This window comes from Neofelis nebulosa, chromosome 9 (assembly GCF_028018385.1).
Source record: "Neofelis nebulosa isolate mNeoNeb1 chromosome 9, mNeoNeb1.pri, whole genome shotgun sequence".
NCBI classification, from domain to species: domain Eukaryota; kingdom Metazoa; phylum Chordata; class Mammalia; order Carnivora; family Felidae; genus Neofelis; species Neofelis nebulosa.
Genome location: NC_080790.1, coordinates 141562298 through 141705356, shown reverse-complemented (window position 1 = coordinate 141705356; position 143059 = coordinate 141562298). Strand labels below are relative to the sequence as shown.

The following is a 143059-nucleotide window of genomic DNA, read 5'->3' as shown; positions in this document are numbered from 1 at the left end:
AAATACCTAGGAATAAATCTAACCAAAGATGTAAAAGATCTGTATGCTGAAAACTATAGAAAGCTTATGCAGGTAATTGAAGAAGATATAAAGAAATGGAAAGACATTCCCTGCTCATGGATTGGAAGAATAAATATTGTCAAAATGTCAATACTACCCAAAGCTATCTACACATTCAATGCAATCCCAATCAAAATTGCACCAGCATTCTTCTTGAAACTAGAACAAGCAATCCTAAAATTCATATGGAACCACAAAAGGCCCCGAATAGCCAAAGTAATTTTGAAGAAGAAGACCAAAGCAGGAGGCATCACAATCCCAGACTTTAGCCTCTACTACAAAGCTGTCATCATCAAGACAGCATGGTATTGGCATAAAAACAGACACATAGACCAATGGAATCGAATAGAAACCCCAGAACTAGACCCACAAACGTATGGCCAACTCATTTTTGACAAAGCAGGAAAGAACATCCAATGGAAAAAAGACAGTCTCTTTAACAAATGGTGCTGGGAGAACTGGACAGCAACATGCAGAAGGTTGAAACTAGACCACTTTCTCACACCATTCACAAAAATAAACTCAAAATGGATAAAGGACCTGAATGTGAGACAGGAAACCATCAAAACCTTAGAGGAGAAAGCAGGAAAAGACCTCTCTGACCTCAGCCGTAGCAATCTCTTACTCGGCACATCCCCAAAGGCAAGGGAATTAAAAGCAAAAGTGAATTACTGGGACCTTATGAAGATAAAAAGCTTCTGCACAGCAAAGGAAACAACCAACAAAACTAAAAGGCAACCAACGGAATGGGAAAAGATATTTGCAAATGACACATCGGACAAAGGGCTAGTATCCAAAATCTATAAAGAGCTCATCAAACTCCACACCCGAAAAACAAATAACCCAGTGAAGAAATGGGCAGAAAACATGAATAGACACTTCTCTAAAGAAGACATCCGGATGGCCAACAGGCACATGAAAAGATGTTCAACGTCGCTCCTCATCAGGGAAATACAAATCAAAACCACACTCAGATACCACCTCACGCCAGTCAGAGTGGCCAAAATGAAGAAATCAGGAGACTATAGATGCTGGAGAGGATGTGGAGAGACGGGAACCCTCTTGCACTGTTGGTGGGAATGCAAATTGGTGCAGCCGCTCTGGAAAGCAGTGTGGAGGTTCCTCAGAAAATTAAAAATAGACCTACCCTATGACCCAGCAATAGCACTGCTAGGAATTTATCCAAGGGATACAGGAGTACTGATGCATAGGGGCACTTGTACCCCAATGTTTATAGCAGCACTCTCAACAATAGCCAAATTATGGAAAGAGCCTAAATGTCCATCAACTGATGAATGGATAAAGAAATTGTGGTTTATATACACAATGGAATACTACATGGCAATGAGAAAAAATGAAATATGGCCTTTTGTAGCAACGTGGATGGAACTGGAGAGTGTGATGCTAAGTGAAATAAGCCATACAGAGAAAGACAGATACCATATGGTTTCACTCTTATGTGGATCCTGAGAAACGTAACAGAAACCCATGGGGGAGGGGAAGGGAAAAAAAAAAAAAAAAAGAGGTTAGAGTGGGAGAGAGCCAAAGCATAAGAGACTGTTAAAAACTGAGAACAAACTGAGGGTTGATGGGGGGTGAGAGGGAGGGCAGGGTGGGTGATGGGTATTGAGGAGGGCACCTTTTGGGATGAGCACTGGGTGTTGTATGGAAACCAATTTGACAGTAAATTTCATATATTAAAAATAAATAAATAAATAAATAAATAAATAAATAAATAAAATAAAAAAATAAAAAAAATGGAAAAAAAAAAAAAAAGAAAAAGAGGAAGCTGAGAGAAAGAGAGATAAAAAAAAATCCAGGAGTATGAGGGGAAAATTAGAGAACTAAGTGATACACTAAAAAGAAATAATATACGCATAATTGGTATCCCAGAGGAGGAAGAGAGAGGGAAAGGTGCTGAAGGGGTACTTGAAGAAATTATAGCTGAGAACTTCCCTGAACTGGGGAAGGAAAAAGGCACTGAAATCCAAGAGGCACAGAGAACTCCCTTCAGACGTAACTTGAATCGATCTTCTGCACGACATATCATAGTGAAACTGGCAAAATACAAGGATAAAGAGAAAATTCTGAAAGCAGCAAGGCAGCAGAATATTTTTTGAAAACTCCGAGTCAGTCACGAGTCCCACTGAGCTTTGTAACTAAGTGGTTTTCTTAATTTTCCTAGTTTCTCATAAATACAGACAATGTGCTCTGACACAAACCTGCTCTTGCCCTGCCTCAATGTTAGCAGAAAGAAAATATTCTCCTATGACTTGGCTTGTTAAAAAGAAAAGAAAAGAGGAAAGAAAATTCATTTGAGATAAACCAAATATTTCTCATGATGGAAAATCTGCATGATTACTTTGGACATAATGTATTGCATTTGTTTCTGGCTGACCTTGGCTAAACTAGTGAAACTTTTTAAGTGACCAAATATTACACATTTCACTTAGTCACACACACACACACACACACACACACACACAAATAGCATGAAACAAAAGTGAATAGGATATAACATAAATGCAGTAAGGACATAAAAGATTAGTTTTCCTATAAAACGTAAAATAACTGCTTTGGGAACAGTTTTCCATTTGATAACTTCACAAGCAAATTTATGTTGACTTCCATTTTATGAACCATTTTTACAAATACTATTTTTTAATAACTCTAAATACAAATGTGATTATGGTTCAGAAAGAGGGAAACATTTTTTTTCTTTTTAGTAAGTTATTCATACCAAAAACTGAAAAGATATCAGGTTTGCAAAAGACAATTCCAACAGACAACATTGTTGGTATCTGAACCATCATTTCAGTAAAAGTACAGTCAGTGAGGCTGTATCCTTGACTCAAAATCATGTACCATTTGTGGAGGGAACCCCAGAAACTCTCCTCCAACATGATGATTGTCATCCAGGAGCTGTAATTTTTTTTTTTTTGATGAAATGGAATGTTAAAACCATCTTTATCATGACTCCAGTCTCTGGCTTTTTAAGTCCAGCTCAGTTTTAAAATGGTCTTAATTCATTTGCCTCGGGTTACTTATCTTAATCCTGAATACCCAAATAAAAGAGACCTCAAATTAATGTTTTGATCATTAAAGAAAATATGTCTACCACAATGATATCTACCAAACCTTACTAGCTAAGATAGTATGCTTATCTCTTCCAAGTTACTAAAAGATTAATGCTTTTATTCAGCTTAATGGTCAACCTGATATATGATGGGTTCCTAGGGAAACAACAGTAATTTATTCTTAGAGTTTCAAGCTATTTCCTTGTTTTAATCAGCAGTCATTATAAGGATGCTACTGTCTACAGATTTATTCTAGACCTACTTTCTATGTTTTAGTTTATATTTGAGAGAGAGACAGAGCATGAGCCCGGGAGGGGCGGAGAGAGGGAGATACAGAATCTGAATCCGGCTTCAGGCTCCAGGCTCCCAGCTGCCAGCACAGAGCCCAACATGGAGCTGGAAGTCATGAGCAGGGAGATCATGACCTGAGCCCAAGTCAGACGCTTAACCAACTGAGCCACACAGATGCCCCTAGACCTATTGTAATTCGCAAATTAATATCAGACTCCAAAAGTATTGACTATTATCTAAGCCTTTAGCTCATTCACAAGGTGCATTTACTTTGAACAAAATTAATTTCGATAAGATGCCCTAGTCTTCTATTTTTTAGGAGCTACACAGACATAGAAGCAAAAAACCAACAGCTTCCTCATACACAATGTAAGAATCATCTCTACACCCCTGATGCCAATTTAAAACAACCATTACATGGCTACTTGATCAACATCCATAAGCTCAGGGCAATGGTTTGGAAATGCCAAATGAAGCCAGAGCTCAACACATGTAAGGAGTCACGCCATGACCTATAGTATTTCCATCTACATGTCCAAATGACAACTACTAACAGCTGCTTTACTGTCAATTTAATGATTGCACAACTTGAATGAATGCAAATATAACACACTTTTTAAAACAAAGCCCATTCTGAAACAGAAAATCTATGCAGAAAAATCCTAAGTTATATTTTAAACAATCAGCTGCACCCAAAGAGAGAACGATACTCTCTTAACTGTAAACAACTGACTTTCTAAGTCTACGACGGTTTTTCACCAATAGAGCTCAGGCATGTTATCAAGAACACATGGTAAACTCTTACAACAAGGGCAATGACCTTTTCCTCTATATTTTAGGATAAAATAACAGCTATTGCCTTGACATTATGAATTCATTGTATAATTCCGACCTCTTACAAAGGAAACAAACTCTCTTAGTATTGTTAGTGGCTAAATTTTACCAAGGGAAGAATACATTTAGATAATCATTAAGGATAACAGAAATTGCAGCAGTAAAAAATAAAAGGATGTCAGATTCAAATTCAACCTGTGGGTATAATTACTCAGATTCTAAACTTAATCCCATTTCCTGAAATATGACACCAGCTTTACAGGTACCATTGCTTATAATATATCAGGCTGAAGTATGACTTTTCCCCATTCGTCTTGGGGACAATGTGGTAGATGAAAGAAAGTGGGCTTTGGAGCCCATGAGAACGAATTATCAAAATGACAGCACTTACTAGTACTGTGATCTCAGAAACATGAACCACTCACCTTTGAGCTTCAGATTATAGATTTTCAAAACGAGAGTAACCATACTTACCTCACCTGGAGGTTATGATGTACATGCTAAGGATGTAATTCCAGTGCCAGCCAGGAATGTGGAGTATAGAGGTAGAGGGAAGATGCAAGCCTATACAAATAAATGAGCAGAGTTATAACTTGGGCTAAGGGCAAACTGGGATTAGCACTGGGGGAGCAAATAATGGGGACAAGGGCATACAGAAAAACAAAAAACCCATGTAAGTAGTGACTAGGTACAACAGACAGAAACCTGTTATGGAATGGATTTGCCCCCAAAATCCATACACTGAAGTCCTAAATACCCATGGGACTGTACTTGGATACCAGATCTTGAAAGGTAAAGTGGAGGTCGAATGAGCTCATTTGGGGCGAGGGACCCTAATCTGATAACTGGTGTCCTATAGGAAGAGAGTGGGCACCTACACACACAGAAGGAAGACCACGTGAAGACAGTGGGAAGGAGGTCGTCCACCAGTCACGGAGAGAGGAGACCCACCCTGGCCACACCTTGATGTAAAGTGTGAGAAAATAGGGGCGCCTGGGTAGCTCAGTCGGTTGGGCGTCCGACTTCGGCTCAGGTCACGATCTCGCAGTCCGTGAGTTCGAGCCCTGCGTCGGGCTCTGGGCTGATGACTCGGAGCCTGGAGCCTGTTTTTGATTCTGTGTCTCCCTCTCTCTCTGCCCCTCCCCCGTTCATGCTCTGTCTCTCTCTGTCCCAAAAATAAATAAACGTTAAAAAAAAAATTTAAAGTGTGAGAAAATAAATAAAGCAATTTCTGTTGCTTAAGCCACCCAGTCTGTGATACTTTGTGATGGCAGACCCAGCAAACTAATACGAAATCCCAACATTTACTTGCTCAGCAAATGGTGTTTGAGCCTTTGAGGGAGTTAGGCACTGTTCTAGGGCCCTAAGGAAACAGCCCTAAACAAAGCTAGTTTCGTCTTTGGACCCCATGGAGCTGACATTCTGGCAGGGACTGAAGCAGATGACAGACAGCAAGCAAGAAAGAAAAACAGATGATGCCAAGGGCCAGGAAGAAAAAGAATGTGGGGAAGGGATATTGGGTGTTCAGGTCAGAGAAGGAGCAGTTTTCAGTTTTAGATAGAGAGCTAGCAGAGACTCCACAGAGCAGGTGATGTCAGAGCAAAGATATGACAGAGATGAGGGAGTATGTCATGTTGGCACGTGGGAGAACATTCCAGAAAGAGAGAGAAAAAGTGAGTGCAAAGACCTGAAGCAGGAATATGTGCCTGACAAGCTCAGGGCGCAGGGAGGGGTCAGTGTGGCCGCAGCCCAGAAAACAACAGGAGGGGAAGAGGAGATGCCTTCAGTGAGGTAGCAGAGTCTGGGGAGGGTAGCACCTGTGTGGTGCACTGTTGGAGTCAGGCGTCTGGAGACATGAACAGCTGGGGGCAGGGCATAAAGACTTGGACACCCCAGCTGCTGGTAGATAGAAGCCTGAGGCTGGCTGAGATCACACCAGAGTAAGACGCTGGTGAGCAGTGGCCCAGGCGGTGGGAGGAGGAAGGAAGTGATTTTTTTTTTTCAACGTTTTTTATTTATTTTTGGGACAGAGAGAGACAGAGCATGAACGGGGGAGGGGCAGAGAGAGAGGGAGACACAGAATCGGAAACAGGCTCCAGGCTCCGAGCCATCAGCCCAGAGCCCGACGCGGGGCTCGAACTCACGGACCGCGAGATCGTGACCTGAGCTGAAGTCGGCCGCTTAACCGACTGAGCCACCCAGGCGCCCCAAGAAGGAAGTGATTTTTAAAGAAAGGGAGTAATCAAGTGTGTCTGTAAATTGGTGCCATGTAGTCCACATACTGGGGGTTGAGACTTCACTGTGAGCTTCAGCGATGTGAGTGTCATTCATTAATGAGATGAGAACTAGGGATGAGTGGAAGAGGAAGCCCATTCACACTCAGCTGACAGAGAAACAAGGCAAGGTCTGCAGGCGCTGGCACGCGCAATGCTAGGCGTAGGAAGACAAAACAGGCGGTGCCGGATGGGAAGTGATTGCTTCCCATGGGCTGGGAGAAACAGCTGCAGGTGCACAGGACAGCTGGGTCCCGAGGAGACCCCCGGTGTGCAGCAGAGAGGGAAGTGGTGTGGGAGGCATGTTAGCCAGAGGTGGCTTCCTCCCTTTGGAACATGACTCAGCTGTGGCAACGGGACACCAGCCAGAGCTGTGGGGATAGATGTACCAAGATGGGCGTCTGTGAGGTTGCTGGGAATGTGTGTGACTGGGAAACATGATAAAGATGCCCTAGGTCTCTCTGCCAGTAGAACTGGATCATGGCCAGCATTTCAATACTGATGCATATTAGAAACAGAGCATCGAGCCCTCCATAGGGACTCCCATGTTGTCCTCTTACAGCAGACATTCCCACCTCCTTCCTGTACCCATCACCTCTGTGATGCCTGGCAATCCCTCATCTGCTCTCCATTTCTATGATTTTGTGTCCTCGACAATATTATACAAATGGAATCAAAAAGCATGTGAGCTTTTTAGGATTCGCTTTTCCCCTCTGGGCATAATTCTCCAGAGATCCGGTCCTGCCACAGTGTCTGTCAGCAGTGTGTACCCTGGCACTGCTCACCTGTGAGCGCCCCACCACATGGGGATAGCATGGTTTGGCTGTCTCCCTATGGAAGGACACGTTGTACTAGGCTGGGCAATGGCCCTCAAAGAAAGCAAGTCCTAATACCTGGAATCTAACTCCCATTGATGGGATCTAGTTAAGGATCTTGAGTCCTGGGTTGTCTGAGTGAGTCCTAGATGGAATCACGAGCATCCTTAGAGAGGCAAAGGGAGACTTGACAAAAGAGGAGGCACTGTCTCCATGGAGACAGACTGGGGTGATATGGTCCAAGCCAAGGGAGGTTGGTGGCCACCGGGAGCTACCAGAGGGAAGGAATACACTGTCCCCTGGAGCCCTGGGGTCTCCAGAGGGAGTACAGCCCTGCTGACACCTTAGTCTCAGTGAAGCGAATTTAAGGCTCCTGGCCTCCAGAACTCTGAGAGAACATGATTTTGTTCTCATAAGCTACCAAGTTTGTCATAAAAGAGCAGGTGTGCGCACAACAGGCTCCCATTCCAATCTCCCTCGGACTTTGGAGTCTTCCTTCCCTGAGAAAGTCAGGGAAGCTCTGGCATTTCAACCTAGTTGACTGCAGGCAGCCATTGGGTCATTATTATGACCATTCCCCGTTCTCCAGGCAACACATTAAATTACATTTCCTGCAGGAAGAACCGTGTATCCACGTCTGGCCTATCGTATGTCACCCTCTTTGGTGTAATACTCTTTGAACCCACTCCCATACTCGTCCCCCTGTCTCCTACCAGTGAGAAGGGGTAATACCCTGCAACTCCCCTGCATGGGCACATGATCCTGCGTGGACCTGATCTCATACTTCCGCTTGGAGTACACTGGAATCCCGCTATTTTCCAGGAAGTAAACACGGATGGTAGACGTAGAGCTTGAAGATCACTGGTCTCGGTCATGACAGTATTTTCTTAGGTGAAGCCACTGAAACCTTTTCTCTAGGGGTCCTAGGGGTGGGTATGACTATTTTCCTCAGACAGTGGGGAGCTGCTTCTCTTGGCAGCAAACAAGATACTCACCTCATGAGGCCATACGTTTTCTGATGTTTTGCCCTTGCTTTCAACCTATCCCATTTCCTGCATATCCCCCAGACACCCAAAACTGACCCCGGACAGGCTCTGTAACTGCCCCCCATGGCCACAGTGACAACTCCACCCACGATCCTCCAGCGTGGTGTCCTCCATCACTCCGCACCAGCACTAGTGGTAATGTGAACAAATGTGAAATCACCTCTTACCACCAATGACCAGTATCCACTTCTGCCATCAAGGAAGCCACTTGTATGTCCAACCAGAGAGAAGACTGAGTCCCAGAGTCCCATTTCCAGGTGGTTTCCTGTGGCCACTCATGGTACAAATTACCATTGGTGCAGGACTGCGACAGGAGACAAACAGCACACCCAAAAGCAGTGAGTGAAGGGCACTGCAAGGGTAAGGGAACCTCCAGGAGATGGCGGAGAGGGCAAAGCGGCCATGCTAAACAAAGGCAAGATGCTTCCACTAAGAAGAAAGTACCAAGAAAAGTGGTTCCTGATCCCGTAATACTTATCTGGAGATGAGGGTCTTGTGGGGAGATGTAATGCAGAGGAACACGACTACAGAAGCTCCCCGTTATCCATGGGGATATGTCCGGAGACTCCAGGTGGGTCCCTGAAACTACAGACAGTACAAACACTATAGTGGCCATGAAGGGGTGCTGGTGGCACACCCCTACAGGGCCCATGAAGGGTTGCAGGCGGCTCACCCCTACATAGCCCATGAAGGGGCACAGGAGGCTGCCCCTACATGGCCCATGAAGGGGCACAGGCGTGACAAATCTACATGGCTGAAGAAGGGGCACAGAAGGGCTGCAAGCATCAGACCTCTGCAATGCCAACGTAGGGGTATCGGGGCTGTCCTAGAAGGTCGAAAAATATGATTCGCGTACTGTAGGCAGCTGTTAGTGATGCGGCCGTGAGCCTTCGTAGTAGGGCTCAGGCACTGGTATATGATCTTAAGATCTGAATACCAAAATTAGACAACCAACTCCTAAGTTAAGACTGGGTGAATTTCACAATAGAAGCAATAATGCTAGTATGTGCAACAAGAAATATTTGTCCTTGCCTAAACTCTATCAGAGCGGATAACCGTGATCAGTTAACCATGAGATAAAAATAACCTAACTGTAAAGTCGATATCAAACCAATTGTTGACCCAACACAGATGGGCAATCAAGGAAGATGAAACGAAGTAAAAGGAACTCAGTGAACACAAACCCCACCTGTTTACCAACAAAATCACCTCTAGCACTTCTAGTTTTAGAGGCCCTGCCTGTGCAGGGACATTTGTGAAATGGCCGTGGCATCCTGACCATGCAGAGGTAGCATAATCGTTTTTTCCCTAAATAGTGACTCATATGAATGGCCACAGGAGGGTTTTACTGTCTCTTCCAATCTGTGAAATGGACCTTCCTGTGAAGAGGCGGGAATAGGACAAGAAGACAAGTAGACCGATGGAGCTGCTTTTACATGTTTTCAGCTTCATTGTTTTTTTGAGAGAGAGAGACAGACAGACAGACAGAGACAGAACACACGTGGGGAAGGGGCAGAGAGAGAGTGAGACACAGTATTTGAAACAGGCTCCATGTTCAGAGCCATCAACACAGAGGCGAAGCCAGGGTTCAAACCCACAAACCGTGAGACCACGACCTGAACCGAAGTGGGACACTTAATCCACTGAGCAGCCGAAGCAGCGCAAAATACGTCTGACCTAAAAGGAACATCACCGCTACATCGCCAATGAAGGGGTGCAGAAGGCGCACATGCGTGATCCCTTCCTGCGCCAAGGTGGGGGAGAGCACGAGTGACACCCCTCCATCGCAGAGACAATGGCACAACGGTGACCCCCTTGATGTGGGAGGGCGCATGTGTGAACCCCCTCCTGTACAAAGTGGGGGGGGGGGGCGCTAATGCTTGAAAACCTTCCCGTACCCAGGGGGGGAGGAAGTATTACCTAAGCCTTACCCTACCCCGTATGGAAGTGCCATCCCTAACCCTTACCTTAAGAGATGCGTGTTTCTTCAGCTGCGAAAGTGAAAACAACCATTCGTGAAACATCACATTTAATAGTGACATCACACACACACACACACACACACACACACACACAAATAGTGATATCGCTACTCTCTCCCTGAAGGGTGGCACTGTGCATGGGTGACCATCTCACACACCAACCAGAGGCAAAGCAGAATCCTGAACCACCTCTGACGTCAAGTGGGGTGGGGCGCATGTTGGAACGCCCTCCATCGCCAAGGAGGGTTCTGTGCATGTGTGAACACCCTTCCCGCCAAGGTGAGTGGGGCCAAGCGTCAACGCTCTCCCTTGCTGAGAGAGGGTTGTGCGCCTGTACAAATGGTCTACCTCACAGAGTGGGGGCTGTGGGCATGCCTGAACACCCTTCCGCGGAGGGGGGGGGGGGCGCTTTGCACATGCGTGAACACCATCCTGGCAAGGGGAGCGGGGAGCATCCATCAACACCCTCCCTTGCCGTAAAGTTGCAGGGCGCATGCACGAAAGCACCCCCCCCCCCTCTAGAGAGGGGCTTGTTCGCATGCATGAACACCCTGCCTGACAAGGGGCGTGGTGCATATGAGAATCATCTCCCTTGTGGAGAGGGCTGTGCACCCGCACGAACACCATCCCACAATGAGAGGGTTTGTGTACATGTGTGAACACCCTTCTGTCCCTAGGGGTGGCAGTGCCCGTGCGTGAATAGCCTCCCACGATATGGGGGCAGGGCGCATAGGTCAACACCCTCCTGTAACAAAGTGGGGTCAGGCACACGGGTGAACACACTCCCGTGCCAAAGGGGGACACGCTAATGCTTGGAAATCCTTGCCCGGGGAGGGAGAATGCTTGATCAAACCCTTACCCTACCACTGATGGTACTGTTAACCCTAAACGTAACCTTAAGAGATGCATGTTTCTTCAGCTGTGAAAGTGAAAAGAACCATTCATGAAACATCACATTTAATAGTGGCATCACTACTTCCTCCCTGAGGGGTGGCGCTGTGCATGGGTGACTGACTCACATGCTGACAGGGGACCAGGCAGAAGCCTGAACCACCTCCTGTGCTAAGTGGGGCAGGGCACGTGCGTGAACGACCTCACTTACTGAGGTGGTGGTTCTGCGCATGCCTGAACACCCTTCCTTGCCCAGGGGAGGGGGGCGCATGTGCAAGTACCTTCGCTCATTGAGGGGGGCTATGCGCATGTGTGAACACCCGCCAGTAGGGGGTGCTGTGCGCATGCCTGTACAGCCTCCTGCAGTAGGGGGCAGGGAGCATGTATGAATGCCTTCCCTCGCTGAGGTGGGTTGTGTGCATGTGCTAATGCCCTACCTCCCGGAGCGGTAGTTTTGTGCATGCGTGAACACCCTTCCACCTTTAGGGAGAGCTGTGCACATATGTGAACAGCCCCCCACCCTCCACCCCCGCTGTGGTATTGGGCGGGGCCCATGAGCGAATGCCATCCCTCCCCTAGCTAGGGTTGTTCGCAAGTGTAAACACACTTTCGCCACGAGGGGGGACTGTGCACATCTATGAACACCCTCCAGCGGTGAGGGGGCGAGTTGCATAGGTCAACACCCTCCCGTGCCAAAGTGGGGATGGGACACATGCTTGAACCATCTCCCTTGCCAAGGGATGCATGGCGCATGCGTGAACGCCCTCCCTCAAGGAGGAGTTGTTGTGCGCATGCGTGAATACCGTCCCTCACCAACTGGGGGCTGTGCTCATGCATAAACACCCTACTGCACAGAGGGGGGCAGGGCAGATGCGTGAATATTCTCCCATGCTGACGTGTCAAGGCACAGAGGTCAACACCTTCCCATGCCAAAGGGGGGGGGGGGGTGCACATGGGTGAATGCCCTACTGCCAGGAGGGGTAGGGGGCCTTACACACTCGAGTACAAACTCTCATGCTAGTGGGGCAGGATACATGCGCAACCGCCCTCCGTCGCCAAGGAGGGTTGTGTGTGAGAACACCCTTCCACCCCAAGGGAGGGCTGTGCGCATCCGTGAACACCCTCACCTGCCGAGCCGGGCAGGGAGCATGAGTGAAACACCTCTTGTGCAGAGAGGGGGAGCAAGCATGACCTAACCCTTACCCTAAACCCTAAATGTAATGCTAACCCTAACCCTTACCTTAAGTGATGCATGCTTCTTCAGCTGTGAAAGTGAAAAGAATCATTGATGAAATGTCACATTTAATAGTGGCAACACTACTCCCTCTCCGAGGGGTGGCACCGTTCATGGGCGACACCCTCCCTCGCCGAGGGGGTGAGGACCATGTGTGAACCACCTCCCATGCGGAGGGAGACAGGGCACATGTTTCAACACCCTCCCTCACTTTGGGCGGGGGGGTGGGGGGGGGCGTTGTGCAAATGTGCGAATGCCTGAACGCACTTCCAAGCGGAAGGGGATGGGGTGCATGTGTGAACACCCTCCCACGCTGAAGGGGGCAGGGTACATGCATGAATATAATCCCGCATTGAGGGGCAGTGCTATTGCATGAATACACTCTGGTGATGAGGGGGTGTGGAAGCATGACCTAACCCTTACCCTAACCGTTAATGGTAATGCTAACCCTAACCCTTACCTTAAGAGTTCTCTGCTACTTTAGCTGTGAAAGTGAAAAGAATCATTCATGAAACGTCACATTTAATAGTGGCATCACTATTCCCTCATTGAAGGGTGGTGCTCCGCATGGGTGACCCCCTCCCACACCAAGGGGAGGCTGTGCACATGGTAAAAACCCTCCCATGCTGAGGTGGGCAAGACACATGCATGAACCATCTCCCGTGCAGAGGTGGGGTGTGCCCTAGAGTGAACACACTCCCACACCGAGGGGTGGTGGTGCACATCTGTGAACAATCTGTCCCGAAGGGGGGATCTATGCATGCGTGAAAGTCCTACCCAGCAGAAGTGGAGCGGAGCACATGTTTCAATATTTTACCACTATGAGGGGGTGGGGCGAAAGGGTGAACACTCTCCCATGCTGAGGATAGTGGGGTAATGCGTGAAAACTTCCCACGCTGAGGGGTGGGGGGGAAGCAAGCATGACCTAACCCTTATCTTAACCCCTAACTTTAATGCAAACCCTACCCCTTACCTTAAGAGATGCATGCTTCTTCAGCTGTGAAAGTGAAAACTTATCCATTAAACGTCAGATTTAATAGTGGCACCAATACCCTCTTGCTGAGTGGTGAGGCTGTGCACAGGTGACCCCCTCCAGCGCCTCAGAGGGGCAGGGGCACATGCTTGACCACCTCCAACGCCAGGGGAGCGGGTTTGTGCACATACCTGAACACCCTCCTGAGCCAAGGAGGGCAGGGTGCATGGGCAAATGCCCTCCCTCGTCTAGGCTGGTAGTGCCCATGGGTGAACACCCTTGCACACCCTAAACCTAAGCCTAACCCAAGACCAAAACGAATGCCTAAACCTAACTCTAACTCCAAACCCTAAACCATAACCATAACCCTAAACCCAACACTAATGCATAAACCTAACTCTAACCCCTAATGCTAACCCCTAACACCAACCCTAACTGTAACCCTAACACCTAACCCCTAACACCAAACCCAAACCCTAACCCAACGCTCATGACACACAAGAATGGTGTCACTTCAACACCAGTGAAGTCCCTGGACCGAACATTAACCATAGTTAAGAATCTCTCTGGAAGGGGACCCAATTCCCATCTCTGAGAACACCACAAACAAAGACCACAATGCAGTGCAGGATTACTCGGCATGGAACGTGAACATCATCACGTCATTTCCAAGGCCCGGCTGCAGCTGCCCGAGAGGATTCCTGAGGATTACCTGAAGAGTGGCCCATATATTTGTCTGGCCTTGGAACCCAAAGACTAATACTGATGGGCACCCGCCCTTGTGCATTCCACTCAGCCCTACGAAGTGCAGAGACAACTGCACTTCGGTCGGTTCAGCTCCTAGAGCCTCCTGGGACCTATCCCTAACTGTAACCGTAACCCTCAATCGAACACTAACCCTATCATGAAACCTAAGCCTACACTTGACTCACACCATACCATGGGACCTCACTACAGCCCTCGAGGGAGATCACGAGACTGGAGTCGCTTCAGCCCTGGCGATGTCCCTGGACCGAACCCTAATGCCAGCTAAGGCTCTCTCCCCATGGGGACCCAATACCAAAGTCTGACAACACCACACACCTGGGGTCCAGAAGCGAGTGCAGGCTCACTCGGCATGGAAACTGGAACTTCCCATGTCGTTTCCAAAGCCCGGCTCCAGCTGCCTGAGAGGATTGCTGAGGCCGACCCGACCAGGGGCCCAGAGAGTTGTGTGGCCTTGGAAGCCAAAGACTAATCCTGACTAGCACCCTCCCTTGTGCCCTCAACTCAACCCTTCGGGGAGACCACTGCACAGCTGTGCAGGTCCCAGCGCCTGGAGCCTCCTGGGACCTAACCCAAACCCTATCTGTAACCCTAACCATAACCCTCGACCAACCCCTAACCCTATATAGAACCCTAACCCTACACATGACCCACACCATACCATGGACCCTCAAGTCTGCTCTCAAGGGAGATCACGAGACTGGAGTTGCTTCGGCACTGACGACATCCGTGGACCGAACCGTAACCCTACATAATGCTCTCGCTACATGGGGACCAATACCAAACTCTGAAAACACCACGCACATGGGGTCCAGAAGAGGTGCAGGATCACTTGGCATAGAACTTGGAACATCACCATGTCATTTGCAAGGCCGAGCTGCATCTGCCCGAAAGGATTCACGAGGCCTACCTGACGAATAGCCCATACAGTTGTCTGGTCTTGAACCAAAAGACTAATCCTGACCAGACCTTCCCTTATGCACTCCACTCAGCCCTTTGGGGAGACAACTGCACTGCTGTGGATTCAGCGCCTGGAGTCTCCTGGGACCTAACCCTAACCCTAACCGTAACCGTAACCATAACCCTCAACCAAAACCTAACCCTATCTCAAACCCTAAACCTACACTTGACCCGCACCGTCACATGGGCCCTCACTTCAGCCCTCGAGGGAGATCACGAGACTGGAGTCGCTTTGGCCCTGGCAACGTCCCGAGCTCAACCAGTAACCCTAGCTAAGGCTCTCTCTTCACAAGGCCCAATACCAAAGTCTAAAAACACCATGCACATGTAATCCAGAAGCAGTGCAGAATCACTCAGCATAGAACCTGGAACTTCACCGTGTCATTTCCAAGCCCAGGCTGCAGCTGCCTGAGAGGATTCCTGAGGCCTACCTGATGAGTGGCCCATACACTGGTCTGGCCTTGGAAGCCAAAGACTAATCCTGATTGGCACCCTCCCTTGTGCCCTCAACTCAACCCTTTGGGAGACAACTGCACAGCTGTGGGTTCAGCACCTGGAGCCTCCTGACACCTAACCCTATCTGTAACCCTAACCATAACCCTCAACCAACCCTTAACCCTATATAGAACCCTAACCCTACACATGACCCACACCATACCATGGGTCCTCATGTCAGCCCTTGAGAGAGATCACGAGACTGGAGGCGCTTCGGCACTGGCGACATCTGTGGACCAAACCGTAACCCTACATAATGCTCTCGCCTCATGGGGACCCAATACAAAACTCTGAAAACACCACGCACATGGGGTCCAGAAGTGGTTCAGGATCACTCGGCATAGAACCTGGAATAGCACCAAGTTGTTTCCAAGGCCCGGCTGCAGATGCCCGAGAAGATTCCTGAGGCCTGCCCGACGGTGGCCCATAGAGTTGTGTGGCCTTGGAAGCCAAAGACTAATCCTGACCAGAATCCTCCCTTGTGCCTTAACTCAGACCTTCAGGGAGACAACTGCACTGCTGTGGGTTCAGAGCCTGAGCCTCCTGGGATCTAACCCTAAACCTAACCGTATCTCTCAACTGAAGCATAACCCTATCTTGAATCCTAACCTATACTTGACCCTCACCGTTGAATGGGCCCTCACCTCAGCCCTCGAGGGAGATCACGAGAGTGGAGTCCCTTTGGCCCTGGCAACGTCCCTGGACCGAACCCTAACCCTAGCTAAGGCTCTGTCCCCATGGGGACCCAATACCAAAGTCTGACAACACCACGAGCCTGGGGTCCAGAAATGGTGCAAGATCACTGGGTGTAGAACCTGCAACATCACTATGTCATTTCACAGGCCTGGCTGAAGCTGCCGGAGAGGATTCCTGCGGTCTACCCGACCAGTGGCCCATAGAGTTGTGTGGCCTTGGAAAGCAAAGAGTAATCCTGACCAGCACCCTCTCTTGCGCCCTCCACTCAGCCCTTCAGGGAGACCACTGCACTGCTGTCGGTTCAAAGCCTGGAGCCTCCTGGGACCTGACCCTAACCCTAACCATAACCCTCAACAGAACCCTAACCCTAACTCTCTAGCCCTCTATCCCTCTAACTCTGACCCTGTAACTCTAACTTTAACACTAACCCTTACCTAAGCTTTAACCTAACCCTAACCATAACCATAACCCTAACCCTAACCCTCAGACTCACCCCCACCCCCACCCTCACCCTCACCCTCTCAAAATTAACAAACATTTAAAAAAATAAAACACAGACACAAAGACCAACCAAGAAGAGAAAAATTGATAACATGGACTTTGTAAAATAAAACTTCTACCCTGATAAACCTTGTTCAAAAAACCAAGACAAGCCATAAACTTAGAGAAAATATTTGCAAACCACGTATCTGAATTCAGAATGTACCCTGATCCTAAACCCTAGCTCTCTCAAGTTCTTTTACCTTTTACCACAAATTCCAGTTAATCAGTCTAGTGCTCTCCCTAATGAGTTCTCTGGACAACCGGGTTCTCCGTGCATCTTCCACCACCCCAGCCTAAACACATTAACCATTATCTCCAATGACTCAAGGCCCACCCTACTCCCATCCTACTACTCCCTCCTCATTTCCTAAACCCTCATGCCCTAAGCCATTAGCATCTGATCTCTCTAATCTCTCAACTAATAAGAACTCATCCCCAAAACCTTCTAAACCTACACCCAATATTGTCACCCCCTTACCACCTGAACAATTACCTTCTCAAACCCTCACTCACTCACCCTTAAACCATCACTTCCAAATTCTGAACCCACTGGCTCCCCCACACACCACCCACTGAACCTCCTAAACCCTCCCCCACAAACATCCACCAGCTTACCCCCTCATCCACTCACCCACAAGAAACATTTCATCTCAAACCCCATAACACTCTTCTTCCCACCTCCTCACACAAAAACACCCAAATCATAAGGGCGTGTGACCGAAAAGCCATATGCCATTAACCCAAAAGCGTACACCACTAAACAATAAAATACTGAAACCATAATCTATAAACCACACACCATGACTCACACATCATGAACTAGAACCGTAATCATAACCAAAGCCAACATAAATATTCATACCAATACTATTCACAATTGGAAAATGGTACAAAATATCCAAACATGCCACAAAGGGTAAATGAATATACAACAACATGGGGTAGATCCATAAACTGAAATGTTCTTCCAACATATCAAAAAATGAAATAAATTTGTGCAGCTACTGAGGAAAACTGAATGGGAGTTCCTCAAAATCTTAAAAATAGAATTAATCAGTATACATCCAGGTATATACCCCAAATATTTGAAAGCAGGGACTCACTCTGTATTTCTTCCCCCAAATTTGTAGCACCATCATGCACAATAGTCAAAAGGCTAAGCTAACCAATGAAGGGTAAATGGATGATGTATACACAATGGAATATTACCCAGCCATGCAAAGGACTAAAGTACTGATTCAGATCAAAATATGGATGAACCGTGAATTCACTATGCAAGGGTAATAATACAATCACAGAAAAGAATCTTATAAGATTCTACTTGTTTGGGGTATCCAAAATAATCAAATTCACCTACAAAAAGTAAAATATGGTTGCCAGGCAGAGGGGAAAGGGGAATGGGTAGTTAATGTTTAAAATACATAGACTTTCACTTGGTTGAGATTCAAACATTCTCAAGGTGGAAGGTGGTGATTTGTGCACAATGGGAATATATTTAGTGGCATACAACTGTAGACTTAAAATGTTTTAGGGATGCCTGAGTAGCTCAGTCAGTTAAGTGTCCAACTTCAACTCAGGTCATGATCTCACAGTTTGTGGGTTCAAGCCCTGCGTTGGGGTTTGTGCTGACAGGTCAAAGCCTGGAGCCTGCTTCAGATTCTGTCTCTCTCTCTCCACCCTTCCATTACTCATGCTCTCTCTCTCTCTTTCTCTTGCTCTCTCTCTCTCTCTTCTCTCAAAAATACATAAACATTTAAAAAACTTTTAAAAAATCTTTTAAATGGTCACTATTATGTTTTAAAAATTGAACCACAATTAAAATCATGACTAAAGTACTAAAACATGTCACAACATGAACAAAGATTGAAAACATACTAAATTACAGAAGCCACACAGAAAAGGCTGCCCAGATTGGAGCCCTTTATGATCTTTAAATCAATCATGGTTGTGAAGTGAGTGAAAGTCTCAAGGGCAGAAAAGTGGGTCACAACAGGAGTCATTGTCACAGAGTTCGGGCAGGTGATGACACATGAAGTGGCCTCTGGATTCAATTATAATGAGGAAACCATAATGATTTCCCTGTTTAGGAGTTCTATGACAGTTCCTGGGGAAGGTGTCCTGTTTTGAATAAAAAACAAAGAAGTACGTCATAAGAAGTGGCAACTGTGTAAAATGACAGCTGGTGAAGCTGAGTGTAGAGATAAAGAGTATTTCTACTGCTATTGCAGACTTTCTATATGTTGGAAATTCATGGAAACTACATTACTTCTCAAAACAACTATATTAGTAACATACCAGAAAAGTGTAGAACACATCAAACTTCATTATGGAGGCCAAACCCTACCTGGACACAGTTCACAAGATGCAGCATATTACTAAAGGACACTGTGGTAGAATTATATTAGGGCCACTATGCTATGGATATTGTGGATGGCCAAGGATATGGTAGAAACATGCCATTTTGAGTTCCAATCTTCCACATCACTCCACCAAAAACAAAACAAAACAAAACAAAACAAAACCAAAAAAAAAAGGTAAAACAAATAAACAAATTCAGTGAAACTGTAGGATACAAAATCAAGATACAAAAATCATTACATTGGACAAACGCATAATGAACCATCAAAAGAAGTTAAGAAAACAATTAGAAAAAACTTTACCATAGACATGAAAAACCTATACCATGGAAATGATAAGACATTGATGAAGAAATGGAAAGATATTATGTGTTCCTGGATTATAAACATGAATACTATAGAATTGTCATTTTACCCAAAGTGATGTACAGATGCAATGTAATCCCTCCGGATCAACATTCTAGTACCATTTTGCACAGAACTAGAAAAATCCTAAAAAGTGTATGAAGAGGACCATGAATAGCCAAAGTATGTGTATAAAGAAGAACAAACTGGGAGGCATCACATTCCCTGATTTTAAACTATATTACAAAGCTACAGTAACCAACAGTATGCTATGGGTAAGAGACAGAAAGACCAATGGAGCAGAATGGAGAGCCCAGAAGCAAATCCACACATATGTGGGCAATTAATTCACAACAAAGGAGCCAATAATACACAATGGTGAAAAGACAGTCTCTTCAATGAATGGTGCTGGGAAAACTGGACAGCCCAAACATAACACTAGACCCCTATCTTACACACCACACAACAACTAACAGAAAAACCTACAACAGCTGAGAGGAAGGAGGAGCACCAGTACGGAGGGCATGGCTGCCCTGACGTCAATGACCCCTGGTGCCCTGATGGGATTCATTCCCAGTGAGGACACTGGTGGGACCTGCAGTGGTTCTGATTTCCTCCTGAGCTCCCCTGATTAATTATTAGTTAAGACAACGGTGGGCTCAGCTGTCACCTGGTGATGTTTCCAACTCTGAAACAATGGTTTTACAAAGGAACAAGAGAATGTGCTTCAGAACTTTCCTCAATGAGGGAAGGAAGAGGGAAATTGAAAGGGATGAACCCTAAGAAGCTTTTCCTGCAAGGACCCCTGTGGGGAGAGGCAAGGACCAGACAGCGAGGAAGTGATGGACAACAGCACACCAAGTGCCTCCCTCACACACGGGAAAGGCCCAGTTCTGAGGGCACGAGGACCAAGCAACTGCTTCCATGCCAGGGCTCCCTCTCTCAGTCCTGACTGAGGATGCTGTCCTGGAGAGGGGTGTTACAAGTTTGCACATGCATTTCATGGTTTAGGGTCAGAATCCTCATAGGACACCCCTTGCTCAAGTATGTGTTCCAGGTGACACTTTGGTCATCAGACACATCAGAGGGGGGCCCTCCCATGAAGACTTCTGAGAGGTGGGCCAGAGAGGGATAAAATGGGCTGGGAGGGAGGGTGCACACCTTACCCATGAACACCATCTCTGGGCCCTTCCAAGTATCAGAGTCTTGGGGGATTCCAGCCATTGAATCTGATCCCTTCCCCTATTCACTCTGACCCCCCCCCCACCCCAGCAACTGTCTCCTCACCCTTCACGTTGGGATCAGAGAAGTTCCTTAACACATCAGGCATTCAAGGAATTCTTGTTGACCACCGATGGGCACAGCTTCTGCCCAGGCACTAGTCCTCCAGATACATCATGCCAAGCAGGCATCAAGGGAGATACCAGAGCAGTGTGGGTAAGCGGGAGCAGCATACTGGGCTGGACTAGTTCTAATATTCTATTTTTAATATCTCCTAAGTGCCTACCTAGGTACAGGTGCCAACTAGTCATTGGGATTGCAAAGACAAAAAAGCCCCACTCTGTGCAGGAAGGACATTGCAGGGGCCCACTGACCCCAGGCCCACCACTGACCACAGAGCCCTGAGCATTGCCATGACCTCTGAACACATCTACAGCCGGCCCATCCCCAGAGCACCCAGGCCTGGGGTCTTAACCATGCAGCATCTTTCCTCAAAAACACGGGCCTAGAATGCCCCCACCGCCCACTACAGCCCTCAAGTTTCCAGAAAACCCACATATTCTGTTGGATATCTGCAGGCTGCAGGGGGATAAGCCAAGAAATTGACACCTCTTTAGAGTAAATGCTGAGAAGACTGTCTTCCCCAACCCTATGAGTCCTTCCCTCAAGGGAGACCCTTGGACCCCTGGAACTCAGGGCTGGTGAGCAGGGCTAGGCTGAAAGGCTGTCTTTGCATTGTTGTTGATCTTTCATTCCTCAGATGGGGCTTGGAACCTTGGAAATAAATGCTGAGATTAGCATTTTCAAGTGTTTTCCTGAAACAGTAGTTGAGGCCAAAGATGTCTTGATGCTGCCATGGATGGGCCCACAGTGGGGAGCAGTCAGAGCTGGGGACAACTTGCTGCCCTCCGTGTCCCTGGGCTGATGCCCCTCACTCACCTGGTAATAGAACCTCTCAGTATCTGCTGGTGGCAGGAGGAGGTGGGAAGGGGGCGTCCAGGGGTTGTTCCAAAACTATGGACATCTCTCTATGCCAGCCCCATGTACCTGGTGGCTCTGCTCTGCATACTGGATCCCCTTAGAAATTACACCTGGGATCAGATTCTGTTAGTTCCCCGTTCCAGCCTCCATGCCAGCAGTCCATCTGCTTGTGCTGAGGCCAAGTACAATGTCATGGAAAGGAGGCCAACCCTGGGGCTGATCCCCACTTGGCAGCAGCAGGAGACCTGACACAAGCCATGGGAGGGGAGCTTACAGGAGGGTCTCAACTATAAGATGAATCTTTGAGTTGCTGCTCCATGAGTCAGGGCTCATTTTCTGGAAAACTCACTGGTGGGGGCAGCCTTCTCTGTCAACTCAAGATTTTCAGAAATATCTAATTGGATTTTATGTCAACTAATGTATTATGAAAGGACCTTATTTGATCTTATTATCTTTGATGCAGCTGAATTAACAAACATGGGCCCTATTTACAGAATTCACCAGGTTGCCAATGAATAAGCATCCTGAAATCAGAAAGTACTGCATCGGGAATCCAGGTCCCCAGTGTCATCCCTTTGCAAACTGTGATGTTTGCAAACTTGTGAAGACATAGGATGTACTTCGCAAGGACCACCGATACCCTTGATCCTCAGAAGGTGAGAAGGACACAAGCTTGAGTTATGGCTGACGAGCACACGGTAGAGATGCCTGGGCGATCCCAGGTCCCACTGGGGCTTTGGCACACATGTCTGCAAGGCCAGGCCATGGCTCATTGAACAGTAAAGCAATGAGGTTCCCAAGGAAGCAGCCCTGACACCCCCTTGCCCATCTACTGGCTTTTTTATTTCTTGGATCTGCTGCTCACGGTTTCCCCATTCTTGCTCATGTCACTGCTGCCAGCATGCTTCTCCTGCAAGAGCAACCACCTCCTACCTTCCATGGTCTATGTTCCAGCCATCCTGCAGCTTCACTTTTTAGAATATAGCACAGAAGAGAGCAAGCAGTCAGGAGGCGGTGCCTGAGGGCTGCACCTGCATGCAAAGTCATGCCATCACTGTGACTGTCTGGACATCATGTGGCTACTTAGGGCCTCCTGGATGTCTGGGTTATCCACACACATGTCACATGGTCACATGCACATATGTGACCAACTGGCTGTGCCAAACTCTTGTTACCCAAAATGTTTGATCTTACAGAGGCTACAGCCCTACACTCCAGGTGACATTTAATTTCCTTAGGTTGACGGTCCTGAGGAACAGTTGTTTCTGGGCCAGCCCAGACCTTGTGTCCGACTCACAGAAGAACACGGGGTTTGTTTGCTGGGGCCAGTTGCCTCCATAATTGCACAGTCCCTCAAAGGCAGGCAGGAAGTTTCCTTCCACCTCTGGAGCACGGGGAGGAGCTGTAGCTGAAGGAGGTGGTGAAGACAAACCTCTTTGTCTCCTCCAGGTGCATTGCCGGACAAGCTACCCCAGAGGTCACGGACCACAAAGGCTCATCGACCAAATCAGTATGCTGGAATCACAAAGTTCTTTAAATAAATTTGAATGGCACAGTGAGAAGCAGAGGGGATGAGACAGAGGAACATATTACCTAAATCCAGGGGTGCAAACATTAACATGCCCAGTCTCACTCTGTCACATTAGCCTTTCCTGCTTGTGGGGACCAGAACTCAAGTCTGAGCAGGAGTCCCACACCTGGAAGGGCCCAGGGCAAAGGGTACACACTGGCTTCATCAGACAGGCATGGGGACAAGTACGCCTTGTCGCAGCATACCTGCACAGCCCTCAGTGTTCAGATGACCACCTGGCCTACATTGTACCTGAAATATATGCCAGTGCATATATATATTCTTGACCCCCAACAGAGAGGCTACAAGGAAGGTTGTGGCTTTGAAGACATGACTGCAGGGGACAGAGGATAGGCTCATCTGGGACTTCCAAAGGCAGTGTCTATGGAAGGTGGAGACCCTTCGTGAGACAGCTGGCAATGAGGCTGGAGATGCCATACCTCTATGGTCTGAAATTTCGTGTGCCCCTCAAACTCATATTAGAATCCCAACACCTAAGATGATGGTGTTAGGAGAAGGGCCTGTGGGAGGTGCTTAGATCAGGAGGATGGAGCCTCTATGGATGGGAGTGGGGCCTTTACAAAAGAGACCCCACAAAGCTCACTCACCCCTCCACCAAGTGAGGACACGGCAAAGAGGTGCTGTCTGGGAGCCAGGAAACATGCTCTCACAGACAACTGATCTGTGGGCATCTTGATCTTGGACTCACTACTCACTGAGTGCAGACAGGGTGCACAAAGAAATATCTCCTGTCTCCATGAGGAGAAGATTCATGGGCTCATGTATTCCCTTGGGCAAGGTTCTACACTGCTTGGTCTCACAGTCAGGCCCCAGCCTAAGCCAGACCCTGCTCTCTACTGTCCTGGGGTGTGTCCCCTGAGCCAGGGTGCCCCCTACACCAATATCACACAGAACATGCAGATGATGAGGCGGGGGGGGCAGGGGGCACCAGGGCCCAGGCCAAATGGCATGGTGGTTCTGCTCCCCTCCCCAACCTGGTCTTAGCAAAATTCTCAAACTTCCTGGATGTGGGCAGCATGCAGTTAAGCATCACAGGCAGCACAGCATGCTTGGAAGGGCAGGTGCCACTGCCTGAGGACTCTGAGCTTAGCAAGGTGATCCTACAGTGCAGTCCTGAGAGATTCTCCAGGGGCCTGGACACGCTTCAGAAACAGAGAAACAAAAGACAGTGTGTGCCCTGTGCAGAAGTGGAAGGGGGTCTCCTTGGTGATGTTTCTTCCCAGTGGGCACAATGCTGAGTAAATGTTCGGTCTCCCACTGTGAAGGCACAGGGAGGAGACTGAGGCTTTCAGAACTAGCTTTCCTCTCTCATACAGCATGCCCTTGTCCCATGCACTGCAAAAGCCCTGCCCAGCGAGACTGTGAGCCCTGCCCCCTGCACCACAGCAGAGGGGAGGGAGGCCTGGAGGCTTCTCTGGTCAGGGCCCCACCGTCCTCTTCTGGACACAGTGCCATACTGCCCTGACTCTTGTCCTGTGCATCCGCACAAGTCTCCTGGCAGTCTCCTCTGGGGGCCTGTCACTTCGCTGTGCACATGGCGTCCAGCACAGGCACATGGCTAGGCGGGGCTCCAGAGAAACAGCATTCTGCTTCAGGGAGGACAGATAATTATCTAATGCTGGCAGAACAGTAAATTTTCTGGGTCTGAAGTTTACAAACAAAATCTCTCTCTCTTTGAGAAGGCAGATTAACAAGGAAATACCTACTACATCATTATCTGTGTAAATGATTTGTCCTGAACTCAATCTCTCTATTCTTTTTTTTTTTTTTTTTTTTTTTGGGACAGAGAGAGACAGAGCATGAACGGGGGAGGGGCAGAGAGAGAGGGAGACACAGAATCGGAAACAGGCTCCAGGCTCTGAGCCATCAGCCCAGAGCCTGACACGGGGCTCGAACTCACGGACCGCGAGATCGTGACCTGGCTGAAGTCGGACGCTTAACCGACTGCGCCACCCAGGCGCCCCTCAATCTCTCTATTCTTTAAACAGGATGGGGGGGGGGTGCATCATTGTTTCTGGGCTCCGGGCTATGCTGGCAATAGAGAAGTGACCATGAAGGAACATTCTCAGAGACCAAACTGACAGGTGGTGATGTTTAGGGAGGAGCTGGAGGTGACAGCAATCAGGGGCCTTCAAGGAGACCCCAGGACCCTCAGTCAGGGAAGAGCACCTTCCATGGGGTTCCCAGGAAACTGCCTACAAGTGGGGGAGGGGAAGACCATGCCCATGAAAGCACCTGGCCTCTGGCTTAGGAACCCTGGATTTCCCACCACTAATAAGTTAATGAAATGAACCAAAGGCGTTAAACAGGAAAACAAGCTGGCCCACAGTGAATAAACAAGGAGAGGGAGCCTGATGCAGTCAACTTCAAAAACAAGAAGTCCTCCAAAGATGGGAGGTTGCAGAGAGATGCCCCAAAGCTTGGCTCCTAGCTCCTGGGAGGCTCTAGGCCTGCACACACATGAATCGAGAGGGCATTCTCAGCTCTTACTTCCTTTATGAAGGATAAGCTTGGGAGAAACCAGTGGCAGGAAAGCTTCTCAATAGGGGTGAGTGAGGTCCCATGGGCTGCCCTGGATGGGAAAGCCACCTGTCCCAGCCCCTTCAGGGAATAAGCTACACTGAGGCTCTGACCCCAAAGGGTCCCACCTAATAGATGAGAGGGAAGAATGAATTTGGGGCACATGACTGGCACAGAATTATTAAGCAAGGAACACAGAATGTCGTCATGACATTTCTACAGCCAGGATGAAGTTGCACATGGGGATACTGAGCCAAAACCTAACCCTGGCCCACATCATCAGGAGGCCCCTGAGCCCAAATTCTAAGCCTGACATGCACCCTAACACTCAGCCCACTGGGCAGATCACTGCACTGCTGGTGGTTCGACCACTGCCACCTCCCTCAACCTAACCCTAACCCTACTCGCAGCTTTGGCTTTAAGGCAGCCCACCTCTTAGGTCTGAGGAATAAACGATAGAGGGGACCATGTCCAGAGCAGAGGTATTAAGCTACCAACACAGAATTTCACTATGGTATTTCCATGACCAGTATGGAGCTGTAGATGGGGATCCTGAACGAAAACTGACCCTGGTGCAAACCAAAAGCTGTCCCCTGAGATTCAAGCCTAGGCCTGACCCACACCCTAACACATGCCCTCAACTCAGCCCCCTGGATCATTGAACTGGCACCTGCCAGGACATAACCCTAACCCTAGCCATTGCCTGGGCTAAGGGGGGATTCCACCTCCTAAGTCTGAGATAAGAACGGATGTGGGGACCATGACCTGAACAGAATTATTCAGCGAGGAACACAGAAGTTTGACATGCCATTTTCATGGCTGGGATGGAGCTGCAGATGGGGATACTGAGCCAAAACCTAACCTTGGCCCAAACAATAGGTTTCCCCTTGAGCCCAAAGCCAAGGACTGACCCACACCCTAACATGTGCCCTCAACTCAGCTGTCTGAGGAGATCACTGAATGAGTGGTGGTTGGGCCCCTACTTCCTCTTGGGACCTAAGCCTAACATTAGTCATGGCCTGGTCCCAAGGAGGTTCCACCTCCTAGGTCTGAGAAAAGAACTGATTTGGGGCCCATGACTGGCACAGCATCATTCAGCAAGGAATCCAGGAGTTTGCTATGAAATTTCCAGAGTCAGAATGGAGCTGCAGAAGGGGATCCTATGCCAAAACCTTATCCTGAACACACAAATAACTGATTCCTGATCCCAAACCCTAAGCCTGTCCCATACCCTAACAGGGACCCTCAGCTCAACCCCCCATGGAGATCACTAAACTGGTGTCAGTTCTGCCCCTGCCACCTCTCAGGACCTAACCCTACCCATAACCAAGGCTCTTGCCCTAAGGGGGCCCACCTTTTAGGTCTGAGGTAAGAGCAGATTTGGGGCCAATGACTGGAACAAAATATTGCAGTGAAGAATGCAGAATTTCACAGTAACATTTTCAAGGCCAGGATGGAGCTTAGATGGGGATGTGGAGCCAAAACGTAACCCAGGCCCATTCAGTCATCTGGTCCTGAACCCAGTCCTAATCCTGACCCAAACCCTAACAGGTGCCCTCAACTCAGCCCTCCAGGGAGATCACTGCAGTGCTGTTGGTTGAGCCCCTGGTGGTCAGACTCTGAGGTCCTGGGACGTAACCCTAACACTAATCATGGCTCTGGACTTAAAGGGGCCCACCTCCTAGGTCACAGAAAAGAATGAATTTGGGGCCTATTATCCAAGAGGAATCCAGGCATTCACCATGACAATTCCAGGGTCAGAATGGAGCTGCACTAGGGGATTCTGTGCCAAAACCTGAACCTGGAATACACATACCATCAGCCATTCCCAGGTCACAAACCCTAAGCCTGTCCAACACCCTAACTCACGCCCTCAACTTAGCCCTCCGTGGAGACCACTGAACTGGTGTCGGTTCTGCCCCTGCCACCTCCCAGGACCTCACCCTAACCCTAGCCATGGCTTGGCCCTAAAGGGGTTCCACCTCCTAGGTCTGAGGAAAGAACAGATTTAGGCACCATGACCAGCACAGAAGATTTCAGAGAGGAACCCAGAATTTTGCTATATCTCCAAGGCTGGGATGGAGGTGCAGGAGGGGATCATGAGCCCAAACCTAACCCTGGTCCACCCCATCATCTGGCTCCTAAATGCAACTCCTAAGCCTGATGCACACCCTAACAACTGAACTCCACTCAACCCTCTGGGCAGATCACTGCACTGGCCGGCATTTTGGACACTGCCACCCTGTTCGATTGATCCCTGATCCTAGCCATGGCTCTAGCTTGAAGAGGGCCTACTGCTTAGGTCTGAAGAATAAATGACATAGGGGCTCATGTCCAGTACAGAATTATTCAGCGACAACCCCAGAACTGCACTGTGACATTTCCACAGCCCGTATCCCCTACAGCAGGTCTTCAGGAAACCCGGCTTCTGTCAGCATGGACAAGTCCCCACATTCTCCCCTCCCGAAACCCTCCCACCCACCCCGCAGCGGGTCCCGAGGAGGAGGAACATCAGTCTGTGCCGGTGGAAAGGTGGCCGGCTGGCGGCGCATGCGCCACTCAGGTCAGGGAGCTGAGCTCTGGCGCCCCCTGCAGGCAGTGAAGGCAGTGCAGGATTCACTGGGCTACCTCTAGTCTAGGTGAATCCGTTAACTTTTGGAAACTCAAACTGAAACGGAGCCCAATATCCCCCAACTTCTCCAGGAATACTTAAAGAACAACCAATTGGAAACAAAACGAAATGAAATGAAATGAAATGAAATGAAATGAAATGAAATGAAATGAAATGAAATGAAATGAAATGAAATGAAACAAGACAAGGTGAAGTGAAATATCAACACAAACCAGCTTACACCAGATTACACCAGATTTCACTCAAAATTGCAGATCCATCTCAAGTGCAAAACTGTCAAGGCAGGTCGCTCAGTCATTTGAGTGTCCAACCTTGGCTCAGGTCATGATCTGGCAGTTCGTGACTTCCAGACCCACATGTGGCTCGCTGCTGTAGCCTGTCAGCACAGAGCCCGCTTCAGATCTTCTGTCCCTCTCTCTCTCTCTGCCCCTCCCCCGCTTGCGCTCTCTCAGAAATAAATATTTTTTTAGAAGTGCAAAACTATCAAAATATCAAAAAGAAAACATAAAACCTACATGACCTTGGGGTTTTAAGACACCAAAACCAATCCACAAAAGAAAAAAAACTTGCAATGTGAACTTTATAAAATTAAAACTTTTACTCCATGAAAGACCTTGTTCAGAGACCCAAAAGGCAAGCCTACAAACTGCAATAAATATTTGCAAAACACACATCTGATAACAGATTTGTATTCAAAATACATTAAGAACTTTCAGAAAACTCTCAGAAGTCAACAATCAGAAAACACACAACCTAAATGAGAATGGGTAAGGATCTGAAGAGACACCTGGCCAAAGAAAATAGACGGATAGTAAATAAGCATACAAAAGTATGCTCTACATCCCATCCATGTATCATTAGGAAATTCCAAATTGCTACACACCTATTAAAACTGCTAAACTCCAAAAAAATTTTGACAATGCCAATTGTTAGAGAGTGCAGAATGAGAAGAACCTTCCTTCATCTGGGAAATGCATGTGCAGCCACTTTGGAAGTGAAAACTAGTAACAGGAAACCTCACTAAAATGAAGTCTAGGAAGGCTCGGCAGGAGAGACTCTCACACCTACCACTCTACATCAATTGCAGACCCAACGGGACCATTTTACTATCCTAGCAGGAGGAAGAAAGGTTTCCTCCTCCCCAGACAACAGCTCAGCCAATGACAGACTGTCACAGGTCAGCCAATGAGAAGCCACTACACATCAAGCCCCCAGTTTACGCCAGTGAACTTTCTGTTTAGGACAGTGCCTCCCAACTTCCTCGGTTTCCTCTATAGAAGACTAATGCTCCTCTGCTTTGTTCCGTGTGCTTGCTTATGGTTTTGCCTAAGCTTGCTTGTCTTGGATTGAAATTCTCAACTATTCCCAAATAAACCCATTTTTGCTGGTAAAATAATTGGCGATTTCATTTTTAAGTTTAACAGAAAATAGTTTGGCATTTTTCCCCAAAGTTAAACAAGTCTTGCCTTAAGAATCAACCATCATCACACTTCAGGTACTCACACAACTGCTTTGAAAAACTATTTCCAAACAAAAACTCACATGCAGCTATGCACAGCAGCTCTATTCGTAATGGCAAATGTCTTCAAGAAATCAGGATGTCCTTCAAAATATGAATCCATAAGCAAACAGGTGCATCCATGTGAAGGAAGCAGAATATGCCACCATGCCCAAGATAAGTCTCTTGGGCACAAGCATTATTTGGGGCTAATCGATTTTAACAGACAGAAGACAGAGGAGAATCTCTGAAAACCGAATAAAAGTTGTCCTTTAGTGAGAAAAATTTACATTTACAAAGGAACCCTCCATTTGTAACAAAGTCTCTGGACTTAAACCTGATTAACAACCTTACCCCTCATATACTCTTGCTTGGTCTGATAGCCTCCCTTAATTGGCCTTCCGACTACTGAAACATTCCAAGTGATTACTTCAGCCATTTTGGGAAGTTAATCAGTTTTCCTGAGTATGTCCCACGTATACAGGATGTATACACGCAATTACAGTTCTGTTTTTCTCCTGTTAACCTTGTATCACAAGAAGTAGTCTCAGCCAAGAACCTAGAAAAGTAAAGAAAAATTATTTTTAGTCACCTATACATGCAATGCACTACTACTCAGCAGTAGAAACGAATGATCCATCACCCCTTACAAAGACATGGATGAATCTTACACATATTTTGCGAAGTAAAAGAGTCCAGTCTGAAGAGGCTACGTACTGTATGGCCCCGTTCATAGGACATTCTGGAAACGGCAAAACTACAAAGATGATAAACAGATCATGCAGTTAGAGTTCAAGGTATTCCGTATATTTTAGTGATAGGTATGTGCCACTACGCATTTGGCAAAACTCAGATGTTTCCAGCCCAAAGACTACATCATGATTTTCCAACTGAATTATTTAGGATGTGGGATTGTCACAAGATATAATACAGAATGTGATACATGATCTAACTGTACTAGAAATGTATGAAGAAACTCACTGTAGGTGCCGGGGCAGAAAGTGCTAACCTAAGCAGCTTTGGGAATGAATGAAATGTGTACTGAAAGCACATAGACAGTGGGCTCTATAACATTCTTCCCCATGATACATAAAAACTATCAACATAGGGGCCCCTGGGTGGCTCAGTCAGTTAAGCCTCCGACTTTGGCTCAGGTCATGATCTCACAGCTTGTGGGTTCAAGCCCTGCGTCGGGCTCTGTGCTGACAGCTCAGAGCCTGGAGCCTGCTTTAGATCCTGTGGCTCCCTCTCTCTCTGCCTCTCCCCGGCTCACACTCTATCCCTGTCTCTTTCAAAAATAAATAAACGTTAAAAAAAATTTTTTTAACTGGGGCACCTGGGTGGCTCAGTTCGTTGAGCGTCCGACTTCGGCTCAGGTCATTACCTAGCGGTTTGTGAGTTCGAGTCCCCCATCAGCCTCTGCGCTGACAGCTCAGAGCCTAGAGCCTGCATCATATTCTGTGTTTCCCACTCTCTCTGTCCCTCCCCTGCTCACACTCTGTCAATCTCTCAAAAATAAACAAACATTAAACATTTTTTTCTTAAAGTTCATTGGAGATGCCAACAGAAACCATCTCCTAGCCTTGTCCTCACTGCCCCAAATTGTCCCGAAGCTGCAGGAGCATCGTGGAGCCCATCATCCACATCGAGATGTGGGTCTGGCTCTGAGGCCAGGATACGTTATGATCTCCTTCAGGTCAGAGAGCCAGGTTAGGGTGCCCCCTGCTGTCCGCTGGGCTGTGGCACAGGGAACACCCGACTCACAGTTTAGCCCCTCGTGGCACATCCAGTTAATCTCTGAAATTCAGTGCCACGATTCGGAAATTCCAACTAAGATAGAGCCCATCATTCTGGTACCTTGACTGGGAAAAGAGGTTGTTGGTTTTTTTTTTTTTTTTTTTAAGTAAAGGTCAATTATAAAAAAAAAAATTCCGGGGCGCCTGGGTGGCGCAGTCGGTTAAGCGTCCGACTTCAGCCAGGTCACGATCTCGCGGTCCGTGAGTTCGAGCCCCGCGTCAGGCTCTGGGCTGATGGCCCGGAGCCTGGAGCCTGTTTCCGATTCTGTGTCTCCCTCTCTCTCTGCCCCTCCCCCGTTCATGCTCTGTCTCTCTCTGTCCCAAAAATAAAAATAAAAAACGTTGAAAAAAAAAAATTAAAAAAAAAAAAAATTCCATCTATCTCCTACATCAGTGCTATGATCTGAATGTTTGTTTCCCCCCAAATTCATCTGTTGGAATCCTAATGCCTGATGTGATGATGTTAGAACAGGATGCCCTTGGGAGGTGATTAGGTGATGAGGGTGGGGTCCTCACGAATGGGATTACTCCCCCTATAAGAGACCCTAACCCATCTCCTACATGTCAAAAGAGGAGAAGTGTGCCACTACAAACAGGGCCCTCACCTGACCATGCTGGTACCCTCATCTCAGACTTCCAGCCTCAACGACTGTAAGGCATCGATTTCTACTGGTTATAAGCCACCAAAAATACCAAAATACGGTTCCGTTTTAGCAGTCCAGATGGACTACAACGGTCAGCAGCCAGTCTGATCCTGAATACTAACCCCTAACCTTGTCCCTGAACGCTGGGCCCTTACTTCTGATCTCTGGCCCTCACCCTGACCCTAGATACTGACACTAGGCCCCAACTCTAGCGCATGGCCCTGGCACCCCAACCCCAAACCTTAACTCTAAACCCGAAATTCTCACCATCACCCTAACCCTTACCCCTTGCTGCCATGGAAGATATGTGAGCATTAACCCAATTATCTTTTAACATTTTCACAAAATAGGAAAACTGTGCCAAGAAACTAACCACAAACATGCTTCAGACACATACTTTCTCATGGAGTCGTAGCTGTCACTTTTCTGTTTTCGCCATCCAAACTAGGTGTGCTTTTTTTTATTTTATTTTTGAGAGAGAGAGAGAGAGAGAGAGTGAGTGCGAGCTGGAGAGGGGCAGAGACAGAGGGAGACAGAATGCGAAGCAGGCTCCAGGCTCTGAGCCGTCAGCATAAAGCCCGATGCAGGGCTCGAACTGACAGACCGTGAGATCATGAACTGAGCCGAGGTCGGACACCCAACCGACTGAGGCACGCAGGCGCCCCTAAGTGTGCTTCATTTAAAATCACGTCTTCCCCAAGTGTACTACCATGGTACAGAATGAAGCCATAACACAACAGTGAAAGAAAACACATGATTCTAATAAAGAAAAGGTTTATTTTTAAAGATTTTTGGAAAACATGTAGTCAAGAATTTCAATCCCACACAGGAAACACAAGCCATGCCAAGAAGGCTGAAGTGCCTGAACGAGGTTTATTGATAGCCTTTGTATTTACCCAATGTGTATCTACTCATGAAAATCTTGGTTTCAAACTTCTGGCATTAATTCCCTGAAAGGTCCAGACTGGCAAAAGCATTCTTACATACACAGTTGATTTTTACACCGCATCCTTGATATTTATAAATTTGACATTTGCTGTGTACGTGTCTGTGGCTTTACTACTTTCAAGACACAAATCACACACAGAAATACATACTCCTCAGAACATAAAAGTCCACAGCTGTCTAGAAAGTGGTTTACAATACAGAGGTTACAGGCCACACAGACTATACATAATCCATCTGCCGGGGAACAGACAGCAGTGCATCATCCTGGACTCTGGGGAGGGGCACTTCGGCCCGGGAAAACCCATTTACAATTTTTCTCTACGTGTATAAGATAAACACCAAACTATTTCACATATATTACATCTATATATATTTTTTTAACCAAATTCTGGTTTAAGTATCGCAAACAGACAACATGTAAATACGAACACAAATGTTAGCAAAGGTCTAACCTATGTAGGGAAAAACATGTCTTATGCACGGTGAAGAGGCTTTACAGTCTAGCGTGAAGGCAAATGTGATTTAAAAAATAAATAAAAGCCATGTACAATTATAGGAAAAGAACTTAGTCAAGCCACCCAGTGTGACAGATTTCACAAATATGCATTTGACCTTATGCTCCGAATGTCCGTGGATCGCAGAGATCAGTACACTCCGGTCAGCATGATGTCGGCACAGATGTGCGCACCACTAAGTGATGTCAAGTCCTCAAGTAAACGTAAACTGGGCGCTTCTGAGACAGCGATGCCCAGCCTTCCGTTAGAAGCCAGGTTGAGAACAACTGTGAAGTCACTGTCTTTATAAAAAATTACATTTCCAGATCTAGGGCAACAGACATATTTTCCCAGCTCTGCGTGCACACAGTATCCTGTAGAAAATGATTAAATTACTTAAAAAAGAAGAGAAGTTTAAGAATAAATAAATAAATAAATAAATAAATAAATAAATAAGCAGAACTCAGTTCAGCTGGTGAAACCACAAAGACACACTCAAGCTCAGCAACACCGGATAAAATCAGTCATAAAATCTGGATGATTGATCCCACAGCAGCACTCTGAGTTTGGGTCTATTGTTAACATTTGATACCACTGTTTTCTTCTTTGGGCACAAAAAGCAAGTTTGAAAAGAACCAATGTTTTGGAACTTGGTAAACACAGAAACCTGTCAACACAAAGGGCCTAGAGAAGGTAGAACCCACAAGTCCCTGGGGTTAGACTGTTATTCTAATGCAATGGAGCTACTAAGATACATACATTTGTTATTAAGAAAAATTAGAAAACTAACACATCTTCTTCTCCAGAATTATAAAAGATAAAATCTGTTAATCATTACTTTAATGTGATTACAGAAAAGTAGCCAACTGAAGGAAAAAAGAAAAAACAGCACAGGTTGTTGTGACGTTGTCTGCAATGTATTTCCTGCAGCCTTAATGCTTCCCACCTGTTTTGAGGACGGAGCACATCCGTGCCCTAGACACCCATGAACATACTCAAGGTTGCGTCAACAGTCATCCCCACCGTTGGAGTAAAAGTAAGGCAGCTCACTGCGCACAACGCTCGTTTCATTCTCGAGTATTTTCTTTAAGGGATTATCTGACACTGGTTCTTCTAAAGGTAAGAAAAGGCGTCAGGAAGATATTCCTTGAATCATTTTGGAATCCCAGAAAGACATCTGGCAGTTTGATACTTTTATTCCTCCTCCCCCATCACAAAGTTCTCTCTTTTAAAATTACAATGGACAACCCACATCCAATCTAATTACATTTATTTAAAATAAGGGAGCGCTTTTCAATAACGTTCCCCCCATCCAGAGAACTAAAAGGGTTAGGGGAGCTCAGCGCCAGTAATTACGAGGCTGACACCATAAAGTGCTAACTTGGACACAGGTGTGTCACACCCAGAAAAGATTTACACACTTGCAAACTTGCACTTTCACTTTTTCTAAGCAACACAGGTTCCTTTCAACTTCAGTCTTCGTAGGTTACCTTGAGTGGGAGACGGTCACCAAAGCGGTCTCTGCAGGCAGACGTCGGAGTTTCATCAGAACAAAAAGCAAACACCCTTCTCAAGAGATGCTCTCCCTTCTGAGAAAACCTTCTCCTATGCGCTTTATGTTTATCAGATTATGTTTACCGAAATGATACCACTGAATGGAGATTCTACAGGAAAACCAAGAACGAACTAAAGACAGGAAGGTCGAGAGGAGAGCACTTTCCTTCCCCACAGCACGGGCCCGGGCGACCCCTCGGGGACAGCAGGCACAGCATCAGCTCTGCCTCGGTGCCCTGTTCCCACAGACTTACTTCTCCCTGTAATAGAGCAAGTAGTATTTCAGGGGGTCTGGCAGAGGGAGGCTCAGGACCTTCTCCCGTAGGAAGTTCACCGGTGGGGCTGGCTTGGCTTCGGGCGGGGGGGCCCTGTCCTCCTCCCGCGACTCCTCTTCCAAGTCCTCGCAGCTGTTGTCGTCAGAGGGGCTGGAAATCCGACTGGCAAAAACCTCTTTGTCCAGAAAGACGATCGTTTCCATTCGACGGCGGCGCACTCTCCTTCGTTTCACCCCCGGAGTGTTCTTTAGTCCGTTTCCGCTGCTGCTCACCGTTTCCTGACGAATGACCTTTTTAATGGTGCCCCGGATGGCGATGCGAGCCAGGTCCTGGAGGCTTCGCACGGCCAGCGGCGCTGCGGAGCAAAGGAGGAGACGTGTCAACCTTGTCTGAGAGTGACCGGGACAGCACAGAGCCCTAACCCTGGGAAGTCTTCACGTCACTGTCATTCACTGGCGTATTCACAGAACAGGCACGAGAGAGCGTTCCTGGCAAAGTCAATTAGTTAGTGCTCTAGTGTGCATGCATGTGGTCCTTCTCGAAAGATATTTTCAAATACATCGACCCTGAACTTACATAAGCAAGATCGAGATTGTTTGGCTATTCAGTCAGAAGCAAGGGAAAACCCTGGGCTACGGTGTTTTGCTTCCTGGACAGCCAGGTTCATTATTCTATTTACGTATTCATTCGTGGGTTCTAGCTCATCCAGTGGAAACACAGAGGATGTAGGGCTCCAGAATTCTTTTGTCTATCTTAATATTTTCACAGTACTTTACAAATTGAGTATTAGTTCCTCTTTTTTGATTTAAGCAGAGAACAGCAAATCCAAACGTTTTTAGTAAGTACAAAAACTCCAAAGCATACTGAGGAAAAACAGAATCTGGTGATTAACGCAGGCTCAATTTAATGCTCAATTTAACGCAGGCAGTACGCACATGGCAACAGAAGAGCTTTTTTCTCAAAGGGAGAGGAATGAGGGGCTGTGTGTTTAAGTACATTATACTGAAAGGCAGCGTCACTTTTTTCCCTCCAGTACCTAGCTTCTGCCAAAAGAGATGGCCCCCTACAATCTAGGGGGGCTCTTAGATTGTCTGTAACATTTATCACCCAAATCAGAGACGCCTGCACACAATTCCGTGCGAGGCTCACTGTTCCACAGGAGCCCTGGAAAGTGCTCTTGCTGGAGGCTCTCAGCACCTTCTCCCCTTTGTCCACACCAGGCTTCCTCTCCTGCTCAACTGTCCCCTCTCTCGTCCGGGACAGGCTCCAGCACTTGCCCCACTCCCCAACACCGAAATCACGACCTTCCGTTCAGCATGTCCTGCGTCTGCTTCCCTTCCCTTCCCTCTTCACGGGCTGTTGCCACTCAGTCTGCTGAACGGACTCCTTCACAGGTCACCAGACCTCCAGGACTCACATTCTGGCTTCCCTGGCTCCCCCCGAGGCGCCCACTTGCAGGGAACTAACTAGGCCCAAGCCTCTCCTGTGAGCTCCCTCCTCCACCCAGGCCAGTGGTGCTCCCTCACGTGCTGATTCCCACCACTTCCCCCTCTCTGTGTGCCTATCAATCTCTGTTTCGGCATCCATTCTGTGGCTTCGAGTAACAAAGACTGGGCAACGGCTCCTAGGGCTCTGCTCCAGTCCTGACTGGGGTCCCAAGCCTCCCACAGACCCACATCTACAACAGATGCCGGACACCTCAGGCTCCACATCCTTCCTCAGAAAGGCCCTGTGTGCCTGCCCCTGAGTCCCTTCCACTCTAGAGGCCACGGTCTCCATCGACACAACTTTACGAGTCCAGAAAACTCCAGCCCAGCAAGAGGCAGTTACAAACAACTGGATTGTTCGCTTCAGGAACCCTAAGCATCACATGATTATCCGTCATCCAGCATTTGCTCTGAAGCGCTAGCCTCAAAGCTGGCATCTCAGGGTGCCCTCCATGTTGGCACAACTTTTTTTGAATTTTTTTACTGTTTACTTATTTTGTGAGAGAGAGACAGACAGAATATGAGCAGGGGAGGGGCAGAGAGAGACACAGAATCGGAAGCAGGCTGCAGGCTGCAGGCTCCAGGCTCCGAGCTGTCAGCACAGAGCCCGACACGGGGCTCGAACTCACGAACCGCAAGATCATGACTTGCACCAAAGTCGAACACTTAACCGACTGAGCCACCCAGACGCCCCCGTGTCACCACAACTCTTACCCAGATCGGATCAAGCCCTCACACCAAGAGACTTGTCTTCAACACCCCGCCCCTGCCCACCACCCCCCCCCCCAACCCCGGGTCCCATAGATACTCCAACTATGCCCTCACCTCTGGTGCTACTCAGGTAGCATTCTGGAAGGGAGTGCTCCGGCCAACTGTGAGCAATGTTAGCTTATCCTGGTGGGATTTTCAGAGAGCCTGCATGTGACAAAATCACCCTGCAGCCGGCCACAAGGGTAATCAAGAAGGCAGATGCCCCACATCTCTTAGTTCTACTATCTGGTGGCTCACCACAGCCCACATGATAAACTCAGGTCTAACCTACGTACTGGGCTGGCGTCTCCTATACACCCTCACTCAGACCACACCGGGGAGTGGGCATGTGGGAAGTCCACATCGGCCTCTGCTCATGCTTTTTCTCCCTTTCTTCTCTCTTCAGAGAATTCATTTTCACCCAGAAAGACCAAGCACAAAGAAAGGTCCCATCCTCTGTCAAACCCTCCCTGGCCCCTCTCAGGCACTGTCTATATTCTACTGTTGTTTGTTACATTTCAAGGACCACATCTATGGCATGTGACCTCCACTTAGCAGAGACAAAGGCGGAGCATTACTACTCGATAAACGATTCCTCACAAATAAAAAATAAAAAAATCCTGCAAGGAATTTGCCAACACATGTATTACCTTTGGGTGGTAAGATCATGGTTACTATTTTTCCTTTTTGTACATTTTCCGAATTTTCTAAATGATCAGAATGCAGAAACCATGCTGAATAGTGTTATTTTAAATAAGTCATTTGCAATTCTCACTGCTATGTAAATTTGTTTAAACTAGAAAACAGTATTTGGATGAACGCCAGCCCCGATGTTTGCTCCTTCTGGGTCTACATCCTGAAGGAGTTGCAGGCACAGGCCTAGTCAAGTCAATGCTCCTCAGCAAGCCTCCCACCACACACCAGCCAGCCGGCTGAGACGTGTGCCCATGAGGTGGGCCCAAGGAGGACAAGGTCCCATGACTCAGCAAGAGCCTTCTGGCTCGACGGTACTGGGAACACACTCTCTCTGGAAGAGCTTTCCACGTAGCAGAATTAACTCCCTTTTGTGGGAGTCTTCTGCTTCCAATGGCATGACCAGAAATAACTCCTGTGGATTTAAAAGAAGGCCAAAATAACCTAAAACAGGCTAAAAACAGATCATGACTTTTACAATACGTAAAAAAACCATTTGTAAAACTGTAAGGCTTCAGAATCCTCTTTAATATTAAAAGGCTCCTTAAAAAAAAAAAAAAAATTAAAAAAAAAAAAAAGAAAAAGGGGCGCCTGGGTGGCGCAGTCGGTTAAGCGTCCGACTTCAGCCAGGTCACGATCTCGCGGTCCGTGAGTTCGAGCCCCGCGTCAGGCTCTGGGCTGATGGCTCGGAGCCTGGAGCCTGCTTCCAATTCTGTGTCTCCCTCTCTCTCTGCCCCTCCCCCGTTCATGCTCTGTCTCTCTCTGTCCCAAAAATAAATAAAAAACGTTGGAAAAAAAAAAAAATTAAAAAAAAAAAGGCTCCTTAAAATTTTTCTTTCTCTTCAAATTCTAACGAGATTTTTTAAAAGATCTGAAAGGTAAGTGAAGATCTTTGTACTTACGTAACTGGACAAGTCTTGATTTTCCTGTCTCTGAATGACAGGGCTGGATCAGAGGAGCAAAAGAAACAGCCAGAATCTTTTTGGTTTCCCAAGCAGAAGGACCAGTTCGTGTTATCTTAGTCAACTATCCCAAAGAGAAAATGAGAATATTCAAAAAATTTGGCTACTGTTAGTTTATATTTAATCATTCCTACACGTAAACTAAAAAAACACAGATACGCTAACAATGAAAGGACCTGACATCAGGGGCCCCTAATGTGATGTGGCAGGAAGTACACAGTACTTATTAAAATCTTTGCAAATATGTTTCGCCTGAATATGTTCAAAGCTTCTAGACCGAATTTCTGTTTACAAGAAATACATACGTTAGAGAAAAGAAGTCAAAGGATAACAAGAAGAGACAATCAGATGAGATGACTTCCCAGGGCTGTCTGCAAGAGTCCCTGTTGGGGGCAAAAGTAGGGCAGACGGGGGGTGGGGAACATCCTAAAGTCAAAGCCATTACAGACACTCATGACCACCTCTAATGCTTCAGTTTAGACTGGATACCAGGCTGTTGTTTCCAGAACAGAAACAATAAAAAGACTTTCTTGCAACATGACCACACACAAAACAAAAGCTACTGTTACAGTTTTGCCAGGACTTCCTTGAAGGGACCATGCCACCTTGGGTATGTTGGAGCTTCTCCTCACTACGGTGTTTATGTGAATTTCTATGTGACATCACCACCAAAACACACAGATTTGCAGTGAGTCGCAGTCTTAGAAGCACAGGAAGAGCCTAATTAGACCACGTGACCCTCCTGTGTGTTCTGTGTAACCAGTTTCTAATGACCCAAACAGGTGACAGTACTATTTTTGCCCAGCTTTGGCATGCTGAGATTATATGCTCTCTTGTCTAAAAATATCTAAGCCAGCAAAGCTTCTGAAAACTAAGATTCTATGTCATGAATCTGGGAACTGAAAGCAATAAGTGGCCACGTACTGGGTAAACAGGTCGCTCACATTCCTGTACCCCAGCATAAACTTCTTCAAAAACTTTTTTTCAAGGAGAAATTCCAGTTATGCTAAACACCAAACATTTAAATATAATCCGTCGATAATGTGTGAACCCTTCAGGAAAACTGTAAATCCATATTCTACATTCCAGACAAGGAGACAGATACTGAAAATATGTCCATAATCCTCCAATTATTCAACATGTAACACAATTCCAATAAAAGGTCTGAAGTATTTCTGTGATGCAACAAAGATTTCTAAAATAAGTAAAGATGTACTTAAAACAATATTCTGAGAAAGAAGAGCAAAAATGGGGACATCCAGCCCTGCCACATACAACAATCTACTAGCAATGACAGCAACAGCAGGTGGGACTGTTAGCAAGGGGACGGATGGCTCCTCTCCTCTGCTGCTGACAGCAAAGCTGCTGGAAAGGCAGCTGGCCAAAGTCAAAACACAGAGTCTCCAATCAAGCACCCGGAAGAGGTCATGGGTATAGACAAAGACTAAGAACATCCACAAACATGGATATGCACAGCCTCGTCACAGCGGCACTGCTTGGAAACAGCAAGAAGCTAGAAAGAACCGAACTGGCCATCAAAAAATCACATTCTCATACGCCACCAAGAAACATTTTGAAATAAACAAAATAAGGACAAAAAAGAATTTCTACTTATATTGAGCACCAAATACCTAAAATGAACAATAAATGATGTATAAAACTTACAAACTATCAATTCCCATTTCATATGTCTGGATAGGGATGGAAAAAAAGTGTGCATATCTTCACGTATGAAAAATTGTGTTTGCTTATATAGTTTTTGCATAAACACATAAACTAAAAACAAACAAAATGGTTACCTACAGGTGAAGTAGAGGGAACACAGAGGGGAAAAAATTCTGTGAGTATTCATTACTTAAACTTTGGAATCTTATAAATGTTTTACCAAGTTACAAAACCTAAAACGGCAATCCCTAAAAACTGAAAACAAATGAGCTGTGAGTCAGGCTGATGGTATAACCTCACAGGAAAGCATTATTTCCAGTGACTTTAAAACATGTTAATTTCTACATCCCTAGTGTAACATAAGGGCCAAAGAAGCTCCCCACCCCCAAGCTCCCGCCCACATCTTGACCCAGTTTCAGAAATCAAATTCTTGGTGCCGATGCTGTGGATAAACAAGGAGCCGCGTAGTCGAGGACTGGGACTTTCAAGCATGGCAGACCGAAGAAGTCAGAAAAACCCTCTCATCCTGACTTCAAGATGGAAGTACCAATATAAATCCATGGTGTATTTTATGTCCAAAAAAACCAAACCAACAAAAAACATAAGATTGTGTGTGTGTGTGTGTGTGTGTGTGTGTGAACTTCCTAGCTCCAGAGTTCCACTGAAAAACTCGCCCAGCATCAAAGATTCCCACAAAGGCCCCACCTGTGTTCTCTAAACACCAATTCCCACTGAACTTAAAATTAACAGAGATCCTCAGAAATGGCTAGCTCCAACTTTGTTGTAAAAAATATACATATGTATACAAAGTGGGTGTGGAACATCTTTTCTTACCAGAAAGTAACAAAACTATCACAGACTACTGAAATTGTATCCAAGCCCAGAAGCCAAGCTGGAGAGGTCCCCACGGGCCAAGACAGGACATGCTAAGCTTCATTAAGAATGGTGGCATGATTAAGATATTAAGTATGTTTCTATCCATTAATTCACACCGACACTAAAAATCAAATAAAATCTTACCAGTCACCACCTTCAGCAGATGCTGGAGAACCAGATTATTGAGGAAACTAGTAAACAAAAGTTAAGAATCAGAATGTATCCAGCCTCTCCCTCTACAGTGTGCCTAGGGTAACCAAATAAATGATGAGGGTGTTTCTCCTTAAGTATTCCAGGTACTATGAAGTTGCAGGATACAAAATCAACGTACAGAAATTCGCTGCATTTCTAAAAACTAATAACAATGAAGCAGAAAGAGAAATTAAGAAAATGATCCCATTTATAATTGCACCAAAAATAATGAAATATCTAGGAATAAACTTAACCAAGGTAATGAAAGGCTTGTACTCTGAAAACTATAAAACACTGATGAAAGTAACTGAAGGTGACACAAAGACACAAAATGGATTAAGGAGTTAAACATGAGACCTGAAACCATAAAAATCCTAGAAGAGAGCACAGATGGTAACGTCTCTGACGTGGGCCACAGCAACTTCTTTCTAGATACATGTCCTGAGACAAGGGAAACAAAAGCAAAAATAAACTGTTGGCACTACATCGAAACAAAAAGCTTTTGCACACGGAAGGAAACAACCAACAAAACTAAAAGACAACCTACTGAATGGGAGAAGATAGTATTTGCAAATGACATTACTCAACCATGAAGAAGAATGAAATCTGGCCAAGTCAGAGAAAGACAAATACCATGATTTCGCTCATATCTGGAATTTAAGAAACGAAACAAATGAACAAGGAAGGGGGTGGGGAGGATATAAAACAAGCTCTTCGAGAACAAACTCATGGTCTCCAGAGGGGAAGTGGGTGGGGGACGGAGGAAACCGGTGAAAGGGATGAAGAGTACACTTATCTCAGGGAGCACTGGGTGACGTATGGAACCACTGAATCACTGTATCATACACCTGAAACTAATGTAACACTGTTACGTTAACTATATTAGAATGAAAATTAAAAAGAAAAAAGTGGGGCGCCTGGGTGGCTCAGTCGGTCGAGTGTCCGACTTCGGCTTGGGTCATGATCTCACAGCTCGTGAGTTTGAGTCCCGCATTGGGCTCTGTGCTGAGAGCTCGGAGCCTGGAGCCTGTTCGGATTCTGTGTCTCCCTCTCTCTGCCCCTCCCCCGTTCACGCTCTATCTCAAAAATAAACAAACATTAAAAAATAATAAAAAATAAAAAAAGAAAGAAAGAAAAAAGTATTCGAGGTACTAAATGATGACAAATGATGGAAGCAGAATTTACCATCCTGTATCCCTTAATGAAATAGTGGATCAGGACCACATTTGCACTGCTGGCATCGGGTATGATGTGAGTGTATATGGACATACACTGTAGTACCTGGTAAGTATTCTCGCACCCTCCCTCCCCACCAAAAGTTGAGTCAAACTGCAAACTAAGCAAGTCTTTGGATCCAATTAGCAATTTACAGCGAACACAGAGAAGAGAAGAAATATGTAAGATACCACCACAGAGATATGTAATCTCCAAATCCAGGCTGTAGGAAACTCTATAAGACAAATGCAAGGATAAAGTTAAAAAAAAAAAAAAAGTTATAGATAAGAAACACTTTAGACATATATCAACCAGGGGTGCCTGGCTGGCTCAGCCGGTGAAGCATGCGACTCTTGATCTCAGGGTTGTGAGTTCAAGCCCCATGTCGGGTGCAGAGATTACTTAAAACTAAAATCTTTAAAAAGGAGAGAGCAAGATATCAACCAAATGCAAGACACAAATCAAATGTTTCTCACAAATTCCATCAGCATTGTAAGTTGATTTTTGCCTCCAGAAAAGTTACTGATACCACAGGTCTGGGAACTCTGCTGTTTGAACTGCTCTGCTGGAGAACACAACGCTCTGTACGTGGCCCACAGCTGATAAACGGATCTGGAGCACATTCAAATATATCTTACAAATGCACAGTATGAAAACATAATTGTCTTGTTGAATTATGATGCTGCACACGTGAAACTAATACGTCAATTACATCTCAATAAAAAAAGGAGGGCAAGAGGGAATTTGGGGGAGCAACAGAAAATGTTCTATATGTTGTTTGCGTTGTATACTACCTCTGTCGTCACTTGTCAAAATTCAATGGATTATACAGTTAAAATTGTTCAGTTTTATTCTATGTGAATTGTACCTTAATAAAACTGACAAAATTAAAAAAAAAAAAGATATAATCAAATTAAACCCTATTCAAATAAACTATTCAAATAAATTCTGAGATAATCAGGAAAATCTGAACACCAGCTGACCATCTGAAAACACTAAGAATTACTTGATCGTAATTTCAGGAATTACTGAATCCTACACTAACAGCACTTGGGGTGGGATTGTAAGCAGTTTTTCTTAATTATCATATCTTCTGGATTTTCTACAATGAATGATTACTTTTTAAACAAAATAAATGCTAACATTTTAAAATTGCAGAAAATCACACAAAAATGCACGATCTCCCATTTTTATCATTTCCATTTTTCCTACTTCTTTGTGATGGAGACATTCTTCCTTAGGACCAACTCAAGTTTGATTAATCTTGCTCATTTCTTACAATTTGTTTGCCTCAGTGCAGCACAATATCCACAGCACACAGAAACATGACCAAATAGCAGACTTAGACAAGGTTCATACTAAGGAAGAGACTCCTGTAGAATGCTCACTGTCACAGAACCAAACAATCAGACTAACAATCAGAATTACGGAAGTAATTTTTATGTGTGAGCCTAACAACAGAATAAGCATACTAGAATAACTGTGGAGGAGGGAAGGGAGGTGGGAGAGAGGAAGGAAAACAGGAGGAGACAGAGGGATGTGAGCGCAGGGCTTACAGTGCAGGCTCCAGGGTGCCTTCCTGGGTCTGCCCTGGCCCCAGCTAGGCTGCTTTTATGCCCTGTCCCTGCCTGGGTCCTCATCTGTGAAATGGATGGAATTGTTGAGGGATACAAGGAAAAATGTATGTAAACTTCCCGGAACAGAACTTGGCCCATAGTTAAACACGTCAGTTATGAAAGGGATCTGACCTTCTCCTCCAGTGGCATGACAAGGATGCCCCCTACTTTGAGAAGACTCTTCATGTATTCTTCATGCTCTTTCTGCACACCAGCCCCACAGTACACACGATCGTACTGAGAACAATCTGGAGAAATCTCCAGGCAATTGCCAATAACAAAGGAAGGTTCACAGAAGTCAAATCTAGAAGCAAAAAATGTTTTCTGTAACTGAACTGATCACATTACAAGTCTACAGAGTAAATCTATGTTAACCACGGATTAGTTTTTCACTGAACAACCCTATAGTGAGGTAATGCAATTCACAGAGCCAGAAGCTAGAAGACAGACTTCCAAAAAGAATTATACTCTTAATTAACAGAATCCAAGAAATTCCAAACAAAATATTATGGAAGTGAATGCCATAAGCACGATCCAAGCTTAAATCATCCAACCTCCATTTATCACAGTCTTTGTTCCGTTTTTATAGACTACCTTATTTAGGATCTACTAAAAACGAGTAAAATGAAAGAAAAATACATTTGGTGTTTCTAAAAATGGTAAACTCTAAAATAAGAACTTTAATGCCTTATTTAAAAATGGCAAGAGGTAATTATATATACTACTTAAAGACAAATGCAACAATTCTGTTCTAGAAACTATTAGATGAAAACATGTTATCTGTGTCAGAAACACGAAAATTGAGCAAAATGAATATTCTATTTCCTTTCTCTTATTATGTTGGTGAAAAATCAGTCTTGCCCTGGTATCATAGTTAAAAAAAAAAAAAAAAAAAAAACCTAAAGCCCTCAAAACCACAAAATATTTACAAAACAACTAGAACAGGGGGTGCCTGAGTGGCTCAGTCAGTTAAGAGCCGGACTTCGGCTCAGGTCATGATCTCACGGTTTGAGTCAAACCCCACGTCGGGCTCTGTGCTGACAGCTCAGAGCCTGGAGCCTGCTTCAGATTCTGTGTCTCCCTCTCTCTCTGCCCCTCCCCTGCTCACACTCTGTCTCTCAAAACTGAATAAACGTTAAAAGAAAAAAAAATTTTTTAAACAAAAAATAATTAGAACAGCTATACATATACCCCTGATTCTCCTGCCAAAGTTGAATCATGTTTGCTGGTATCCGAACACTAATAAACTCGTTTCTGTCAACGAATCAAAAGTTTAAATTGTAATTCACACACCAACCCAAGGCTAGTTAGTATCTGATCTTACTTGTCAAAGCTGTCACTGGTTCGAATGAAGAAGTCCAGCTTCTGCTTTGCATATTCTATTACATCTGAATGGAGTTCAACCCCGTGGTTCACACCGAAAGGACCTAAAAGGTTTCAGAATAAGAAAACTTTTAGAACTAGGGCAAAAATTCTTACTCTTTATTTCTATTTTTTCAATTGCAATGCACCAGATTCAGCACGTATAATTACATGAAGAAATTTGCAAGGTTTTGAGGTCTTGCCACATTATTGGACCTAAATCAAAAAGCTAATCTTTAAATATGCAGGGTAGACTATGCTCGCCACGTTGTAAATACTCGTTTCTTTGACATTACTAACTCCACACCTTTCCAAAGCCTGGGCCTCCCTGCTCTCAATCATTTGAAGATGTAAAAAAAACAAAAACAAAAACAAAAAAAAACAACAAGATCTGCAACCAGGAATTCAAGATCTCACTAATGAATTGAAGAAGAAAAACGTATTTCCAAATGAAACTGGACACAGAGGCCTATTTGCCATAAGAGGTCGCCCTACTCAGACATGAAAATTTTAATAATCCTCACAAATAGGTTTTGATCATCATTAAAATAAAACTATAACCAAGTCACAATGAAACATTTTTTTTTATACCAAAGGAAAATTGTCAGTAATTGGAAATAAAGCTGTAAGAAAAGGTGGACGCCCACTTAACGATAAAGTTTTTGCCTCCGTATTGAACTGCCTCCAGATGAAATCTACGGACACAGACAGCTAGGGGAGTCTCTGTTGTGGGAATCCATTTATAGGAAGGTCAGCAACAGGCAACACTCATCTGGGATCACGGAGGGCCAAAGAGTGCTCTCCTTTCTGGAGGGGGAGGGGCAGCATGACAGCCACCGGGTGCCGATTCTATTCGGAACTTTGTGCTTGCAGGAACGTGAATACTTTCGTACGGGTTCACCAAGCCCCACACCTCACACCTGTTTGTGTACCCGAGGTAAGTCACACTGCCATTATTAAAAGCCTCCGTGTGAAACCAACGGGGCACGTAATACCTTATTCACGAGGCAGATATACTGAAGTCACAGTGCAGCACCGAACACCACAATCCAACAGAAATCCGGGAAAATCAGCAACCATCCGCACACCCGTACCGTTACATTTTGCCACCTGGGCTTCCCTGGTCCCCTGACGGCACTACAGCCATCCCAAGCCAAGGCTTCCCTCTCCTCCACCTGGACAACTTACCTGCGACTCTCTTCTCTCAACACCTGTCATACACACAGCTGCAGCCAAAACATTCTCTCATTAAAACACACCTTACTTGAGAAGTCGCATTTTCACTCTTTACAACATCAAATCCAAATTATCTAACTTCAAGACCCTCTGCCCAGTCGCTGACTTCCACCCCCACTGCTCTCAGGCTGGCAGCATTGTACCGGAATCCAAGAAAACCTTTCTCTACCTTCCCAGTCGTCCTAGTTTCATCCGCCCCTCTGTCAACACCTATTAAGTAGTTCATTCTAGTAACACATAGGGGACATAGTTCCCAAGAAGCTTAACACCAAACACAGTGTTAATCCATAGCTCCTGACCCACCCCAATAACAAGACGATTAAGAGGGGAGGGGGGGACACAGAGCAACAGTCAGGACGAGACATCAAGGGCGTGGCACTACACCCAGACCACAAGGCCCCTGATGAGGGCACTGCACTCCCTAATCACACTGCACTTTCGGGTCAGTGGGACAGGAATGCGGCAGAAAGGGCAAAAAGTTCAGGGCCAGGTGGAAGGGCAGCTGAGGCCAAAAACGTCAGATGAAAGACTCCAGACCTCACGCCTGCAAGTACTGGGTGGCCAGCATGGCCTTCAGCTCTCGAGCGATGTGCTTGAAGCAACCCTAAAGGCCGGATGAGCTGGAGAGAGGCCCAGGACACGTGCTGTTGGGACAGAGGTATCGGTCCAGTGCACGCAGCCTCCTCCCTGCAGATCCAAGATGTCTGTGCAGCAAAGGAAACTCTCCAGTCACCTCCTTCAGATACATCCAAGCAGTACACAGTGTCCTCTACAGCCCCCCAAAACTCCCCCCCTTCAGGTCTCTCTCTCCCCACTGCAACATCTAGTTACATTCCCAGCAAACGGGGGACTCAGAGAACACAAGCCATTTCTTTATGACTTCTAGGGAACGTCCAGTGCAACAGGTCACCTCAGGCTTACCATATGCCCTCTTTTCCTGAGGCTCTTAGTTATTTTCAATAGCGTTTCTAACCTAGTCAACATGATACCCCATCCCCCTCTCGGCCAAATATCGTATCATCCTTAGCTCCCCCATTTTCTGCTCCACTGAAGGGAACTGCCCTTCATAATACCAGAATGACACGTAACCCGGGGTCCTGTGCAAAGCAGTTTAAGTCCAAGACAAAGTGCGTGCAAAGATCATTCAGCTTTAAAGAACAAAACAAGGGGCGCCTGGGTGGCTCGGTCAGCTAAGGGTCAGACTTGCTCAGGTCACGATCTCAAAGTTCACGACTTCATGCTGTCAGCGCAGAGCGCTTCACCACTGCCCGCCCCACTCACATGCTCTCTCAAAAATAAACAAACATTAAAAAAGGAAAAAAAAAACACAAAAACAAAAACCACATTTAAAAATTTGAAGATACCAATCCATAGCCTGAAGTCAAATGATCAGTCTCAAAACATCACCAAATTCCCAAGCCTATAAACTTATAAAGATACCAAAAATCTTGGGGTGCCGGGGTGGCTCAGTTGGTTACGCATCTGAGTCCGGCTCAGGTCATGATCTCACAGTTTGTGAGTTCAAGCCCCACGTCAGGCTCCATGATGACAGCAGAGTCTGCTTCGGATCCTCGGTTCCCCCCACTCTGCTCTCAAAAATAAATAAACATGTTAAAAAAACACAAAAACCAAAAATGTCATTCCATACCCGTGAATACCAACTGTGACTGCTAAGATTGTCTGTAACAACCGCAAAGAAACAATGTTGTGGCCTGCACAGCGATGGCTCTCGCCTGAAATCTCCAACTAAGAATCTCACACTAGTTTGACCAAGAGGTGTGTGCGCACAGGCACGCTCCTGATATTCCTTAGCGGGTCTCGTCACGACGCCTGGCGCCTGGGGCCTGTGGTCCAGATGCCGCCCTCTCTCCAGCCCCTCTTTACAGCAAAAGCTTTTAAAGCAAGGTTAGCTCCCGTTACTCATTCCACCTCACTCAGAGTAAAAAAACCGACACCCGAGCCCTCGGTTACCGGCCAGCCCTGTCGTTCCAACAACAAAAATGCCAATTCCCATGTGCAGTCTCACAACTTGTTTGGAGAAAGAGGCAAAATGTCTTCCGATAAGATGACCTGTCCTTCCCATCCCTGGAATTTACTTACAAAGAAAAACCTACGGGTATTAACTCTTTTGGCATTAAAACAAAGCAAAGCAAGACTGCTTGGAACGATTTTAACTTCCAGGGAACTTTAAACTTAATTAGTCTCAGTTTACAGACAGACAAGGCAGGCTTGTGACTGTGTGACTGTGTTAATCAGGAAATCACTGTAAGGTCCCACTGTAATTCTCTAGGTCCTGTGCTGTCCAGAAGGAGGGTGTGCCGAACGGACTGCGGAGCTTCAGGTGGGAGGGGATAGGAACAGGAGGGGTCCCCGCAGAAAACTCAAAGGCCTCCCTCCACCATCCCGGCCAATGGCTGTGCATAAACAATCCCGGGGAGCAGGGGGGGAGTGCTCAGAAGGCCAAGTGCCGGGAGACAAGGCCCCACACTCTCTCCAGGTTTACCTAGAATGAGCCCCACCATGGAGCTGAGGTAGCCAGTGCCGCTGCCCAGGTTCAAGAAGGAGAGGCCTGGCTGCAGGTCCAGAGCTTCCATGACTTCTGAGTAGATGCACGGGGCTGAGAGGTGGATGTTTCCATGCTTCCACGCCAGGTCTTTATACGCATTTTCTTTAAATTCTTCCAGATAATAGTCTGCGCGGTCGACAGCTCGGAAAGCCTGCTCCACCAGCTCAGTCCGGATGTACTGTGCTTCTTTCAAATTGTCTATCAGTTCATCGTTGTCCTCACCAGCACTCACAGCACCTCCCATCGTCAAGACCACACTCAGGCAATACTGCAATGGAAAAAGTTTCCAAAGAGCTGTTTACGGAACAGGTAAAAGCCCAACAGAGTTTCTAATAACACGCCAATTTCGCATTCTAAAATAATACACGTGGAATGTATTTTGTCGGTACCCACCCACCACCCCACCCCAAGGATGCCAAATTCAGAAGGTTAAAAACAAACCAAAAGTTATGTATGAAATTCCATCGTATCCATCCAGAAGTAAGTTTGTAGTTCATAATATCGAATGAATCCAAATGACCCTGAGGTACCTAAAACATATTTGACCACTGAAAAACATCATTTAAGTACGAATTCGATACTTCAGTACAAATTGTCAATCTACAAAGTCAGCTATTTAGGACTGAAATTATCCTGAATATAGATCTGCCCTGACAGGGACACAAGACAAAGTCACTGAATATAAACACAAAAGAACACAGATATGTCTAAAAAAAAAAAAAATCATGCTAATATCAGCTTCTCTTTGAATATTTCAAGTGTTGTAGATCACTTTTGGTAAATCATTCTTTAAAAGCAAAAAAGAATGAAATTAAGGTGAACAACAAATACTACAGTTACTCATTCTTATTTGAAATTAAAATTTAACTGGTGTCCTATTTTTATCTGACAACTCTACACCCCCACATACACAGAAACATCAAGGCAAGCGATCCATTCAGTCTGCTCTTTCGGATATCTGGATGTACAAATTTCAGGCAAAAACACCACTAACAAAACTCTCTCACCCGACTGGATGAACGGTGACATTTTATCGTAACAAGTACAAAATCTGTTTCCAGGCTACAGCTGCCACTAGAAGTCCCACACCCCCTCTGGCAGTGGATGCTCGGCAACCTCTCCACCTCGGACCAACAGAAGGTCCGCTGCTTACTTTCCTCCCAGCTGCCTTCAAGAAGACAAAAGCGTGACCCCCTCTGAGCCAACTGCTAACATACCATGTTCCTCCATCTAATTCAGGGATAACATTCTCCCAGCCGAGGAGGTCTTACTTTTCCTAAACCACAAAAAATATCTTCTCCAATTTTATACTTACTCCACGTAACTATTTTGAAAAGAATGACTTTACGTCACATAAAATGGTAACGTTTTACAAAACATCTGACATAAAACTGTTGGGAAAAACAGAAACCACCAGACTTCCCGAAGACACATTCTCCACATCATTCTCCGCATCAGGACAACTTCCTGATACTATATCATAATTTATGATCACAAGGTTTATCCTCACCTCCCCCCCCCCCCCAAGTCGTCTGCATTTCTAACAGCAGAACGACAACCATCAGCAGTAGAGACTCCGTACACACGCACACTGCTGGCGACCGCACCGGGAGAGGTTTTCCAGGAATAAAAACAAATGACCACACGACGAATCGTCCACTTCTCACAACAAACACACAAAATATGTAAAACATGGGGCTTAGCACAAACGCTCTTCCATTTATGGTTGGGATCATTCGTCTTCATCAAGATTTTAGAGCTGAAGGTCATACTTTCCAAAGCACTGGGGTGGTCCAATTACTAGACTTTCACCCCATTTCAACTCGTTTCAGAGCCACTGTTAGGGTTAGGGTCCACAGCCAGCAAAGTTAGCTGCAGGGAGAGTGCTAATGAGGTCATGCTTAATCTCGGATAAGCCACTTAGTGCTGAGGCGACAGTCTACACCTCTAGTCTGGGGCAGTCATCTGAAAATTGAGGTCACTGCTTAAAAGTGGAGTTGCCTTTGCTGCTTAAAGGTCTATTTAGGAAAAGGCCTGGAAACCACATATACTCCACGGTGGCTCTAACCCTGCATACAATGTTCTATCATTCTACCTCAGTATCATCATTCTATCTCCAGAAAGCAAAAACTATATATTGGGTATATTTTATTTTCCACTAAGTAATCTATCATTTATTTTCAACTTCTCCTCACTTTGAAAGTATGCAAAAGCTAGCCTTTTACTAAAAAGAGCTACAACTTTTTACAGGTACCACCTGCCAGCCACTGGAGCTCCTTTTGGTTTCACAACATGATGAGGCAAATTGAGCAGCTACTTGGCTCATGATCACACACCAGTGTGTGAGAAGAAGGCCAGAATTCAAACTCAGGACTGTCTAGCCAAAGGCCTACGTTTGTCACCCCACACCAAAAGCGGCTTTTAAAAATTCTCAAGGGAGAAACATTCTTTAACACAAAACACATTGGTAATCTTTGCCCCAGATGACAGACCAAAAACTATGGGGTAACCCTACCTGTTGTCACCGGTAGGGTGCATGGGACCATCTATATAGGGTTAGATATTGCTAACCTGCCTCCCTCACACTGGATACAATCACTGCTTATTACTGACCACCCACGTGACTTGCAATTCTCAACGTACCTCACTACTCTGGGGTAAATGGCCAACAGGGCGCCCTTGCTCTCCTAGTGCTCCTTCCAAAATCAACTGCCTGTGGACCGCGAGGAAGATGGTCCAAGCAGCAGCAGGCATGGGAAGGTCTCGTGATTGACAACCAACGAGGCTATAGCTGGGTCAACACAGCTGCACAGCTGTGATGGGGGCTCAGGATTCCAGTCTACACTGGGTTTGTCAGACTACACATGGAGAGTCGTGTTCCAACCTGAATATCCCTTCTTAAGGGAAATACGGACACGGTAATGTCATACGCAAAATGAGCGAAGGAAAAGGACCCTGCAGTGTAAGCCGTGAGAGGTTTTTCTTGTCTGTAATGCCAGTGCCTAAGTTTAGATTGGTGAGGAATAAACGTTTTGCCTCCTGCCACTCAATGAGGTAGAACCAGGACACCTCCTCCCAGAGTATCCTCTATTTGAGATCAGCTCTTAGTTGATTTCGATAAGAGACCTTTTGGGCCACTTATCTTTTCTCTTCCCGGGCTTTAAGTTTGGTTGTAAACTCCCCAATAAAGATCAAGCCTCAGAAACCCCTAGGCCCTCACCCTCGACTCCAATAAAAGCAGAACCCAGGCCTGTGCTCCCTCAATCTCTCTCTTCACAGCCTCCCACTTCACTGTGTGGCCCCAGGTATGCTATAAAATTTCCAGGCTCTGTAAGTAATAAACCTTTGTTTTTTTCAAAGTTTCCTGATGGTTATTACTGAAAGGTGTCTTACAATCATAATAACCACAAGGGCCAGTCCAACCGCGTTGGTTATTAATAGGCTGAGACCAGCAGAAAACAGACCTAAAACCACACCTCCTGTTGGCGGAATAATGAAAGAAACACAGATTTCTCATCTTGAAAACTAAAACTCTCGAAAGGAATACATACAGAGGGATTTTCTTCAAATACTTGAAAGGCTGCCACATATACAATATTCACGGACCGATAACAACTGGGGCAGAACACATCAGATGGAGATCATTTCTACTGAACACACAGAAAAGCTTTCCAACAACTAGATTCCAAGTACTGCACTGTTCTCAGAACCTGGAGAGCCTCACCCCCAGAGACATCCCAGGCTAGGTACAGCTGAGGGGGGTCCAAGAGGTCAAGGCACTGACCCCATCACCTCAGAGGTCCCCTCTCATTCCACCTGTAAGGCTCTACTTCACCCAAGCAGGGCCACAAGTTGGGGGTTGTTTATAGGAGCCTGACTTCACTAATTCTTGAAGGACAGTCTACTCAACACCCAAAACAGAGTTGTTTACTTCAGCCACTCCTCTGCCAAAGAAGAAAGAAGAAAACCATTACAGGTTTGTGACGAACAAAGGGGAAAGACAGAGATGTAGATAGCTTTTCTGAGGACAACACTCGAGCAAACATCCACCTGAGAGGCACATCCCATGGAAGAAAACAAAACTCGGGCACCCCAAGCAAGTTCTCCCTCCCCAGCTACAGACCTTCTTAGATGCCTTGAAGTCCCAGGGCTCTGTGCCAATTCTAGCATCCCCAAGGCTTGGAAAGGCCAACCAACCATGTCACAGACTATCACCTTTTTTTTCTTTTTAAAGATTTAATTTTAAGTAATCTCTACACCCATCCATGCTCAACTGACTGAGCCAGCCAGGCGCCCCTAGACGATCACCTTCGGAAAAGCTCCAAGGTAGAATCTGTTTTAAACCCTGATAAACCTTGACTTGCCTTAGAACTACAAGCGCTTGCTGCTTAGTAAACTAGGGACAGATTAGATTGCACGTCTGTAGAGTCAAGCAAATCCAAGCGTGCAAGCAACAGGCACTGGGAGACCTCCGGGAAGCCCTGGAACGCTGGAGGGCGAACCGCAAGGCTCACCCCGAGACAACCCCCCCCCCCCCCCACCTCACCCGCCCACCCGCCCGGGCAGCGGAGCAGGGGAATGAAGGGACCTGGGCTCCTTGGAGGGGAGGTGCCGGGTCGGGTTGGGGGATGGAGGAAGAGATGTGGGAGGGGGAACCCCGGGGAAGGGAACGCTGGTTGGGGGGAGGAGGAGAAACCCCGCGGAGGGGGAGGGGGGGGAGTCGCCGGAGGAGCGGGGAGAGGGGAGACAGGAAGGGAAGACGGCCGGGGAGGCGGGGAGAGGATAGGAGAACGCCGGAGCGGAGAGGGACGCCACCCGGAGGAGGGGTCCAGGCGCTCGGGGCCGGGAGCCAGGAGGGGAGACAGAGAGGAGGGAGGGGCCGGGGGGAGACGCCGCCGCCCGCCGCAGGCCGCAGGCCGGGCCAAGGGCGGCGGCGGTGGCGGCGGCTCTACCTCCGGGCTCGGCGGGCCCGCGAGATCAGGCCGCCTGGGCCGCGACCAGCAGCTCCTCGGGCGCCCCTCGCCCGTCCGCGGCCCGGCTGCGCTGCCCCGACCTCTGCCGCCGTAAACATCAGCCGCCCCACTGCGCCTGTGCGCGCAACGGCCCGACTGCGCGTGCGCCCCGCCTGGCGCTTAAAGGGGCGACGGCGAGGCTGGTGGGCCCAGCAAGGTCCCCGCCGGAAGACTTTCCGACCGACAGCAGACCGACCTCGAGGCGCGTGCGAGGCAGGAGAGAGACGCAGGGCCTGAAGATATTGGGGAGGGGTTGGTCAAAGGACAGCTGCAGGTGAGGACAAAGGACAGTGCAGGTCCGCGCTCCACCATGCAGGGACCCGGCAAGGAAGGGCTAACCGGTGAAGAAGAAATGAAAACGCTGTGTGATGCACAGTAACTCGAGGCGGTGACTACTCTTGCTTGGGCGACACGGAAGGGACATTGGAGCAAAGGTCTGCAGGACAAGAAGGATCCAGCTGTGCCAACAGAGGGGCCGATGGCTGCAGATCGGGGAAAGCAGACGTGGACAGGAGCCACCTGCTGTGCCCACAGCTGAGAGGAGGCCACAGCGGGCCCCCGGCCCACCCACCCCTACTCCTCTTGAGTAGGCTGCCAACTCCCACACCTGCACCTGGGCAAACCCTTCACCTCTTTTCTGGGCCTCCGCAGAGAAACGCAGAGTTGGAACAGACCCCGTGTAAGTTCTGTCCCACAAAGTGAACCGTGAACCCGTACATTCTCATGTTGTGGAGCTGGTTTACACAGCAATCTCCATAACAGACAACTGAAGACATCCCAAATGACACAAAGACCCAGCACAGTAGATTCTCAAGAAATGAAAGTTACTGTCATAAGGTTTTCATTCCTAGAGGATGATGGAGTTTGGGCAAGGGGGCAGACTGGTCAAATTTCTTTGGGTCCTTCGAGGCAAAGAGAACTGTTTTTGAGTAATATGAATAGGAGTGATATAAAAGGGAACATTATGCCAATATGAACTTCCCACTGCACTGGAGGAAGGAGGAGGAAGCTGCCCCTAGGAAAGCATGCTGGGCGGGCCATGTGCTGGACGACAGGAGAGTGTGGTTGCAGACCCTGCAGACCTGGAGGAGTCAGGGTGTGTGTGCACCCACATGTGCGTCCCACACAGAAAGCGCAGAGTGAGGGTGCGTCTCCTTTGTTTGTCTCACGGTGAGTCAAGGTTGTCCTCGTGAACCTAAGCTTTGGGGCCCGTGGGACACCACGTAGGCGGCCACGCCACTGAGGGTTGAAGGTGGACGTGATCTCGGAGCAGGGAAGTTGTGCTCCACGGCATCATGCTTTAGATGTTGTTGACCAGGGACACGGACCCTGCACAGGCTGCCCGATAAGCCCTCCACGTGAGAATAGCCGGAGATACGTTCGCCGAACACGAGTCAAGATCCTTCTGCATCTCGAAAGGGACCTCGTGGCTCTGTGTTCAGACCCACTGGCAGTACTTTCTTTAGCGCTGCCTCCCCTCACCAGCCCCAGCCACCCTGGGGCCTGTCCTCTTCTGCCACCTTGATGCCACGTGTCCCTTTGTGAGCCACCTGCAGAGCTACCCAGTAAGCTTTGCGACACTCCTCCCACTCTTCCTTTCACTTCAGCCCGACCTCACGTGTGCCTTTCCAAATGAGCTTTGAGCAGCAGACCCTTCCTCCGAACCTAGCCTTGCAAGCCACCCCGTTTATGTAACAATTACAAGCATCGCTGCCATGGAGGAGAGGGCTTGCCACCAGCCTCACAACCTTGACCCTGGCTTCACATTACAGAGGTCCCACCGCTCTCCTTGACCCTCTCCCCACTGTCAGGGGTCACACCTTCCATATACCCCACCCTGCCTTGTCTCCTGTATGTCTCACCTGTCACCAGGATGCTGTCTTAACTGGCCTCCTGCCTGCTTTCTCACCACCCCTCCCTGTTCTCTTCCAGGTGGTCTTCCTAAAGCACAGTCTGATCACGTGAGCCCTCTGTTTTTCTACCTAGCCATAAGACCCATCTGCTTGGCTCTCCAGGATCATTCCCTGCCCGTTCCATGTCAACTCCACCACCCATATACCATCAGGATTAATCTTCGTAGGGTGTCACGCTAAGCACTTTATGTGGATTATTTCCGTGAAGTAGATACTGGTATGATCTCTGAGAATGACAAGAGCAGTCCCTGACACTGGAAGCTCGCCTGGCGCTCACAGCAAGGCCGTGTGTTCTCCCGTTGGACCCAGACAACCTTGCAGAGGAGCTCCATTATGATACAGTGAGACAAAACGTAACTGTGCCCAAGCACAGACCAAAACAAGGCCCCTGTGTCACCCACAGAATCTCAAATATATTCTGTCCCAACCAATACCAGTGACCCCTGCTCCTTCATCACTTACAGAGGAGCCTCCCCCTGCCCTGCCCTCCTAACACATATCTCTGAGATGCCTCTGCTTCCTGACAGCATCCAATCCGCTCACAGTTTCCCCATCTGTAAAATGGAGGTGTCAGTGCCTTGCAAAGGCCACCAGACCAACCTGCAGTTGGATGAGCTTGTCTTTCTTCTTCCAGTGTGCAGGATGTTACCATGGGGAGCTGTGCGGTGTCCCTGACAGGTGTTGGGAAGGCTTACTGAAGGGTATGCACTTGGGATGGGTGATTTGTGGGCCACTCGTGCTTAGCATACCTACAGGAGGGGTCCCCTGGCACAGGGAAGGTCACGTAGAGGCCTGAGGCAGGGGTGAACCTGGGTACTTGTGGCTGGAGCCACAGGCAGTGGGTTGTGTTGTTATCTTCAAAGTACAGTACTAATACTTCCTTTGGCTGAGGTAGCTTTAAAAATGTTTTTATTGTGGTGATATAGAGAGAGCATAACATTTATCATTCGAGCCACTTTCAAGTGCACAGTTCAGCGGCATTAAGTGCGTTTTAAGCGTTGTGCAACCATCACCACTATCCATCTCCAGAATTTTTTCATCAGCCCTAACTGAAATGTGCCAAGAAACTCTGAAACTCTGACCAAGATGGACTGGACTTGCCCTCATGCCTGAAACAACCAAGAAATGGACAAATATGTGTAGCAACAGTTCTCAGAACCTGGACGTTGTGCAACAAACCTCAGTGACTCCTGAGAGACGAGAAACCAAAGGGCTGAGTCCTTACAATTGCCCCATCTCACTGCTGTGAGAGTCTTCAGCCTGCAGTGGCAGGGAGGAGGGGATCCCTAGCGGAGCCGGGAGGACTCCCTGAGCTGAGGAGACGAAACTGAGAATGCAGGGAGACCAAGGTAACTAGAGGTCCCAGGGCAGACTACAGGTGGGGAGAAAGATACATAGAGGACCTGGGGACCTGCAGCAGGTCCCCATCAAGTGTTCAGTTAGAGAACTAATCAGCACACGTGTGTGCAGAAACAACCCAAGGCCAGGGAAGGAACGGTCCAAAAGGGTTAGAGGTGACACTGCCCACAGTTGAGCGGGGCAGAAAGTAATGTCGGTTACCAGCAGCCACACTGGAAAACCTCTTGGTCTCTGGAACAGTGAGAAGAGTACACAGGAGGATCTTGCCTCAGGAGTGAGTCAGAGCTCCCCGCAGACCCGTCGCTGATCAGACCCCTCCTAGCATATCAGAGAAAGATCTGAAAGATCAAAATGTGTCCTGGCCACTGTGTCCAGGAGCAAAGCTCAAGAATATTCACGAGAAACAAAATGTCCAACACTCAACAAGATAAAATTCACAATGTCTGGTATCCACTCTGGAATTGTGAGGAATGTGAATTTAATTTTTTAATGTGGATTTAATTTTGAGTGGAATAGGGGCAGAGGGAGAGAGACACAGAATCCGAAGCGGCCTCCAGGCTCCGTCCGAGCTGTCAGCACAGGGCCCAATGCGGGGCTCGATCTCATGAACCACGAGATCACAACCTGAACAGAAGCCAGAAACTTAACCAACTGAACCACCCAGGCACTCCTAGAATTGTCAGGAAAATAAAGACGAGGCATAATGAGGAGTTAAGTGCAGACACAGAGCTTACCTAAAAAGACCCAAATATAACCTCTAGGAATAAAAATTACAATGTCTGAGTTGAGAAATACAGTGGATGGTATTAGCAGCAGACTGGATGTTGCTAAAGAAAGGATTGAAGACGCGGCAATAAGAACTCTCCCAAATAAAAAGGGAAAAGAGAATAGACGAACAGCACCAATGGCAGTTGTGGGGTGACCTCGTGTGTCCTGAAATACATGTAATTAGTGTCCCAGAAAGAAGGAAAGACACGATGGGGCGGGAAAAAATAGCTCGGAAAGTAAAGGCTGAAAATTTTCCAAATCTGTTGACAACTATACATCTTGATGAACCCCCAGCACAGGAGCATGAAGGAAACGAGCAAGGCACAGTATAATCAAAGTGCTCAAAACCAATGATGGAGAGAAAAAAAAATTTTAAACACCCAGATAGCAAAGACACGTTATAAATGAAGAAGTACAGACGAGGTTGATGGCAGGTCACAAGATGCCACAAGGCGTCGCCCCTGCACAGCTGTTGTGTTGAAAGCATCCACACTCTCCTCCAAAAAGGGCAAACACCATTTTTCCTCACAGTGAGCCATCTGTGGCCAGCAAGTGGAATTAACCAGTTTCAGACACACCTTACGGCTTCTCTGCTACGTGTGCTGTGCAGGTGAGTGCACTTTGAGGTTATCTGAAAGTGCTGGTGAACTCCAATGTATTCCTAGATGTGAAATGATTGAGAAGGGGTCTAAAGATAATTTGTCATCTTAGAACAAACCACCTTAATAAAAAGTTAGTAATGTGTGGGCACAGGGAAGAGGTCTGATGAAGAACGACGCTGAAGTTTATGTATCTGCTTGGCTAGGATGTGGTGCCCAGATGTTTGGGTAAAGAGTCTAGATGCCTGACAGGATGTTTTGGATGTGATTAACATTTAAATCAGGGGGGCCCAGGTGGCTCAGTTGGTTTAACGTCCAACTCTTGATTTCAGCTCAGGTGTTGGTCTCTACGAGGACAGTGCAGAGCCTGCTTGAGATTCTGTCTCCCTCTCTCTCTCTGCCCCTCCCCCGCTTGTGCTCATGCGCTCTGCGCTCTCTCTCTCTCTCAAATAAATACAAACATTAAAAAATTTAAAAAAAACATTTAAATCAACAAACATTGAGTAAAGCAAACTACCCTCCATAATGTGGGGTGGGTCTTATCCAAGCACTTGAGGCCCTAAGAGCAAAGACTGGGATTCCCCAGGGAAGAAGGAATTCTGCCTCCAGATGGCCTTTGGACACCAAACTACAGCATCAACTCTTCCTGGTCTCCAGTCTGCCACCTGTCCTGCAGATTTCAGACTTAGCCACTGCAATTGAGTGAGCAGATTCCATAAAATAAATCCCCTCCCCACCCCAGTTCTAGATAGATAGATAGATACATAGAGGATAGATAGATACATACATGCATACATACATAGATGATAGATGATAGATAACATGAAGAAGCAGTGTCAGCCCAGGGTCCAGAGCCCTGCCTCCAGGGTACCTGGGGTGGAAGCTTCCTGAGGAGCGGACAGCCACATTTCCTAAGCTATGAGTCCTAGGGTTCAAGGGTCTCCTCCCCCTTTGCCAGCCCCTCTGACTCTCCTCCCTGGCTCCTGTGACTTACGAGAGGAAAGGCATCAGGGGAAAGCATGGGTGGGCAGCAGCCTTGGAGAAGGAAGGCCAGTCTGGAAAGACCAAACTTCAGAACTTCTGAATGCAGCTGTTGGCAGGCCAGACCAGTTGCTAACAGCGGTGACAGCAGCAGATGTATTCAATCCTCAGGCCCCGGGTGAGAGGTACCTAGACTTGGAGGGCCCTGGGGGGTGGCTAGCACCTAACAGAGGCAGATCTTGGAGCTGGGAGTGATGACTGGTATAAATGGGGAGATGCAGGGAAGGGGAGGTGGGTTCAAGGGTGTCCTCGGAGCGTCAGGGGATAGTGCATGACCTGCGGCCTGGGCTAACCCTTTCCACCTTCCTCCTCCCCTCCTTCAGTAGCATGTGCTGTGGACCCCTTTACGGAGAAGAAAACCAAAGCACAGAAGTGGCATGCTCAAGGTTCCCAGGCGTGAGATGGCCTCTGACTCAAACAAAGCTGCTGCCAGTGCTACTGTGTCAGAAACCGGGAGTCCCCACAAAGGGGACTTGCCCAGCACCTCTAACTGTCGTCCACGCAGTTGCCTTTTGCAGACATGCTTCCTGCCCACCCCCCACCCAACAGAGCACACATCCTGTATTTGGCCCTTTCTCCCCACTTGGTCTCCTAGGCTCTGTACTTGGCTGGTGAGGGAGGTAGCTAGAGACGCTCTGATGGGACATCTGGTTGAACCTACCCCAGGGGGCTGGACATCTCCCTCAGGCCACACCAGTTCTGACCCTCAACCTTGGCCAGAATAGCACAGGGACTCTGTGTGACATTCCATCTAAACAGTTTACATGCTTGAACAATGTTTGGAGATCACCAGTCCTGACCCAGGGCTTCAAAATGCAGGGTGGTGGCAGCAGCCCCTCCCCCCATACCAGTAGCCACCCAGGGGTGCCCTAGGACCGTTGAAAGTTTCCCCAGGACACTTTGAGCATGGTAGGGTGGCAAAAGGTTGGTGTCTGGATCAGAATTCTGTGAGCATGGAGTGAGCCTTGAGGCCTGAAGCAGACCACCATCATCATGAGCCCCTGCCACTGATGCCTCTGACACAGCTTTTCAGGGACCCTGAGCTGGTGGGGAGTGGGGGCATTCAAATGCTTCAGCTGTTTCAGAATGACTGGGTCCCCACTGTGGTGAATGCACATGTCTCAAGTCTTCATATGCCCCTCCTTCTGTACTTACTAGGAAACTGTAGCACAGAGAGTCAACTTGTCAGGGGCTACTCAATGCGAGATGTGGTCCCTAACCTGTGGTCACCGGAGTATCATATTCATAGGACACTTTGGGACTGTGAGCTGAGAAGTCTCCCCACTGCTCAAGAGTGTGGGAGGGCTGTGGATCAGGAGAAAGATCCCCCGCCAATCCCGTCACTGCACATGCACACATAATTTCTCAAACAATGTCAAGGGGTTCCAAACTCCAAAAAGGCCCCCACAGATTCAGCTCTACAAGAAGGAAATGTGCTTGGGGGTCTCTCCCCGTGATCCCAGACCTGCTTCCAGGGCCCCCCTCAGACCTGAGCTCAGCAGAAATCACACAGAGGGCCAGCACATGGGATGGGGTCAGGCAGCTAGCTGTCATACCCTCTGGGAACAATATGAGGGTAAGAGGTCCTCCAGGGAGGGTACAAGCGTGGTGATGGCTAGGGAATGATCAGGAATATTCTGGAGATTGTGGTCCCAGTACAAGGACCACACCTTAGTTCTTTCTGCTATGGACTGAAAATGTATACATGGGAAGAAACTGCCTTTAGGAGTGTAGGAAACGGATCTTGGATAAGCCTAACTGCCCTGTGGGAAAGCACTGGCTGGCACAGTGACAGTGAATCATCCAGGCAGACCAGCCCAGGCTGATGGGGGCAAGGAGAGGTCCCCTCGGGGACAGGTATACCTTGCTCAGCCCCATAGGCAGGAGGAGCCATAGGAGTGCTGGAGAACCCCCTCCACCTCAAGGAGGCTTCAGAGTCTCTGTCCAGTCCCAGCTACCTTAGGGAATGGTCAGAGCATCCTGGGAGGCAATGGTATCTGCCAATACGACTCTCCCGAGACTGGGGGACCTATCTGTCCATGCTGTGCCTGGACAGATTCTTCCTGGTGGCTCCTTCTCTGTCCACTGGCCTGGGGATCATAGTAGCTCCTTCTCCTGTGGCTCCTCTGTGCCCACTGGGTCTGACTGCTACATGGGGTTCAGCTGAGCTGGCACCCCTTCCTCTTCTTGAAGAGGACAGACCCCAGGGACCAGAGGGCTGGTGTAAATCCTGGCAACATAGCCAGTCCTCTGTGTGACCCTGAGCAGCTTGGTGGGCCTCAGCCTTCTGGTGTGTATGACAGGGACAATCCTAGTGCCCGCACCACAGTCGTTGACAAGAGGTGGGTTTGTCATTACTTCTCTCCTGTACCTGCTCAGGGCTGATCCAGGTAGGGTTTTATGTGGGGTGACTCAGCTGTGACTGAGCCCTTCTATGTTTGGTGCCTGATGGTGTCTTGGATTATCGAGCTCTGTGTGGGGACGCAAGCAGTGGCCCTGGGAGGCGTGTTGGAGGACTTACAAGCTCTTCTGCTTGTTCACAATGCAGCAGGTGAGCCTTGGGTGGACTCCTTACCATCTTTAGTCATAAACAGCACCAGGTTTCTCCTTTGCTGTTTTGACAACTGCCACAGGGAGAGCCATGACAGAATTAAACACGAGGAAAACATTTTTGACAGTGTGTGAAAGACACGGGCAGAAATGTGTCCAACTTGGCAGAAGGTACCCAGTGAGCAGAGATGGGTGGATCCAACGAGGGGGTCCATTGGCATGGCGCTGGAGAGGGAGCTGCACCTGTGTCCTCCACACCCACTTCCAGGATCCTATGTGAGAAGCAGGGTTGCTCTGTGGGCTCCCCTGCCCCTCCCCCTAGGCCCCTCATCCTGGAAGCGGGAGGCTTGGGGATGGCCCCACAGAGCTGAGACTGCAGCAGCTCCTCTGATTCCTTGGGGCTCCAGGCGTGCCCCTAAGACCTATACTGGCTCAAGAAGCTGCTGGGGGTGTGAGCAGCCCTCAGAGCCAGAACCAGCCCAAATGGATACCTCAGTGGGAGGACCTCCCTTGGAGTTCAGTAGTCACTGAGTCCACCCCGTCCCCTGTGGTAGGCAGGGCATGGCTGATGCCACCATGCATGCATGCCTGCACAGCTGGATGTAGCCCTAATACTCACCTGTTCTTCATCAAGTCATACGTTGGCCTCATTAGGGCAACACCCCTGGGTGGCCCCGTCTGGGGGGCACACACGACCCGACTGGTGCTCCATGGTAACATCCACATCCATGTGGCACCACAGACACTGTGGCCCCTCTTGGTAGCTTCCATGTGGCCACGATCTCTTCAGCTGGATGAATCAGGACAGGCAGCTAATGAGGATTGGCATCTTGCTGGGCCCAGGGAGGGTCAGGCTAGGAGCAGCAGATGGGCTGTTGTGGTCACTTGGGTACATGTCCTGTGGCCTGTGGAACATCCAAGTGGAGACCCAGAAGGTTCTAGAACTGGGAAAAGCAGACTTGGGAAGCAGTGTGGGAGTAGTCTGCACACGGCAGACATGAGCGGTAGGGATGTTGATTCGGGGAAGGAGAGAGGCCAGGATGCGGACGGGGGCAGCCTGTGCGGAGCACACAGGAGGACAGCACACAGCAGGTGCAGGGTGGGGCGGAAACCAAGAATAGGCCCCGTGGCCAAAGGCAGATGAGAAGAGGGACAAGTGGAGGACGGGAGGAGGGAGCCATAGACGTTGCCCAAAGAAAAGAGGCCAGGCCTCAGAGGCCTGCACGCTGTAGACACTGAAAGGAAAGAGAGAAAGACAAGGACAGTGTGGAGTGGGGTGGGGAGGGGGGTTGGGGGTACAGCGAAGGCCCAAGCGCAGCTGCCCTCCAAACACACCAAATGCCCCCAGGTGTCCTGGACCCTGTCTGATTCAGACAGTGGTTGGAAATGAGGCTCAGAATTTCTAAGAATTTTCCTTCATCATGTCAGGTGGGAGCTCCAGGTTGGCCTTCAAGGCCAGATTCCCAAGGAGGTCAAAAGGTGTGGACAGTTCAGGCTGAAACTCCAAACCTAAGTCTCACCCTGTGAGAGCTAGAGCTCCACCTGACATCAAAGTGTGAAAATGGTGAGGCGCCACTGCAAGGCCAATAAAGCCAAGCGCAAGAGCTTAAGCAAAGAAGAAGGAGGAAGAGGAGGAGGAGGGAGAAGAAGAAAAGAGAAGAGGAGAAAGAGGAGGAGGAATGAGGGGAGGAAGGAGAAGGAGGAAAGAGAAGAAGAGTTCGTTCCCTGCATAACTGGGAAATGCGAGGATGGGCAACCTTCAGCTGGACCAGGAGCTCTGAAAAGATTAGAGAGTTCTCTCATCCCCTCCCTTCCACCTCCACCTTTCTCTTTCCATTTCTCGACTCTACCTCCCTCCAGAATGTCCAGACTCTCTCCTACTGCAGCTGGCTTCCTCCTTGTGGCCAGGAGAGGTGGTCTGTGGCAACCCCTATTCCACCCCTCAACCCCACCACCCCTGCCACCCCACCCTGTCTGACAACCCCAACAGGAAGACTCCTGTCCAAGCCCAAGAGAAAGTTCTGCTCTGCACATACCCAGTCATGTGGGAAGAGGCAGAGCACAGTGACTTAGACCTCCTAGAACCGCCCCTTAGGGGAAGGATGTTCGTTCCACATTAGGGTCCCAAGAAGAGACCACAGGTGGAAGAGGCCACCCACCCACCCACCCAGCCACTCCCCAGGAAGGTGACTCATTAGGGCTCTCAGGGACACAGACCGCCGGCACAGTACACACCGGTCCCACACAGTCAGAGTGGACTTTTATTAGGAAATCACCCTGCAAACACACCGAGAAGTGCTGTGCTGTGGGTTCCACGCATTTCCTGAGGAAGGGGGTCACAGTTTCGGAGCTGTCGGAGGAGCAGGGAGCCTGTGAGCGGGGACTGCTCGGTGCTGCCTGTGGCCAGCACTCCTTCACAGCAGCATGACTCAGCCATCAAGAACCAGCACACAGACGCAACACAAGAAACACGCCAGAGCACACACATCTGCGCTACACTTAAATAAATAATAAATACAGAATTCCACTTGCTGTTGTCCGTGCCTGAAACAAAAGGAACCGAAGGGATGAAGAAAACCAAAAAGTCTTTCTTTCCATTGGACCAGGGGGAAAACATCCCCAAATTATCAAAATTCCTCAGTTACAAAATACTCTTTAAAAAATTCCATTATTAAAAGAATAAATAACAAAATATATAAAAAATAACTTGGTTGCATCAAAATTATAAGAAGACTTCTATATATAGAAGTTATAGCAAGATTTTTTGTGGCCTATCTCTTGTCAAATAGTCAATTTTGCTTTGATTTCATCTGTTTCCCTCTCATGATGTCCTGGTGTGGGGTCTAGTTGAAACAGTACAAAATTAATAAATAAAAATGTTAAATAAATAGCAAATGTTAACACAAGAGGTTGTGAATATAAATACTTACATCTTGACAAAATTAAATAATGTACAGAATAATTAAACTAACTACTTTTTTTTTTCTTCCAGGAAGTGCAATTTCTCTACTTTTAAATACTAACTTGGAATTGCAGTCACAACCGATTTGGACTCTATTTACACGTTAGGAACATTGTGTTTAACACATTATATTAAAATTTTTTTTCACGTCTTGAATGGATCTAAAAGGAAGTGAAACCTTGGTGGTCTCCTAATTAGGGATTTATCCCCTGACCTTGCTGATGCCACCTCCACCCCAGTCAAGCTCGGCCACGACCCAGGTAAAGCGGCAGTGACGGGTCACAGGCATGAGTGGACGCACAGACAGCCAGAGACCCTGGCCCTGACCCAGACCTGGGTCTGAAGGCGGCAGCCCCGAGGGGGAGCGTGACCCCAAGCCTGCACGTGTCTGTGCGGGCTTGGGGTGCCAGCTGCCCCTAGAAGTGAGGTGCTTTAATGTGGAACTTCCAGGGGTTCCCAGGTTAGAGTCCTCAAGTTGGCCATGGGCTGCAGGTCTGTTTCTAACCCTCTGGAACAGTGCTTTATTCCATCCTTAAGACAAAACTGAGTTAAATGAAAACAGAAAACACACTTGCCACATTGACCTCACTGAGCAGACGTGTGCCCAGGGGCACATGCTCCAGGCTGACACTGTCACACGCACCACCCGCCCCGTGCCCACGGCTACCCTCCCAGCCTCGACAGACAAAGGAATACTGTGGTTGCAAACTCCAAAACTTCCCTGAGAACCTTGTCCATGAGCTTTCACCGGAGACTTTGAGCTGCTCTTCAGATTTCTTTCAAAAAACAAAAATAAATCACTTTGTAATACTTCATGCCCTGCCCTGCATTCGTGTGGGGAGGTCAAGGCCTCCAGCCTGGCAAGTGCAACGAGAAAGACACTGATTTCCAGGCACCCCTGTGGATGAGCCCAGCTGAGGCCTCCCTGGGCTGCCAACTGGAAGTCACTGTGAGTTGGGACTCCCCGCTGCGGGGGCAGGGCAAGGGAGGTAAGCGCGGGAGCCAAGTCGGGCTGCCCCGGATGTCCGGATTGGCGGGGTGGCTCTGGAGTGACGGGGTCTAGACCTGGATGCCCCTCACAGCCCGTTTGATGCTCTCCAGGAGGTCCTTGTTCTCGGGGTTCCGGTAGCACTCCTGGTTGGAGTACATGTCAGTGAGGGTGCTCACGTAGGCATCGAAATTCTGCTCACATATTGGCTCCTGGAGAACAGAACCAGCTTAGCAAGCTCCATCCACACGGTGTGTCCCGTGATTTTCAGAAGCCACAGAAGTCTGTGGCGGGACTCAAGCCCATCTCCTCACACCTACTAGGGCCGCCACTGCCCCTTGGGCTGAAACAACCATGAGCACCCTGCTGTGGATTCATAAGCCCTTCGGGACAGCTGGAACCACTGTGGCCAGCAGCCTGTCGGGCAGAGCGCCTGCCCTCCTGGCAGGACCCCAGAGGTAGAGGTGTGCCCCGCCCTCCTGGCCCTCCCCAGAGCCCTGGCAGGGGGTGGGGGGGACAGTCAGCCACAAGCTCACTGGCGTGCCCGCAGGGCCACACACTGCTTACCATGTGCGGAAGGCGGATGTTGGCGAGACTTTGGATGAGGGCCTGGCTCAGGCCCGACAGCTCCAGAAACAGGGCTTCATTCTGCTCCTCAATGAGCTTGTTCTCCTCTTCGATATTCTTCAGGCTCTTCTCCATGGAGGAGATCTGCACCGGACCAAGGTGGGAAATGCCTCCTGTCATGGGGGCCCCATGGACCATATCATGTCCTCCTGGGACACACCCAGCATGCTAACTGTGCCACATCTGCTATCTTTCTGGGAGAAGGCAAAGACGTAGGGACTCTGGTCCCTGGACGGAGGAGGGGACACAGGGACTCAGCCAGGAGTGGTGTGGGACCATGGGTTTCTATGCCACATCTGTCCTGCGGGGGCAGAGAGGAACACAGACTGAGCACCCTGGGCTCACATCCCAGCCCACCACTAGCCGTACAGTTAACCTCGCCATGCTTCTTCTTCCTTGTCTGTAATGGGAATACTGCACGCACTTTATGGGGTGTCTGGCTGCCTTTGGGTTTTCTCCCCACCAGAAAGGCCAACAAAGTGCCTTAATAAAGCTGTGGAAGACAGCCACTCCTAGCTGAGTGGAGCCAGTCAATGACTCCTCCAGCACACCCTGAGAGTGACAGTGACAGCAGGGCTACGGGTCATGGGCAGTCCGGCCTACCCAGAGCAGCTCAAGCGATCAGGTGAGTCTCAGGGTCCGTATAACCCTATGCAGACATTCACAGCCAGCATGGGGAAGGTGGGAAACCTTCCCTGGGGCCTGATCTGGAGAAGACTTGCTTGGGAGGGCAGCCCCCAACCTGACCACATCTTAAGGAGGCCTCAGGGCACAGGCAAGTTCACATGACATGTGTGACACATTAAGCTGTCCCCAGATAGAGACAGGTAAGCTGCCTTTTAGAAAGCTATGGATCAGGTAGAGTGCTTTCCTCCAACCACGTGGCTGGGAAACACCATGCTTCGTCACCTGGTGACAAATCTTCGGCTTAAAACACTTGGGAGTAGGAGTTAGGGGCCTGCCTTCTCTCTGCCTGAGCCTTCGGCAGAGCACATGACTCAAAACTCCCTCTAGAGGAAAGGGGGCTCTCGGTCCTTCCAAATGGATGCCGATAAACAAAAAGGTGGAAATCAGGGGGTGCCTGGTGGCTCAGTGACTGTGTTGAGCATCTGACTCTTGGTTTCGGCTGGGGTCATGATCTTGCGGTTCACGAGTTCAAGCCCCACACTGGCCTCCACGCCAGTGGAGCAGTGGAACAGAAGCCTGTTCGGGATTCTCTCTCTCTGCCCCTCCCCTACCCACTCTCTCTCTCAAAATAACTAAATAAAAACTTTGAAGAAAAAAAAAGGTGGAAATCAGCAAAAAGGGAGAAATCAGAGGTGCTGCCCCAAGGGTACACTCTGAGAAGGGAGGGAGCAGTGAGGGACAGAGGGTGGCAGTCACACAGTGATATGTCTCGGCACCCAGAGACGCCCCAACACTCCTCTGCTTCTACTGCCTAGGAACCTGGGGAAAGTGCTGCAGAATGAAAATCCTTCCTAATCTCCATGGGCTGATGCTCTGTTTACACAGGAGGTCAGCGTGAAAGCCTGTTTTCCAGTGGAAGAAGGAACAGAGGAACAAGACATGTAGAGCTCCAATGTGTCACACTGCAGCCTCTGGGAAGGAGCCTCACCACCTTCCCATCTGTCCTTCCTGCCCTCAGATCCTGCAGGGCCCAGTACCTCCTTGTCCCTCTGCCCTTCAAGCCACAGGGGACACAGCTATGTGTGGCCACTCCTTCTGTGCTCCAGGTTCTCTCCAGCCCCCTACTCAACAGCTAAGGACAGGGCACTGTCTTCTTTTCGGAATAAGGCTTTCGCTGCATTTTTTCCTGATGACAAATGTTCATTTTGGGGAAATCAGAGAGATGACAAATACCCTTAAAGAAATGTGTAACTCTATCACATGGCAACAGTGGCTCTTTCTGGGTCAGACGCCTCCTCATACAAATGTCTTTACCTCACAACAACCTCACAGAGTTGACTCCTATTTTTCTCTTCACTCCACCAGCAAGGACGTCAAGATGCACATTGCCAACGGGTTTTCCAGGTCACTCGGCTGGTGTATGGCAGTACTGTGGTCGAGGCAGGCTCCAGCCAGACCCCCAGAACCCACCTGGTGGTGCTACTCCTACAGGGCTAGCAGCCAACTCTGATGGCACCAGTAACCCTGATGGGACCCCCGGCAGGGCCACCTGAAGACCCCTTACCGCTGGAAGAACAGCCAGTGAGGGCGGGTGTGGCATGTTCTGAGTCTCGCTGAGCGCTATGCCCATCAGCTCAGCTTGGCAGCAAGTTTGATGAGGGGCTCAGTTTTCCTGCCTCACTGAAGTGCAGGCTGAGGACCAGGACCTCTCCGGTGGGGAGGGAGAGGGCGTTCGTGCAGGTGGGCAGCACCACCCACCTGGGACTGCAGCTGTACCATGGCAGCCTCCATCTCCGAGTTGGACTCGTTCAGGTCGCGGATCTCCTGGTTCAGCTGCTTGATCTCTTCATCGTTCTCCAGAACTGCCCCAGAGAGAAACCTTGGTTGTGGCCCTCAGCTTTGTGCCCAGGCCAGCAGGTGGGAGTGCAGTGGAGGCCTGTTTTCTAGGTGGGACTAGGGAGCCCGTCCAAGCAGAGGCAACCTGCCTGGCTCGGTGGGCAGCTCGTATCCCACTTTTGTGCTGGAAAAGTCGATCTTGGAGACTAGCAGCCGTGTGTCTACATTTTTCCCCCTGACCCTGGGGCACGGATAGGAGAGTATAAATCTTTGGCAAGTGTTAATTGCCAAGATAAAGACGGAAGTTTTCCAGGTGGTACTGAATTTCCTCAGCTTCCCTCTTCGTTGACACTAACTGAGTTCACGAATCCACAAACCCTGAGAGCGTGGCTTCTGATGCCGCCATCAGGGTTCTCTGATGCCACCACTTGTCAATACCCAGGTTAGAGCAAGCATGGCCACTTGAGGGCCAGGATCCCAGACTTGAGGCGACCAGGGGTCCAGAGCTAGGTTGGGGGACCCGTCGACTCAGGTAAGCAGTCTGTCTCCACCATGACTCACGCTAGGAGGGGCCTTGTCTCCCTACCCCCTCCCGCCAGTACCTGCTCACTCACCCATGTCACAGACATCGCTCGGAGGAACTGCAGGAGGGACACCTTACCATCACTCGTCTTGAACTTCGTGCTGAGAACCTCATCCCCTGAGACTTTTCCCTTCTTTCCAGCAAAGGTTGCTCTGGGACAGCCAGATAAGCTGGAAGCAAAGGTCACACCAAAAACCAGTCCAAGGTCACATACCAAGGGCCAGTCTGTGATGACACATCACAATGAAAGCCAAGTCCTCATTGGCTGGCAGCCTGGTAGGACCCTGGTTGGAACTTTCTCATTCGTCTCCTCTTGCCACCTGCTCCCCGGCTCCGGCCGCCAAGCTTCCACACCCCTTATTCAGTAGCCCAGGCCTTTCCCAGCTTAGGCCCTAAAGGCTTATCCCCAGATTGCCTGGGCCAAGCTCCTCACCCCCTTCTCAGAGAGGCCTCCCTCCCTCCTCCCTGCCACTATCCTCCCCCACAGCATCTCTCCTCTTGGCCACACTGCAATATCTTACTCATTTGTTTGGTTATAGTCTGTCCCTCACTTGGCCCAAATCAACTCTTGTTCTCTGCTCTCCTGAGCCTGGTATTTGGTGGACTCTAAGTCAAAGCTTGTGGAACGAATGAGTTCATTAATCTTTAGGTGGAGAGACAGGGACGGAACAAAAGAAAGAGAAGGTTTCTGATGAACAGTGTAGTGACCCCTGCACCTTGGCCAATACCTCAGCTGCCTGGCACACAGAGGAATAGAATGGGGGAGGCAAGCTGTCCCCAGGCCTGGGACAGGTGTTGGGGGCAAATGAGAGCCCAGGCAAGGAGGGGTCTTGTCGCCATGTCCCTTCCACAGCAGGCACACGTGGGCCCAAAGTTCAACGAAGAGACCCCAGCAGGAGGGGCCAGCTTTTCATGAGAAGCCGGCAGCCTCTGTCGAGAATGCACACACGAGACTCAGGGCTCCACTCACTCTTGCTGGAGGGACTCCACGTGCTCCACGTGGAGCAGCCACATGGGGTGCCACATGTCACAAACACCATGATCTGATACTAACAGATTTTCTATGGCTTCATCCAGTTGGCTACCAATCCGTGCCTTGCTTTTCCCTGGAGAAACTATAGGCCACAACTGAGCCCTTCCTGAGTCTGGTCCTTCCTGAAGAACCTTGCCCACATGCCCAAGGCCAGGGGCCTATGAAATGCAAGCCATGCAGGGCAGTTACCTCCGGTGGGTGAGGAAGCTACCATTGGCATGACCGGAGCCATCACAGCCTGGAGTGGGGCAGGTGGGCCCCTCGTTCTTCAGTGACTTCCAGGAGAACGGTGAGCCATTAAGAGAACCCTCTTTCTGCCTCCGAGCGGCCAGCGGGCAGCCAGATGCACTTCTGTGTGAAGCATATTTGCCGCTGATGTGACCGAGCCCCACACAGCCTGGCACAGGGCACCTGGCACAAAGAGGTCAGAGGTGAGCACTGAGCACTAGATGGGGGAGGTGAAGCCCAGAGACTCTCCCATGCCAGACACTGAGACTGCTGGGGGCTCCTGGATGAACTACCACGGTTGGAGTGATTCCTGAAGCCACAGGTCAGAACCTGGGGCTTCCCAACCAGATGTAAAGGCAACAGGGATCACGTTCCCTCTCCAGCCTCACCCTCACGCTTCCTGCATAGTTGGAAGGTCAGCAGCTACCTTCCCTGAAAGAAGAAGCTACCTTCTCTGGAAGAAGCTACCTTCTCTGGAAGGAGAAGCTACCTTCTCTGGAAGCAGCTACCTTCTCTGGAAGGAGAAGCTACTTTCTCTGGAAGCAGCTACCTTTTCCAGAAGGAGAAGCTACCTTCTCTGGAAGGAGAAGCAACCTTCTCTGGAACCAGCTACCTTCTCTGGAAGGAGAAGCTACCTTCTCTGGAAGCAGCTACCTTCTCTGGAAGGAGAAGCTACCTTCTCTGGAAACAGCTACATTCTCTGGAAGGAGAAGCTACCTTCTCTGGAAACAGCTACCTTCTCTGGAAGGAGAAGCTACCTTCTCTGGAAGCAGCTACCTTCTCTGGAAGGGGAAGCTACCTTCTCTGGAAGCAGCTACCTTCTCTGGGAGCAGCTACCTTCTCTGGAAGGAGAAGCTACCTTCTCTGGAAACGGCTACCTTCTCTGGAAGGAGAAGCTACCTTCTCTGGAAACAGCTACCTTCTCTGGAAGGAGAAGCTACCTTCTCTGGAAACAGCTACCTTCTCTGGAAGGAGAAGCTACCTTCTCTGGAAGCAGCTACCTTCTCTGGAAGGAGAAGCTACCTTCTCTGGAAGCAGCTACCTTCTCTGGAAGCAGCTACCTTCTCTGGAAGGAGAAGCTACCTTCTCTGAAAGGAGAACCTACCTTCTCTGGAAGCAGCTACCTTCTCTGGAAGGGGAAGCTATCTTCTCTGGAAGCAGCTACCTTCTCTGGAAGGGGAAGCTATCTTCTCTGAAGGGAGAAGCTACCTTCTCGGGAAGCAGCTACCTTTTCCAGAAGGAGAAGCTACCTTCTCTGGAAGGAGAAGCAACCTTCTCTGGAACCAGCTACCTTCTCTGGAAGGAGAAGCTACCTTCTCTGGAAACAGCTACCTTCTCTGGAAGGAGAAGCTACCTTCTCTGAAAGGAGAACCTACCTTCTCGGGAAGCAGCTACCTTCTCTGGAAGGGGAAGCTACCTTCTCTGGAAGCAGCTACCTTCTCTGGGAGCAGCTACCTTCTCTGGAAGGAGAAGCTACCTTCTCTGGAAACGGCTACCTTCTCTGGAAGGAGAAGCTACCTTCTCTGGAAACAGCTACCTTCTCTGGAAGGAGAAGCTACCTTCTCTGGAAACAGCTACCTTCTCTGGAAGGAGAAGCTACCTTCTCTGGAAGCAGCTACCTTCTCTGGAAGGAGAAGCTACCTTCTCTGGAAGCAGCTACCTTCTCTGGAAGCAGCTACCTTCTCTGGAAGGAGAAGCTACCTTCTCTGAAAGGAGAACCTACCTTCTCTGGAAGCAGCTACCTTCTCTGGAAGGGGAAGCTATCTTCTCTGGAAGCAGCTACCTTCTCTGGAAGGGGAAGCTATCTTCTCTGAAGGGAGAAGCTACCTTCTCGGGAAGCAGCTACCTTTTCCAGAAGGAGAAGCTACCTTCTCTGGAAGGAGAAGCAACCTTCTCTGGAACCAGCTACCTTCTCTGGAAGGAGAAGCTACCTTCTCTGGAAACAGCTACCTTCTCTGGAAGGAGAAGCTACCTTCTCTGGAAACAGCTACCTTCTGTGGAAGGAGAAGCTACCTTCTCTGAAAGGAGAAGCTACCTTCTCGGGAAGCAGCTACCTTCTCTGGAAGGGGAAGCTACCTTCTCTGGAAGCAGCTACCTTCTCTGGAAGGGGAAGCTATCTTCTCTGGAAGAAGCTACCTTCTCTGGAAGGAGAAGCTACCTTCTCTGGAAGCAGCTACCTTCTCTGGAAGGAGAAGCTACCTTTTCTGGAAGGAGAAGCTACCTTCTCTGGAAGGAGAAGCTACCTTCTCTGGAAGCAGCTACCTTCTCTGAAAGGAGAAGCTACCTTCTCTGGAAGCAGCTACCTTCTCTGGAAGGAGAAGCTACCTTCTCTGGAAACAGCTACCTTCTCTGGAAGGAGAAATTACCTTCTCTGGAAGCAGCTACCTTCTCTGGAAGGGGAAGCTATCTTCTCTGGAAGAAGCTACCTTTTCTGGAAGGAGAAGCTACCTTCTCTGGAAGGAGAAGCTACCTTCTCTGGAAGCAGCTACCTTCTCTGGAAGGGGAAGCTATCTTCTCTGGAAGCAGCTACCTTCTCTGGAAGGGGAAGCTATCTTCTCTGGAAGAAGCTACCTTCTCTGGAAGGAGAAGCTACCTTCTCTGGAAGCAGCTACCTTCTCTGGAAGGAGAAGCTACCTTTTCTGGAAGGAGAAGCTACCTTCTCTGGAAACAGCTACCTTCTCTGGAAGGAGAAGCTACCTTCTCTGGAAACAGCTGCCTTCTCTGGAAGGAGAAGCTACCTTCTCTGGAAGCAGCTACCTTCTCTGGAAGGAGAAGCTACCTTTTCTGGAAGGAGAAGCTACCTTCTCTGGAAGCAGCTACCTTCTCTGGAAGGAGAAGCTACCTTCTCTGAAAGGAGAACCTACCTTCTCTGGAAGCAGCTACCTTCTCTGGAAGGGGAAGCTATCTTCTCTGGAAGCAGCTACCTTCTCTGGAAGGGGAAGCTATCTTCTCTGAAAGGAGAAGCTACCTTCTCGGGAAGCAGCTACCTTTTCCAGAAGGAGAAGCTACCTTCTCTGGAAGGAGAAGCAACCTTCTCTGGAACCAGCTACCTTCTCTGGAAGGAGAAGCTACCTTCTCTGGAAACAGCTACCTTCTCTGGAAGGAGAAGCTACCTTCTCTGGAAACAGCTACCTTCTGTGGAAGGAGAAGCTACCTTCTCTGAAAGGAGAAGCTACCTTCTCGGGAAGCAGCTACCTTCTCTGGAAGGGGAAGCTACCTTCTCTGGAAGCAGCTACCTTCTCTGGAAGGGGAAGCTACCTTCTCTGGAAGAAGCTACCTTCTCTGGAAGGAGAAGCTACCTTCTCTGGAAGAAGCTACCTTCTCTGGAAGGAGAAGCTTCCTTCTCTGGAAGCAGCTACTTTCTCTGGAAGGAGAAACTTCCTTCTCTGGAAGCAGCTACCTTCTCTGGAAGCAGCTACCTTCTCTGGAAGGAGCCATGATGCCCTTGCGCCCTGGGATGTCTCTCAGGGGCCTCTGGGTCCACACCTAGACCTCTTGCTGCCACATCACTTCTATATCACCCCAGCCATGTGTAGTGAAGTGAAGGTGTCAGATGAAACCATCCAGAGCCCACTCCCTGGGAGATTGCACCAAGCACAGAGCCTGGGGGCCTGGGCAGTCACAGAAGTCCCAAGAGTGCCCTGAACCAGGCAGCGCGGGGACAGCAGGGGCTCCATCACCCCACAGCATCCCAGAATGAGACTGTCATGCCATTATGTCCATGGATGTCCCCACATCCGAAATGTGTGTTCTGGAAGGAAGAACACAGGCCACAGTGCTCATGCAAGAAAGACTCAGTTCAGACATTCCATAATGACTCCTGCCAAGTTGTTGCAGAACAGGGAGAGAATCCTCCTGGGAAATAGCAAATGCCCCAGGAATGGTTGAAGTAACTTGAGAAAAGGTTCAGAGCAAATCCCCCTCATGCTGCCATTGGAATGAGTGCACCACAGAAAACTGGCTGGAGCAGGGGGCTCTGGGCATCCACTCTCATGGGATCCAGGCGGGACCTGGGCCAGGAGCTCCCTGCGATGCCTTCTGAGCACCGACACTTCAGGATCGTGGTATCTGAGCTCAGGACCACCTAGGAACCAACAACTGACTGGGGACAACATCCTCCACCTATAAGTTCTGTTTTCTCCCCTGCAACAAATGAGACTCATGTAATTTCCCATTTGTTACCCACTTTTTATAAGCCACAGACCTGGCAAACACACAGGGCCCTGAAAGGGGACACATGGCCCCAGTTTACAGAGGTGGGGTTCCTTGGGGTGGGGAAGTCAGAGGCACAAAGCCTTCAGGAGAGCAAGGGTCGTTCCAGGGCTCCTGCTCCAGCAGGTGAGGGGACGGGGCCTCATTGCCCAGAAGTTGTCCCCATACTCGGGCGTCACTTCCAAGGTGGCCACTGCAGACATTTTCCCAGCCTCCTTTGCCTGGATCCAGCCCCACTTGTCTCCTCTCCTGGTGCCCATCCCTCTCTTCCTCATCCCAGCCACGTGGGCCTCAGACATGTGGAATGGCCACTGATCCGGTCCAAGGTCATCTCAGCCATCAGTCCAGAGTGGAGACGCTGCCAAGGGCCTTGGAAGGACCCCAGGGACGTTCCATCCTATGTCTGCCCCTCGCACCTGGACACCTCTCTGCTGTGGGGTCCCAGAGACACCGGGGCCAGGTGCTCTGAAAGTGCCTGTGAGCACCTGCCATCACAAGATCAAAGGCCAAATGAGAGGCAGCCCTTCACAGTTACAACACACAGTTGAATCTAAATTCCTTTTTCCAACTTTGTTTGCAAAACTCTAACCCTCCTCATCACGAATGACCCCCTGGAATTTATTCGTAGTGAGTATTTCGGACATGTGGGTGGTAACACCACTTCTCTGTCCCTCCACAACCAGTGTCCAAATCTTTGGAGCTGTCGGGTGACCTCACATTAAGGTGTGTGTGGAGTGCCAAGTCAGGCAGCTTCTGTACTTGCCAGGTAGGCCGGTGGTAGGGCACAGGAGCTCTGTGCCACCAGGGTCCCAGGGTCAGAGGCACATCTCTTTTGTCAGATGTCAGTGTGGTTGGGGATAGCGCGGGGGGGGGGGGGGGGGGGCGGGGAGGGGGCACGGCAGGGGCGGGGAGGGCTCTCCACAGGCGATAGGCATTGAACTCCTAACCCTACCTACACTGGAACATCCACAGACTTTTACGGCCAGTTATTTAGTTTTGGCAAAGGGATTTAGCAGAATGTGCTGACATGACTTAATCTCAAACGGTGCAGACACAAGATGTCATAAAGGGAACTCTTCCTCCAGCAGCCTCCATAATCCCATCTAGCACGCGCTCACGAAATCCCGTCACGCAGCAGGACCTGATGCCCCGGTTAAAGTTTCTGCTGCAGTCTGCATTTGTTTAAAGATGATAGTCAATTATAAATACAGTTAAAGTTTATGGCTGGGGAGGAGGCCCTATAAAATGGAGGTGCTGAATAGGCGCCCCTCCCTCCCACCGCCTTGCCACGAAGCCATTAGGAACTTCAGCCATCCTGTAAATGCTGACCTGCTTCTAAGTCATATTCTCCACTTGGCTGAAAAAATCTTGTTTTTTAAAAAGCAAAGTTGACAGCACATTAGGAGGAGGAAAACCATTTTTCCCAGTTAATTTGAAAAATGCTGATCTTGATTTTAATCATTTGCAAATGCAGCACAATTCACTTATCATATCCCTACAGCAGGATCCTTGCTAAATCCATAGCAGCTTGCATTTATATGATCGCAGGCAAATTCCTGGCTTCTCAGAAAGATAAACACTCTTTATCCAGCCTAGCATTTAGTAGGCTGCATTCAGGACACCAATATCCACAAATTTTGTGTTTTTGATTTAGCATTCATTATAGTTTCGTTGTAAAAAATAAATTAAATAAACCAGCCACAGCCTCTTACCACCAAACAGCTGGTGAAGCCAGCCCCTTCGAAGGGTGTGACGCTGGTCAATCAGACCTCTCCTCCTGTGGCCAAGCAGATGTTTGGGCGCAGCTGGGATGAGCTACGAGCTGAAGCTCCAAGGAGGAGCAACCTGTCCAGGTTGCTTCCCTCTGTAGGGGCGAGCATCCAGTTGTTCTTGGCCCAAAGGGTAACACGCAATCAGGACAGACCCGCTTTCTGTGGACCTGCCTGGCTATGCCCTGACCAAGCCGGCTCCAAGGCCCTGTGCCACAACACAGCCAGAACCCTTCCCTTCTACTCATCAACTGGCAAGGGGACCCACTGCCTGCTTCACCCAGTTTTGGCTCTGAAAGTCCTGGGCAAATCAAATGGTGGGTCAGTCTGTTAGCCATACCTGCAAGTGGGGGGTTTGGGGGCAAGTTCCTTCCTGGAAAGATAAGCTTGCAACGATACAGGCCCCTACCAAGTGGGGCACTCACAGGTTCAGGGTTCACACACAATCCCCCTGATGACACGTTAGGTAGCCCCAAGTGGGACAGTCTGGAGAGGGTTTCAGGGACTTCAGTCACGTAAGGCCCAGGATGTCCCCTTTCCTCCCCACAGCAGTGTCGAGGTCCCAGTTCAGGGCGACCCTCCTGGGCTCCCTCTTTCCACACCAGCTCCCTGCAAAGGCATGTGAGTGTGCAGACACACACAATTTGAAGACTGGTCATCTTCCTCACCCTCCTCTCCTCCTCCTGCACCTGACCTTTCCCATCGGACCACATTTGTGCAGGTTGCAATACCCACGAGCGCCCTGTGGGGCTGCCCCATGCCCTGAGCCTACACCCGGGTGCCCCCCCACCACCACGGTGCGTGGGCAACAGGGCTCTCTGCCTCTCCTGGCCCCATCAAACACCCCCAGAACTGAGAAGCCCACACAGGAGGGCACTGTGTGTGCCCTCAATACAACACACGTGGCTCACAGCCTCGTAGGTGTCCTCATGCACAGTAGGAGGACTTCTGTAAAAATGGGCATTGTCATTGACCAGCTGTATTAATTGAAAAAGGAGTCTAGGGGCGCCTGGGTGGCGCAGTCGGTTAGGCGTCCGACTTCAGCCAGGTCACGATCTCGCGGTCCGTGAGTTTGAGCCCCGCGTCAGGCTCTGGGCTGATGGCTCGGAGCCTGGAGCCTGTTTCTGATTCTGTGTCTCCCTCTCTCTCTGCCCCTCCCCCGTTCATGCTCTGTCTCTCTCTGTCCCAAAAATAAATAAAAAATGTTGAAAAAAAAAAATTTAAAAAAAAAAAAAAGAAAAAGGAGTCTAGAAGCAGCTTTTCAGGATCATAACACACAGGAAAATCCCAATTCTGCAAAGCAACCAAGGGCATCAGCAAGACCCCAACTTACTTCATCAGCTCAGGATCTTCCTTGTCATCCTTTGTGGGCGTCACCCTGGCTCCACTTTTCTTGGCACGAGGGCAGCCTGACAAGCTAGTTTTGAAAGAGGAACATAAGCCGTGGTCATTCCAGAACAGCAGCTTCTCACACCCATCTGCCCCTCCCCACCCCTCCACCTCTGTGATCAGCAGCCCCAGAGGATCCCAAGGAAACTTCTGTCATCGAGCACTCTACTGGACAGTAGGGCTATGACAGGAAGTGGCACCATGAGCCCTCTCGTTCTGGCTGCTAATAGCAACACGATCAGGCTTTGGGCACGGCAATTCAGATTACGGCGAGGAAGCAGGCTGTGGTTGCCGCAACATTAATGTCTTATCTGGGGCACTGCAACTGCATCTGAGGAGGAGACCCACCCCACCCCATCCAGCCCGGCACCCCAGGCCATGGCAGCCTCACCTCCGGTGTGATGCGTAGTTCCCCGTTATGTGGCCAGAGCCGTCACAGCCGGGTGTGGGGCACCTGTGGAGGACAGCGGAGCTGGAACCAGAGCCAGTGAAGACACTTGGCCACAAAAGGACCCCCTTTTGGGTCTAGGGTTCTAGGCTGGGCTAAAAGGTTCCAGGACACACACGGGCCTTTGAACAGTGTTCAGGAAGGCAAACCTAACACTTAAGACGGGTTCATCTTCCTTGACGTGGCTAGGAGGAAGAAGGGCTGTTCTCGGGGACATCTGAGCAAAGGAATAGATATTTCCTGAGCACCCATGACCCACCATCCCCAGCGCTGGTCACCTAGAGGTGTGATTCTCAGTGAGTGCAGAATTTGCACAACCAGAGGCTTTTCAGGGGTAGCAGGCACTGGCCAAGGGTAAGGAGAGGGGGCCACAAGACACAAAAGCCCAACTGTATGCCTCCAAAATGTTTGACAAACATATCACATAGAAAGTAAAAACTCCACTTTAATGTACAAGTATGGGTTTTCTCAAATTGTTTTTCCCTGAATGTCCACGGAGGCAGAATGTCAGAGTGGGGAGGCGTGCCTGACTCTGCAGGGGAGTCCACCAGAACCCTCTGGAGCAGGAGCAGGTCTTCCGCTCTGCACCTGGGTCCGTGTGAGGGTGCAGCTCTGACCCTGTGGGACTTGGCAGGATCTGAGGGCTTGCATCTGGAAAGCCTGTTATTCACAGAATACTTATCTACCGTTTCTGGTTTCAGCCTCGCACACAGAAAAAACCATGGGTGCCGAGGCTCTTTCTCAATATACAAGTGGCCCCAAAAGGGTTCTGGAGACTTGCATCAGCTGGAACAGGACATAGGTCTCTGCCTCTCAATCAGCAGAGTTCTCTGAGGCACTCAGGCCCCTGTGCTGTGCCCAAAGCCCTTTGTCGGCACCCTCTTCCACTGGCAAATGCAGCATCTGACATTCGGAGTGAGACAGAGGAAGCCAACACAGCCAAAGGACTCCCCCACAGCTTTGGGCTGCCTCCCAGAACTCAGCAGGCCAACACTGCCTGTTCCGCATCAGAGGACGCTCAAAGCTGGCATGGCAACACGGAGGAGTTCAATGCCCATCTGACCTGCTCCTTCTCCAGTCCCTTGGACTTTCTCAAGGCACCCTCCTCGTCCCTGCCCTATGAGCCACACATGAGATGCCTCCCTGGCCTGCCGGCAGGCCAACCGGTCAAATCACCATTTTGTCGGATTTAGGGGTAACTCAAACCCCTTGAGGTTATGATGGCTCCTGCTCCAGGCATGTGTGGTCACATACCAACACACACACATCTAGGGCCAGGAGGTTTTTGCGTTTTCATAGAAATCACACACCACCTCCATCTAGGTGGGCTTCATATCCTCTCAAACAAACCCCGAACGGGTGCACCACTCCTGCTGGGATGCTTTGTGTCTCTGCATCATCCAAGGTCCCAGGGTGCAAGCTGCCGGGGTGGGCCCCCGGCTGTGGGCACCAAGTCCTTCAGGCATGTCAGGGTATGCCTCACATGACTCTCTGCTGAGGCCGAGGCCCCGTTGATGCCCTGCTGCCTCCTCCTCAGCTCAGAGTGCCCTGCTGAGCACTCTCCTGGCCTGCCGAAGCTAGAGCCCTTCTCCTGCCCTCTGGAAGGCCAAGTGCAGAGAGTGAGGGTGGTGCTTCTCCTGAGTCTGTAGCAGCTCAGGTGGCTGCCTGGACTCTGCTTATTCTCAATTTCAGGGAAACGTGGCAGAACTCAGGCTCAGTGCTACGGGCGGTGGCCAGGGCAGCATGGCCCCGCAGCAGCCCGGGGCCTCGCTGCCCAGAAGTGCAGGTCCATACTGTGGTGCGACCCCCAGTGGCACCTGTGAGTGAGGCTGGCAGGGGAGAGCATGCACGCGGGGGTGGACCCTGCCAGGCCCCAGCACACGTGGACCTGGCGTCCCCGGGGGTCCCACTGAGGCACGCTGTCTGCAGACAGGTGGGGCATCTGCTCTCCTTGCTAAGGCCTGACTCCATGGCTTTTCCCCACAGCTGTATCCAGCAGAGGATGAGGTTCACGTGCCTGGAGAAGCAGATACCCATGCTGGGCGCTGGCAGTGTCAGCCACTCTTGCGCCCCTGAGGACCCACAGGGTCAGTGGCAGGAACCCTCCCAAACATTTGCTTCTGGGTGCATCGTCTGGGTAAGAGGAAGAGTCCTGCGTCTCTGCGACTCACTACAGCTTGGCGACGCACACCAGGTCTCGCCTCTGAGCCCCTTCCCTGACCCACAGTGGCGGGGGCGGTGGGGGGGAGGGGGGGCTGTCCCCCACCTGGTCACACACCTTACAGGGTATGTGGCTGCACCCCAACTCCCCGCACACACAGAGTGGGCTGAGGGGCCCAGGGCAGCTGTGTGCCCTGCCCCCGACCACACTGGGCACATGAGAAAGAAGAGTAAATGCCCCTGAGACTGGATTAAAACACGGAAAACACATCATCCGAGACTGTCGCTGCACCCAGTTACTGACAGGGAGGCCTTGCTTGCAAGGCAGTGATGTAGACGTCTGTGCCCCTCTGGGGTCAGGTCACCATCACGCACCACTGCCACAAGGCTGGTCAGGAGCAGCCTCTCCGAGATGCCCACGGGACAAGAGAAGGGAGGAGGGAGCAGAAGCACCAGCACACCGGGAGCACGGTGGAGCCCCGCCACGTCCACCCAAAGCCCACGCTGTGGCCTGAGGGGGCAAAGAGTGGACGCCCACACAGAGACCTCTGGGGCCAGCGAAGAGCTTGGGAGGAGTCGGGTACCTCGGCCACCTTCCCAGACCTTGCTGACCCTTGCTGAGACTGATGCAGGACTTGTTTTCACATGGGGAAGACTTCCTGTTGCTATTTCTAAACAAGTTCAGGTTAATGTTCCCCACAGGCTCTTAGTCTCAGAAGAGTGCTAACCCTCCCAGACGGCCACGTTTCCAGGCCCAGACCAGGCCCACGTTGTCCTTCCAGCAGCCCCGAGCACCCGCTCTGCAGGGAGAAAGGTCCACCGCGCACACATGTGTTCACACCTAGAGCTCTAAAATCGTTCAGACCCTCAAACTGGAAAACCACGAAAACTAATCATAGTTAAAAAGCAAGTCGAATTGGAAAAGGAAACAGGAAAAAGGGAACGTGGGAAAGACGGTAAGAGAAGACAGGGAGGAAAGGAGGAGGGGAGCTGGGGGAAGAGGGTCCTGAGCCTGCAGGACTGATAGACTTCTGGGGCTGGACCTGGTGAATGGATGAGTAACTATGCAAATCAGCCATGATGAGCTGAGCCTCAGAAAATGTTTACATTAAAGCTGTGAACACTTAGAAGGACAGTTCCGGTGGTGAACCCTGCTCAGAACAGAAAGCCCCATGGGTAACAATGAGCAATGACATGCCATGGCTGCCGGGACCAGATAGGCCTCCCCAGAGTGACAAAGAGGAGACTGGCAGGATGGGGACCTTCCAGAGATCTACAGCTTTCTGCCCCGTTTCTAAATCAGCTCAAGCCCCTTGGACGCCTTTGGCAATAACAGCTCCTCATCTTACAGTCTCTAGGGCCCTGGCTCCTGTCTGGTCCCAGAACAGGATGAGCCTAGATTCAGGGCCCCTCAATATGGAGAGGATGAACACCCTGGAAGAGGGAGTGACCCTCGAGGAGAAGAGTAGGGCCTCCTTCCTGAGCCTTTGCTCAGCCTGAGAGCCCAAGGTCAGCACTGCAGGGCTCAGGGTCACAGCGGCTGCAATGTCGCAGCTCAACCAAATGCATAAACATCAAAGGCAGTGACAGTCCCCAACTCCAGCCCCAAGAGGACACTGATACCTGGGAAACCTCTGGGTGCTTGCATCGCATTTGAGCGGGGCTATCAGGCAGGCTAGATGGTGCCCGTGTGTTAGGGGCAGGGAGGAGAAGCAGAGAGGGGGGTGCTCAGCAAAAAGAAGGGATGAGCGTGGGAGGATCACCAGGGGCCAAGACAGAAGCAGCTGCAGGGGCAGTAGGAGAAGGAAGGGCAAAGAGTTTTCTCTTTCATCATCAGCACCCAGTTCCTTCAGTAAGAGCCGCACAGCCTAAAGCCCGCTGAGCCACAGCAAGACTTAGAAGCCACGGCCAGCTCTGGGCTTCTCCCAAATCTCAAGGGCGGTGAGAAAAGCAGGCCCAGACAACCCCGTACGGGGTCCTCGGGAGAGGGAGAGACGGGCTGGACCACCAGCAGCCAGAGGCGGGTCCTGCTCCCCTCAAGGCCCTCCAGCCCTCGGTCCTCAGAGCAGCTAGCAGACCCGAGGGCAGCACAGGAGCCTGCGGCAAGGGACAGGCGGATAGCAGCACTCAGAGCGAAGAGACACAGGCAGCAGCGGCAGCAGCAGGAGCCCCAGGCAAGCAAGTCGGCCCCTCCATGGCCTCTCTCTCTGCCCCATCCCGCCGGGAGGGGCTCCCCTGGGGCTGGAGCCCTGGAGGAGGCCGACTTTGGCTGGAGTCTCACGGAAGGAGAGAGCAGAGCAAGGGAGCCGCCCAAGAGATGGGTGGCCAGGAGGGCAGACATACTTGAGGTCAGCAGAATGGGCAGCCATGAGGTTTCTGAGGCTCTTGTCAGCAAGAGGGCAACCAGAGAGGCTGAAAGAGAAGAGATGGGACATCGGGGTGAGCCAGAGGGGGAGCAGAGGAGGAGAGGGGAAGACCCACCACGCAGCACCCAGGCCAGGCTGGACCCGAGCAGGGACAAACCTGCGGTGAGAGGCATAGTTCCCGGTGATGTGGCCGCTGCCGTCACAGCCAGGGGTGGGGCAGCTGAACAAAGGAAACAGAGCGTCAGAACAGAGAGCAAGGCGCACCTGCCAGGCCAGCCCCCCGGGCGGAGCCTACTCAGCAGAGCAGCTAACACTTGCTCTCGACTCACCCCCTCAGTCCTCAGAGCACAGCCCTCACCGCTCAGACTGCAACTTTCTCCCACACAACTTAACTCGAGGAGGAAAAAGGAACCAAATGAAAGCTCAGCTTGAAGCTAGGGTGTCCCTGGAGCACATGCGCTCTGCACGTGCACACGTGTGCACCCGTGAACGCGTAGGCAGGGAGTTCCTTCCCTGAGGACAAGGCCAGAGAGCAGAGCCTGGGGAGAGCCAACAGCAGGGTAGGAGGAAGCTGGTTGGGTTCCTCGCAAGGAGAACAGGAACCCCAGAAACAAACTGAGCACGGGTGAGGTTCCACCTGTGGTGCAGGTGCCAGGTCCCACCCCCCCACAGTCCTCTAAGGAGAAGCAGTTCTCAGTGGGGGTGACCGGAAGGCTGTAGGGTGGCATCCGACCGGGGGATGACTCATGTCTACCAGCAGCGGCCCCATTCTGTAACAATGTCTGCTTGAACCCTGCGGGGACAAACTCAAAGGGGCCGCTGGCTGGGCTGCCAGAGCCGAGGGCACCGTGCCTCAGAGCAGAGTACAAGTCAGGCCTGGGCTCCGTAAGCCAGGGCAGAGAGCTGGGGCTCGGGAGAGGGTTGGCTTCCCTCAGCCCTCCCGCTCTGTGGGCCAGAACAGAGGCCCTTCCTGGCTCTGAATCACTTCAGAGGGCTGTGTGAGATTCCAGCGCGGTGCCGAGATGACAGGAAAGCTGTCACCCATCGCCTGGCTCAAGAGCGTTGCAGTGCAGGATGCCCAACCTCTGCCCAGCAAGATGGTCTGGCCAGGAGGGCGGTCAGAGCTAGGCCGGGGAAGGGACAGGTCCAGGACTGAGCAGGTCCTGGTCATTCAGGGCTCAGACTAAGACATGCTTTTTTCCGGACCAGACAGGTCCTCAAGGAGCCCTCTTGGCCCAGGTGGGGACTTACGTGAGCAGCTCCTTCTTTATGTCCTTGGAGAGAAACTTCATCTTAAAGTTGGCCAGGGTGACTTCCCCAGGGTACTTGCGCTCCTCAAAACTCTCTTCCGACACTTCCTGGTCATCTGCTTCAGAAGAAGCAAAAGAATGGGCTGCTGGCTCTGACTGCAAAAAACCAGCAGGGAGACGTTTTAACCGGCTGGCGGGGGGCCGGGTGCCCGAGCCGGGGGCTGAGGGAGAGGGGCCTTCAGAACAGTGTTCACAGAGACATTTTCCGGTTTCTCCTGCCTTCTGGATGGGGGAGGAAGACTTGCCCCCAAGAACACAGGAGACAGCACCCCTGAGGGACTAGAGTGTCCTCCCCCCCCCCCCCCAGCAGAGCTCCTGAGCTGCCCCAGGAATGAGGAGCCCTGCCTACTGCCCGGAACGATGGGCTCTGACACCTTCCCGTGGCCTCAGTCCTGTGGGTCACCTCCACCTAACTGCCATTGGGTCACCTTCTAGACACAAGAACCTATGCAAAGTGCAGCTCTTTCAGTGCTCAGTAGACAGTAGGCACTCAACAAGTGCTTGTTTAAATGCTGTAACGATGAGATGGCACAAGGAGAACAATAACATAAAAATGTGATAAGAATATTCAGTGACCTTGTGACCCCATAGCCCTATGCCTCCCCACCCAGCACGACACCCTGACCACAACAGGCAGTTGATAAGCTCGAGTTCTATGTCTGCAGTTGCTCAGCAACCACCAGAGGGCAGGGTACTATGGACACAGGGGTGGACAAGGACAGTCCCTGTCCACAAGAGTGGGAAAGCTCAACGCCCGGCAAGTGGGTCTACATCAGAGGCAGTTAACCAGTGTGACAGTTCGTGGTCCACATCCCAGTGCTGGCACTTGTGTGTCCCAGGCAAGTTGTTCAACCTCTTGGGGCCCAGATGCTACACTTTAATTTTTAAGTTTACGTATTTATTTTTAGAGAAAAAGAGAGAGAGAAAGTACAAGCAGGTGAGGGGCAGAGAGGAGAGACAGAACCCCAAGCAGGCATCAGCACAGAGCCCGACACGGGGCTCAAACCCATAAAACACGAGGCCACGACCTGAGCCAAGACCAAGAGTCAGATGCCCAACCAGCCGAGCCACCCAGGAGCTCCTAGAGGCCACACTTTTAAACTTGAGAGAACAGCAGCCCCTCAGGGGATTTCTAGGGAGTGGAGCCCAACGTAGCGAAGGCTCTGAGTCACTGACAGTGAATCTTGTCAATGTGGCGGGTGTTGCTATTACTGCCACAAATACTATTATTGGACAAGGTGCAGACCAAGCGGCTCATTCCCGTGAGCAAGTTCGACTTAAGGTGGGTCTTCGGAAAAAATGGCAACTTCCCGGAAGCCCCAGGGAGGAGGTTGTCCCAGAGCAGGGAGAGCCTCCCAGAGGCCCGTGGATACGTCCTGGCTGCTGCCCAGTGCAGTGGGCTCCTTCCCATGGCCTCAGGCATGTGGGTCACCTCCACCTGGAGTGGGAAGTGAGACCGAGAGTAGAGGTGCAGCCTCACATAGGACGGATCAAGGAACCTTGGGCAGAGCTGGAAGGAGAGTCTGAGTCGGGAGCCCAGGGCCATGACAAAGGGACTAGGAAGGCCTGATACAGAAGGCCTTTCTGGGGATGACCCTCCTGTGCCCAGGAGGAGAGGAAGGGCCTGGGAGTGAGCTGAGGCTCTGGGACAGAGAGTGACTGTGGGGTGGAGTGTAGGGACCGACTTGACTGGGCGGGGACCTCAGGACCCCTGAGACTGATGACATGAATCCTGGGGTGCTCAGAGGGTGTGTGAAGGGAGGAGGAGAGGGGCAAGGCAGCCAAGGATGTAGCCTGAGCTGGGGATCAGAGACAGGTGCAGGGAGGGGTCAAGGGAGGGACTGTAGTCACCAGGAAGGGCAGGGAGCAGCTTAGACCCTGGGGGCAAGACTGGAACAAGATAAGAGCCGACTCTCCTGGTGGTCTCTGAATAGGAGGGCCCCATCTGGCCTCATACTGGGCTCCCAACCACCACAGAGAAGACCACCCACACAGTTCAGCCCCCTCCACTCAGGGCTCAGTCTGAGAGGTACCCCTCTTCTGCGGCCTGACACCAAGTTGTAGCCACATGACTGAGCCAAGTGACCTCAGCCTGGGGTCCAGTCCACTCTGCAAAGTAGGGGTACACGTGAAGTGTGTAGAGGGAGCCTGGCTCACTGGGGAGACTGAACTGCAGGGGTGCTGGGTTCCCAGAGAGGAATCCTAGTCGCCCCACCTCCTCCTCCGCAGGGCCCTGCCCCCTGCCCTTCTAGGGTTGGTGGGGAGCTGGCAGGATGGGGAGGGAGAACGGAGGGGACCTGCAGGCCTGCCCATACCGTGCGGAGGCTGCCTGAAGTCTGCACCCTCCTCACGGCTGGGCTTTGCTACTCAGGATGCACACCTCTTTGAGGAAGAGCCTTCAAATGGCCCCGCTCTCGGAGGGTAGAATGATTGGGAAAGGGTGTTTCACTGTCCCCAGACTGCAGCTCCAACACAGACGCCTGGCTTCTTGCTCTTTACCAGGTGGTGCTGGTCTTGGGACTCGGGCCACTGACCACCACAGGGGCTCCCGGGGCCAGGAGCTTTCTCCTGCCTCTGTCCAAGGAGCCAGGTGGCCAGAGTGTCCTGTGGATGGTGAGGAAGGACTGCTGCCAGAATTCAGGGTGTCCCTATCGGGACAGCAGGTTGGGGGGAGGAGGCCACAGAACCAAGGAATTTGGGGCCACTCCCAAATGTCTCCGATGGGATATGAAACAGGCCCTTCTCCTCCCCATGCTTCCCCCGAGCCCACAACGGTGCTGATCACCGTGTCCACGGAAGTGAGAAGACCACTTCTCTCTTGGATGGGACAAGATACACCACAGCCCAAGGGTGAAAAATTCCCCAGAAGGGCGGGCCGGGTCCTAGCTTCCTAGAGGTGGCGAGGCGCGGTGTGGACAGGGCTCGGAAGCTCCTCCTGGAGAAGCAAGCGCTGCTTTACATCAGCCCCGGGGTCCCACACCCACCTCCTCAGGCTCCTCCTCTCGCTGGCGGCTGGGCTTGGTATAGTCCAGAGGTCGATCCCACTCGTCCTGGCGGGAAGCCTGGCTGGACGGGGGCGAGGTCATGGAGCCGCTTGGGGCACTGGTGCTGCTGTGGCGCTGGGAAGCATCAGGGGACTTCACGCCAGGGCTGCTGCCGCTGCTGCCGCTGCTGGGGAAGGCGCTGTCCCGCTTACGGTGTTTGCGCATGCTCAGGTCCAGGGTTCCGTTTTCATCCACCTCGATGTCCGCAGCCTGCAATTGTGAAGGTGGGTCTGTGCTTCCCACGTGTGCCTTCTGGCACTTTAAGTCAGCGTTACAGAATGCCCGGCACAGGGTTTCCCTTGGAAGGAAGCAGAGCCACACAAGAACAGAAGAACCTCTGGGAAGCAAGAATCTTGACTTGCCCCTCCCTGCACCTCACACGGAGGAGCCTCCACTGCCTCTCAGGTCTTGCTAACACCACAAACCCAGACGCCTGAGACACGGTGAGCATGATCACACACGGACAGGCGCTCGACATCCAGGCGCCGGGGCAACGCGAGGAAACGTGCGTGTGCAGAGCCATTTGGTCCTCCCTAGGCACAGCACCCAGAGCTCTCAGAGGGAACCCATCTAACCCCCTCTGGTCATCAGGAGCCACGACCGGGAGGAAGACAAGTTTCTCAGGTGGACACCGGGTGTCCCTGAGCACCTTTTGGTGTAGGCTCATGGTCCTGACTGTGAATCCCACCAGCCCACCGCTGTCTCAGACAGAGCTCCTTGTAGGGGACACACCAACCTTGCCGGGCAAGTCCTGTGGCTTCGTGCTGAGATTCTCAGGCATTTCCCAGCAGCGCGTGGAGAGGTTCAGGATGGCTGTGGCGGCCATGTGTGCAGCCTCAGCATCATGCGTGTAGTCGAAGCCTGCAGAAGAGGATGAAGTGCTGGGGCTGCGCCTGGGGGAGGAGGCCTTTGGGAAAGGTCTGGCTGCAAAAAGGGAACAACACCAGGCTGATATAGAACTCGAATGCATGGTGGCCACACACACAGACACGGGTGGGGTGGGGGGGTTGGGGGGAGGGCGTCTTCGGGGTGGCTGGGGGAGCACAGGGTACAGCTACGTGGAGGGGCTTGGGGCGGGGTCTTTGTCCCAGTCACATGTGCCCACATCACACTCCTACTCGTCCTCCCATAGGGTACTGAGGACGCTATTTCTGGCTCATCTAAAATTTGGGCAGAAAGAACAAAACCTTCCAAAGACATTCCAGCATCCCTCTTATTTCGAACAAATACAAGTCGTCTATTGGTGGATGCTTCCTGAGACAGGAAAGAATTCTATAAGAGGAGGAGTGTATGGGACTATCGCTCAAGTAGAAAAATTTTTGTCACAACATCTCAAAAGGCTGATTTTGGTGTCCCCATAATACCACTTCAATAAAGTAACATTACTGTTCAAATAAACGTGACAAATGAGGACATAAAATGTTATCTCTTCCAGAAATTGTACGGTAGTCATAAAGTGACTCTCAAGCATGACATTTCTGATATCACAATATCACCAGTAAGTTTCCAGATATACGAAAAGCTCCTTGTGAGTGTTTGTTGGTGCCTGTACATGGTGGCAGGAAACCCCTGGCCCTAACAAGGGGAAGAGGTGTCCACACTGTAGCTGGCAGCTGCATCAGTTAGGATTTTCATTATTAACATGACAGGAACTCCTCACTGCTGCATTTCAGGGCCAAACACCTACCCCGAGATGCCAGTTCCAATCTCATGGGCACACTTCCATTTCATATGTGTTTCCAGGGCTAAGGGGCTTGCAACCCACAGATTAGTACACTGAGTAACCAAAACAGTAAGGCAGGATTTTTCTCAAAAGTTTGTAGGAATGCATTTTGTTAGTTACAAGTATTCAGAACACTTGTGGCTAACACAACACACTGTATCCAGCAAGATGGTCCACATGCAGGAAAGCGAATAGCTTCTGTCAGGCACCCAGGCTCAGCACAGTCTGGCTGAGTTGTCTGAGCCCCTGCAGAGTGGACCGTATCAGGGAAATTATTCTCAAGCCTTTGGACATGCACACCATAAAGGACTTGGGTTGTTTTGTTTTTTGTTTTTTATTTGGGGGGAGGGGTGTTGTTTGTTTTTTTTCACAAATAGTGAAGAGATACATCAAGCTTGATGGGGAACATGGTGGCAGAAACATGGGGGAAATATAGACCCTGGGAAAGCCACCTCAGTGGACACTGGGACAGCTAGGGCCCCCTAGGGGAGAGATTCCCTACATGCTCCTGGCGAAGGGGGTCCCTCCTCCCCCATCTCTCAAACCCTGCGTCTCCCAGGAGCAGATCTCCCCTACTTACATTTAAAGGCTTTAGGTGAGGTTTCGCTGGTCTGAATCTTTGGGGCAAGCATGCGTTTGCCAAAAACCTGAGCGTCAAAACTTGCGTAGTCAAAGGTGACCTTGGAGAACTTCTCCAGCTCCTTGGCCAGGTTGGCCCTGGGTGTAGCAGGGGCCACACTGGGCCGGTAGCTTCCATACGGAGGGACTTCAAGCTGCTTCACGAAGCACATGGGCCTGAGGTGTGGATAGAGGTGCAGAACCATGAGGACAGGGCTCAGGGACCCCATGCCCCGTCCCACAGCCTGGGCAGGAACCCTTCAGAACCCTTTGTGCACGGAGACCCTCCGCCATATCCCTCTGCTAAACGGTGCCTGGGGCCTGATCTATATGAAGAACTGAAACCTTGGAGAAACAATGCCATGTGCCCTTGCAGACGGCATTAGCCAGAGAGGAAGGGCCCTAGACTTTGCCCCAGAACTTAGGAGAGCGGGTTTCAAACTGCTCTGCTACAAGAGGTATGAGTCCTTGGCAGGCAACCCTACAGGGGCATCCCTAGGACGGTGGCTAGCCACACCTAGACAGAATTCTCCTGGTGGAATAACAGAGCTCCCCAGTGAGGAGGGAGTCAGGGCATCTAGAGGGGATGGGGTGTGTTTCTGAGAATCAGGCTCAGGGAGGGCTCAGCTCAGCTTCAGCCCTCACTACCCTTTGCTCGAAGGCATTTGAGAAGAGCCCTGGTGGGGCTGAAAGAGTTAAGGACAGGAACAAAAAGGCCACTGCAGGCATTCAGTTCATCATCTCTGAAGCCCTTGGAAGAGCTCAGAGTTTTGCATGCACAAGAGCTAGCATGAAGACACCAGCCCAGACAGCACAGGATCCAGGGCAGGAAGAGCCAGGTGGAGAATGGCAACCGCACAAGGTGTGGACAGGCTTCTGTGCTACCGGCTCAGAGAGAAGGAGAAGAGGAAGGGAGGCCTGGGAGACCTGTCTGCACACCCACTCTCTCTTTGCTCCTGAGTCTGAACCAAGAAATGACTTCAGTCTGAAAAGAGTGGATCACAAGAATTAAGAAGGGGTCAATGGTGAGGTCTTCAAGGGGCTGAGTACTACAAGAACTTGCACGTGGCCCCAAAACAGGAGCCTGGTGACAGAAAGACCTGCAACCATGAAGAGACCAGCTCTGAGTCTGGACCTTGGAAAAGCAGACACCCCCAAGCATGGGCACATTCTCCTTCCCCAAGGAGGGTGGAAGGGCCTGGTAGCATCTGAAGAAGTTACTGGAGTGTGCTCAGGCACCTCCCAGGAGAAAAGAGAATCCTAAATTTAACATTGGTATCATGGCTTCCTGGGCCAGGGCTCCATCCCACAGCAAAGACTCAGTGTCTGTGACACTATCAGAGATTTGCAAAGGCTCTCCCCACACCCCAGGGCGTGACACCCAGAAACACAGCCACGCAGAATGAACAGAACCTGAACAAAAGGCTTCTGCATCCTGGTCACCATCACGACCATTGGAGAGGTTCCTCACCACGGCCCGGGGAAGCAAAACATCACTATCTTGTTCAAGCCTCATGAGATACTTTCGAAGCCCACAAGAAAACATTGTTGCCCACTTTTACAGGCAAACAAATGGAGGTCAGACTTCCTGGGGGCACAGCCACCATGTCTGGAGCCTCCTTGCCCCCCACCCTGGGCTCACTGGGCCTCACCTGCCTGCTGGTTTGGCATGTTACCAGTGACTTAGATTGAGGCAGGAAAAGAATCGAGATAGTAAATGGCAGGAAGCTGGAAAGAGCAGTTACAGGATGAAGGTAAGAAGCCGCTTCCAACCATCCTAAGAGCCAACAGGTGGATGGAAGCCAACTGGATGTGCAGGGCCAAAGACACGCATAGACAGAAGCGCAGGGAGGTGAGGCCCCGACCCCGGCCCTGGCCCCACCCAGAGACTCCACACACGGGACCCACAGAGCAGGCCAAGGCGGGCAGCCAAGTTCCTCTGGTTGAGAATTTGCCAGGCACACACCAGGGTTGGACGGGCCCTGAAAGGAGGCGGGCCCCTCTCCAGACCAGGGTTCATGCAGTTGCCCATGTCTGTGACTTCCAGGTGTTAGGCCTTTTCAGGGTACAGTGGCCCTCATCTCCCACATTCTCCTTTGGGAGGCAGACATGGAACTGTGGTCTGGAAAACTGAGGAAGGGGAAGAATGTATGAATCCTAGTCCCTCAAAGAAACAGGAAGCACGTGTCCGCTGAGCGAGGACAGTGAGGGGTGGGGTAAGGGAATCCCCCAACGGGTAGAGAACTATGGTGAAGAACAAGACCCTGAAGCCAAGCTGGCCTGGGGCCAGTGCCAACTCCCCCAGCCAGTAAGTGTTACCTTGGGCAAGTTCCCGAGACTCTGGCCTTACTTGTGGTACCCGCTTCACAGGGTCACATGGATGGCAGGAATGCTAAGCAAATGCATTCTGAGTGCTCTTTCAGGAGCCCCCTTATTGCTGACACATGTCTACATGCACGCACACACGTGTGCACACGTGAACACATGCATACGCACACGCACACAGGCCCACTGCTGCCTCAGAACCTCTGGGGCCAGTGCTCTGAAGGGTACCACATGCACCCACTTCTCTCCCTTGGTTTATGGTCCTTCCTTGGAGTGAGACAGCCAGAAGGAGCAGTTCCGGTGCTTCTGGACAGCAGTGGCCCTCAGCTGGTGCGGTCTGCCCTCTGGAGACAGGACCAGCGTCTCCACAAACAAATCCCTGAGTAATCTCAAGCGGTGAGATCAGAAGCCTTTGGGGAGAGCAAGGCAGGGGCAGCCTGGTGGATGTTTGTGCCACAGCCGAAGCACCGGTGAGGGGGGCAGATGTCAGACGCTGTCCTGTGTGTGCCCAGAAACTGTCCTCCAGGAGGCCCCGAGGGCAGCTGAGGGCATCAGCACACACATGCACATGCACACACACGCAAGCATAAACACACATGCACACATACACACACATGCACATGCAGCCCCAGAGACACTGGGAAGCCCCCTCTAACCATTTTGGGAGGCAGCCCCTTCAGCTGTGTGGCTCAATTCACTCACCTGAGGATCCGATCTGAATTGGAGCTATTCTTGGAAGGATCTCCCCCTTGCGGCTGTTGCTTCTCATGAGATTTGGCTAATTTTTCAGCAGCAGCAATGGGGCATCCGGACAAACTAGAGAAAAGGCAAGGAGGGCAGCTGAGCATTCTCCTTCAGATCCTGCCTGTCCAAGCCCAGAAGCCCACAGACACCAGTAGGGGCCCAGAGAAGGCTCCTGTCTCTCCAGCCCTGTCCTCAAGCCCTCAAGGTAGCAGCTGCACAGTCACTTTCTGCTTTGGGAAATTCTAAGCAATGATGCACACAAAATATATCCTAAAAGCCTTCAGGGCTCTGGGCAAAGGCACCTCCTCTAGGCAGGTCTGGGCAATGGGCCTGCCTCTCACCTCCCTGCTCTCCCCCGACATGCCAACATGTCTCTGGCTCAACTCAGGGAAGCCCAGGGCCCCATGGGCCACACAACTTGGGTGCTAACCCTAGAGGTTACAGACTGTACCACGGCCACAGCAAGAGGCCCCAGCCCTTCCTAGGGAAGCACCCAACCTGGGACATCAGGGAAGCAACTTCATCTGTCAGGACAGAGCTGACCATGGCTGCTGGAGAGGTGACTAGTCACAAAAGGGCTCAGGAATTTAGCCTCTTCTCAATGAAGTGACCTCAAAAGCTCTGGCCTCCTTTGTGAGAGCACATCCCATCACAACCCTGCTGCCCAAGGCGCTCCAGGCAAGGGTGGGGGGTGTGGTCACCTCTCACTGTGGAAGACAGCAAACAGCTAAACCCTGAGTGCATCATGGGAGTCTCACTTCTACCTGGGTCTCAGAAGCCACAGTGTAGCCCAGAGCTCGGTCCTGGCCAGCCAAGGCCCACCACGAGCAAACGTCTCACAGCCTCCACCTGGCTTTCCCGACAGGCAGTAGGCCTCTCTGAAGAGCACATAGCCATCCCTGCAGCCGCCCTCTGGTCTCTCAGGACCCCACCACAGCGACCATGCCTCTGGGTGCCACGCTGACCCTCCACCAAGGGCCTGCTCCAACCTTGCACCCATCCCAGGCCAGGGCTCAGCCCACGGCCCCGCCCACCCCACCACACAGCCCTCGCCACTCCCAGCACAGCCCGCGTACCTTCTGTGCGTGTTGCGGTTACTGTTCACGTGGCCTTGACCTGTACAACCAGGAGTGGGGCACTTGAGCACATTCTCGTGCATAGCCAAGACTGGAAGAGAACCAGGGAGAGGGAGATGGTGAGCCCCACCAAGGAACATGGAGGAGCCCCATCTGAAGTCTCCAACTCTGCAGGGCGGCAACTTAGAGCAGCAACCCAGAGTGGCTCCCAAGCCTCAGCCCGGTCGAGGCACACTCCCTCCCGCTGTGGCCCCTGCTTCCCTCGCCTTCAAACCCCCTCGTTGTTCCGTGAGTCACCCTTGGAAATGAATGTTCACAATTACTGCCTCTAGCTTAGGAGTGAAAAAGGTTAGGCTTTCTCCTCATGGCCCTCAGAGCACAGATGGCTGGCTCTTCCCTGGCTTGCTGGCGCCTCCTCCCTCCCGAGTGCCTGTGTTTGTGGCAGGCCCTCCTGGGGCCTGGCTGCCGTCTCAAGGTAGGTAAATGGGCACACTCCATATCCCCGGCCATGTAGGACTCAAGTTTGGGCACCTGGACAGTGCCAATCCAAAGGGACAGGGCCCTGGGATGGGGGGGGGGGGGGGGGGGGGGCGGGGGGGGACGCTACATCATCCAAACACCAGAGATGGCTTGAGCTGTGCATAGCTACTCACTCTCTGGGGGAATCCTGTCCTTGTGGGGGCAACCAGATAGGCTGCGGTGGTGAGGGTACAACCCTGTCACATGGCCAGTGCCATCACAGCCTGGTGTTGGACACTTGATCTCGCGCTTCTCAGCTCTGGAGGGATCTAAACACACAAGAGGCATCGGTTAGAGGGTAGCCAGAAAGCCAAGTGGGGAGGAGGACAGAACAGCCATGACTCTTCATTCCGGCTGTCCAGAGAGGAGAGTGGCCAGACTGCCCGAGAGCCTGAGAGGGACCAGGGGATGGCTAGCTAGTTCTGAAGAAACTGGTCCACATCAACTGTTCTCATGGAAAAGCCCAGAAGCTGCCCAAACTGTAAGTTTGTAAACTGCCCAAACATGTAGTAAGTTGTGCAGCATTTTAAAGAGGACAACCCAGGTAGCAGCTGGTGCCCTCTTTCCCTGCTCCTACTGACTTGTGTGAGTCCCACTCAGGGTGGGGCCATGCCTCCAAGAGCCCCCATGCCTTGAGGTCCAGCCTCTGCACAGAGAGGTGAAAGATGTGACGAGGTCCCTGCCAGGATATGTCCTTTGGATTTGACCAAGTGACGAGGACAAAGAAGTTAACTTGCCCAAAGCCACAGGACTAATATAAATGCCTGGGCAGAAACTTAAACTCAAAGCTCAGTTGCTGACCTCACCTAGGCTCTGCAAGCCCAGAGAGGTCACTGCTGAGTGTGGGGGCCAGAAGGGAACACCTGCCAGGACACAGATGATCCCCAGAGCACAGCCGGTGTCCCAGAGAAGTTCCTAGATGGAGCGGTTCCCCTGGGGAGAACACAGAACTCACACAACCACACTCAGAATGCCCACCCCGGCTGAGGCAGAAACCCGAGCAGGTTCTAAAGTGCAGGACCCCTGGCTCTTCCTCTTCACATTCAAACAGGCAGGAAGCTGGACCTTCACCAACCTAGCAGGCAGGGTCATCACAAATGATCCCCGGAGCCTGCCTCCTGAGCTGCTACCGCTGCCACACGGGCTCTAGCCGGGCTCGCGCTCTGGCGGTGCCTCGACATCAGTCGCATCTCGCCCACTGCCGGGTGCTTCCAGCACCACTGTTTGCCTCACCCTGAGGCTCTGTCCCCTGGGCCTGTGCCCTCAACTCTACCCCTGAAGGCAAGGCACCCTGCGTCTGGGTCCCCCCAATGCCCCATAGGCCTGCGTCACCCAAACACCTGCACCCGGGGCTGTCACTCTGCCTGTGTCCCCCAGCCATGCCACTCCCCAATAGTGTCCCACCAATATCTGCCCTGATCTGTGGTCCCCAAGCCCACCACCCTCAGGCTGATACCCTGCACAGGCCTCAACACCCTGTCCCTAAATTTGTATCACATTTACCTAGGTCTCCTTGTGTCTGTGTTCCCTCAAGACTTGTGCTGGCCTGAATCTGGGCTCCAAGCAGCTTTCCCCCACACCTGTGCCACCCTGAAGGGTGTCCCCTTGAGAGCTGTGTCCCTCAGTATCTGCCCCAGGCCTGTCTCACGTGAGGATTCCCAGAAAATCTGGGCCCTGTGTCCCCACCTGTCTTCCAGCTGGGGCTCCCCAGGGCTCACTCGAGTCTCTTCATGACCCAGGTGTGTCCCCCCAGGGTCTGCCTGTGTCTCTCCATGACCCAGCTGGGCCCCCCGGGCTGTGCCTGAGGTGTGGGGCCAGCTCACTGTCCCTCCCACGCTCCTCCTCCCACCTGGAGCCCTGTGTCTGTCTCTGGATCGCCCTCTGTGAGAAGTGTGAGCATGCCTCTCACCCAGCCCGCATCCATGCCTGCTGGGGACAACCCTGGATGGAGGCGTTAAGGATGGGTGTGCAGGCCCGGGCCTCCAGCCCTACCTTTGCTGCAGTAGTTCTTCCGTGCGGCATCCAGAGGCCTCACCACCTTGCCCGGTTCACCAGGGCCCGGCTGGCCCTGCTCGGTGGGTGGGCAGCCTGGCTCGCAGATGGCTTGCACCTGCTCAGCCTTCAGGGCGATGGCCTGCTCCAGGAGGCCCAGGTTCCCACGTGTCATCATGTCATACATCTCTGACTCATCAGTGACTGCAGACTTCTGGGAGCGCGAGTCTTCGTCCTTGCCATCATCAGAGCGCACCTCCACGATGACAGAGTACTCGGGCTTGGGGCTGGGAGATGCTGGGTGCCGGGGTTCCGGGGCCTTCTGGGTGGGGGCATGGGGGGCATCCTCCTGACAGATCACATCGGGAGCGGCTACTTCTTCCTCCTCTTCCTCCTCCTCCTCTTCCTCCTCCTCCTCTTCTTCCTCCTCCTCCTCTTCCTCCTCCTCTTCTTCCTCCTCCTCCTCTTCCTCCTCCTCCTCTTCCTCCTCCTCCTCTTCCTCCTCCTCCTCTTCCTCCTCCTCCTCCTCCTCTTCCTCCTCCTCCTCCTCCTCATTACCCAGGTTGACTTTCATCTTGCTTGACTCCTCGCTGACCATGCCCTCCCCAGACTGGGGACCCAGCTCCTGGGAGCGTTCCCTGGTGACTTCCATGACTTCCTCTGTATCCTCTGGCCGGATGAACACGTCCTTCTCCCCCTCATCACTGGTGGCCCCTTCTTCGGCCTCCTCCTGCACCAGGTGCACAACACCGGGGCCCGGCTTGGCCACCTGACCCAAATCCTCCCCAACTAGCGTCTCTACGGCAATCTGGCCCAAATTTAGGAGAGAAGTGGCGATGATCTCCTGATAACTGCTGTAGCTGCCCTTGGTGGGGCCCGTGGGGCTGCTGATGGGGTTAGATCCGAAGTGGGGCTTGACAGGGCTCCTTCCTGCACAAAATCGGAAACAAGTGTGAAGAGCACAAGAGGCAGGCTGTCCCAGCACAGCCTGGGGCTGTGGTCATTTCTGCCAGCCCCTCTGCCTGGACCTGGAGACACGGTGAACTTATTTTTGGTCCTAGATGGAGTAGTCACTGCTGTCTTTGAAGCTGAGGAATACTCCGATATGTTTTACTAATGGTCCTCCCCTCGATGTTTACTTTCTCAAATCAAGTAAACCTGCATCTCATAAGATGGAGCTTAAAGCACCCATCGGGTTTTTTTTAATTGCTCCATAATTAGCAAGTACTAAAATGAATTTATGTTTTCAAAAGACTCAAAGTTGAACCTCTTAACTGCCACGGCTATGACGTAGCAGGTGTTCGCCACACACAGGCCCTGGAGGACAGTCGGCAGGAGTGTCCAGGGTGCAGGAGCCAGCCCTGCCGTCTGACCATTCCCAGAGGAGCCCAGCCAGGGCCGGTGCCCAGACCCCAAACTCACTCCTCTGTAAGAAAGCAGGCAAGCTAGTCCTTTCTACCTAGAGCCCTTGGGGCCACACACCGCTTGAGACACAACCGAAGACTCGGGAGGGAGGTGAGTGTAAGGACTCTCCCTGAATTGGCTTCAAAACAAAATAAAGCTCCATCTCAGACCCTGCAGGTTCAGAAGACACAGGCAGCTTTGGGGTGGGGGGTGCTGGGGGATTTGGACCTCAGGTCTCAGTCCCACCCCCAGGGTTCTGTAGTCTGCCCACGTTCTTGGGGGACATGGACACTTTTACACCAGCATTTGCCAAAGTCTGGGTGCCCCAACGAGGCTGGTGCTGCTGAGCCCCACAGGGAAGAAAGTGAAACAAGGAATCCCTTCATTTCCCCCTGCCACTCCAGGCTTCCCTGGGCACCCCCACAGAGTCTCATCTGATGCCAAGCAGACCCCTCACTCCCACCCCCAGGCTATTCTTTCCCAGTGCCAAGTGGAGTGGGGTCTATCCCCCTCTGCTGTACATGAGACCCTCCCCCAAGCACAGATGCACAGCCCATGTCCATCTGTCCATCCATCTCTCATATGCACATAGGCACACATGCACAATCATACACACAGTGTTCGCACAGAGATGCGCCCACAGACCCCCCAAGCACCCTGTACCAGCCCCTCTCCAGGAAGCCCCAACAAATGTCAGGACAAGACCTCGCTTGTTCTCAGGAATGGCTTCCTCGGCAGCCCTTTCACTAACTCAGAGTGGGCCCCCTCCCCACTCACAGGCTGTGATTCTCCAGGGCCACACTAAGCGCCCTTTATTTCAGGGGAGAAAGAGCCACAAAGCACCTTCAGCTGGTTCAGGACGATGAATCTCCTCCTGTCCTGACATTTCAGCCTCGTCCTCCTCCAGAGTTCCTTCCGATTCATCCGAAACAGAGGCGTCCTTCACCTCAGCATCCTCACTGCCGTCGGTGTCCACACTGTAGCCCTCGTCCAGAGCCAGCTTCAGGGGGTGGGACTTCCGCTTGGACACCAGGTGCTCTGGCTGGGCACCCTCCAGCTTCCTCTTCTTGGCCAGAGGGCAGCTCTGCAAACTGGGAGGAAGGAGACCAGGCCAAGGGCCACCTTGTCAACACCCCCTGGGGGGTCCTCCCTCCGGCTCCTCCCCTCACCCTCCGCAGCCCCTTTCCCTGTTGTGAAAGTTTGTCTTTGCGTCTCATCACCAACCCAAGCCAGAAGCCCCACATTCAAGACTGGCAGGCTGATGTGTTTAAAATTTTACATTAATTGTCCACATTAAAAACTTAGATTATTTCCTGCTTCTCTCATGAGACCTAACCTCAGCAGTCGCATCCCAACGGCACCCCCTGTTGGGTGGGTGAGGGGACTGGCCCCAGGCAGCTCTGCTTCACACCCTCTGTCGGACACAGCCCGCTTCCTCCCACCAAGCAGGTCAGCAGGGTCCCCGGGGCCCTTCCTTCTCCACCTCCAGACCCTGCACACCCTCACCCACTGAAGTCAAGCTGACACCCCAGGATGACAACAGTGACAACCAGGTCATTTGGGTCACCAGTGTGTACGAGGTCTGCTCTGAGCTCTCCCCCATGGACTCATCCAGCCTTACAGCCCCCAACAGAGAGACTGTGGCATGACATGCCATGACCACACCGGCCTCAGCAGCCGCAGGTGGAAATGGAAGGTTCTAGATCTACAAAAGGGCCAGGAGTGGGGTTCCAGCTCCCCAGCAGCCCAACATCTCTCCCAGGAACCCCCTTACCTTACCTGCGGTGCCTGGAGTACTTGCCCCGGATGTGTCCTGAGCCGGTGCACCCTGGGGTGGGGCAGCTGGGGGGAGACAAGCAGGACTGGTCACTCAGTGGAAGGACCCGCCCACCCCAGGCCCTCACCCTGAGGAGCAGAAGATTGTCTCCAAACAGTGCGTCTCAGAATGGCTGCTTGCAGTTTGCTAAAAATTAATGAAATAACTCACCCCGTTTAAATAAACGAATGGTTCATTACAATTTTATGAGTGTGTTTAATTAAAGATCTGTATGTACGAGACCAAGACTTCCAACATCGGCGCCTCCTAGATGGCTTCTTTTTTCTGTGGATAAGTCTTTCCCACTGCAGGCGAACTGCAGGCTTCCAAGCAGCTGGGACACAGGACCCTCTGTGGAGCCCCCAGAACCAGCACCTGAGGCTGGCCCAAGGGCAGAGCAGAAACACTGGGCTTCTCCATGGCCATCGCTGGTGCTGTGAGGCCTGCAGCCCCTGCCAGGCATGCCCTTGGCCTGGCAAAGTAAGCAAGTACCTCCAGGCAGGAACGGCTCTATGTAAATATCCAGGCCTGGCCCAAGCTACAGGCCCCCCGCTGCGACCCTCCTCCAGAACCTGCAGCCTGGTGCAGGAAGGTGAGTCTAGGAAGGCTGGTGACCCAGAGACTGCCATAAGATGTGGGTGGGCGTGCTGCTGGGCCTCGTGCTTCCCCCCCAGGAGCCAGGAAATGCGGTTAAAGGTGCGGCTCCCAGGAGTTCCCCACTCTCCACTGTCATCTGTCTCCCCACTGAACCAAACCCCAGAAAGCTCTGGAAACTTCTGATCGTGGGCACAGGGTACGCCACCCAACCCACTTCTAGAGTCAGCTCCATGCGAGGCCTCGGTCCTGTGGGCTGCTGAGCACATCCACAAGCCACAGAGTGCAAGAAGCTGCCATCACCTCATTGTCCGGAATGGCCAATTGATGCCCGGAGAAACAGAGACAGCATGGAAGATCACCCAGAGGAGGGGCACCTGAGCTCCTCCCGGGAGGGGCCGTCCCCAGGTGCCCAAGACAGGAAGACCTTGTTTTTAGGTTTTAGATCTAGGATTGGCATCACGGGGTCAGAGCTCCCCACCGCAGATCAGGCTTTCCCAGACCCGGCGAGGGAAGGACGGGGTGGGCCCCAGAAGGGGCAGGGCCCTAGACTTCTGTCTAGACACACCTGATAGTTTCTAATTTGATTGATCACGGACCTGACTGCAGAGCACTGTGGGCCCAAGTAGCCACGCAGGCCACACTTATCAACCGGTCGGGGAGAAACAGAACAGTCTGTGGAGACAGAGCCCCACCCACCCTGAGCTCACCAACAGCCCTCGGGGTAGCAAGGGGAAGCAACAGTGTCCCTGAGGCCCTCCCTGCAGCCCATGGCCACCATGGCTGATCTCAGTGCTGGTTTTCATGGGTTTAAAAGTTAGAAAGGAAAGGAGAAAGGGAAGAAGGGGAAAGGAGGAAAGGGAGGAAGTGGGGAGAGAATGGGAGACAGGGAGGGAAGACGTGCCACATTTCGTTGTGGATTTCCTTTCCAGACAGACAGGACTTAGCGCTGCCCCCAGCCTGTCTATTCTAAAATCTATGCCCCATGCTTGCTTTCACTCTCTCAAGAGCTAGCTTTGAGACTTTTCACAAAAGGTCCTTGTTATTGGGGATTTGAAGCTGAGGTCCCAATTAGCCGATTAATCACTGAGTTAATCAGGCAATTATGTGACAGCTGCCGTGGAGGCCTGCAGGCCACTGGCACTGCCCCCAAACACGTCACCAGCTCCAAGCCACACCTCCACCCGCCAGTTCAGAAGAGTCCTGGCCTCTAGCCTAAACGGAGCAGGATAGGCTGGGAGCCCACGTGTGTGGAGCAGGTGAGGGCCACTCTGGGAGGAGAGGCTGGAACCCCCACGCTCCTGCCCCCCACGCAGCAGCCAAGGGAATGTCCAACAAGGGCAACGTGAGACCTGACCAAAGCCCAGGGGCTGCAATGCCAGCAGCCTATGCCTCCCAGTTCACACAGCTTCCCCTACAAGCTTCCCCAGCGTGGCGTCGCTGAGGCCCAGAGGGTGCTCAGGGCCAGAGAGTGGAAGCAGCACCAGCTCCAGGCATCTGGAGCCTCTTCCCAGCATGTGGGATGAGGAAGAAGACCCAGCCAAACCCTGTCCCTGAACCCCCCAGGCTCCCTGAGTGTGGCAGAGACGTTGAGATGGTCAGGAAGGCTTACAGACTGCCTACTCACAGTCAGCACTGAGCAGGATCCGGGCCACCGCTCTGAGGTGTCTGAACATAGACAACAGGTGTCAAGGGAAGTCGAGGCCGAGGCCGAGGCCAGGAGGAGCCAGATCCCAGCTGGAGCCCCACACTCAGCTCCCGTTCCTCCAAGGGACTGGCCTCCCTCCAGCCCCCTGGAGACAGGTGGAGAACTCCGCCCCCACTCCCATCTGTCCCATAGGCAGGAGCTGACCACTGGCTCACAGGAGGCCCTCAGCTGAGGTCAGGTGGGCTGGGTGGGAACCAGGGTGCAGCGGTGACAGATGGGCAACTCTCCTGGAACCTGGAGGCGGCTCCAGAAGGGGTCCAACCGCTTCCGTCTGCAGAGGAGTTGGGTGCCCCAACTTCACACTAGCCGTCGCCTCTAGCAGAGTCACTCTGAAGTTGTGTGACGGCAGATGGGCCCAGGCCAAGACACAAATGAAGTGTCTATTGGTTCTTCACTAACGTGAAGGGGGAAAACACCAGGTCCATTTGCTCTCTCCTGGGCGCTCGGTGTTAACTTCAGGGCACGGAACAGCAAAGTGGGCTCCAGAGGCAGGAGAAGGCGATGAGAGCCTCACCCACTCCTTGCCAACCTTCTGCTCTGCTCTCATCACAACAGCCGCCATGCCACTGCTCCGAGAACAAGCAGCTTCCTGGGAGCTCTGCGTGAGCTGGGGAAGAGACAGACCAGAGCAGGGGATGGCAGCAAGTTCTGGGAGGCATCATTCCCTCATCCGTGTGGCGAGGCTCCCAGGTGGAGCTTCACCCTAACGCAGCCCCCCTTCCAGTGATGCTGCATGACTTCATCTAACATCACAACGTTTCTCTTCCAGGTCCCAGTGAGTTCTCTCCCTGTGCTGGCGTCTTTCGTGTACACCTCACCAGGACGGGGGTCTCTTCTGCTTAGGCAGCACAGCCGCTGCCGTGCCAGAGGGGGAAGAAGTCCTGGCTTGCAGCGTTTGCCCATTCTTGTGGCACAAAGGTGCCTAGGGCGGCTGACGTGCAAATAAAGGGGTGAGAGCCACGAGGGCACCACAGATCACAACCCCACGTGTAGCTCACGGCCGGTGCACGGTTGTGAACACAGGAGTGACTGGCACCTTCCCGGCAGGACATGGGCAGTTTTTTGGCATAGACCTCTCCATTTCACTCCAAGCAGCCACTCCCCAAAACCGGAAGAATTGCCGAAGACCTTGCTGCTAGCAGACATCAATGCGTTAGTCAGTTTCCCCACTAAAAAATATAAGGGTCTCACTATCACCAAGTAAATAGGTTGAGACCACATAAAAAATGAAGGTGTTCACACAACCCTCTCCCATGCACTGGCTGGGTCCTCTCTGAGAATATTTCAAAACAAATCTATTTTCAGAGTCATCTTTGGTTCTGCTATTGCAGAATTATGAGAGAATACCCAGCCCTTTGGATCTGCCTTTCCAACTGCCGCCATAACTTCATCTGTTGCCAAAATTAACTGCTATTACCAAACCCCAGAGCTTCCTCAGGTGCTATGCCCAGCCTCCTCCCCTTCACTGTCCTGAAGATGTCCCCACTGAACGTCACATGGCCCAGGGGAAGTGATACCTCCTCCTGGAAACCAGCTCTCACCCTGTGCCCCTGCCCCTTTGAGCATCCATCCACCGGTCCACCCATCAGAGAGGGCACCTCCCCTCCAGCGAGCTAACCCTGTGCTCAGGGAAAGCGTGTTCTGTGCAGCTTCCATTGGCCTGGTCTGGCTGCCTTTCCACCCTCACCCTCCCACCCTGTGACCGAGGCTAGGGCTTTGAGCAGTGGAGTGTGTGATTCTGCTCTTGTGGTTGGACAAACTTTAGCCCTCTGAGCCTCGGTTTCCCCACTTCACAAACAGGACAATAATAGCACTGGGAACCGTGTCCTAAGAGCAACACTATGCTGTGCAGCTATAGCAGAGATCGCCACACACCTGGGCTCTGAGTATGTGGCCTCCCTTTGTGCCCCTTCCTTTCTGTTACCAACTTATAGCCTCAACAGTTAGAGGGATGCTGGGACACTCTGGGGTCCTCTCCTTTCCCTGGCTGGCAAAAGCCACTCATCAACAGGTCTGGTGAAGAATAAGACAGTCCTGGGGTGCCTGGGTGGCTCAGTAAGTTGAGCGTCTGACTTTGGCTCAGGTCATGATCTCACAGTCCGTGAGTTTGAGCCCCACGTCGGGCTCTGTGCTGACAGCCCAGAGCCTGGAGCCTGCTTCGGATTCTGTGTCTCCTCTCTCTGCCCCTCTGCCTCTCACGCTCTGTCTGTCTCTCTCTCAAAAATAAATAAACATTAAGAAGAATAAGGAGGAGGAGGAAGAGGAGGAGAAGACGGGGCACCTAGGTGGCTCAGTCGGTTAAGTGTCTGACTTCGGCTCAGATCACGATCTCACAGTTGGTGAGTTCATTCAAGCCCCCCAGTCGGGATCTGTGCTGACAGCTCAGAGCCTGGAGCTTGCTTCAGATTCTGTGTCTCCCTCTGTCTCCTCCCCTCCCCTGCTCATGCTCTGTCTCTCTCTGTCTCTCAAAAATAAATAAGCATTGAAAAAAAATTTTTTAATAAAAATAAATTTAGAAGAAGAAATAGAAGAAGAAGACGACGATGACAGTCCTGGCCCCAGGCTTGTGCAGTTTAGTGAGACTCTTTCCCCCTAAGAACTGAGAAGCGCTGATGCCCTGGATTGATGCAGTTACGTAGGAAGAACTGTTCCAGGCTGGTGGCAGAGAGAGCAGGGAAGGAACATCACTGACCCTCAGAAACTAGACTGTTCTGTTTGTCCCCAGCTGGGAGTCTGGAAGATCACAGAAACCCCCCCTGGGGTGTGGTTGTCACCCGTGGCCCTTGAGCATGGACAGAGCACCAAGCCGATACAGTCCTTGCCCACTGTCTCAGGGTGTGGGGGGGCACTGGGGGCTCTGTGGTGTGCTCAGCACCAGAGCTGCTATTGGAAAGAGGGTGGGCTTGGAGCCCTTCCTTCCTCCAAGGATGAGCCTCTGGCAGGTGACCTCAGCTGCCGTCCAAGCCTGGCTTCGACTCACAGGAAATTTGTGAAAATTAAATGGTGCCCCTGGTGCCCACCTGACACACTGGGACCCTCAACAACATCACTTCCCTTTCTTCTCTCATGTTTGAGCCAGAACACATTGACACTACCCCTCCTCAGAAAAGGTGGGGAGAACTAGGGGCTGATTTTCTTGGTTGGTTGCAGGACGTCATCAGCGCTGTCTGAGCAAAACAGCACTGAGGGCTGGCACCAGAAGAGCCCAGGCCCACAGAGTCGCAAGTCCAAAGGATGTGTGGGTGGTGCTGGGGGAGCAGTCCTTACACACAAGCACTGGGGCCGCTTTCTCTGGCCTCCCCCACCCCCACCCCCCACAGCCCCAGGAGCCGAGCCCAGGACAGAAGCAAGCAGGTGAGGGCAAGTCGACCTCTGGGGAGGAGAGCCTGGCCCCTCTGCCCTGACCCAGCAAATCTCCGCAGTAGGCTGTCCTCCCTTCCTCCTCAGGGTGCTCATGCCTTGTGAGACGTGACCTAGAATCTGGAAAGTCACAGGGCTAAGCCATTACAAGATCACCAACACACAAAAACACTGTCTGCATCTAGAGTCGGCGGAAAACTTGGGACCTGGACAGCCAGCTTCCTCAACTCTGGCCAAACCACCAGACACAGAAGCATTTGTGAGAGCCCACTAACACAGCACCTTGTTGCTGGCTGGGGACCGTGGGGACTACCAGGGCCTGGTGGTGACCAGATGCGAGCGTATCTGTGCCCCTGTGTCGAGGCTGGCTGCATGGTAGGGCCAGGACAGAGGTGGAGGGAGGGCCGAGAAAGGTGAAGACAGCTGGACTCATGGCAAGGAGGAAAGGGGTCCAAGGGTGTGCTTGGTCAGTCCAAAGTGCCCAGTGTGGGACATTTTGGGTGTTCGGGGTCACAGGCATGCGCAATGCTGGGAGCTAGCAGAAAGCCTTTCTTACCTGAGGTCGGCACCTGTGGGCTCTGGGGGCACTGGGTGAGAGAAAGAGAGAAACAGGGAAACACATGTGGGAGTCCGAATTGAAAAGGCACATCGCCCTCATGGCACAAATGGAATAAAAAGCGGAGGCAATCCCAGTGAGAATGGAACCCCGTCCTTTCCTGACCTCCTGGTATGTCCTGCAGGGTCCAGTGGAGCGAGCTGCCACCTCTAACCTGATGCTGTGCCAGACTCTCCCCACGAGAGGCTGGTAGTTTTGCAGACTGGGTCAGACGCCCCACCTAATACAGGCTCTCTGGGCCCTCGGGGCCAGGATGGTTTCCCTTTCTCTAATTGCAGCTAGAAGTCAGCTTCCAGCAGGAAACTTGACCCAGCAGATAAAGCTGGACAGAGAGAACAGATGGGCTGAGCGGCTGGTCCCTCAATGATGTAGGCCACCGGGGGCGACATGCACCAGGGTCCAACTGGGCAGCTCACCTGAGAAGCTCAGTGTTCTAGCCCCTCCGTGAAGGCCACCCACGCACGGGGACACGCAGCCCTGGCCCCTGTGTGCTCATGGAGTCAGGGAGGTGAGGCTGGCCAAGGGTTCAGCAGGGCCTTGGCTCCCTGTCTCCCCACCCCACTGCCAGTTAAATCTGACAACTGCCCATGGCCATCCAGCACCAAGACTGACGTCCTGGGAGGCAAGGAGGCTGGTGACGGGAGCCTGGCAGCATCTCAGTTCCAAACAGAAAGGTCTGCTGGGCGAGCTCTGCTTTCCCCACTCTGTGGGACTGCCTGCCTCCTCACCTCCACCCCAGGCAGCTTTGTCTGGGCCCCACAGCAGCCCTCCTAGGCACCTTGAGGCTGAAGAGGCCTGAAGCCACCAGACCCATGGACCCCAACTGCCCAGCGTAAGGGGAGGAGCATCCCAGGGCCTGGTCATCACTGTGGGGTTCTGTTTTCCTGAGGAAAGTGACATTTACTGCTTTAGGGCCTGGGACTCACAGCCAGACCCAGCTGGGAGGGGACGGCACTCACCTCGGAGGGCCTTGGATCGCGTACGAGCCCGCTTATCCTCATGTTCTAAGCTCATCTGCAAGCAAAAACAACTGTGATGTTAACCGAAACCCAGCACAGAACCACCCCTCGAGGGCCACACTGGACCTCCAGCCGTTTTCTGGCTCAAGTTTTACTGGTGAAGGTGAATCTGTGACACAGAAAGACAAGGAGTGAGCTCCGAGGAGGGGGAGGCCTGAGACCAGGAGCAACAGGTACAGGGGAGGTGCTTCAGGACAGAGACCACCAGTCAAGGGCGGGGGGGTGGGGGGGGGGGTGTCCCTTGCCTCCTGCTCCCAGCCCTCCCACTGCCCCACACACACCCGAGCAGGAACCTCAGCCAGGAGCCCTACCCCACCCACCAGCTCTTCACAAATGTTAGGGTCTCATAGAATATGGCCTCCTGGCAAGGCTGAGGGTTCCACCCAGCACTCACTGGGGGTGGCAGGTGCTAAGGCACCATGGCAGGTCATCCACTGGGCCCCAGAGCCCGGCTTCCCACAGGAGTGAGTGCCTTACCACACTGGGATCATCCTCTTAGAAACAGGTGGCTGGGACTAGAACAGGCCTCCACAAAGTGTCCAGAAATGAATGACTTCGATTTTTACTGTGCCGTCCCAGGGAGAGCCCAAGGACAGGCAGCCTGAGCAGACCTTCCCTAACGTGAGACGGGACACTCAATGAGTGTGTGCTCCTATGCTCGATGAGTGTGTGCTCCTACACTCCATGAGCGTGTGCTCTGAGAGGTACAGGGGCCGCCAAGGCACCACCACCCTGGGGAAATGAAATGCAAGTTATGACATCACTGTAAATGTTCTAATAGTCATGTTATAAATGTAAAAGGAAACATGAAGCAGATTTTAATAGTAAACTTTACTTAGCCTAACCTATCCAAAACATCATTTCAACAGTAATCAGTATAAAAAATTATGAATTGGATTCTGTTTTGTGCTAACTCTGAGAAACCCGGCATGTCTCCTGGATTCACAGCACATCTCAGTGTCCCCGGCCACATGCTAAGTGCCCGTGGCCACTGTACCATATAGCCCAGCTTTAGAGGTGGGAACCAGTCTCAGGTGAAAGCCAGTTAAAAACAGGAATGCAGGCCAAGGGGCCATCTGGACAGGACCCACAGTCCACCCTCCCAGGGATGTCCCTTCTCCCAGGAGAGGGTGAGTAGAGCTTCCCAAGGGGCATGGGGCACCCCACACAGTGGAGAACCCCTCATATCCTCTGGCCACCCCACACGAGCCCATCAGTATACCCCACATTCCCTGCCCCCTGCTAACTTCCAAGGGGAACACTGCCTGTGTAGTCCCATGAGGGAGTCGAGGGAGAGCCTACAGGAGGGTGAAGCCTGGGGACAAAGGTCACAGAGAGGCTTGAGGTGGGGGATGCCCCCAGGGGCTACAGGTCATCACCTAGGATCTTGGACCTATGTCACCCAGACAAATCTGGGCAGATATGTAATGAAGAGGTAGGAGATGGGTGGACCCCTGAAACATTCCTTGTCTCCAAGGGAGAGAGGCCCGGTGGGGAGGGACCTCCGCCTGGCAGGATGAACCCCAGGCACCCCAGGAACCCCAGGAGGCTCCAGGAGAGCCAGGGCCCACAGGGCTCACCACCTGTCCCAGGCCACAGCCGAGGTCGTCAAAGGGAAAGCCAGACAGTGGGAAGAGAAGCAGGAGAAAGCAAGGAAGGGCTACAAAAGTGGGGCTGTAGGGCCTAAAGACCTGCAAGGGACAAGTGCTGAGGTACCACCCTCCAAGGAAGAGAAGGAATCCCCCCAAGAGATAAGACAAAATTCGCAAAGTGAACCTCCCCCCCGCCCGGTGGCACTAACATGCAGTGATTTATGTGATTTGTTAAGGAAGAAAAATCAAAACCTGGGGTAATTTATGCAACCTGTCGACCCCAGGCTGCAGAGCCACGGTGCCATGAGCTCTGCGTTTATTACAGCCTTCCAAAAGCTTGGAAGACAATTACTATAATCTCTATTTTTAAAGCAGAGGTTCCCCGTGGACCAATGACTCATATTTAAAGTGAAGAGAGGAGCAGGTGTCAAAGGGACTTCATTACATTTATGAGCCTTCAAATGTCATCTGCACTGAGCCCGAGCGCAATGCCTTCCGATGTAGGCCGCACAATGGAGCTAATGCGTCTGATTGCCGGGCGCCTGCTTTCAGCTGAAATGCAATCTACAGCTCTTTTTTTTTTTTTTTTTTTTTGTCAGTTTTCCCAAGGAAATTGGCAATCATTCTGCTAGGTTAAAGCGTGCCTTGGCAATTTGGATTTCCTGCAGATAAATTATTCAAAGAGCAGAGAATAGAGAGAGTTGCAGGGATGCGTAATGGGCGCTGCTTGCAAACTGCGAGCTCCCATTGATGAAGCTAACAGCTGTGGCATTCATTTTGCTGAGCACCTTTCCATTTGCAATTTATCTGCATCAAACGGTCAATAAGTGAGAAGTTCTCTTCGGTGCATGTAGCTTTGATTTTAAAAGGGGAAAAAAAACTCAACCACAGGAAGAAAAATGGGTTAGCTCTTTAATACGAGGATGAATCTGTGAGACCCGATGACGTGGGACATCAACAACGAAGCAGGGAGACTTTGATTTCTGAGCCGTTTGAAACTAGCAGTGGTGGCTGCCTCGGAAGCATCTGGGCAAAGCTGTGATAAAACCAGCTCCACTTGATTTACGATTTACGTTGTTTTCCTTCCTGGAGAACTGAAAGCACTTCAGAGGTGGGTTCTCCTCTGGCCTCACGCCCTGTGTTGTAGACGGAGAACTGATGCCCATACAGCCCAGCACCACTGAGGCTTGTGCTGCTTGGCTTACTGGCAGCCCCCCAGGGCCCTCTGTCCCTCGTCACACAAAGACAGGCCACTCACTGGTGCAAAGACAATGAGACACTTCCCAGTGGTTCACTGATTTATTTTTAAAAACCATTTGTTCCAAGCACAAGCCAATCAAGTCCCTATTTTTGTACAGCCCAGAAATAACTGAATGGCCTCTCACCTGGAGGGTGAGAAGGTCCCCTTGTCACAGCCAAGCCAACCTCAATCCCCACTCTCACTGTGGGGCAGTGATCTCTCTCAAGAACATTGTCTGCGCTGTTTCCATAAGCCAACTTCATTCTGCCACCAGGAGCATGTCTAACAGCTTCCCTGTGCCCCTTAAACCATCATTCCACTCTAATAAATATTTCAGTAGTTCCATCTTCAATAGGAAAACTATGGGAGGAGAATAATTTACAAATGCAAATACATCCTGTTTTGCCACATCCATTAACCAAAGAGAATTGTCTCTTCACCCTTCCTTTTAACTTGCTTTGTTAGTACCATATAATGGGTCTCATTCAAGAAGGTGTTACTATTTTGTTCTGTAATGTATTTTTTTGTAAAGTCAAGATTAATCAGGTATGTTCTTTTTAAATACCAATGGTTCTCACAACACCATGCTACAAAGACCAGCCCCTTTTAAGACCTATCTGCATTGCCAAAACTGAGTTCCTTAAGTTGGACATTTATCAACTTGGGAACCAAAAAAGCAAATGCAGTAATTATGCAGCCTTGAAACCCATGGGTTTGTCTGGATTCTTAGGCTGTGGTTGTCAGAAATGCACTCAGAACCCAGACGCACAGCCAGTCACAAAGCAGAGAGAGCAGACTCTCAATGTCCGAGAACATCCAGTTATAGACTGTTCACGAGGTGTGCAATGATGCTTAACAGACTTCGTGCCGATCTTCTCCTTTACCCTCAGAGATCAGGTCTGCCCCACCCTCACCCCCACATTCAGGAGCATCCGTGGTGGTCTTGAAGGGGTGCCCCTCCCTCTTCTCTCTCTTACATCCTTCCTCTCCCTCTCTTCTTCTCTTTCTCTCTCTCTCAGTTCTTCTTGGCTCTTCCCAGGCATTCACAACTCCAGCCTCCTTCCTCTCCACCCTATGCCGTATCCCTGCCCTTCTGCATGGATGGCTAAGGGCCAAAGAACAGAATTCATGCTGAAGCTTTCCTGCCGCACCACCGCCCCCCCCCCCAGCCCCTGTAGGAGGAGAGCCAGCCTCAGCACCCAGGTGGCAGAGTAGAGCTCAAGAGGGAGGGAACTGCTTAGACTTGGGAGCCTGGGTGGGAGTGAGGAGGCTCAATGAATCAGTGAAGACCTGAGGGTCTTAGGGATGATAGCTTCAGGGTGGGAGGTTCTCCAGTCTTGGGAAGCAGGAAGCATCCCTGGGTGGCCTCTCAACAGTCAGGCCTGCACCTCCATTTTCCCACCCTTTCCCCCTCACTCTCCATTCTGTGCCTTGTCGTTTCCCTCATGGCCCTCACTTCAGTCTGAAATAAGCTCATTCATTCATGCTTTCAAGGCCATTGCCTCTCCTATACAGAGCCAGGTACCATGGCTTCATTCACTGTTCGGCACATATTATGTAAGGACAGACAGGTGAAAAGATGAACGACAATAGTTGGAAACATGTCTGAGATCCCGGAACTGCAAAATGTGGCCAGGAGCAGTTGGAAGGGGCTGAATAGGGACCAGACCCTGAAGCTGGGTGGGGTCCAGACCCCCTGAGACCACTGGGGACATTCATCCCACCCCTGGCCTGGAGGGAGAGACAGGTTAGTGTTCATTTTGTTTAGAATGTGTTCCAACAGCTAGCAAAGATGGAAAATTAGACTGGACTTGGGACAATTTTTTAAATCCACAAGATTATATGGATAATAGTGTCTCTGTGGGAGGATTTTGGTGTTTTCCCTGCTGGAAGACCTAGACAAAGAGAGGGGAGCACTCACTGACTCCCAGGAGACCACAGGCAAACCTGCCTGGAAGGAAGGGGTGACATGGGATGCGGAGGGCAGAGGGACATAACAGGGGCGTGTCAGGGAACTGGCTGTCACCTACCATATTGGCTCCAACAGCATCTGCCAGTGTCCCCTTTCTCCAGGGGAGGGAAGGGGGGGGGCAATATGGGCTGTTTTATTCTCTCAATTGTGCACAGCCAAGGGCAATGTCAACCCAACTCACACATCACCACTATGAAGCCCTTCCAGCAGATCCATGTACCTAACACTGAGATGAAGCTTCACTGAAGGATTTGGGAGCAGCATTAAAGTGTCTTCCTTGCTCCTTCTCCCCATCAAGCTTTCCAATAGAATCCTCCAGAACCCCCAGTGCCAGTCCCATATGCTGCTGCCTACCTGCACAATCTTCCTGGCTTCCTGTTCTTTTGAGCACATACCTGTATGACAGATCAAGAGTCAGCCCGAAGAGCAGCTTTCTTCTTCAAAGGTGTACAGGTTCTACTACCTCAGGAACCCTCTGCACACATTCTGCTTTCCATTCTCTGATATGTGAGGCTAAATCACATGCCCACACCCCTGCTCCCCACCATGGCTACCACAGCACCCTTGGTTCCTTGAAATTATAGTTCTGTCGCCTCTTTAGGGGTGTCCAAATGCATGTCTGAAATTCTCCTGACATCCACCCATTGTTCAACCTACTGGCAGCTGAATAGAGCAGACTTTTCCTTGGTTTGTAGAAAGGATAACCCATGGAGCATTATCTAGCACATGTCTTGGGAGGGGTTCTCCTAACATCTCTGGACAGGGAATTGTGGCTCACTCCAACCCCAAATTAAAAATTGTATGCAAACAGGGGTGCCTGAGTGGTTCACTTGGTTAAGCATCCTACTTCAACTCAGGTCATGATCTCATGGTTTGTGAGCTCAAGCCCCTTGTCGGGATCTGTGCTGACAGCTCAGAGCCTGAACCCTGCTTCGGATTCTGAGTCCTCCTCTCTCTCTGCCCCTCCCCCACTTGCACTCTGTCTCTCTCTGTCTCTCAAAAATAAATAAGCATTTAAAAATTTTTTAATTATATGCAGACAAAGAAACAAAAAATAGACTCTTAACTATGGAGAACAAACTCGTAGTTACCAAAGGGGAGGTGCATTGGGGGGAGGGGGAGAATGGGTGAAATAGGTGAAGAAGATTAAAAGTACACTTATCATGATGAGCACTGAGTACCACATAGAATTGTTGAATCACTGCATTGTACACCTTAAATATAACACCGTATGTTAACTGTACTGGAAATTAAAAATAACTAAATAAATAAATTTTTAGAAAATTATAGTTATATAGTAGACACTCTGATAAAGCAGCCATGTCTGGGTCCAACTGTTTAAAACTCCAACATAGGGGCCTCTAGGTGGCTCAGCTGGTTAAGCGTCCAATTTCTGCTCAGGTCGTGATCTCGCAGTTTGTGGGTTCGAGCCCTGTGTTGGAGTCTGTGCTGACAGCTCAGAGCTCAGAGACTGCTTTGGATTCTCTGTCTCCCTCTCTTTGCCCCACCCCTGCTTGTGCTCTCTTGCTCTTTCTCTCTCTCAAATATAAATAAACATTAAAAAAAGAAAAAGCTCCAACACAAATGGAATATCTACCTACCCAAGTGTAGGAATCTAGTAACATCCAGTGAAGCAGGCCAGAAAGGCCATGCCCAGTGGCACCTCCCTCCCTTGTCAGGAGGAAGGGCTGCTAAGCCTCCATGCAATCAACCTTCTCCTGGATTCATACCTGGAGTCCTCCATTCAATATTATGTGATTGGGGCCCAAATGTTTCATTCTTGAAGGTCAGGAGGAAGTTTAAGTACCTACCATCAACACCTATTCCTTTTCTCCTTAAGTTAAAAAATAAAAATAAAGAGCTCAACGCCCAGCACCTTCCCCAAACCCACAACCACCTAATCTTTTCTAACAGCCCCTTCACAGCCCATCTCTGAGCTGTCCACATGCCTGGTGCTGAAGCCAGAGGCACACAGCAAACCAAGCCATGAGTACCCACCCACTCACACAGGACTCCTCTGCTCCCACCACCCTCCAGGAACTGAGGCTCCACCACCCCACCCCCACCATGTAAAGCCATGTAAAGCCAGTCCCCACTTGCTGTGTGGCACTCTGCTCTCCCATGGCCTCCACTGCTCCCATGCTTTGGCCTCCCCAGCCTCCTCAGTCAGCACATACCACCCTACAGTCCTTCTGGAAATCCGCTCTGTCAAAGGAACATCCTCCCTCCTTGTCCGGCATCTTAGCTTCTCTGCTCAGAACAGTAATTCAGGCCCAAACTAGAAGTAAGACTCTCTAATGGGGCAGTTGTGAAACAGCCAGTGTTGCCAGGAAAGCCTGAGCAGGGGCCACCAGGCTGCTCACAGCAAGTCCTAACACCCTCTGCGCTTGTCAGCTGGAGCCGCAGGGGGACAGCAACCTTCCTATCTGTCCCTTACACAGATCCCACAATTGTAGATACATGTTTTCCAGAGCCCCGACCTCACATCAAATAACTTTGTCAGTCACAATATCTCTGTTTGAATGCTCAGCGCTGGAAAGGGGCAAATGAAGAAGGCAAATTTAAGGTGGAAAAAAAAACAAGATAAGTAACAGTTTAATGTGATACTTTAAAACATCAAAACATCAAAATACATGATGTAAAAAATACTAAAAATGTAAAGAAAGATAGGATCAGCATTTACTGACTTTTCCTTTTGCCTCAGGCTCCAACATGTCTCAGCATAGCAGTGATAACCCTACAGGAATAATAGCGGGAGTGGAGGTACTTAACAGGGTGCTACAAGAGACCCATTAGAACATATATTCTAGGGGCGCCTGGGTGGCGCAGTCGGTTAAGCGTCCGACTTCAGCCAGGTCACGATCTCACGGTCCGTGAGTTCGAGCCCCGCGTCAGGCTCTGGGCTGATGGCTCGGAGCCTGGAGCCTGTTTCCGATTCTGTGTCTCCCTCTCTCTCTGCCCCTCCCCCGTTCATGCTCTGTCTCTCTCTGTCCCAAAAATAAATAAAAAAAAAAAAAACGTTGAAAAAAAAAATTAAAAAAAAAAAAAGAACATATATTCTAGTCACCACATTCAAAGCAAAAGTGTTGGGTTTTAAGAGCAAACTACAAGCACCCTCAAGTGAAGTAGCCACCTAAAACTTTGTAGCCCTTCCAGACTACTCCCTGGGCCATCACATCTGGGTGGCCATGGCCTGCATCATGGCTTGGATCTTTGTTGGGGACCATCTCCATGTCAGGAAAATGAGAGACCAGAATCTGAGGTCTGGGAAAGAATGCCCACAAGCCTGTTGTCACTTTTACTTCCATCTCTGAGGGTCACCAGATCTTGGAAATCCAGCTTCATCCAGAGTATGTCATGGGAAGTTCTGGAATTGGAGGCTTGGTGTGGCTGTAGGCATATGGGATACCCTGGGTTGGGAGCATCCCTGGGGAGGCAGGGATCCTGAGTCACCTCTATCACTGAGTTCTAGGCAGGTATGAGAAGGGCATGTACCATCTACCTCCACTTGGGAAGATGGAAATAAACATGATCAACATACCAAGGAGAAAGTCTACCAAGGATTCTCAGCCTACCTGGGCAACAGCTATGGACGCAGCCCAGGTATGACCAGATCCAGAGCAGGGACCTGGCCAGAGGTGACAGTCTGTTGTCATATTTTAGTTTTACTCTGTTCAGAGTCATTTTTCTTCCTTTAATTTTACAGTGACCAGATCACTGATGGTCCTAGCCCCCACTTACCCTCTCTCTAGACTGATGTGACCAGACTGAAAGTCACTTCCATGCCCATGCCTGGAAATGAGAAGGACCCCTGCCCAGACCTGGGGGTGGGGGTGGGGGGAGGTGTGGCAGGGCAGGGGCTGCCCTCCAGGCGCCTCACCTTGCTGCGTCTGCCCAGGAGGAGCCTCGAGGTCTTGCAGTTGCTGGCTTTGTCTCCTTGTGTCCACCTCTGACTCAGCAGCTCACCCCGGAACTCATTTTCTGAGGGTCAGAAAAAGAAAACCTAATGAAGGCAGCTGTGCCAGCTCAAGGGGAGAAAAGGGAAAACCTGGACTACTCTTTTCCAAAGCATTAATGTAAACCTTCTTTTCTGGAATCCATCAGAAAGACACACAATGTCACGGCCCCGTGGCTGTTCCAGGGACAAGGGACAGGAGCTCTCTGAAGAAAACTGGTCTATGATTGGGATGCTCAGAGGCTCCTAGCACCCTACATTCCTGCACCATCTTCCTGGAACCTGCCTCCAGTGGGTGTGGTTTCCATGAGCAGCCACTCCAACCAGGGGGCTGGTGCAAGTCCAACACTTTGCCTGCTTTGCCTTCCCTCTGCCCTGGTCCTTGCCATCTTTCCTCTCCTTTCTGCCTCTCTCCAGGGCAATGTCTCCAGTCGACATTTAATTTCTCACATAAATTCATGTGTCTAAGCAGAGGCTGAAGGCATCAGCTGGACATGACAAAGAAATGCCTATTCCCTGCATGGCACTCCCTGTATCCATGACAACTAGCTTTCTACAACTGCAGCTTTTCAAAGGAAGGTCATTAAGTAACCAACAATAAAAACAGGAAATGAGTATTTCTGCATTCTGCTCTCTGCTTCTCTCTAGAAGTAAGTTTGGATTCTGCTGAAGGTAGGTCAGCACAGTGCTGTCATGCCCGTTATCTTTTCTCCCCTCACGAGCACACTCCAAATGCTGTTTTTCTAAAATTCCACCACTCCTGCCCCAGACAGCCCTGTGGCTCCAGCCAGAGCATCCTCTTGTCTGAAAATGTCTCCATCCCATTAAAGGGCCTCCTGTGACCTCAAGGAGCACAGACACAGAGGGAAGCAGATTGGTTGTCAAGGAGACAGCCTAATGCAAGGTCTTCAAAGGAATGAGTAAAACCACCAGGATTTGACCCCTACTGTGTGCACCTACTGTGTGCCTGCCCCTCACTAAGCTTTGAGTCACCTGCAGGGGACCCTGCGAGGACTGGCCTTGACCAGGGAAGTGTGACCAGTAAGGCTCTTCCTGGGGCCAGGAGGGTGCCCAGCAGTCATGAGCACACTCTGAAGTGGGGCCAGGCCACCCGCGGGGTATTCACATTCCCAAACCTGTGCTGGGAGTGGGGGGGGGGGGGGGGCGGATTGCCCTGAACTCACAAAGAGGATGCCGCAAACAAACAGGTGAGGGTGGAGGAGGAAGCATCCCCAGGGGGTGGAAGAGAGGAAATTTAGGAGGCAATCAAGAATCACCTGTCACACTTTAGTTGCATCTCTGGTGGCAGTGGAAGCTGGAAGACCCCAGGTCGCAAAGTAGGTGGGGTTCACTTTATACACATACCTCCCAGGAGAGAAGACACTGCAGAACCCTGCACACGGGGCTGATCTGCAAGGCTCAAGTGGAATTTCTTGTCACGATAACATATGTAAAAATATGAGGTAACTGGGGCACGTCTCACTGACAGCTGGAGGAAAGGACATAAGATCCTAAGATCTTGGCAGAAGCAGGATTGTTCTCTGCTCCTCATATCCCAGCAGGGTACCTGAGAAGCTGAGCAGGGCCAAGCTCTTTCTGCCCTAGGTCTCTCCTGCTTCCCAGGGAAGCCCAGCCAAGATGAACTGCAAGTCTCTGTGAAGGGGCCTCTAGTTTTCTCTGTGATACTCTCACCTGCCCCTGGGGGTCTGGAAGTAGAGAGCCATGGAATTCTCTGCAGCCACGCATCAGCTCAGGCAAAGTACTAGGGGTCTTCAGAACATCTGCTCCAGCATCACCACCTCTAAACATCCACTCCTGCCTCCTCTGGGCAAGAGAGCCAAACAGCATCCTAGTGATGCATTTAGCCCACACCCACAGGCCACAGAGCCAAGTAAAGCAAGACGTACACACCCCAAGGTCAGAACTTCATTTACCAGGACCCACCTTTACCTTGACGCAATTCCTTCCTTTTCCTGGGGAATTTTTGGCAGCAAACTATTGTCACTATTAGAAGCCCCGTAAAGTATGGCAGTGCTTCTCCTTTGCTGGGCAACGGCCACAGGCCCTCTTTGTCCCCTTTGTCCCCTGTTGGGGGCTGTGTGTAGTTGGGCCCTACCACAGACAAGACCCCTCCTGTCTGGACACACTGAACAACCAGCTCCCCAGCTTGCACAGAAGCAGCACATGGAACCCCCCACACGAGACAACTGCAGAGTCTCCAAGCCAGAGGAAGGCCCTGCACAGAGACACAGGGGTCCCATCAGGATGCCCCTTCTAGAAGTCATGCTGCCAGTGGACACTCAGAAGGCGGCGGGGATGGACGGAGACCTGCTCCACACCTGACCTGCAAGCCACCTGCTTCACCTGCACATGAAGCAGAGGGAAGAAGCGTTAGGGGATTTAGAGCACGTGCAGAAAGTGGCCCCTCGGCATCTGGCACATAGCGAATGCGTGAGAATATCACCTCCTTTATTACCAGGAACTGCAAGTGAGGAAGACATTCTCCTCAAGACGGGTGCTTTCTTTGGGTTCTTGGGTCTCTAATGAGGTCTTCTGAAACCTTACTCATAGACACAGATGACAAACAAGCCGATTAGGAGCAGGTGGCAAGGACAGTGTCACTGGCCACGACCCATCTTTGGGACCTGGCACTGTGCTCCCTGCCCGCTCTGTATTGCCCCAACATCTATCTCTACAGAGTCCCCAAACTCACTTTTATGGGACTCTGGCAGACAGATAAGCTCAGGAAAGTAACACGGCCTGTTAGCAGATACATCTGGGTCCTCAGGGAAGAAAATCTTTTGACCCGTCAGTTGTCCTCTCCTTCTACTAGGCTAGAGCCATGATCCAGGCGACAGCCAGGTCTATCCCTCTACTAATGACACCCACCCACCCCAACTCAGAACACTGCAGACCTGCAGCCAGCCCAGCCAGGCCCCTGAAAAGGCAGCAGGAAACCTTAGAGCCAGAGCACATTCTCCTTCCCACAGCTGGGGACACCCCCAGGTGGCCCATCTAGGAACCCACAGATGGCATCCACTTCTCCTTCCAGACGCTGGTGTTCTGTGCCCACTTCCAACCCCACAGACTCCTGGAGGGAGGATATGTCCTCCTAGAGGCTTCCTGGACTACTCTCCCTCTAGTCCTGCCAAACCACTGACAGCCTGACACCTTCCTCAGTTCAAACCCTCCCTCACCCACCCCAAAATAAGAACAGATGACAAGAAGCCTGAGCAAAGGGTCAAGTGGTAATTGCAAAAAGCCTAGATGTGTTCAGAGTCTTCACATTAGGTTTTGTGTCTGGTAAACCACAGGCAGCCTTTGGAGCCAGAAGCTGTTCCTACCTGCCCCTCACCCAGCATGTAAAGAGGGAAGTGTCTTCACATGGAGACAACCCACATCTGGCCTCTCCCATGTCCCCCCACCCCCACGGACACAAACTCGTCAGAGATTCTCACTGTTTAGTGGGATATGTCAGCCCCTCATGACAGCCCTTCTCTGTCCCCTCTCCATCCCCAACATAGGAAGGGAGGCCTTGCATCCCAGCTGAGCCAATCTCTCCATCTGGGCTTGATATCCTCTCCTTCCCACTACTGATTAAAGGGTCCCTAGAGTATCAACCATGTCCCATATTCCTCTTGAATATTTGATCACTCCCTCTAACCTGGACCCTTCCTGGGCCTTTTCAACCTTTCAGAAGCTTGAGGCATCCATGTTTAAAGAACATAACCTGTCTGGACTCCACACCCCAGCCCCACTACCTCTGCATCCCCACCCCCTTCACAACCACGTTTCTTAAGGAACTCAAATTTGCTGAATTTATTCCCCACTCTCCACTCCAATTGTCCTCCACCTACAGCAAGTGGAGGGTCACCACTAATGTCTATGCCACATCCCCATTGTCCTGCACATCCCTCCCTCCTTGACCCGTGAGTGCTCCCCACTTCACCCTGTATCCCAAGCTTCTTTCCATCACCGTAAAGGTTCTTGCTGCTCCACTCACTGACCCATCTGCCATGCCATGGACTCCTCTTCCAACCCCATCCCTGCTCATAACACCTTCTCACAGGACTCAAGCTTTTCCTTCCCCAGTCTCAGTAATCAGCTCCTTGAGCACAATCACTGGGGATCATCCTGGGTCCCAAATCCTGCCACTGCTATTTACTGAATCTTGCCAGAATCTGACCATTTTTCACCTCTCCAGCTGTTTTGTTTTGGTGGCAAATACTGACAAACTGATTGAAAATTCATATGGCAATTCAAGGAACATAGGGTAACCAAAACAATGAAATTGAACCCCTCTCACACCATACACAAAAATTAACACACAATGAGTCACAGATCTAGATCTAAATGTAAAAGCTAAAACTCTTGCCCAACATTATAGTAAATCTTCCTGACTTGGGGTTCGGCAGTGGTTTCTCAGATGCAACACAAAAGCATGCAATAAAAGAAAAAATGGGTAAGTCATACTTCATCAAAGTTTAAACTTTTGCATGTCAAACAATACCATCTATAAGGTGAGAAGACAACCCATAGACTCTATAATCATATATCTGATAAGAGACTTCATTCAGAATACATAAAGAGCTCTTAAATTTTCATAATAAGACAAATAACACACTTTAAAAATGGGCAAATTATCTGAATAGACATTTTTCCAAAAACAACATATAAATGGCCAATATGCACATGAAAATATCCTCAGTAGCTACTCATTAGAGAAATGCTAATCAAACCCACAATGAGATACCACTTCACACCCACTAAAATGGCTATAATTAAAAAAAAAAAGACCATAACAAGTACTGGAGATAATATGGAGAAACTGAAATCCTCATACATTGCCAATGGAAACACAAAATGGCACAATTACTTTGGAAAACAGTCTAACAAGTCTTCAAAATATTAACCGGAGTTACCATATGACCTAACAATTCCACTCCAAGAAACAGATCCAGGAGAAATGAAAACATACATCCACACAAAGTTTTGTACACAACTATTGATCACAGCTTTATTCATACTAACCCAAAAATGGAAACAACCCGAGTGTGTCCATCAACTGCTGAACAGAATGCCACTTATTAGTATTTGGCAACAAAAAGGGTTAAGGTGTTCCTCTGTGGTACAATGTGGTGAACCTCAAAATCAGACACAAAGACCACATGTTGTGCAGTCCCATATTTATGGAACAAAATCTGCAGAATTCCCGGTAATGGGAAGTCCACGGAGACAGAAAGCAGGTCAGGAGATGAGGAGATTGTACCTTTCCAAGGGTACAAATGGGGAGTGGCTGTTAATGGGAACAGGGTTTCATTCTGGGCTGACAAAAGTGTTCTGAAATTAAATGTGGACAGCGGAATGGCTATCACTATGCTAAGACCACTGAACCGTATTCTTCTAATGAGTGAATTATATGACATGTAAATTATATTGCAAGAGTGCTGTTTTTTTAACAGTTCCTGGCATACACACACACAGGAAGGAGCCTAAGTGTGAATCTCATGACACACTGGAGCTCTCACTCACCAGAGCTCACCAGCGGGACTAGAACGACCAGCTCTAAGGAGGGGAGAGGCCCGCACATGTCAGATGGCCTCTGCAATGTCCTGCTTAGCCCAGGGGAGTGAATCTTGAGGACGTCAAGGGAGAGCAAGTCCTGCAGAACACCAGGTCACAGAAGAAACTGGGTGCGGGGTGGGTGAGGGCTGCCTCACACATCAGGGGCCATCCACAAAGGATTCAGTGTGTTCCGCGTAGCTTTAGGAGGACCACCAAGTGGATGTTCACAACAATAAGACAACAAGCGCTGCCTTACAAGAGATAGATTGCCTCCCGCTATGATGTGTGACCCCTGGCCGGGAGGCATATGGCTGGTCACTGGAGCCACCTCTAGAGACTCTTGCAAAGGGCAGGGGTCTGAGGGAGTTGCCTTTGGTTCTCCCAGCCTGGGTTCTGCGAGCCCATGTTCTGGTCTGGCCTGGACTCCCCCCACCCACTCCCTATCTTGGAGACCATGGAGGGCAGGGGGATGCATCAGAGACCCCACCCCAGCAGCTTAGTCAACACTGACAACCAGGAGGCATCATGAGCCAGGTCAGCATGAGTGCAGCACAGACACCCCTCTGCCATCAGAATGTGTCGGCAGCTTTATCGCTCAGCCAATCTCTCACCCACCCCAGCCTGTAACTAAACAAACACAGGGACCCCTGTCCTGCCCGTGCCTGTGCTTGCTGGGCATGCTCCAGCTGCCCCTGCCTGGGGTGCTGCTGCCGTGGACAGGGCAGGCCCCCTCAGCTTTCCTGGCTTCTTATGCAGGGTGAAACTTGGGCAGTGTGCATTCCTCCTCCTCTCTACCTCACATCACTTCAAAGACATGAACTGAATATATCCATTGAAAACCTGGGCCCTGGAATTGAGTGTAAACAAATCTTGCCATTTAAACATTCTTTTCTGTTTTTCATCTCAATCTTCATCCATCCCCTCAGCTCCAAGGCCTCCTTGCCTGCCACTCAGACATAAGGCAAAGCCCAGAAAGGCAGGGAGAAAAAGGTTAGGATAAAATTGTAGAAATAACTTAAGGCCCACACAAAACTGACCACGTGTCACTGTAGACATTTGGGGGGAGCACAGCCCAGAATTCTACCCTCTAGACCCAGAGAATCTCTGAACCCAAAGCCCTGAGGTCCAAACCATGCCTCCGGAGGCAGAAAGGCAAGGCCCTTAAAGGGCACAAAGGCCCCTGTCACACAGCTCCCAGTGGCTGCAGAAGGCAATCTCGCACCTCTCCAAGTTCAAATTAAGACCCCCATCCCAGACCCTTGTTCCTAGGACCTTTCCCACATCTATGGGCCAGAACCTTGGTGGGTGCAGTGCATCTAGGAACCTGTGCTGGATGAACAGGCCCATGTCTTAGAAGGCTCCCTCCTCCACAGCATGGACAGCAGAGCAGGAACTAGAACAGAGCCCGGGACAGCTGGACAGAGCAGACGTGGCCTGGCCCAGCCAGTGGCAGAAGCTGGAGACTGGTATGGGAGTTATTTGGGAAGGCTCCCAGCACCATGTCTGTCTTTCCCAATTTGGAAATAAAATGTAAACCCAACATGAAGAATCCAGTACAAGACCTAGCAGGTAGAAGTGAAGATGTATACTAGAAAAGTAAATAAGGAGACAGGAATAAGGAGGGAAACTAGGTGAGACCTCCCACCCGACTCCAGAGGTCCAGAAAAAAGAGAACCAAAAAAATGGGAGGGAAAAGTATGAACTAAGTAATAAAAAATAATTTCCCAGAACTAAAGGAAATTATATTTTTAGATTGGAAGACCCATTAAGTACCCAGCAGTTAGTGAACACACACCTGCTCCAACCAAGCTGAGCCACAGTAAAATTCTGAACTACCAGGAGTACCGAGAGGGCCCTACAAGCTTCCGCAGGGGAAAGGTCACAGACGAAAGATATTGTCAAAATTGTATCAGGTTTCTCAGTGAGGAAGCAAGAACTTCAAAACTGTAAGGTTGAAAATCAACCCGTATGCTGTCTATGCCCAGACAATATATCAATCAAGGGAAATAGTAGAATAAAAATACTTCCAGAGACACATAAGTCCCCAAAGCATGCCACCCACTGGACACTAAGTAAGCCAGGGGGAGAGGGGTGGGGATGATTATCTACAAGAAAAAGAAAAACAAAAACTTGTATGAGAAATAATCCTGGTATATATTACATGGCCCAACAGTGAAAATAAATGGATAAAAAAAAAAAAAGATGCTGCTCAATGTAAGAAAGTTGCTCGAAGGGAAAGTAGCAGAAGAATCCAGCCCTGAAGCTATATATACATTACACTGGGTTTCTCCTGCAGCACAGCCCATGAACCCACAGTCCTGGGCAGACTAGGCCCTTGAGTCCCCCTAGTGTCAGACTCCAAGGAGGAGGAGAAAGCATCTCCTAGAAGGTCTGGCCTGAAGTGGAGTACAGGGCTGTCCCATGAACTGTGGATGAGGAGGGGGCTTTGGCATAGTGGGCAGCACCCGAGAGGAGGGAAGGGGTGTTGATCAAATAAGTATATATATTCAGGACAATGGAAACAGCCAAGTTATGGACAGAGCCCAAATGTCCATCAACTGACTAATGGATAAAGAAGATGTGGTTTATATATACAATGGAATACTACTTGGCAGTGAGAAAGAATGAAATCCTGCCATTTGCAGCAACATGGATGGAACTGGGGGATATTGTGATGAGTGAAATAAGTCAGTCAGAAAAGGAAAGAGCATATGTTTTCACTCATATGTGGAACTTGAGAAACTTAGCAGAAGACCATGGGGGAAGGGAAGGGGGGGTGGGGAAAGTAGATACAAACAGAGAGGGAGGGAGGCAAACCACAAGAGACTCTTAAATACAGAGAACAACCTGAGGGTTGATGGGGTGGGGGAGAGGGGGAAGTGGGTGATGAGCATTGAGGAGGGCACTTGTTGGGATGAGCACTGGGTGTTTTATGTAAGCCAATTTTACAATAAATTATATTCATTTAAAAAAAAAGGATAATGGAAACCAGGTTTCTTGCTGTTGGGGCAAGAAGTTACACAGAAGGGCAGAAACCTAGAATACACACTGTGGGGGAATTCATACTGGAGGGCATCAGTGTGAACTTGTGCTTTTCGACATATAGAGAAAATAGAGAAGTAAGTCCAGATGTAGGTGCAAGTATGCACGTGTGTAACTGTGTGTACGTGCACACACATGTCCACTGAAAGGCTGGGAGCACACCCAGCACCAAGCCCTCCCCCGAAAAGGTGCTGTGGGGTGGGTTCTAAGCTGTGGACAGGAAAGCACAACAGAAGCCTGGGGTGAGCAAGGATGCATTCAGAAAGCAATGGGGAAGCATCAGGACTTGAAGCCACTTTGGGTGGTCTCACTGGCCCACAAGGAGAGGCATCGAAATAACAATTATAGCCCATTGGATAAAATAAGTAATGAGTCAATACAGGGATCAATAAAAATAAATAAATTGGTAGTTTGATGATGAGTGAGGTATTTCCATAGTTTCCAAGTACCTTCCCAAATACCTAGGAATTGTAAAGGGAAAAAAGTGTCATTGCAGCAGCAAAGGGTGGAATGGTGCCATCTAACCCGGTGACCAAAGTAACAGCATCAAGGTGCATGGAGAAGAGCCTCACACCTGGGTGTTTCCACATAAGCCAAGTCCAGTCATGGGAGCAGCCAACAAACCCAAATTGAGAGGCATTCTACAAAAAACTGACAAACATTCTTCCGAAGGGTAAAAGTCATGACGAAGACTGAACACATAGCATGATTCTCAGCCCATCCTTTGAGGCATCTGGAGGAGTTTGGACACTGTCTGAGGACCAGATGCCCATACAGGTGACCATGATTCTGCAGGAGAAATTCTTCTTTGTTGGAAACACCCAAACAAGTGGGTCATGGACCTAGACTTGGCAAATATACTCTCAAGTGCCTCAGGAAAAACGGGTTTTGTCCTGATTTGAAACGTTTCCATGAGCTTGAGCTTGTTTCAAAATATATTTTAAAAATGTGGGGTGTGGGGTGTGATTTCACCAACAGGTGGTCAGGGGAGGCCTCTTTGAGGAGGGGTTGAAGCCAGAGCTCGGGAGAGGGGCCCTCAGGCCTCTCTAGCTTCATGTCTCCACCTTCTGGTCTCCAGTACTGCTCCTTAAAGCCTACAATGGCCAAAACATCCTGGGCCAAGAACAGCTCCAACTGTCTTAGCCTGCCCACTTCCCTCTAGAGAGCCCAGGGACAGCGGGACAGGGCGGGGCAGGCCCTCGGGAGAGTCTAACAACCCTGAAAACCCTAAAGGAAGGGGCACCTTGTGCCCTGAACATTTCAGGTAGGGGCTGAAGGAAAGGTGGGGCACCCTTGAGACCCTTCATTCCCCCCCCCCCAGATATTCCTGCAGCCCCCAGAAGCTCCCAGACCTGAGCAACCTGTCCTCAGCCCCCACTTCTCAGGGGTACTTCTCTGCTCCAGGCCCTGGAAGGGCCAGCTCTGCTGCAGTGGGGTCTCTGTCCTGAGTTTGGGAGGTCTTGAGGCTGTGTTGGCATCCCACCCACTAGACCACCTTTTGGCAGGAAACACAATCAGGGCCAAGGGGAAAATGAGGGCAAGGTTTGCTCTTTTTTTTTTTTTTTTTTAAGCTGGAATTCAGAGAGAAGTAAAATGGAGACTTGCTGAGTGGAGCAAAGCAGACCTGCTTTTGCTGAGTTTAGGTGAAAATGAGGGAAGAGAGAGGTGGGGGCAGGGGAGTTGGCAGTTCTATAGCTTTGCACATTTCTCTCATTATTTTGCTTCTAAATCAGCCTCGCTGGTACTTTCTCTATTCTATAAAAGCCAAATCCAAGCCATGTCCCTTAATCTCTCCAACAGCAGCTCACTGCTGGGAAAATAATACAGATGTAACTTCCAGCTTCATACACTTTCTTTTCCATTTATATGCAAATAGTGACCTTTCACCCAAGCTGTCTCAAAGAAGTGTTTCCTTAAAAATGCAAATAGCATGTTGCAGGCAGTTACTGTGGCTGAGTCTTTCCTATATTATTATTATTATTATTGCTTTTAACCTTACCAGTGCTGTAAAAACAACAGCTAAACTGCTCGGCATAATAATGACTTTCCGAAAGAAATCACAGCACAGCTCTCCAGGAGGCCTGTCAGTGAGCCCGCCAGCAGGGGAGGGAGGGTCTCAGGATCGAGGGGAGAGTGCTCAGCCCCAGGGTGCCCAAGTGTCCCAGGAGGGGCACAACAGTGGCGACCTGCTTCTACCTCAGAGTCACCTGGGCCAGGCCTCCAACACCCAAGCAGGTGCCAGGAATGACGGCAACAGGAGCAGACCACTCAGCACAACTGAGTCCTCCATGCAGGTCCACACGAATTTCAAGAACCTTTCCACCCCAAGTGGGGTTCAATGGTGACCCCAGTCGCCACCTCCACCCGGGCTGGTGAGTCAGCCAGCAAACTCACATGCGCTCTGCCCCCAGATGAGGAGCCAGGTGGCTTCCAAAAGCCCTTGCATTCCCACATCCCAGACCCCTCCAAGCCAACAGGAAAAACAGAGAACAGGAGGCTAGGAGAAGCAAGGAAGGAGCCCAAGGGAAATGGACGCAGCTGGTGTGTCTGCGAAGGCGTTGGCGTGGGGACCTCCGTCCCACTCCTCCTGACCAACCCCACTGACCAAGCCTGGCTGCAGGCCAGAGGAGGAGCCAGGGAAGGGGTCCACTTTATCACTGACACCCACTCACAGCCTCCAGGACCCCACCACCCGTTGCTGTGTCTGTGGCTGCTGCTCTCCAAGGCCCAGAGCATGGGACATGCCAGGTGCTCAGAAAGGAGGGTGTGGAAGGCTAGGCTGACCCCTGGGCCTGCCTCACTGAGCCGAGATCAGAGACACCGGCTACATCTAGAGTGACCTGCCTCAATCCTAGAGAGCACACGGGGAAACAAAGGCTGTGAGAAGGGAACAGGACGGCTCTGGCCTCATCCACCAGGTTGAGAACCAAGAGGGCTAGTTTCTGGGCACCCTCCCTGTAGGTCTCTGGGGTCTTCAGAGCACACACTGGCCTCCCAGGGTCAGGAGAGGCCTTCTCTGGAATTCTGCTCCTGTGCCTCCTGTCCATGAGTCCCAGAAACGCCTTTCTTAATCAGAACTGTCCAGCCCAGGGAGAGGAAAGATGGTCACTTCCGTCCTCGTTGAAAACACACTTTATTTAGGGTTTGAAGGTGACCTGACTAGAATGGGCTCTCTCTCGTACAAGCAGTAAAAGTAAGCTGCTTGAAGCTTCCTTTAGGGTCTGTCTGCACCCTGGCTTGTGTCCCCCTCAGTCAGGAGAAGGCTCTCAGGCGGCTGACCTGAAAATCCAGGCAGGAAGAACATTCTGTAGGCAGGCACAGGCAGCTCGGGGGGCCTCAAAGCCCTAGGGGTGGGGGAGGCAGTTTCGACAACTGTGCCTTTTTCCTTCTCCCACCCCCAGTCCCTCTAACTGTAGGACATGGAAAGCATTCCTGTTTCGGGGGAGAAGGGTGGGCCCCCAGGCGGCTGACATGATGCAGTTCTTCCCTGGTGAGTTTAATTGTAGCCTCAGCTCCAGGGCTGAGAGTCACCCCCAATTTTCAGGCGGGGGGGGGGGGACCCACCTGTCATCCTCCTAGCACTGCCCAGCAACAGCCCACCTGCCTGCCTTTTAGGCTTAGAAATATTGGGGAGTGCACATGCTAATTTCCCAATCTGAGTGTTCAGTGCTCAGCACCCAGAGAACCAGCACTCAATAGAAATTGGAGAAAACAAAAACACTTCACACAGGCCATAAGCCACTGGCCCGGGAGTGACTCTGGGCAGGAAGGGGGCCCTCACTGGGAGGGTGCAAAGCAGGACAGGGCTGGGAGAACCTCCCACCCTGTGCTAACACACGTGCTCATCAGAGTGCTCTCTCTAGGAACGCATCCTGTATCACAAGAATGGGCTCTAACTCATTACCAGAGTCCATTTGGGCCCCTAGATGCCAGAGACGCAGCCCACAAGCTGAGCGAGAGAGCCCAGATGCTGGGGCATGAAGGGAGCTCCACACCCAGCTACAGGTTCAGAACTTAGAAGCCGAACGTGTGTGTTTGGCAGCCAGACAAGCAAAGCCAGGGCCCAGCAGCCGACAGCTGATCCCTCATGACCTGCTCCAGCCTTCCAGGGGGCTACAAAGCTTCGCCGGATGAAGTTCTAATAACAAATCTACCTTTCTTCTCCCTGTGGGCTGATGCACCGAGGACTCAGACCCCCAACTTCAGTACTTCAGGGCCTCTGTGGGCTTTTCTGACTGCTTCAGTGGCCTCTCTAGGAAGCATCAGAACCACTAGATGAGAGAAGGCTTTAGGCCCTTCACAGATGGTGGAAACTGCTGGCTTGTGTGTGTTGCAGGGAGGAGAACCCTCCCAGCTAATCTGCTTTGGTGCAAAATGAGGCCTCAAGAAGCACTCGCAGCTGGGATCGGGCTCCTGGGATTGGGGCCTCGGCTTTGTGGAAATAAAACAGATCACACAAAAATCTAAACCACAGTCAGACCATTAAAAAGTACTAACAAGAGGCACTCTCTAGTTTGGATGCCAGACTCTGACTTTGCACAGTTCCATGTGCAAAATAGTGATCAACAAACCAATTAATTGTTCAGTTAGCAGTCCTGTGAGCAGGCTGCTTTGAACCACCTAGTCTAGGGGACCCTAGGACGGTCACTGCCCCAGAAGAACCAGCACTGAGAAGACCCCTGTCCCTAGGCTCCTTATTCACATCCCAGGAGAAGCTCTGAGTCTATGAAAGGCCTTTCGGAGAACAGCCTGCCCTTCCAGTTAGGAACCACTCGGATGTACACAGGTTGGCTGCTGATGCCGATTCATGTCAGGATTCAACAAGTCCCGTAAAGACTGAAGGGCTTCGAAATCAGCGATGTGCCTCAGGACCCTCAGAACTACGGGTCTGGTGCACTGCGACCCAGGGCATCACTCCCGAGGCATTTACTGCTGTCAGTTTGAGGTCTGGGAGAGCCACAGTCCCTCTAGAACCTTCTAAAACAGGCACCAGAGCCTGGTGGGGCGCTAAGGTCCTGCCCAGCAGAGAGAACCTGAGACCCTCTCCCTCCAGGGCAGAGGCAGAGCAGCCCTGGGGCTCCAGGGACCCTCTCCCTTGTGCTACTCCTCTCACGTGTTGTTTTTAGGCAACAAAGTGGGGAAAAGGGAGAGGACCCAGATGGCTTTTGCCGGCACCCTCAGACTGATGTCGAGCACGATCAAGGTGTGAAGCCAGGCGTGAGGGTGAGAGGTGGAAGCCCGGCAGGCTAATCTGTCAGCAACTCAGACCATATGGCGCGTCCGCTTTTCCTCACAACATCCAAATCACACACGCTCACTCGCACCTTGCCCACCACCCTGAGCGATGCAGGGAGACCGAGCCAGCCCGTCCTTCAAGGACCTGCCACACGCACCCTCCGTGCAGGCCACAACCCCCTGGTGTACAGAATGTGAGCGATCCCGGGGCAAACCGCCCCTTCCGGTCCCCAGGGCTGGCCAGAAGGTGGCCACAAGGCCCTGGACGCTCGTCAGTGCTTGACAACCTCTCCAACCGCTGGACTAATCCCCACAGAGGCAGGTGTATTCACAGCCTGGCTGGGGCACATTGGAACTGTCCTCTGAGTTACTTGCACGTCATTTGATTGAAATAACATTGCGTTCTTTAAGTACACACTGTAAAAGGCAGGAAGGAAGAAACAATGGGTAAATCCCCTGTTCTCATAAGTAAAGCATCTTTGCTCCTAACCGCATAAGCCAAGCAAGGGGAAACGTGCGAAACCAACACAGGGTCGGCTTCAGTAATGCTGAAGATAAAGAGGACACCAATTGTAAGTATTCAGTAATCTATCTCCTGTGAAGCAAGCTTGATGGAAGTCTGAGAGCAAAAGCATTTCAAGTCAGGTGAAAAACGTCTATCCCGTTTTGAGGATTTTCTTTAGGCGACATTTGGGGAAATTCAGCTGTTCATAAAAGATGGAAAATATGTGGAGAACCTCAAGACATTCCACTCCAGCAAGCACTCTAGGCTGGGTAGCAGGCTACCCCTATAGAGGGGCTTCTAAGAAAGAACAGGCCCTGGGGTCTTGAGGGAGCGCAGAGCCATCCTGGATAGGGGGGGCGGTCTTCAGGGAGCACAGAGCCACCCTGGGGGGGGTGGTATTCAGGGAGCACAGAGCCATCCTGGGGGGGGGGGGTCTTCAAGGAGCACAGAGCCATCCTGGGTGGGGGGGTCTTCAGGGAGCACAGAGCCATCCTGGGGGGGTGGGTGGTCTTCAAGTAGCATAGAGCCACCCTGGGGGCACCACCAGTGGCAGCTGTTCTCATTCCTTCTGGGAAACACAGCATTTTGGGGGCTGATAATCTCGAAATGTTGCTGGCTCCCGAAGACCATTTTTTTAACGTTCATTTATTTTTGAGACCGAGAGAGACAGAGCATGAACGGGGGAGGGGCAGAGAGAGAGAGGGAGACACAGAATCTGAAACAGGCTCCAGGCTCCGAGCCGTCAGCACAGAGCCCGACGCGGGGCTCGAACTCACGGACCGCGAGATCGTGACCCGAGCCGAAGTCGGCCGCTTAACCGACCGAGCCACCCAGGCGCCCCCCAAAGACCATTTTTGTGTAAAAGTCACACCACAAAATTCCCATTAAAATTACGTCTGTAGACAACTAAATTCTGGCTTATTCCTGAGTGAGTTCACAAGGAAAGAGCAGAGGGGGAGAATCTAGAAGCTGAGGGGAGTAGAGGGAGGGCACCCCCAGCCAGGCCCCCTCTGGGCTCTCCTGTCCAGTACTCTACGAGATAAAAGCCAACAAAAGGGAGACCTGGAATGGGTCTTCCAGGGCCAGGACAGGCACAGGGTTTATCTTTCCAATATGCCTGAGTAATGTGCAAGTCTGGCTGCCCAGTGCCCTGTCTGCCCCAGGATCAGGTGACTACTGGCTGTCCCCTCCTGCCCAACAGACACACCTCGGTCCTGCCGGCCAGGCCAGCTTCCTGCCTCCCAGTCTGCTCCAGGACAAGAGCTGACCAAGGTGTTCTGGTCGACTCTGGTCTCACCATCCCCAGCCCAGGCAGGGTTAAGCAGCACCATGACCTGCTCACTCTTCACCCAGAAGACATGCCTCTTGAGTGGAGTCCATCAGGGAGGAGCTCGGCCCCACCAGCCTGCCCACTGCCATCAGGGTGGCTGTGGGAGGCCCAGGGGTACTTGTCTAGTACATTTGCAGTCTGCAGGAAGCTTGTCCTGCTGTCTCTGCCCAGTGCTGGTCCACACAAACTTTTGCCCAAGGGTGGGTGCCCCCAGGACAGCGATCGGCCCAGCTCTGAGCCGCACACACTCCCAACTCCACCAACCAGAGTTAGCACAGACCCTCCCTGCCCCACCCCACATGCTCACTCAGAGCCACCCATGTCCTCATGGACACATTTGGTGACCCCAGGCCAGAGGAGGACAAGAGGGCCCAGAGAGGAGGGGCTGGGCTCTGGGCGGCACCAAGGAAGAGTGCCCCCCACAGCCAGGGCCAGGGGATAGGTCAGCTGCCTGGGGCGCGTCTGAGTGCCCAGTGAGGGCTCCCATGGCAACACACTCTGCCAGCCTCTCCCTGATGCCTCTGGGCATTGACGGGGCTTTCCAGTAAAAGCTGCTGAGACCCCTGCCCCAGCTCCAGGACAGAGCAACTTTGTAGCACCAAAGGCTCTGCCCACAGATTCTCCCCCTCTGGCACCAGGAGGACTCAGGGCAATGGGTGACAGCTGCCTTTACCAGAATCTTCCAGGAGCGCCCAGAGCATTGGCTCTGAATATTTGGGGCTGCCTCCAGACCTGCGGACAATGCCTGAGGGTCACACAGGCCCCCTGGGTTACACTTTACACAGAAGCAGCTCCCCTGCCCTGGAGAGCTCCCAGGCCCACATCTGGGCCCTGTGGTCCAAGGAAGTTAGAGCCCAGGTGGTTCCAGGATGGAAAGGCCTCCACGTCAAATTCTCACACACGTCAAGCTCTCCACGGCCCCTGCTCAGGTCCCTGGATCCTTAAACATCCTGTGAGGTCAGGTGGTGCCGGGGGTGGAGAGGGAACTTATAGGGGCCTCCAGTCTCCAGGTCCAGGGCACACAACGGGTCATGAAACTGCCACCTCGTCTTTGCAAACAAACTGCTCTCTAAACCCCGATCAGCCTCCTCTGCACAGTGAACAACTCTGGGGAGACAGGCAGAGTCCTGCTCTGTTGGTGACACCCTCCCCGCTGGCACCACAAAACTCCAATCTCTGCTCTCTTACTATTTTGTTTACCATTAATTAACAGGGCCATATGGAAGGAGGTGATAATCACAGCCAAGGACCAATGGGAAGGAAGCCCTGGTGGTGAGGATCCTGGGCCTCTCCCCGGCTTCCACCCAGCCCCAGGCAAGGACACCCCCCACACACACCGCGCTGGAGTGAGGGCAGGGCGGGCTCTGCCAGCATCTCAAGAGTCAGAGTCCGAGCATAGCCGCTCGCCAAGACTGAGGCTCACCTCCTCGAGGTTTGTCCCACCACTGTTCCTGCCTTTTGTTCACTCAGCCACCAGCCTCAGAGATGCCCTCACGTTCCTCTAACCTCAAGGTTTGTTTTTTAGACCACTGGGGCAAAATTCCTCACCTCCCTCTCCCAAAAGGATAATAGTAATAATCACTATCATTATCACCACTATAGTGACACAGCCTGACGGCCCACTACCAGACACACCTCTCAGATGTTTTGTTTCAGAAATTACATGCCCAACTTGACCAGCCAATGATGTCCACTGATGCGAAGGAGGCACTGAGACCAGAAAAGCCCTCTGTGACTCAGAAACAGTAAGTAGGACCCTCATGGTGAGGACCCGCTACCCCAACACTAGGGCCACCATGGGCTTGTTTATTTCCTGATTCACAAAGAAGGAAATGAATCCAACGGGCAAAACAAAGTCCCTCGCCCCAGAACACATCATCCCACGGGCAACGGCATTATGTTGTTCAAAGCTCACACCATCTTTCCTGGCCAACCCTGATTTTCAGTTTTAAATACACAAATTCAGTTACACTAATATTATAAGCAACCACACTCATGACCCCCCTCACGGCAGGAAACGGAGCTGAGAAGGACAGCCAGTATTGAGTTCTGTGCGCCTACCCCACAAACACATGCACCCTAGACGCTGCTCCTTAAGTTTAGAAATACATGACACGCAAAGACAAAATGCTCACATGACCATCTCTCCTCGGTGTCTTGGGTGGGGGCTCACACGAGGTACCAACTCTGAGATCCCCACTTCAGAGAAGTCTTCTGTTTAACAAGGCAGCATTTCCCCCCACCACATAGCTGCTGGGTTCCTCTTCCAGAAATGCACATAAAGTTTCTTGCCTTGGTACACGATACCCCCAATGTCTTTTCTGTCAGACGCACTACGTGTCCACTAGACTCTCAGAGAGGCCGAGCGCGTGAACAAGCCAGGGAGAGACAGAAAAAGAGAAGGAAAACAGCCACGGGCGGACCCGGTAGGAGAAGAAAGCCTCAGTCCAACAGAGCAGCTTTAAAAAGCCATCCCCAGACCTGCTTTTCCTGCAAAGAAAGCCTTCATCTTAGAAATTAACTCTGCTCGCGCGCCCTCTCCCTGTCTCGGTCCAAGGGGAAAAGCCAAGCGCTTGGATATCTGCCTTTGTCAGCGAAAGAGCATAACATGGACTTACCTTTCCCCACAGCTATTGTCTGTCCTCCTTCAAAATGACATCACGGAAAGCAATCATGAAATTTACATGGGGGGTGCAGGGTGGACGGGGGAGGAGAGGGGAGGCAGCTGCCTCCCTTACAGCGGTCACATGTGGGGAAGCCTGTGTGCGGGTTTCAATTAAATATCTTCTCCCCTTAGTGTGCGACTCCTAAGCCAGCTAAAGGCGACGTCTCATTTACTTAATGACCGCTCTCATTAGCAGCGGTGGCACGGGCTGGCGGAGAGGCTCCTTTGTAAATACGCTACCCATGAACCCTTGGGGCTCCAATATATCTGTTTACTCTCCGAGGTGAAATAAATTTACAGTATAGCATCAGAAAGATGGGTCTGCTGACTTGGGGAGTGAGAGGTGCCCAGGCCGGCAGAGCCCCTGTCTCCTGCTCCAAGCATCAGCCAACAGAAGGTGCCTGTGTTTGCCCACACTGAATCATAATTAATATGCAGCATGATTGGGGGTTTTTTATGCAAAACACACAAAAGGGCAGAGAGCGTCACAGCCGCCATACTCACCCCCCTGTGCTGTTTCCAGCAGTGGTTCAGTCCAATAATTCCTAATAGCAGCAACCAGAATGACAGATGCCCTGGGTTAGCACGGCTGCAGCGAAAGTACTTTACAATATTTATTGGTGGTTAGGAATATGACCTACCATCATAAAGAATGGACTGCAGAATTTATTACTCAGATGAACCAGGAGGGTTACATAGTGGTTCATCTGCATGTTCAAGTATCAGTGACTTACAAGGATATGTGTTTTTTTTTTTTTAAGTTCGTAAAAGGTACCTATGACCACAGACCCAAAAATAAAGGCATACACACAAAGAATAGATCAGGAAAAGATATTTTTTCTTTTATCACACATTCCATTTTTGGTTTAAGTTTTAAAATAATAAAATCCTCTTAATGAGATCTTGGGCACAAGTACTCTATGCCCTAAAGTCACTAAGCTTATCCCAACCAGAGGGAAACACACAGCTCAAGTTCTCTGCTCTTTTTGAGTCTTTTTCAACTGCCTGAAAGGAGCTATCCAATGAAAATCGAGAGGAGGAAAAGGCATCACACACATAATGGAACTGCCCACCTACTCCTCAAACAGCCGAATTGTTTTCCACTTTCAAGGATAAATGCAGAAACTACCTCAGTGAGAGCCAGGGTATTCTTGCTTACTATCCAAACTTCCTTCCAAACTTGCCTGATAAATCAGGCAAACAAACGTGCATTATCATAATCAGTTTGTTAGAAACAGTACCGTGAGACAGGACACAAGCTGGGTTTTAGATGCCTGTGAAGAGCGGCTGCCTCAGACCAGTGCAAAAGCAGGCCAGCCCTTGGCTCTGAAGTTCAGGGCAGAGATTTCAACGTAGTAAATATCATTTCCTGGTTCGTTATGCAGGAACACAACCCCCACCCCCACCCCCACCCCCACCCCCACCCCGGCAACTTAATCAGCATTAAAAAGCTCAGGCTACCAAAAGCATGAATTAGAGAGAAAACAGTTAGCTTCCTCAGAGAAAGCATGTTCTAAAAATCAGCTGAAACTCTTCCGCAAGGGATTATTTTTAACACGCAGTGTTGTTGCCACATTACACGTAAACCAAGGAGCTTCATACTAAAAGCAAGTATGTTCAGTTCTTATATACACACACATTATTCTCAACAAACAAAATGCATAATGTACTCGGGGCAATCTTTTAAACTGAGTAAAAGGAAATAAACGCAAGCGTTCACTGGTAAACCTGAGGATGAAATATTAATTAGCCAAATGAGAACAGTTTGAGGCTCCTACAATGACTGCCTACCATTGTTTTTATTCTTTTGTGAGCTCACATCCATTAGCATAGAAGGACATATTCAGTTGAGAGCTCTCCTGAAAAGCCATTTTCTGTCTCCTCTGGACACGCTGTGAGTGCTGGGATATTTTACATCTCAAACCTTTGGCATTCAGAAATTCTATTAAACTCTTATCGGCAGGCTGCAGGCTCGGGCAGCCCTGCACGCCATTGTTCTGCGAGGAGATAGAATCAAAGGGAGGGCCGGTGCTGAATCAGCCGTATTCCCCAACAATACCCAGTGTTTCATGAAAGTATTTAATTCAGATATGTGACAGTCAAACTTAGAGAACAACAACAAACAGAATCAACAACGGGGAGAGATCAGTATGTGCAACCAAAGGCCCCGGTGCAGCATAACTCTTTTCCAGGTAACATAAATTGTACTTGTGCAAACCTCTGCCTTTCAGCATTTCACACCTCCCCCATTGAGCAACCACGGCTTCCTGAGGTGTGTAGCTCCGGTGGCCGGGAATGGACCCTTCGGACTCCACCTGAGGCTGCTCGGGTGAGCATTTCTGAATGTGCTTGGAAATTTCAAATCGCTGCCTGTTCCAAGAGAAGCCCCGGGAGGTTACAGTTGAATGAGCCGTTTCAGAAGATGGGTTTTGATGAGGAAAGGTTCAAAATCTTTAGCCGACTCCATCTAGAGAACAAAGAGGGGTTACAGGCAAGGAGCAGGGAAGGGACTGTGCCGGCAACTTGCTAAGGTTTGGCTTCTTCCTTCAGCCCGAGCGGTGGGTGCGGACGCGCCTGCGGTCTGATCAGCACTTTGGACAGCGCTCCCGCCCCTGGAGCCAGGCCCTTTGTTCTCAGCACACTGAAGTCTTGTCGGGACTCCGGGCTGGGAGAAGCAAGTCTAACCCAAGTCCCCCGGCCCTGCTTGCAAGGGACAACAGCAAGGCATAACTGAAAACTTTCTCATACAGGGTGGAAAACTGCCAGGACTCTTTTAATCATAACATATTTTCTTTTCCATAACTAAGAATGGAGTATATTGTTCTTTAAGCTTTATTTGGTAAAAATCTGTCAGCAAGTTGCGTAGGACTTTTAAGTTTGGGAGATCCACAGGGAACAGCATCCGTCCGACTGGAGGGTCCTCCTAACTCCACACAGGGAGAAAAGGGGGAGATTTGCAAAACCAAACTTGTGACTGCTTGCTAAGGAAGTGCTTTGTGGGAGGTGGGGGAAGCAGGCTTAATGATTGCTTAGCTGGTAAGATCATTTCAAATAAAATGTAATTACTTGTGCAAATCTGCACACAGACATTCCAAGTGTCAGTTCATTTGCTTCATAAAAACTCTTTCAAGTAATTTTGGTCTAAACTTTCTGCATCTGTAATTGGCACCTTCTCCGGTGACCAGCTGGGGGTGAGAGTTTTCTTGTTTCCTTCTGAAAGCTTCCCTGCAGATGGGCGCCCGCCTTAAAGCTGCAGACGACAATTAGGGCCGTTGTGTGTGGAGCCGAGATGGTCAGCATTAATATTGTATAGGAACAGCTGAGGGCGAGGGGGCCGCTGCCCCAGGCAGGCTCTGGCAGATGGAGCAAACAAAACCGAGAGCCTCTCTTACCAACACCCTGGGCTGACTCTGCCTGTCTCACACTTGCTGGGTTGTGAGCCTTTCACACACACACACACACACACACACACACACACTCTCTCTCTCTCTCTCTCTCTCTCTCTCTCTCTCTCTCTCTCTGGCTCATATTGTGTGATGGTTTTATGCTGGAACATCAAACACACAAACCCTTTGACACTGTGTGAACATACATAATAAGAAGACATACAAATTTGGGGGGATATTGTGGGGCTCACACACTAATTCTTGCTCTAACACTGTGTTAATGTTTCACACACACACACACACACACACACACACACACAGGACAACTCTGCACATGCTAGGAACACAAACAGCAGCAGTCCCAGCCAAAGCCCCTTTACTACAGTTAGTCTCAGGTGCATATTGGTCAGCATACACACATGCCTTCTTTCCACCCCACCTTCTCCCAGAGTCCTATGGTCCCTACACCTGCACACATACACCTCCCCCCACCCACTGCCCTTCTCACCTTCAACCTTTGAAGGCAAGCCCACAAACAGGGCAGCCTTAACAGGGGTGTCTGCAAGCCACGCAATCAGCTGAAAGGAGAGGCATCAGGCCAAGGACCCTGGCCTCGCTCAGGAACAAGCGTATGTCTATCACCTCCTCAGCTGCCCAGAAAAGAGCACAGAGTGCTGACGGACACACAGCTAATTAGTCCCTTTGGCAGCCAGGCAGAAATGTGTGAACAGGCCCAGGGAGGGGTGCACAGGGCTGGAGAAAGGTACGCACCCAGGAAGGTCCCACAGAGCATCATCCTGGCTGGGCGGGCACACCTCCACTCCGAAGCTTGGACACACGGTCACATCATGCTGGAAAAAGTTGCTACACAAACTTCTGTGTCACAGGGCCCTGGGGAGTCTCCTTCTGATGCAGCCAATCAGGGCCAGGGAGCAGATAATCACAAATTGATGCCCTGCCAATGAGGCTCCCTTCCCCACACAATGGGCTGGAGACCCCAGACAATGAGCTCCGCCTGCAGGTGGGGGAAAGCAAAGAGGAAGCCCCCTCACGCCAGGGGACAAACAAATGAGGGAGGGGAGGGGCTCTTCCCACTTTCCCTCTCCCTACACTCTTTCTCCACTCCTTCTCCCCTCCCCTTCCTCCTCCTACTTTCCCTTTCTCTTTGCTGCACCCCAGACTGGAGTCAGGCCAGAAACCTGGTGGAAGACCAGGCTGGATGGGGTGGGGTCCAGACTCCCCAGAGTCCTAGCCTCCCCCTAACACAATGGGAGCCAAGGGGACAGGCCCCTGTGCCCCTGAACTATGGACTACTTACCACCCACGTGGAAAGGCTTGTGGGGAGGGGTGAAGGAAGGTGAATGGGAGGGCCAGGAACCAACTCCCTCAGAGATGTAAAGTTAGGAGGTGTGGAACTTGCAGGGACAAGGGGAGGAACTTGGGTTTGGACCTTCAACTGCTCCCCAGACCAAGAGTGGGGATGGTGGGGGAGTGGAGGTGGAGGGTGGGAGTGGAGGAGGCCTTTCTGGCATGGCCCCTCTTGACTCCTTCCATGTCCATGACCCGTCACTGCCTACCAGTACCCTTTGGCACAATGATTGGACCTGGCTGGACACTCCCAACTCAGAGCCTGGCCATCCCCTCTGCTAGATTTCCCTGATGCTGGGAGGAAGCTCCCACTTACCCCTGAGGCAACTCAGATGTCACCTCCTTAGGAAGCCCCATCCCATCCTCAGCTCTAGGTACTGGCCTGCTTGTGTGCAGGTGTCTACCTCCCACAGGTGGAGGCCTGGGTGCAGTGCGTAGAGGCTGAGGCACATAACAGGAGTCCTACATTCACTGACTCTGGAGCAGGCCTGAAGATAGGGCTGGGTGGGGCTCTCCAGGCTATGAAGGGCCCCAGGCATGGACCCCTGCAAGGTAAGAGGGGTACATGAAGCCCCATGTCTTCCAGAGCATTCCTCTAGAGCAGAAGCTCTCAAAAGTGGCCTCTCACGTGATATGGCTGAGAAAAGGAACTCCCAGTCTCTGTCTTCATAGACTCACCCTTAAATAAAGCCTGTTGGTGATGAAAACCATCTGCTCAGGCCAGCAAGGGTGCCGGGCACTCCAAGGCTGTCTTGCAAGCTGGAGGAATATGTGTTGGGGGGTCAGGCTTCACTATCCTGGAGCCAGGGGGAGGCAGATCTGGCAGACCCCCTAACCCCTCACAGCCCTGTGACTGGTTGAATGTCTCCACACCTGCAGTGAGGGCTCCAGTGAGGTCAACTGGCAGGAAATGGACAGGCAGGTGGTCCAAGGGCAAGAGTACCCCAGGTCAGGCTGCTGAGGGTCTAGATGTGAGGTGGGACTCCAGGCTGTAGCCTGAGCCATTGGTTGGGGACAAAGCTGACTTACTAAGAAGGGGAGCTGTGGCAGGGGAGCAGGTTTGTGGGAATTGGCAGCTCTGTTTTCCCCAGGATGTGGGCTCTAGTCTGAGGCTCGGGGCAAAGATCAATCTGGAAATGAAAGATGAGTCATCTGGTTAGAGGTGGTACTGAGAGAGCCTGGTGAAGGTGTGGGGAGGCAGGGAGAACAGCGGCAGGTGGGGGAAACGGGCAGGTGGGAGGCAGAGCAGAGGCAAGTGGGAGTGGAGGCTACCGAAGTGGCTGCAGAGGCTGCAGGGCAGGGTGGGCAGTCCCTCCAGGTTGGTCACTGTCTCTCATATACAGTGATGATGTGCTTGCAGAGAAGTGACCTCTTATCAAACCCTTCCGTGACTCAGTTTACTCATCTGCAAAGCCAGAGCAATCGGGACACCTTCCCTGCGGGTCCTCAGGTGGGGCCCATACGTGTTGGCTAGTGGTCATCCCCTCACACCCCCTGGCCTCTCAACCTTGGAGACCCCTTCCCTGAAAGTCTGAAAGGCTCCTTCGTGGCACCACAGATGCCATCTGGTTAGGACTCCCTAACTTTGGGAAAATGCATCCTTTGGATGTAATTAATTAAGAATGGTTATTTAAAGTCACAAAGAGGGGAGTCTGGGAACACTGGTGCTGTTTTCTTTACTAAAACCAAACAGCTTCATAATCCATCACGTGGCAAAACCACTTGGACAAGCTCAGAGTCAGGTGAGACAAAGAATGTATTCTCTGAAGGCCTGAGGGGCTGCAGGGAGTGGTCCTCAAGGTTCCTCCACCCCCCATGCACCATCCACCACCTGCCCCACCCTACCCCTGCTTAAAGTGTGCCCAGGGCCTTCACAAGAGCCTGTGTGACCTACAGGCCCCCAGGGAGAGCTCTGTCTGTATGATACTTCTCCAGTTGTGCATGCAGCCACCACCCCAGGCTCTCCCAGGGGCTTTGTGCAGTCGCGGTACCTCCATTCCTTTGAGCAGAAGCCAGGACAGCATTGGGCACAGTCACCCTGACCCCTAGAAGGCCCAGCCACAGGTATATTCCTAGTTGAGACTTAAACAGGCCCCAGTGTTCAGCACTACATGATTGAATAGGTAGAGTAGGGCCTTCCCTGTTGGGCCTGTTATGGTCTCCAAGGACCACAGATGCCCAGGCTGGGAAAGCATTTCATTTTTCTTCTTTTTTTGTTTTTAAGTAGGCCCCACGCCCAGCATGGGGCTCGAACTCATGACCCTGGAATCAAGAGTCACATGCTCCACCGACTGAGCCAGCCGGTGAAATGCCTGGAAGGCATTTCAGATCATGGCCATTGGAAGTTCAGGCTTGCACCTGGAAGTTCAGGCTTCCAGTGGGCTCCAACAGAGCCCTGCCCAATGCATGTGCCCAAGAAGCCCCCCAGGTCTACCCCTTTGGTTCCCCTGTCTGC

The 143059-nt window shown here is 50.7% G+C and overlaps 2 protein-coding genes across 8 annotated transcripts; both read right to left on the bottom strand.

The window, feature by feature from the left end:
• Positions 1–33277: 33277 nt before the first annotated feature.
• On the bottom strand, positions 33278–55519 carry PCMTD2 (protein-L-isoaspartate (D-aspartate) O-methyltransferase domain containing 2). 3 transcript variants are annotated; one of them, XM_058686327.1, is made up of 7 exons: positions 55364–55510; positions 50853–50941; positions 50349–50679; positions 46572–46674; positions 45380–45551; positions 39624–39747; positions 33278–36146 (listed from the first exon to the last, which is right to left on the bottom strand). In XM_058686327.1, the coding sequence occupies exons 3-7, from the start codon at positions 50653–50655 to the stop codon at positions 35767–35769; spliced, it is 1086 nt and encodes a 361-aa protein (XP_058542310.1). In that variant the 5' UTR covers positions 50656–50679; positions 50853–50941; positions 55364–55510; the 3' UTR covers positions 33278–35766. The 3 variants fall into 3 exon arrangements, 2 of the variants coding, with proteins under 2 accessions (XP_058542310.1, XP_058542309.1); XR_009249195.1 differs by lacking the exon at positions 50853–50941 and adding an exon at positions 38104–38193 and having other exon boundaries at positions 36034–36146; positions 55364–55519; XM_058686326.1 differs by lacking the exon at positions 50853–50941 and having other exon boundaries at positions 55364–55519.
• Positions 55520–65896: 10377 nt separating this feature from the next.
• Positions 65897–140092, bottom strand: MYT1 (myelin transcription factor 1). Of its 5 annotated transcripts, none has more exons than XM_058686322.1 (23): positions 140008–140092; positions 117434–117534; positions 108690–108744; positions 107671–107701; positions 101416–101478; positions 100480–100727; positions 98233–99162; positions 96375–96509; positions 95722–95812; positions 94609–94717; positions 91539–91758; positions 89972–90096; positions 89176–89445; positions 86133–86287; positions 85039–85101; positions 84859–84927; positions 80299–80361; positions 79852–79935; positions 72499–72720; positions 71355–71446; positions 70616–70719; positions 68171–68314; positions 65897–67815 (listed from the first exon to the last, which is right to left on the bottom strand). In XM_058686322.1, the coding sequence occupies exons 1-23, from the start codon at positions 140030–140032 to the stop codon at positions 67675–67677; spliced, it is 3540 nt and encodes a 1179-aa protein (XP_058542305.1). In that variant the 5' UTR covers positions 140033–140092; the 3' UTR covers positions 65897–67674. The 5 variants fall into 5 exon arrangements, with proteins under 5 accessions (XP_058542305.1, XP_058542304.1, XP_058542306.1 ...); XM_058686321.1 differs by having other exon boundaries at positions 89972–90159; positions 140008–140091; XM_058686323.1 differs by lacking the exon at positions 140008–140092 and adding an exon at positions 135804–136231 and having other exon boundaries at positions 89972–90159.
• Between the last annotated feature and the right edge of the window lie 2967 nt (positions 140093–143059).

What these genes read in the sequence shown, in the direction of transcription:
- PCMTD2 (XM_058686326.1), bottom strand. Translation starts at nt 50,655, where the DNA reads ATGGGAGGTGCTGTGAGTGCTGGTGAGGACAACGATGAACTGATAGAC. An exon ending in ACCAGTGACAGCTTTGACAA is followed by an intron (nt 45,552 to 46,571) that starts GTAAGATCAGAT and finishes TTTTGCTTCTAG; the next exon opens with ATTTGACTTCTGTGAACCTT. An exon ending in TCATGCCACTGGAGGAGAAG is followed by an intron (nt 39,748 to 45,379) that starts GTCAGATCCCTT and finishes TCTTTGGGATAG; the next exon opens with TTGACTAAGATAACACGAAC.
- MYT1 (XM_058686321.1), bottom strand. Translation starts at nt 140,032, where the DNA reads ATGATGCTCTGTGGGACCTTCCTGG. An exon ending in GAAGATCCTGAGCTGATGAA is followed by an intron (nt 72,721 to 79,851) that starts GTAAGTTGGGGT and finishes TCTTTGTGCCAG; the next exon opens with GTGCCCTGTGCCAGGCTGTG. An exon ending in GAAGTTCAAGACGAGTGATG is followed by an intron (nt 70,720 to 71,354) that starts GTAAGGTGTCCC and finishes TCTCTGGGGCAG; the next exon opens with TTCTGGAGAACGATGAAGAG.